The following is a 130,805-nucleotide window of genomic DNA, read 5'->3' on the forward strand; positions in this document are numbered from 1 at the left end:
TTCAACCGGAAGTAGCAAAGAAACATGGCTAATAGATAGCGGGTGCACCAATCACATGACTCATAATGTTGCCATTTTTAAGGAACATTACTATTGGCAATGGAGAACATGTTGATGTCAAAGGAAAAGGTGTTGTAGCTGTTGAAACACCCTCAGGTATCAAATATATCTCAGATGTTTTATTTGTACCTGAAATAAATCAAAGTCTTTTAAGTGTGGGGCAAATGATGGAGAAAAACTATTCATTGCATTTCAAAGATAAGAGATGCACTATTCTAGATCCTTCTGGATCTAAGTTAATGACTGTTGAAATGAGGGGTAAAAGTTTTCCAATAGAGTGGAAACAAACAACCATGCATGCTTTTCCAAGTAGTGTTAATGATTCCTCCTTGTGGCATAAAAGGTTGGGTCATTTTAGTTACTCAACCTTGAAACAAATGAGTTCTCATGATTTGGTTGAAAATTTACCAATCATCGAAGATGTTGTTGACATGTGTGATGTATGTCAATATGGAAAACAAAGTAGATTTCCATTTCCCGCTGCGTCAACCTGGAGAGCTTCTGAAAAGTTACAGCTGATACACACTGATGTGTGTGGTCCGATGCCAACGACATCTTTAAATGGCAGCAAGTATTTTCTGCTATTTATAGATGATTTTACAAGAATGAGCTGGGTATTTTTTCTTAAGCAGAAGTCAGATGTGTTTCCTGCATTTCAGAGTTTCAAATTTATGGTTGAAAAAGAGACTGATTGTCAGATTAAAAAGCTCAGATCTGATAATGGAACTGAGTATACAGCAGGGGAATTTAAAACCTTTTGTGAGTAAGCTGGAATTCAACATCAATTTACTGTTCCTTACACTCCTCAACAAAATGGAGTGAGCGAAAGGAAGAACATGACCATCATGGAGATGGCCCGGTGTTTGCTCTTTGAGAAAGATATTCCTAAAACTTTTTGGGCTGAGGCTGTAAACACCTCAGTTTACTTGCTGAATTTGTTGCCTACCAAAGCCTTGAAGGGAAAAATACCCTTTGAAGCATGGTATGAAAGAAAACCATCTGTTGAACATTTAAGAATATTTGGATGCGTGTGTTATGTTCATGTTCCAAGTGTGAAAAGAGATAAATTGGAAATCAAATCTGTGGTTGGTATCTTTTTGGGGTACAGCAGTAACTCTAAAGGGTATCGAATTTATAATTTGGAGACCAAAAAAATTCTGGTTAGCAGAGATGTGAAGTTTGATGAGTACTCTAAATGGAATTGGGAGAAATGTCAAGCAGAAGGTTCAAGTAAGGTATTGCCTGCTGAAGATAGTTTGGAAGATGAAAATTCAAACTATGATAGTGATGATGATTTTCCAATCCGAGGTACTGTAACCTTGGATGATATTTATGCAAGGTGCAATATATAGCTACATTAGAGCCTACACGGTATGCTGAAGCTGCTAATGTTGAAGGATGGAAAGTTGCCATGCAGGAGGAGATGAAGATGATAGAGAAAAATCAAACATGGCAGCTTGTAGACAAACCAGAAAATCAAAAGATTATTGGTGTTAAGTGGGTTTATAGAACCAAACTCAATCCTGATGGTTCTATAAATAAACTTAAGGCCAGATTGGTGGTAAAAGGTTATTTTCAACAACATGGTGTTGATTTTGCAGACACTTTTGCACCTGTTGCAAGACATGATACAATTAGGTTGTTGGTTGCCTTAGCAGCAAAATTGGGCTGGAAAATTTATCATTTTGATGTTAAATCAGTTTTTTTAAATGGGTTGCTTGATGAAGACATATTTATGTCGACCAACCTGAAGGTTTTAAGGTTGCAGAAAGTGAAAATAAAGTTTACAAGCTTCACAAAGCCCTCTATGGCTTAAAACAAGCACCAAGAGCATGGTATAGTAGAATTGATGGCTATCTCCTGCAAAGTGGTTTTAAAAGAAGTGAAAATGAAGCTACTTTGTATGTTAAGTGGTCGAAGAATGAAGTGAAGCTAATAGTATCCCTGTATGTTGATGATTTGCTGGTTATAGGGAATGAATCAAATTCTTTAAGTCAATTCAAGCAAGCTATGGAGAATGAATTTGAGATGACAGATTTGGGTGAAATGAAATATTTTCTTGGAATGGAGATTTTTCAGTCAAGTGTTGGAATCTTCATTTCACAAAAGAAATATGCTTTGGAGGTATTAAAGAAGTTTCATATGGATAAGTGCAAGCCTGTTTCCACACCTCTGGTTGTGAATGAAAAATTATCAAAGGATGATGGTGATAATAGTGTAGATGCTTCTATTTATAGAAGTATAATTGGAAGTTTGTTGTATCTTTCAGCAACCAGACCTGATATAATGTTTGCTGCTAGCTTACTTTCCAGGTTCATGCATTCTCCAAGTCAAGTTCATCTTGGTGCAGCTAAGAGAGTTTTGAGATATATAAGGGTACAACTGATTATGGTTTGCGTTTCTTGAAAAATGAAAGTGGAGACCTCCAAGGATATACAGATAGTGACTGGGCTGGAAGTGTAGATGATGCGAAAAGTACACTAGTAGAAAAATGACTTTTGGATAAGGGATTCCACTACTGGTATGTAAATACCAGTAGTGAAACACATTTGACCAAAGGATTCCACTACTGATATTTGAATACCAGTAGTGAAAAGTTCATAGACAAGGGATTTCACTACTGGTTTTCTTAAATCAGTAGTGAAAAGTAGACACGGTGGCAATGTTGTAATTACGTTGAAATTTGTTTTAATTGGATTTCACTACTGATTTGGTCTTCAACGGTAGTTAAATCCCTTAACATAGAATGTATAGCGCAGTGTTCATCATTTGTTCATTCATTCATTCCCAATCGCTTAACTTATGTTTCACGCAGAACTTATAGAAGCTAGACTCAATATTCATCATTCAAATCATCAATCATCTTCTCCAGAACGAGTTTCACTCTCGTCTTCAATCATCAATCATTCTAAGTTTACTCTCGTCTTCTTCGTCATTCCCAATCATCTCTCAAATTAGGGCACATAACTTAGAAGAACGAAATTCACAATCGGAACGACGAACTTCATCTTCTCCAGAACGAGTTTACTTTCGGTACGTTCAATTCTTCCTCCAAATTTCTTTTTATCTAATTTAATCATATCAATGTTAAGATTTCTCAAAATTTCTTTATATGTAGAACAAAGGCTTGGAGAATCCCGTGAAATTGTCGCCAAATCCCTAAATCCCAAATCCCTAATTCTCTTTGAAATCCCTAAATCCCAAATCCCTAAATCGTTTTCATTCTTATTCACAGCAAACCGTGTTCTTCATTCGGATTTTCCCAGAAAATCTCCTGCATCTTTCGTTTTCCTTCTGTTGTTCAGGTATTTTCATCATCATTTCATGTGTTTTTGGGTTTTATATTAACAAAGAAAGATCTATTCGTTTGATTTTGATCCATTGATGATTTAGTTTATAGGAATAGGAGAGTGATTTAGGGTTTCACTGTGCAAAAATCCATTATTTTATCTTGCTGAATTAATGATTAATGGTGGGTTTTATACTAAATTAGATTTTTTTTTCGTTTGATTTTGATAATATTGTTTCAGTTAATAGGAGTAATTTAGGGTTTCAGTGTGTAAAGATCCATTATTTTATCATTTTGCATTGCTGATTAACGGTTAGTTTTGTCTCAATTGGGATATGGAAGTGTTGCTGCTATACTACCATATCCAGGGTTTTAAACTATGAAGCACAAACATCGACACCGGTGTGCCGGCACTACAAGAATAAAGAATTTTGGCAACAATATTTTTTCAACAAAAATCAACTTGTTAGCAAAAATATAGATTTAACCTTTTCAAATTGTTGCAATATGATTTTGTTTTCTCAACAATATTATTATTGCTGCAAAAAATGACTTATCCCAACAACAATTAAAAATACTTAATTAAAAATAAATAAATTAAAAATACCACCCACTATTAACTCCACTCATCCATAATTATCAACAAAAAAATCCACAATTTGAGATAATAACCGTATCACACACCACCACCATAGTGGTGCAGTTATGATATGTGAAACAACCTTCCTCTTATTTTTAGAGAAGTTGTTATATAATAATGTAGTGATAACTATTAATTTATGAATTTGAAAGTGCATGAGTCATTTAAGGGAAACTTCCTCAACGTAAAAATTAAATATCAATCCATCCCTCAAAGCTCACTCTTTTTTTTTTTGTATGGAATTCTCAAACCTCATGGAAATTAGGTACACTACTTTCACTCTATTCTTCTTTTAATTTGTTCATCACTTTTCTCTTCATATTTTATATATACTAATTCACTTTGTTATTATTATTTTTTTCTTAAGGTGCACAAAATCAATAATATAAGGGAGCATTTGAGAAAAATGTTTTAGTGACCAAAGATTGAAGAGCAAAAGAATAGGTCAATATCAAGTTCATGAGCATGGTACACTACTTTCACTCTATTCTTCATTTTAATTTGTTCATCACTTTGCTCTTCATATTTTTTATTTACTAATTGACTTTGTTATATTTTTTTAGGGTGCACAAAATCAATCTAATATAAGGGAGCATTTGAGAAAACTATTTTAGTGAGCAAAGACTAGAGGGCAAAAGAATAAGTCAATATCAAGTTTATGAATATGGTGTACGTCAGATGAAAAAGAGAAAAATGTCATAAGGTCAATGTCATGTCTATGAAAGCTAGCCTGCACATGAGCAGTACTCAAAAATAAAGAATGACCAGACCAAAAGAGAAATATAATCTATAAGAACTCAATCTATAAATTTAACTGGACATTCCTTCAAATCAATTATTATATGAGATATTAAATATTTAACAATTTTTATAATAATAAAAAAACACTACAAGAACATTTATAATGACCAAAGAAAAATATTTTAATAATATTGATTTGATTCAAGAACATCTTTATTGCGGCGACTCTAGTTGTTGTGAAAAATATTAGAAATGGCAACAACTTTAAATGTTGTGGCAAAACTTTTTGCAACGGCACTTATAACAACGACATGCAGCGACTTTTGTTTCGCTGAGGAAAGTAATTTTGCCAACAACTTTAAGGTTTTGACAATGATAAAAGTCGCTGCAAATTATAAGTTTTCTTGTAGTGCGGGTTGATTTATTCGTCATCTTTTCTGTCAAGATGTATATTGATTACGCTGAGCCATAGTACTTATAACTATAACACATACACCTCTTTGTTTAGAGTTGATGCTAGTGACTGTTAATGTTTCAGAATATGGTTTTTATATATAACGGCAATGTTCTAATCTGTAATTTTTGTAATATGGTTTTTATATATAACGGCAATGTTCTAATCTGTAATACACCGAGGGTCTATGCTGGGTGGGTGATGCATGATTATTATGAAGGTGTTTGTTCTTGGCAATGGTGAGTTCTTTTTCTAATTTTCTTTGGAATGCTATATGAATCTTCAGTTGTTGTAACAAAATTTTGTTAGATAGAAATTTATCGTGAGATAAGTGGTACGCGCTCAGAACATGTTCCTTGACTTTGTCTTTCCATTGTTCTATTGATATTTCTGTATAGATCTTATGTGGTATTCTAAGTGAATGTTGGATGTGTGTCATAGATCACCGCCACCTGACCAATTCTTGATGAATAACTTTCTCGGTTTTGATATGTGGCATTTGAATATTACTGATTTTTCTCTGGCTGTTATTGGCCATTATGGAAAGGCGATAACAAATCTGGTTCTCAGCCGTCTTCCGAATGTAAATGAAAGGGGGTTTTGGGTCATGGGCGGTTGCACAAGGTCTGCAGAATCTGGTGTCGCTTACTATTACTTCCTGCCTAGGGGTAACCGATGCGAGCATGGAAGCCATAGGCAAAGGTTGCCCCAACCTGAAGCAGATGTACCTTCGCAGGTGTTGCTTTGTATCCGACAGTGGATTGGTAGCATTTGCCAAAGCCGCAGGATCTCTCGAGAACTTACAGTTGGAGGAGTGTAACAGGGTCACCCAATATGGGATTATCGGTGCCCTTTCAAACTTCAAAACGAAGTTGAAATCACTTACACTTGTGAAGTGTGTGGGAGTTACAGATATTGATGTGGAAGTATCTATGTTTTCTCCTTGTGAATCTCTTCAATCTATAACCATTCAAAATTGCCCTGGTTTAGGCAGTGCTAGCTTGGCCATGATCGGGAAATTGTGTCCACAACTTCAGCATGTTGATCTGACCGGACTTAACCACATAACAGACGCAGGACTTCTCCCTCTTTTGGAGAATTGTGAGGCTGGACTTGTCAATGTGAACCTTAAAGGTTGCTCAAACTTGACAGATAACATAGTTTCTGCCTTGGCCAGACTACACGGCGGAACTCTCAAAGTACTAAATCTTGATGGATGCTGTTATGTTACGGATGCGAGCTTGGTTGCAATTGCGGATGACTGCCTACTTCTGGATGATCTTGATGTGTCAAAGTCTGCAATCACTGATGCTGGTATAGCCGTTCTCTCTGATGCCAAACAACTTAATTTACGAGTGCTTTCATTGTCCGGATGTCCTTATGTTTCGAACAAGTCTGTGCCTTTCCTGATGAAATTAGGCCAGGCGTTGTTGGGATTGAATAATAAAAACTCCAATGCAATTGGCTACAACGCAATTCGGTTTCTTGTGGGGAAATTATGGAGATGCGATATCCTGGTCTAATCCTGATAGAACTGCTAAAGAAGGAAAGGATATAGATTACTTTTATTGAGTTATAATAATGAAGCAACAGATGGTAACATTCAGACATACTTTTTTTTTTGGCGGATATGACTATCAAGGGTGGATTGCAGTGCGGTCTGTGGAGTCGGTTGTTTCCGCTGAATTTAAGGTTAGTGTAATTTCAAAAGCAGGAAACTGGAGAGTTTGTTGGTCACATTGTTTTTGTGTTTCTATTTGATCACTGTAAAGTAATGCTACTGCTAAAATTGATCACTGCTGTGCATTGAAAAATAATGAAATTGAGCAACACTAGCAATTTAGGATTTTAGCAGCAGTATCACAGCAGCAGAATTACAATTTAGCAGCAGCAGTACAGAAATTGATCAACCAGTATCACAGCAGCAGTACAATTTAGCAGCAGCAGAATCTATAGCAGCAGCAGCAGCAGTACAATTTAGCAGCAGCAGCAGTACAATTTATCCAATTCTTGTTCATGTTAAATATACAAATTTTGTTTAAACTGTGCTTAAATTGTGCTACTGCTGTGATACATTGCTGTGCTTAAACTGTGATACTGTGTATGTCATGCTGTGCTTAAATTGTGAGATATGAGTTAGAATAGACTTACTTTACAAATTGTCAATCTTTAAATTATTATGAAGCCTACTGATGGAATAGGTTGTTTACTAGGGACAGCTTTAGATGTAAATTACCTAAACTGATGGAATAGGTTGTACATGATTATTAGCTGATAGAAATGAGTCAAATTGTAATTTTACTAGGGACATGAGTGCAGTGTTGGCTAAGGAGTGAAAACTCAAGGTGACCAAGTTTGATGTAGTTAGAATAGTAAGGGAAAATATGGAGATGGTCAAGAGGGTTTTGGTATGATCTCTCTTAAAAGCAATGTTGTTAAATAGCAGCTATAGCAGTGCTATTGCATAGGGAATGTGAACAAATCGTTATTGTTCTGTGATACACTATTTTGTTATTGTTCTGCGATACACTATTTAGTACAAAATATTGTGAAATTGTGGCACTATAGCATTGCTGCGCGGGGAATTTGAACAAACTGCTATTTTACACAATCTACAATTGGCAGCACTACTCATATGAAATTTCTCCACATTGTATTGTACTAATTTGTCCATTTGTTTTGCATATTGATTAAAGTGAAGGCTGTTATTTATCTGACAGAAGAATTTCACTTTGCTTTGTTTTTGAGTTCGACCCTCAAACTGGAGATACGTCATATATTAATATATATTATTGTGCAAAATGACAGAATTGGCTATAGCATGTTGTCTGATGCTGAAGAGAATGGAGCAATTACTCCGGGGAAGGTATGTTGTGAAGATTTTTGGGGTATCCAAAAATTTCATCTATTAAATGATGTAATTTGTTAAAAGCCGTTGAATCTTGGATTTTCTTTAAATTCCTGATTCTGTATTTGTGCAGACTGTTTTAGTTGAACCAACAACTGGAAATACAGGACTTGGCCTTGCTTTTGTTGCGGCAACTAAGGAGTATAAATTGATAGTCACAATGCCTGCTTCCGTAAATATTGAGAGGAGAATCCTTTTACGCACATTTGGTGCAGAGGTTATTTTGACGAATGCAGAGAAAGGGCTGAAAGGGGCTGTTGACAAAGCTGAAGAAATTGTCAACGCCACACCCAATGCTTACATGTTTCGACAGTTTGATAACAAAAATAATACCAAGGTTAATTCTTAATCCATCTCATATAAGACCTTCGCCATTTTAATTACCTGTGTTTTAAATTTTATGGTATGGTATGAAGATAGAAGTTACAACACAAATTTAGTTACATGTTATTAAGATTTATATGTACAAATTACAGATCCACTTCGAAACTACAGGGCCAGAGATATGGGAGGATACCATGGGTAGTGTTGATGTATTGGTTGCTGCTATTGGAACTGGCGGCACTATTACAGGCACCGGAGATTATCTGAAATTGATGAACAAAAATATACAGGTTTGATTATTCCTTTGATATGCCCTTTGTTATTTCAAATTGAATGATATACTCATTGTTTTTGGGACTGAATTTACTATATCATATCACGAAATCAAATTTCAAAACCTTTTTAATTTGAATCACTGTGATGAGAACTTGTTTAATATATTTCTCATATTTAGTTCTCTAGGAACTTGGATACATGTTTTTGTATCCCTGACCCTTAGGTGGGGACTGAGGGGAGAGGAAGGAAGGCATAGACTGGCTATTCTAGCATACATTTAATCAAACCATAAATTGACCAACATTTTCTAGTTTGTTTTTTTGAATCGCCAACATTTTCTAGTTAGAAATCAACTGCACAACATTACTGAATGTAGTCGGCATCTGTTACACAATTGTTGCTGTATGCTTCTAAATTTAAAGTGCAAGTGAGGCATTTTCTGTTGTACTGTCTTTGCCTAGCATTAAATTGTGCCGTACGTTGTTTAATTAGGTGGTTGGGGTGGAACCTGCAGACAGAAGTATAATCTCAGGAGACAATCCAGGTATGAATCTTTTATGAAATTTATGAATGGATGCTTTTACTTTTTCTTGTTTTTCTCCTCTTCATATCCACCTGAAACGGATTTTCTTATCAGTTATTGACTTGACTGTATTGGGGAAGATGGAAATTCCATACTGTATTTTTGTAGTTTACTGGATTTTCTTAATTAGTGATAATGTTAAGCATTGACTTTTAATGTGTTGAATGTAACTTGTTAGAAATTGACAATGACTTGTGGAAAATAATATTCGGAATTATGTCAATTTTCTTGTGCATTATTAGCTACTAGTAATTTCTAGGTTGTACGTATAATTTCTGCGCCGGAAAAGTGTAGACCATATAATTAATATGCAGGCACAGGAAGCTACAAAAAAACGAAAAAATAAATAAATAAAACTAACATACCACTACTGATATTTATAACAATCAGTAGTGAAAACTACACATACCACTACGGGTAAAAGTAATGACCCGTAGTGGAATCCTCAATTCTTAAAAAAAAAAACTAGAAACCATACATACCACTACGGATATTGTAAATACTCGTAGTGGAATCTCATACATACCACTACGGGTATTTGTAAAAACCGACGTGGAATCCCCATAATTTTAAATAATAACTACAGTGGAAACCATACATACCACGACGGGTATAAAAATACCCGACGTGGAAAGTATGTACTTACAACGTCGGCTGCGTTTACTACTGGCCGCGGCCAGTAGTGGAAAGTCTGTAATACCAGTAGTTGTATCTCCTTTCTGCACTAGTGGTACCTCTGGTTATGTTTTCTCATTTGGCAGTGCTGTGTTCTCATGGAATTCAAAGAAGCAAGAAGTGGTCGCCCAATCATCAGCTGAAGCTGAGTATATTTCTGCTGCTGCAGCAATAAATCAAACTATTTGGCTAAGGAAGATTTTATCAGATGTGGGACAATTTCAAAGCAAAGCTACTGTCATATGGGTGGATAACAAATCTGCTATTGCCATAGCAAAGAATCCAGTCCAACATGGAAGAACCAAACACATCAAAGTTAAATATCATGCTATTAGAGAAGCTGAAAAGTCAAAGGAAATCAGTCTGGAGCATTGCAATTCAGAAAATCAAATTGCAGATATAATGACTAAAGCTCTTTCTAAGGAAAAGTTTGAAGAGTTGAGGTCAATGCTTGGAGTATTCAAGAAAAACATCAAGGAGGAGTGTTAGAAATTGATGTTCATCTTAAGCCCATATCCATTGTGATCCAAGCCCATCCATTCTAGGATCCCTCCATAACATTTTGTATGTGATACACTTGGCTTTGTTGCAAGTATCACACTTGTATTATTGCATGTAGTTTCCCTTACCACTTGTATAGATGCATGTATTTCTTTTACCACTTGTCATGTTGCATGTATTTCTCTTAACACTTGTCTTCATGCATGTAAGCTATGTAGTTGCTCCTTCTACTATAAATAGGAGTTCACAATGTACCTTGTATCATCCAACAATTAGCAACATAACATCTTCCTCCAAAACTTTATTGTCTTTCTAGTTTTCTAGTTTCTCTAACCTTCTTCTCCACCACTTTACAATAGCCTTTGTTTTTTCTTACAATTGAAATACATGAAAGTTTGTACGCTTAACAAAATTAAGAAATACGGACTAGAGTGAACATGTGGAGAGAATTGATGGAAAACTTATCTCAAGAAAATATCTAAATTATTAGAGTTGCTGATATGATAAATAGCTTTGGTCCATTCATTTCCTCGAAATTTCAGTCGACTTAGAAATAGCTTCTCACACCCGAATTCAAAAATGGATGGTCTCAACTCTCAATCTCAGTCTCACACAGTCCGAAAACAATTCTTATACACTGTGGACAACATGATGCATATTCTAAATCAAATTGGGAGATGGTTGATGCAGCCAAATTTGTGGAGATTTATAGGCTTCGCGTCAGCTGTTGTTGGACTGCTCTGTTATGCTCTAAGCTCTTCCTTCAACTATCTCTTTGGAGAATGGAATTTGCTGAAAATATTTCTTTATAGTGTTTTCAGTTTCATCATATGCTTGGTGATTTTATTTGCAAAATTATTTCAACATTCGAGAAGTCTCCGGTTCAAAGCTCACACAGCATTTTTGGTATTGACAATCACCTCTGTTTATTCCTTTTTCTTCGATAAAGTGATGAATGGGAAACCAGATGCATATAGTTTAATTTCATGTGCTGCTTTTTCTATCATGTCATTGAGTTTGTCGAGGCAAACTCAATGCGGATTTGAAATTGATCTTCTCTATTTCTTCCTCGGATGTCTAATTGTGCAACTCATGAAGATTAAATTGCAGTTATTCATTCTTGGAGCAGGTTTCAGCTACTCTCTTATTATTCTCCGTTCTTTTTTCTCTTCTATTGATGCTAGAGGACATAATCAATACTCTCAATTCCAAGATGGAAACTCGGTGGTTCTTCATATTGATTCACTAAAACTAGCTAATACTGATATTGCTTGTGCTAGAAGTAGAAATAACATGGATTCACCGCCATTGGTGATCACTACTGATATTAGTAGTGTGATGGAACAACTCTGGACTTTTGTGAAGGCGCTTCAACAAGAAAATTTAAATCTCATTCAGATGGTTTTGGATCATGTAAAAAACTATTGTGAACAACACTCTCCATTGGTGGCGACCGATCCTAACTTCATGATGGATGCGCTGAAGCCAGAAACAATCAAAGGCCTGGAGGAAACAGCGAAGGTTATGGTGAGCGCTGGGTTTGAGAAGGAATTTTCTGATGTGTACAACAGTTGCCGGAGGGAATGCTTGGACAAATGCCTAATGCATAGATTATTCATGTTAAAGAAACTCAGCAGCGAGGACATTCACGATATGCCATGGATGGATCTCGAACACGAGATTAAAATATGGATTAGAGCTTTCAATGTCACCCTTAAGATACTTTTCCCAGGTGAGCGACAACTCTGTGATCGTGTCTTCTCCGGGTTCGCATCTGCAGCTGATTTCTCCTTCATTGAGATTTGCAGGGAATCCATCGTTCAACTTCTAAATTTTGCAGATTCTATTGCAGCCGGAAGTCATTCTCCAGAATGTTTGTTTAACATCATCGAGGTGTTTGAAACATTGCGTGACCTAATTCCAGAATTTGAGTCCTTATTTTGTGATCAGTACAGTGTGTCTCTAAAGAATGAAGCAATTACTATATGGAAGAAACTTGGGAAAGCAATTAGAAGTATTTTCATGGAGTTGGAGTATTTGCTTGACCAAAACTTGACGACGGGGACATATCTCAGCAGTGGTCTTCACCCGATTACTCAACATGTGGTGAACTATCTCCGTGTAGTTTCCCAATCACGGAAAACACTAGAGCAAGTTTTTGACGATTCCTCACTTTCTGGGAAGATTATTAATATTATGGATATATTGGAGAGTAATTTAGAAGCAAAGGCAAAATGCTACGAGGATCCTTCTTTAGGCTATATTTTCTTGATGAATAACAACACTTATATAATTCCGATGACCAAAGATAATGAACTAGGAATCCTTTTAGGGGATGAATGGTTCCAAAAACACACTCTGAAAATTTGGCACTACCATGAACAATATCAGATAACTTTGGGCACTATGCCCCCCACTTTAGTGCAAGATTTTTTCCCATTATTGTACATCAAACAACAGATAAAAGGTGTACGAAGTATCGAAGGATCAAAGGCGTACGAAGGAAATGTGCAGGAAATAGAAGCATTACTCTCTCAGCTACCAAAAAGGTATTAAAAAACTTTGACCAAATACATCTTACTATAGCTTATGTTCGTAATAAACATATTATTATATTTAAAATCAGAAGCTTGCACACTGACCTAATAAGTGTGTTTTCGCATTAAATTGTAGTAGGAAAATGGAACCGGAGATAGAGATAAGAACAATAGTACTGATCTCTCCTGCACCACACGTTGAAAACATAGAAAAAATGCCACCGAAAGACGGGTTTATCTGGAAAAAATATGGAAAGAAAGAGATACCTGACGTCAAATACCCGAGGTACGTATAAGGAATTATGTAATTAATCTTGCTTCTGGAAACATGACAAACTACTACATACCGACCGTTGTGATAATTTCACACGGTTAATGAAACCCATAGATGTGATAAGTTGCATTTTACAATTGTCATTACATACTAACCAATGCGATAACCAACATTTCGCATCAAATATCTCTACCAACCGATGTGAAATCTATTTTTATTTTTTATTTTTATCCCATAAACTTACAAATTAACAGCCACATAAAAACAATAGAAATTTGTCAACAATAGAAATTAAATACGGCTCCAATAACATAAAAATTAATATGTCGAAAAACTAATATCATAGTTTATACTACATTAATGATAACAAGTACTCCGCTAGCTACTGTACTAATGTATGCTGTGGAAACATCACAACATCTAGTCAAAAAAAAGAAAAACTACAAAAACATACCCAAATCATGGAATCAAATCCATACCACTAGCCATAATAAAATCACACCATCAAATTCCTTGCACAAAATTGTTAGGACACGTATACAAGAGGAAAATCCTACGGATTCATTAATTCATCACAATACTGTGGGGCCCAAAGCATTGAAGGTTTATTCTAGAAGTTGCAAGGATAAGGCCAAAAGTTAGTTCCATGTGGTGACGTGGTGTGATAGAATGAAAGCTGTCATCTATTTCCATGATATAAGGAGTAGGGTGGGATTTGTGAGGATTACCTTTTTTATCATTGAGTTTGTTAGAATGTATAGGCTGCTTTAAGCTGGCCTATCGGAGCTGAGCTCTAGGCAGATCTAAGGATCCTTGTTTGATCTTAATCTGTAAATCTCCATTGTTATAATCAATAAAGCTTTCAATATTGCTTTTCATTTCTGTTGCATTTTTTATTTCTCTGTGAACTGGTTTTGGGTTTCTATCAAGTGGTCCGACCTGCCGGATACACGAGACAGATCCAGTGAATGCCACCCAAAAAGAATCAAAATCAATTAGCACTAATCAGAAGCATGGAGGCAAAGATCGCGTCGTTGGAAGAGGAGATGTTAGGAGTGAAGACGATACTGACGGCGATGGAGAGAAATCAGGCAACGCTCATCGCGTTGTTTGAGAAGAGCTTGGGAAAATCAGTACGTATTGAGGAGGATAGCGTGGTCAATGATGAAAGTCCGACGAAGCTGGTGGGTGAAGGATCGGTGAAAGGATCGGGGAAATCAAGTACGAACCAGCTACGAGGAGAGGCGTTGGTTGAGTTTCGTCAATCAGTCAAGAAGGTGGAGCTTCCGATGTTCGACGGAGACGATCCAGCGGGTTGGATTTCTAGGGCTGAAGTATATTTCCGTGTGCAAGAAACCACTTCGGAGGTGAAGGTGAATCTGGCTCAGTTGTGTATGGCCGGTCCAACCATTCATTTTTTCAACTCGTTGTTAAACGATGATGAAGAATTGACGTGGGAAAAATTGAAGGATGCGTTGCTGGAAAGATATGGAGGTAACGGCGAAGGTGACGTCTATGAACAATTGACGGAGCTCCGGCAGAGAGGGAGTGTTGATGAATATATAACAGAGTTTGAATACTTAACTGCTCAAATACCCAGATTACCCGAGAAACAATTTTTAGGGTACTTTTTGCATGGGTTGAAGGCAGAGATTAAGGGGAAGGTGAGGAGTTTGGTGACTTTGGGAGATTTGAGTAGAACAAAGGTTCTGCAAGTTGCTCGTGCAGTAGAGAAACAGACGAAGGGTGATAGTGGGTCGGGTTATAACCGGCAAGCAAAATTGGGCCATGGATCAACCCGATTCAGTACACAAGGGTCAAGTAAAAGTAGTGGGTCTGACTGGGTCCTAGTAAGAGGGGGTAAGGAGCACGTGACTGGAGGTGGAAAAGGAAATGGGTCTGGGCCCACTGGAGAAAGACAAGCCCAATACGATAGGAGGAGAGGAGGACCACGGGATCGTGGTTTCACTCATCTCCCTTACAACGAATTAATGGAAAGGAGCAAGAAAGGTCTTTGCTTCAAATGTGGAGGATCTTTTCATCCGATGCACCAGTGCCCAGATAGGCAATTGAAAGTGTTGGTAATGGAGGATGAGGAGGAAGAAGGACAAGAGGGTAAGCTATTGGCCGTAGAGGTGGATGTAGAAGAAGATGAGGTGGAAGGAGAAATCAGCTTGATGAGTTTCCAACAATTAAGTCCAGCTGAAAGACCACAACTCATCAAATTAAAAGGAGCTATTCATGAGGTACCGGTGCTAATTCTTGTTGATAGTGGAGCCACCCACAATTTTATTTCACATCAACTAATGCACAAAATGAATTTGAGGGTAGAAAACACACCTCCTATGAGTATTAAGTTGGGAGATGGGTCTTGTTCTAAGACAAAGGGGAAGTGTGACAAATTAGAAGTAGATGTGGAAGGGATGAAAATAGTAGTAGGCGTTCAATTGTTTGATTTAGGAGGGGTTGATATGGTGCTAGGAGTGGAGTGGTTGCGAACTCTTGGAGACATGATAATAAATTGGAAGAAACACACCATGAGTTTTTGGGACAATAAGGAATGGAAGAACGTTTGGGATTTATGGACACTTTACAGAGTATTGTTTGTAAATCTAGAAGGAGTGGTGTAGAATGGTGGAGAAGGACAGAGAAGGTAGAAGATAGCTTTCAGGCCTTAGAGGTGGGTCAATCAAGGGAATTGGAAAATTTGTTGAATGCTTATGCTGAGGTATTCCAAGAACCTACAGGATTGCCACCTAAGAGGAAGAAAGAGCATGTGATTACCTTGAAAGAAGGGGAAGGGGCTGTGAATGTGAGACCGTATAGATATCCACATCATCACAAAAATGAGATAGAAAAGCAAGTCAGAGAGATGCTGGAAACTGGAATCATTCGCCATAGCACCAGTTCTTTTTCAAGCCCACTAATACTTGTTAAGAAGAAAGATAGTTCCTGGAGAATGTGTATTGACTATAGAGCACTTAATAAAGCCACTATACCGGACAAGTTCCCTATCCCGGTGATTGAAGAATTACTTGATGAGTTGCATGGAGTGCAATTCTTCTCCAAATTAGATCTCAAATCTAGGTATCATCAAGTAAGAGTCAGAGAAGAAGACATTCACAAGACAGCCTTCAGGACACATGAAGGACATTACGAATTCTTGGTGATGCCTTTTGGGCTAATGAATGCGCCCTCCACATTCCAAAGTCTCATGAATGAGGTATTTCGCCCTTTGTTAAGAAAGTTTGTGTTGGTGTTCTTTGATGACATACTGGTGTATAGTAGAGATTGGCAGACACATAAGAAGCATTTAGAAGAGGTGTTGAGAACTTTACAACACCATGGTTTAGTGGCTAATAAGAAAAAATGTCATTTTGGTCAAAAATCTGTTGAGTATTTGGGACATTTGATATCAGGAGAAGGAGTAGCAGTGGATCCAGAAAAGGTTGTTAGTGTTACCAAATGGCCTAAACCCAAGAATGTGAAGGGAGTGAGAGGTTTCTTGGGGTTGACTGGATACTATAGGAAGTTCATCAAGGACTATGGAAAAATAGCTAGGCCTTTGACAAAACTTACCAAGAAGGATGCATTTGTGTGGAACGAGGAAGCAGAACAAGCCTTTGAGAAACTCAAGAAGAGTTTGACTACTACACCAGTTTTGGCTCTACCTAATTTCAACCAAGAGTTCATCATAGAATGTGATGCTTTAGGAGAAGGAATAGGGGCTATACTTATGCAAGAAAAACGACCTGTAGCCTATTTTAGTAAGGCTTTAGGGGTAAGAAACCTCACCAAATCAGCTTATGAGAAAGAGTTAATGGCTGTGGTGCTTTCCATTCAACACTGGCGACCATATCTTTTGGGGAGGAGATTTAAGGTCTTTACTGACCAGAAAAGTCTCAAAGAATTGTTGCAGCAGAGAGTGGTTACAGCAGAGCAACAAAATTGGGCTGCTAAATTATTAGGGTATGATTTCGAAATAATTTATAAGCCTGGAAGACTTAACAGAGGTGCAGATGCTCTTTCAAGAGTTCCTGAAGGAGGAGAGTTATGTCAAGTAGTCACTAGCCTCCAATGGACAGATGAGAAAACCATAAAAAAAGAGATTCTGCAGGATAAATATTTACAACAAGTAATTCAGGATTTGAAGACAAATGTGAACTCAAGACCAGGTTTTTCATATAAGCAGGAGGTGTGTTATATGAAAATAGATTGGTTTTGTCAAGCGCATCTGTGATGATTCCTGTGTTGTTGGCAGAATTCCATGAAACTCCACAAGGAGGGCACTCAGGATTCTATAGAACCTACAGAAGACTAGCATCTAATGTATATTGGGTAGGAATGAAAAACACGATCCAAGAATATGTGAGGAAGTGTGATGTGTGCCAAAGACAGAAATACATGGCTAGCTCACCTGGAGGACTATTACAGCCGTTGCCAATTCCTGACAGGATTTGGGAAGATTTGTCCATGGATTTTATAACGGGATTACCCAAATCAAAAGGTTATGAGGCCATATTAGTGGTTGTTGACAGGTTGTCCAAATTTTCCCATTTTATTCCATTAAAGCACCATTACACAGCTAGAGTTATTGCAGAAGTTTTTGTGAAGGAAGTAGTAAGGCTACATGGAATACCTCTATCTATAGTAAGTGATAGAGATCTCATTTTTATGAGTAATTTTTGGAAAGAATTGTTCAAACTTCAGGGTACAAGGTTGAAGATGAGTACTGCTTACCATCCTGAAACAGATGGTCAAACAGAGGTAGTGAATAGGTGCTTGGAAACTTATTTGAGATGTTTTATAGCTGATCAGCCCAAAACATGGGTAACTTGGATACCATGGGCTGAGTACTAGTTTAATACCAGTTTTCATGCTGCTACTGGTCAGTCTCCCTTTGAAATTGTATATGGAAAGGGTACCTCCAGTCATTACACGTTGGGTACAAGGAGAAACCAGGGTTGAAGCAGTCCAAAGAGAGTTAATGGATAGGGACGAGGCATTAAGACAGCTCAGGGCACAGTTGTTGAGGGCACAAGACAGAATGAGGCAGCAAGCAAACAAGAAAAGGTGTGATAGGAGTTTTGAAGTAGGAGAGTGGGTATTTGTTAAGCTAAAGGCCCACAGGCAGCACTCTGTTGCCTCCATGATTAATGCAAAATTGGCAGCCAAGTACTATGGGCCCTATCCTGTGACAGCAAAAGTAGGAGCTGTAGCTTACCAACTAAAGCTGCCTGATGGATCACGTGTCCATCCAGTGTTTCATATATCTTTGTTAAAAAAGGCTGTGGGTAATTATCATGAGGAGGAGGAGCTACCAGAGTTGGAAGGAGACAATGGAATACTTGTTGAACCCGAAGTAGTTTTGGCAAGGAGAATGGTTCAAGTACAAGGTGAAAAGATTAATCAAGTTCTTATCCATTGGAAAGGACAATCAGCTGATGAAGCTACTTGGGAGGATACTATAATGATGAAGAGTCAATTCCCCAACTTTGACCTTGAGGACAAGGTCATATTTAATGGAGGGAGTATTGTTAGGACAAGTATACAAGAGGAAAATCCTACGGATTCATTAATTCATCACAATACTGTGGGGCCCAAAGCATTGAAGGTTTATTCTAGAAGATGCAAGGATAAGGCCAAAAGTTAGTTCCATGTGGTGACGTGGTGTGATAGAATGAAAGCTGTCATCTATTTCCATGATATAAGGAGTAGGGTGGGATTTGTGAGGATTACCTTTTTTATCATTGAGTTTGTTAGAATGTATAGGCTGCTTTAAGCTGGCCTATCGGAGCTGAGCTCTGGGCAGATCTAAGGATCCATGTTTGATCTTAATCTGTAAATCTCCATTGTTATAATCAATAAAGCTTTCAATATTGCTTTTCATTTCTGTTGCATTTTTTATTTCTCTGTGAACTGGTTTTGGGTTTCTATCAAAAAATCATATAAAGCAGACCAAGCCAGCCAATAGCTCGCAAACACTTTATGGCGCGCCCAAATGCCCAATACAATAAATTAAGAATCTAAGATTTGCTAGCATTAAACTCAGAAAAACAAGTTGCCCAGCATAGACGAGCGTCATATAAATCCTCGTTTGTGAATGGTGTTTTTTAATTGAATATCTACAAATTAAATTATACAATATATAAGTAAGTTAGATCATAACAATAAACTATCATTCACTAACATCAAATGCACTTAGATGAGATGATGCAAGTCTCTTTTAACATAACCAATGTCCTGGATTCGACCCTTGGTTTGAGCAGACAACAATGTTAGGAGGTCGTCTCTACCAGTCCAAAGTACACGAAATACCCTGAAGCAAGCCAACAAAGATACAATAGTACAAATAAAAACTGCTAGCAGTAAAAAAAAAAAAAAAAAAACTGCACTACTATAGCAGAGTCAAAAACGTGAAGCTACGACCAACTGCACAACCTGAGGCAGCTAGCTCATCTGTTTCGGTGCAGCAGCAGAATGATAATGTTAGATGGAAGGAACCATGTTTGGTGAGGCTTAATTGTAACATCGATTCCTTGTTTAACTCTCTTGGTATTAAATTTGGGCTCGGTATGTATAATAGGGATGAGCTTGGTATATAGTTTTGTTTTGGCTAACTGAACGGTTTAGCCCTATTTGTGAGGTTGCTTTTAATTTGGCTCATAATTGGCTTCATGAGTTACAAATGGGACTGGTAGTCTTTGAGCTTATTCGAAGAGGGTGGGGGATAACTTCTGTTCTTCCAAATATGATGTCACAGAGTTCGGAGCCATTATCAAACAATGTAAAACTATCTTTTCAAATGTTTTTATAAAGTCAAATGTAGAGTTTATGTGGAGACAAACAAATGAGGTTGCATCTGCATCTAGCTTCCCAAATTCAGATTGTATTGAGCACTTGTTGGCACCCAAACATAACAATTATTTGCAGCACGACATATAATATTAATACTTCCTTTTCTTAATGAATGCCAAAGTACGTGGTTATTTTTTCTTACACATGATGAGTAATGATTCATATTTCCTATAACCACAATTGAAACATTTCTTTTCTTTTAGGAGTTACTATAGGTGCAGCCACATGAATTTAGATGCCTGTCAAGCCAAGAAGAAAGTACAACAACTTGGTGACAATCCAAACGTTTTTGAAGTAACATACAATGGTGCACATTCCTGCCGTAGGTCCTTGACAATACCATCATTATTTTTACCAGCACGAAGGATCTCAAAGGATATGACTCAAACCACCATGCCGGCATCAACTTCATATTCTGAGTGGCTTTCATCGGGCACGCCAGGTGAGCAACGAACTTGTATAACATAGTAATCTTAGACGTTTTTCTAAATAGAATGAGTATAAGGATGAAGGATGGGTACACATCAGTGACCTTGTATATATAGGCATATATTCCTCAACCATATATGAAGATACCCAACCTGCAGTCTATTGCAACCAATGAACATAAAAAATTTAAAAAGGTGAACCTGAAAAATAATTCGATTTCCCTAAACCTTGAACTTGTATGATGCAAAGGTAGTAACAAACTACAAAGCATCAATCAAAACTTTATTTTAGTTTTGATTTCAAAACTTTATTCGTAGAGTATAATAAAGGATATAACTTAACCCTTAGCTCGTTTAGTGGATGGGGTGAAAGAGTTAAGAAATTGAATGACAAAGAGATCGAGGGTTCAAATTCCACTTTCAGCATAATACTAACACAGCGGAACTGTCCAACAAGTTCTTACCTTAGGAATACTTCAACCAGTTCTTAACATAAATGTTGCCAAACGAGTGTTTAAATTGTTGTAAGATGCATTGGCTGACGCAAGGTTTTTGAATGTTTCCTTGAACATTAGTGCAGAACAGTTAACGGTATATTAATGCAAAATAAAGCCCAAAAAACTCAATTTAATTTAATGATAATTGCAACGTAATCAATATAAGTTACTAAGTTTCCATCATGGCTCGTGACAATCTATGATGCACGGGCACTTCTCAGATTAGTCGTGCCCCGTGTCGGACACCGACATTTATGATTACACTTAATTATATAATTTTCTCCTATATTACTTATGTAAGAATTCAAAGTCATTTTCAAGTTCAGATAACATCTTATCAGTGCGATGATAGATTGAAACACACATCATAAAAAAAAAGAGTGCAGCACCCAGAAGGAGCCATCATAGATCAAACAACAAATTTATATTTTATTTTTTTAGGCTCTAAAGTTGACATGCAGGAGGCATCCAACCGAATGTTGATTTTAAGTCTCACTTAAACTTGAGTCTGAACCCAATGTATCGAGAATATTGTGACACTAATTGAATTCTACAGCCAAATACATAAATTCTATCCCAACAGCCAACCTAGCTGCTCCGGAAGACGGTGGGTATCATCCTATGATGGACAACGTCGGGGACTATCTTGTTTCTGCTCTCAGATCACAGCAGATTGTTTCTGCTATCAGATCACAACAGATTTATGCTGTTAATGGAGAAGAAGAATTTTCACCACAAGCAGAGGGGACAATTGAACTGTTAGAGAGCATATTGGCATCGAAGTCCGAAAAATATGTGGATGTGTCTTTGCGTCATTTCTTCATGATGAATAATTGGAGGTATTTAGAAGTGACAAATAATAGATTGGAACTAGATGCAATGTTCGGCTATGTTTGGTTGTGAAACGCACCGTTTAATATTTATTTTAAAAAAATATTATAAAATAAAATGAAAAGCCCCTTTAAAAAAATAATAGTAATAAATAAATAAAAAAATAAATTAACACGGAACCCACCGCCATTGTTTTGTCTTACGTTTCCATTTCTTCTTTCACTTTCCATTTCTAAGCTTCAGCCTTTCATCAACGCCCCACTTTCAATTTACTTCTTTCTTTCCTATTTTCTTTTAAATCATCAATTTTCTTCCACAAATCAAAACACCCACAAGAAAAACTATACATCTAAGCTAAGCTATTCATAATACAGGTGAGATTTAGTGTTTTGGGGTTAGGGTTTGTGCTTTGAAGAAGAAGAAGAAGAAGAAGAATACCCATTTTGTGAAAGTTGCTCATTAAGATTCTTTGAGATATTACGCTGGAATCTTCACATGCTTCTCTGGGAATTGTTGGAGAGCAAAATTAGTCGGTCTTCATAGTTGTGAGTTGATGATGATCATTATCACTTATTTTAATTATCATTATTATCGATATTTTGTTGATTTTATATGTTAAAGTATTTATCAAATTGAGAAACACACCCTTGAACATTTTTCTCGTCATTGTTATATAATTTCATAGTCATCAGATTAAGTATATTCTATTTGGATTTATTCATTACTTATTGAGCAAATGATTTGAAATTGAGGTTTGATTGTGGTATTTTTACATAAATTTCAATATCTTGTGAAACGTGGATTTTGATAAATATGTTTTGAGAATAATGATTTCAATCAAGTAACCGATAACGAGGATAACGGTCTAGGTGCACCTAGTTATATAATATCGAGTAGAAAAGGGCTATCCGTTAGATGGAGCCGCCACTAAGTGAGAGGCCACTCTTAGGAGGAAAGGGCTATCAACGAGATGGAGCCGTCTCTCGATTCTATCGTAACGAATTGACTATCGACGAGTTGTAGACAACCTAATTAAAGATGAGGATGTGTTTTCATAATCGAGTAGAAAAGGGCTATCCGTTAGATGGAGCCGCCCCTAAGTGAAAGGCCACTCTTAGGAGGAAAGGGCTATCAACGAGATGGAGCCGTCTCTCGATTCTCTCGTTATGACTTCTTTTTATTTGATTGGATTTCTATATTTTTATTATTTCAAATTTCAAACTCTATAATGATTTGGATCAAGTATTATTTATATTTTGTAGTTACTACTATACAATAATTATTACAAGCTTTCTAAAAATCAAATGCTCGTGTCTTTGTGTGTTTCCCATCTAGTTGGTAATGGTTGTTATCGCTCACTAAGTCCTTGTGACTTACTCCTTCATCTTATATTTTTTTCAGATTCAAAGTCAACTGAATAGAAAGCTTCTAGCAGAGTTAAAGATCTATCAATGTCACTCTTTTGGTAGGCCTTCTTGATGAAAAACTATTTTGTATATGTATATTTGGAGTTGATCGAGTATCTGCAGCTATTTTGAGTCTAGGAATATCTTGTTTTGAAATGTATAAATTTAAACATCTCAAAAGTCTAGCTGATGATGTATATGCTGCAAACAGGATTTATTCTGATTTGGAAACATTGAAAATATAGACGAGACTTTGTCGAAATTCCAGTAAAATTGTTCTAAAGTAAATAGTCATTTGGAAATAATATATTTATTGTTTGTCAAATTCGGTCATTAGGCTTGCCGGACTAGTATTAGTTCGTGCGCCGGTCACGATTGGGGTTGGGTCGTGACAAGGTTGCAAAGAAACAGAGAAAAAGTCCAACAAAACCTTGAACTCTATAAGAGAGACTCGTGGGATAAGGTGTCGGAATGTTTAAAGTTGGATATAAATGACTCCACGGAAATTAATTTTGCGACAGATTTGATGAAAGAAAAGCTCAATTTGTTTAACATGAAATTTACAGAAACATGTAGTGTTCAGTGCAGATGGTCTGTTCATGATGAGAAGCTAAGGGAAGAAATAATTGAATCTCTCAAAAATACCTTGTTGCCAGCATATGGAACCTTCATTGGGAAGTTTCAGGATTTTCTTAAAAACAAAGCTTACAAGTATATTGAGTATGGAATGTTTGATATTCAAGATGTACTTGATAGTTTGTTTCTTGGAAACAAGAAAGACGTATGAATCATTTGGTTCGGTTTCTATTTTATTTTGTCATTTTTTTCTTAATCTTTCGATGAAGTTGTTTTGGTTTTGTAATGTTATTTGGCATTGATGTACTTTGTGAGAGTGTTTCTTAGATTTTATAGAAACATCTTATAATATGTATATAAGTTATTTTCAATTTATTTCCATTTGCGACAGCATCAACGAAATTCAGCAAATGAATGATGAACTCCAACATTCTCATTGTGGTAGATTTCTTCCATTATAATCAAAATGATGCAAATTTCATCCAAGTACAAGACTTTCAGCTAAGAAAATTTCATCTAATTTTGTTTGATCAATACTCAATAGTATCTATTTTGTTTTCAATAATGTACCCTCCCATAATTAATATCAGTCGCCAGTCCTATTAGTGCACATTTTATTTGGATATGTATCAGTATCCTTATGAAGTGAATAATTCTGATAGGACCAAAAATTAATAAATATTCTTTATGAAAATTATCTACCTTAATAGTATACCTAAGATTAAAAAAGATGAAAATTAAACTGAGTTCTTTGCGTTAATTACAATATAAATTAAAAAAAGATGAAAGGTACTTAGTTCACAAGAGAAAGAAGATGATGTCAAAGTTATTTAGTATAAAAAGATAAGGTGGACCACCATTGACTAAACTATTGACTAGATATGACATTTCCCTTTGTTTGGAACTTTCCTCATAATTGATTGGAAAAATCATAAAAAAACAGACAAGTCAAAATGGAAAAATAATTGGAACTTTCCTGGCAATGATCAACAGCTTTGGTCCCTAATTGCTTCAAATTTCAGCTGAGATAGAGATAGCTTCTCGCACCCGAAATCAAAAAGATTTGTTTCATTCTCATTTCATATGTGAAATCAATTCTTACACACTTTAGACAACATGACACATATTTTAATCCAAATTTGGAGATGGTTGATGCAGCCAAAGGTGTGGAGATTTATAGGCTTTGCTTCAGCTGTTGTTGGTCTGGTCTGTTATGCTTTAAGCTCTTCCTTCAACTATCTCTTTGGCGATTGGAATTTTCTGAAACTTTTTCTTTATATTATTTTCAGTTTCATCATATGTTTTGTGATTTTATTTGCAAAATTATTGCAACATTCGAGGAGTCTCCGGTTCAAAGCTCATACCGCATTTTTGGTATTGACAATAACCTCTGTTTATTCCTTTTTCTTCGATAAAGTGATGAATGGGAAACCAGATGCATATAGTTTAATTTCATGTGCTGCTTTTGCTATCATGTCATTGAGTTTGTCGAGGCAAACTCAATGTGGATTTGAAATCGATCTTCTCTATTTCTTCCTCGGGTGTCTAATTGTGCAACTCATGAAGATTAAATTGCAGTTATTCATTCTTGGAGCAGGTTTCAGCTACTCTCTTATTATTCTCCGTTCTTTTTTCTCTCCTATTGATGCTAGAGGAGATGATCAATACTCTCAACTCCAGGATGAAAATTCGGTGGTTCTTTATATGAATTCTCTACAACTCGCCAATATTGATATCGCTAGCGATAGCAATAGAATAGATTCATCACAATTGATGATCGCTAATGATATTAGTAGTGTGATGGAACAACTCATGGCTTTTGTGAAGGCACTTCAGCACGAAAGTGTAATTATCATTCAAATGATTTTTGTGCATGTAGAAAAATACTATGCTAAAAAACAATCTCAGTTTGTGTTCAATGACCCTAACTTCATGATGGATGCATTTAAGCTAGAAACTATCAAAGGCCTCGAGAAAACAGCAAAGGTTATGGTATGCTCTGGGTTTGGGAAAGATTTTTCCATTGTGTATAATAGTTGTAGGAGGGAATGCTTGGATAAGTGCCTAAATAGATTATTCAGTTTAGAAAAGTACAACATCCAGGACGTTCATAATATCCCGTGGAAAGAACTCGAAGACAATATTGAAAGTTGGATTCATGCTTCCAATGTTGCTCTAAAGATGCTTTTCCCTGGCGAGCGACAACTCTGCAACCGCATCTTCTTTGGATTCTCATCCGTTGCTGATTTCTCTTTCCTGGACATTTGCAAGGGATGGACCATTCAACTTGTGACTTTTGTCAATGCTATTGCCACCAGAAGCCATTCGCCAGAGCGTTTGTTTAAAATTCTAGAGGTGTTTCAAACATTGTGTGACCTAATTCCGGAATTTGAGTCATTATTTTGTGATCAATACAGTGTCTCTCTAATAAATGAAGCAATGACCATATGGAAGAGACTCAAGGAATCAATCAAAGGCATATTCATGGAGTTGCAGTATCTGATTGGTAAAGATCCAGTTAACGTGACAGTTAATGGTGGCGGTCTTCACCCGATTACCCAGTACGTGATGAACTACCTAAGTGTAGTTTGTCAATCCCGACAAACACTAGAGCAAGTGTTTGAAGATTCCTCATTTTCTCAGACGATTCATAGGATTATGGATATATTGGAGAGTAATTTGGAAATGAAGTCCAAATGCTACGAGGATCCATCTATAGGCTATATTTTCTTAATGAATAACAACACGTATATAGTTCAAGTGACCAAAGATAATGAATTGGGAACCATTTTGGGGTATGATTGGCTCCAAAAACACGCTCTGAAAGTTTGGCACTACTATGGTAGGGAAGTTCAACAATCATCGAACAAAACCCGACACTACGATGGCAGGGAAGTTCTACAATCATTGTACAACGCCCGACAGATTGGTAAAATAGATCGGAGCAATGTGGAAGGTTCCGAAGGATCAAAGGGGTATGAAAGAGATGTGCAATTGATAGAAGCATCACTTACTCAACTAGAAAGGTATCAAAAAATTATTGATGTTTTCTTTTTTATTAAATAAATTTAGTGTGATGAGACAGAATCTCAAAATATTCACAGTGTGCACCCACGGCACACCTTTAAATTTTGAAAATTACACCTATTATTTAACGCTTCCCGAAAATTGTCTTAATATATCTAAAATAAGCATGGATACTTATAATTAGGGATAGTATCATAGTAGTACAAAATAGTAGATTTGTCTTTACAATCAATTTGTTGCACATTGATCTAATGATCATCATGTCTTCGCGCATTAATTAGAATTGGGACAAAGGACTCAGAGACAGAGATAAGAACAATAGTAATCTCTCCCTCACAACAGTTTGGGATGGCTCATAAAATGTCACCAGACGATGGCTTTACCTGGAAAAAATATAAGGAGAAAGAGATGCTTGACTTCAAATACCCGAGGTATGCATGGATGGTAATTTATGTAATTAATTTTGTTAGGAAATATGACATCTACATATAAAAGTACTTCTCCATCCTTAATCATAAGAAAAATTTTACTTATTAGATTCATTAAATATCTGATCTATATTAGTTATACAATGTATCTGATATATTTGAAGTATCTTTAACATGTGTTCTAAGAGAACATGCTAGCAATTGCTTTATTTTTTATATTTTTCAGCCCAGTTTCACGAATATTTGAATCCGTCCTATGTAAGGGACAATGATTCATAATCCTAAAACTGTTTGGAAGGTTTCTTTTGTTTCGGGAGTTACTACATGTGCAACCACATGACTAAATATTCAGGTGGATTCAAGAAGAAAGTACAACAACTTGATGACAATCCAAACATGTTTGAAGTAACATACAAGGGTGGACATTCCTGCTGCATGTCCTTAACAAAGGCATCATTAATTTTACCACCACGAAAAATAAGGAATACCTCAAACTCAAAGGATATCATCACTCAAACCACTATGCCTCCATCATCAACTTCATATTCTAGGTGGCTTTCATCCGCCACACCAGGTGAGGAATCAAGTTGAACAACAGTAAATCAGTAATTAATCGATTACAACTGTCTGATAATAAAAGTATTTTGTTATTAAATTAAATTTAAAATTTATTGGTGGGCACTCTCGCCAACCTGCAATCTGCCATGAAAAGTGACGGGGTATGATTTTGAACCCGCCACCACTAGCCCGCCTGCCCTTCTTAGGAAGATTAATAACAGGACGGAGAGGAACATGGCGGGTTGGACTGTTTTGCCATCCCTAGGTTAATATGTTTGCTTTCCTTCCACTTTTTAGTCGTTTGAAATATCCTCGTATACACATATGATTCATGTTAGGTCAATGTTACTTCAACTTTGAAATTTTTTTATGTTTTTTTCAGGCGTGTTTAGAATAATATTATAAAATATTCTTTGGCAAAGAAATTAAAATATTTTTATTCGGGATGAATTAAAAATATGCGGTGACTTGGTTCGAGCCCTAATATACACACTTATTCAGTTTAAAAGGTTAAATTCTAACCACTAGACTATTTAATCTATATTGTGACATTAAATTCTACAGTTAAATCCATAAGCTCTATCCCAGAGGTCAATCTACCTGCTCCGGCCAACGGTGGGCATCATCCTATGATGTACAACGTCGCCGACTATCTTGTTTCTGCTATCAGATCGCAAAAAATCAACTTTGTTAATGCCGACAGAGCATTTTCAACACAAACAGAGGAGCCAATGAAACTGTTAGAAAGCATTCTGGAATGGAAGTCTAAAATTTATGCGGACACTTCGATGCGTCATTTTTTCATGATGAATAATTGGAGGTATTTAGAAGTTGCAATTCAAAGAAGGGAATTGAATGAAATTTTTGGAAATATTTGGTGCCAAAAATTCAGAGTAAAAGTTCAACAAAAGCTTGAACTTTATCAAAGAAACTCATGGGAAAAAGTGTTGGATTTTTTGAAGTTAGATATCAATGACTCCTCCGTGGAAATTAATTTAGCAGTAGATTCGATGAAAGAAAATCTCAGTTGTTTTAACATGCACTTAGCAGAGACACTTAGAATTCAATGCACATGGTCTGTTCATGATGAGAAGCTAAGGGGGGAAATAATTTCATCTCTCAAAAACATCTTGCTGCCTGTGTATGGAACCTTCATTGGGAAGTTTCAAAATTTTCTTAAAAACGATGCTTACGAGTATATCGAGTATGGAATTTTTGATATTGAAGATGTACTTGATAGTTTGTTTCTTGGAAACAAGACAGATGAATGAATCATTTGGTTTGTGAATCATGGGCCAGCCTGGGCACTTGCCCTCTTGATAGTTTGCTTTTGCATTGTAGGTTTGGTTTGTGTATATATATCAGTTTGTCCTTTTTCTGAACATAAGCACTTTGTGAGAGTGTTTGTTAGATTTTATAGAAACCTCATAATGTATATAAGTTATTTTCAGTTTATTTTTGTTCGCTACAAACAACATCCAAATTAAGTAAATGATTAATCTAAAATATCTGCAAAGGAGTGATTGGAGACAGTGTATAACTGGTAGAAGACAGAACAATATTTCACAACAATGCGGCATTAACAGGCAGCATTCACAAATATTTAAGCAGAATGTATAAACGCAGAAGCCTGAGATTCCGAGATATGCACTCTATATTCTCATTGTGGTAGATTTCTTCTAATATAATCAACAATTCAACATGATATACAAATTTACAAAGGAGTTGTTGAATCAACGAAATCATAAGTTGGAACTGTAATTCATTATACCCCAAACTATAGCTTCAAACAGCTACTACAAACAAGGAAGTGCACAAGTAAATGTGGCATTTCTTATTAATATAGAGGAGTTTTCATGTTCTGCATCAGAATTCAATTGTTCTCCAGCATTATTTTGTTGGCTACTATTACTATAACTATAATCAGATTTTAATTCATTTCTATTTTATCTGCAGCATGAATTTCAACGGCTACATTATCTTCCAGTACTCTTAAAGTTCCAGCTAAGACAATACTAAGAAGAACCATACTAAGACAATAACAAAATATCGCTTCAACAAAACTACTAATTTACTATAATGTAATTTTTTTCTCAACTTATGTTTTACAACTACAACACCGCAAGGTTTTAAATTGCGGACCGCATCACCTGATGCGACCGCAATATTGCGGATGCGAACGGCACCACAACTGCATCAGACGGCAATTGTGGTGTGAACTTAAAATCACACTTGATACCGCAACGTAACCGCAATGCAACAACATTTTTCCGCAACACAGCGACGTTTTGACGGAAACGGGCCGCAACAGGAAGAAAATTAGAATTTACATGAACATTTGAAGAAAAGAAGCAGATGAAACAAACTGAACCACTGAATTTTCACTCATTTTGTTCTGGGTTGTGTTTGAAAGTTTGTTTTCTACGCTGGATTGTTAATTTGCCATTGTGGTAGAAAGAACTATAAATAAAAGAATATATAATAAATTATAATAATTATAGTTTTTATTATGTGTTTGTGCGGAGAGAAAATTATTTCACACCGCAATGGCCGCAATCTGCGTCGCAACGACGATAATGGCCACAACCGCATCCGTGACCGCAACCGCAATTTAAAACCTTGTACAACAGTACTAACTCACTCAAAAAGTAATTCTTTTGATATGTACCTTATATTTTTATAAAATACCAAATTCCCGTACCGGTACCTAGGCATCCTAGGATAGCACCAAATTGATTTTCATCTGAACAATTAGAGTATTAATTAGACATCCATGGAAAAAGTCGAGATCAGATTCAAACCCAGGATCAATTTTTCTATATTGATAACCAAAATAGAGAAATTAATTAGACATCAAAGCAGAGGCTGCACAAGAAATTATACTCAATAAGTCTGATCGAGAACTCTCCGGTTCAAAGTTCATACAACATTTTTCTGGTATTGACAATCACATCTGTTTATTCCTTTTTCTTCGATAAAGTGATGAATGGGAAACCAGATGCATATAGCTTGATTTCATGTGCTGCTTTGAAGTGGATCTTCTTTATTTTTCCCTTGGATGTCTAATTGTGTTACTCATGAAGATTAAAGTGTAATTATTCATCCTTGGAGCAGAATTCAGCTATTCTCTTATTATTATTCGGTCTTTTATCACTTCCGTAAATACCACGGAAGAAAACGAGTATTTAGAGCTCCGAGGTGAAAATTCAGTAGTCATTGAAATGGATTCACTACTACAGTTTTGGGACGGAGGGAGTAATCTTTATAATAACGTCGGGAAAATATATATTTTTTTTAATGGCAAATAGATGTATATATATATAAATATATGAAACAAACAAACAGTGGTTGTCACTTGTCAGAGAAAATATGCTGATAATATTAATAATAAGAAAGTATCCATCAATGGAAATGATTTTTTGATTTCTTATTTTTTATTCAAAGGAAAGTAGGACTTTTGTTAGTGCATTCCTACTACCGTTACTCATTTCCTATATTTAAATTGCTTTATGCCCCATTTCCTTGAAATTTCATAGGAAATAAGAAGATAGCTTCTACTCCAAAATCAAACATTGCTCACATCTCAGTATATAGGAGGGAACATGAATCATACTATAATCCTAATTCGGAGATGGCTGATGCATACAAAGGTATGGAGATTTGTTGCCTTTGTTTCAGCAGTTGTTGGACTGGTTTGTTATGCTCTCAGCTCTTCCTTCAACCATCTATTTGGAAATTGGAATTTGTGGAAGATTATTCTTTACACAATTTTCGGCTTCATCATCAGCTTCATGATATTGTATGCAAATTTATGGAACCGCTCAAGAAGTCTTCGCTTCAAAGCTCATACGGCTTTTCTGGTATTGACAATCACCTCTGTCTATACCTTTTTCTTCGATAAAGTAGTGAATGGAAAACCAGATGCATATAGCTTGATTTCATGTGCTGCTTTTTCTATCATGTCGATGAGTTTGTCGAGGCAATCTCAGTGCGGATTCGAAGTGGATCTTCTTTACTTTTTTCTCGGATGTCTAACTGTGTTACTCATGAAGATTAAATTGCCGTTAGTCTTTGTTGGAGCAGGTTTCAGCTATTCTCTTATTATTATTCGTTCTTATTTATCTTCCATAAATAACATAGTCGAAAATGAGTATTTTGGACTCCAAGGTGAAAATTCAGTAATCATTGAAATGGATTCACTAATAAGGCCTAGTAATGATTTTTCTGTAATGATGCAAAACCTTATGACTTGTACTACTGCAATTCATCAGGAAATTTCAAATCTCATTAACAGGCATATAAAGGAATACATTCAAGATAGGAGTAAATCATTTTCTAGGTTTGATTTCGTGATGGATGCTCTTCTGTTATCAAAGATGCATAATCTTCATGAAATTGTGAAGTTGATGATAGGTGCTGGATATGAGAAAGAGTGTTCTCGTGCGTACAGTAATTGGCGGAAGGTATTTTTGCAGGAGTGTCTGATAAATAAAATATTTGTGTTGCAGGATGCAAAGATCAACATCGAGAATGACCGTAAAAGGGAACAATATGTAGATACCATGATGGGAAGATTGATGACTGCTTTGGATGTAACTATGACATGCTTGTTTCCCATTGAAAAACAGCTCTGTGATCGTGTCTTCTCGGGGTTCTCAACCACTGGTTCTAATTGTTTCATTGAGGTATGCCAATTAGCAACGTTTCAGCTGCTGAATTTGGCAAATTCAGTTGGTTCTGGGAGCCCTTCAAAATCGTGTTTGCTCAAAAAACTCGACATATTTAAGCAGTTACATAGTCTAATTCCGAAATTCGAATCTTTGTTTCCAGATTCGACATTACTGTACCAAGCCATCAAAGTTAAGAATAAATTAGGAGAAGCTAGCAGAGACCTTTTCAAGGACATGCATAATTTTATTTTCAAAGTCCCAGAAGCAGATCTAGTTGATTCATCTTATGGCCAACGTCATCAAATGACTATCGAGGTCATGAGCTACGTGACTTCTGTTTGCAGGTCAAAGCGGACGCTGGAACAAATTTTACACGAGTACTCCAAGGTTGACAATGAAGTGGAAGCATCATCTTTCTTCGTGAAGCAGGTAGAACAGATAATAGGGATGTTAGAAAAAAAATTGATATATGAGTCCGAAAACTACAAAGACCTTGCTTTGCGCCATATTTTCATGCTAAATAATAGGTCGCACATAGAAGCTGTGAACAAAATCTGGGAATTGGAAACAATTTTGGGCAATGAGTGGTTCCAAAATAACATAGAAAAAATCCATAAAAACCATGAGCTATATAAAGGAAGCTCATGGAACAAGGTGGTGGACTTTCTGAAGCTCGAGAACAATGAAAATACTACAGAAGAGTTATTGAAAGAGAAGATTCATTTGTTCAACAGTCACTTTGAAGATATATGCAGAGTTCAGTCCGTATGGTCTGTATATGACAATAAGCTAAGGGAAGAAATAATATCGTCCGTGGGAAAAATCCTATTGCCAGCATATGGAATCTTTGTTGGGAGGCTCCAGGATATTCTTGGTAACCAAGCTTATAAGTACATTAAATATGAACTGTTTGAAATTCAAGATCTACTCAACCATTTGTTTCTGGGAAACCAAAATATATGAATCAGAATATAGATAAAACATGATGTGTTTATTTTTATTTTGCATCTATGATTTAGATCGACTTGATTCAATTCCTTTCAGAATATATCTTTTGTTTTATGTGTTAACGATATAGATAGTTAGTTAAACAACTAGAGTTAGTTGATAGGTTACCAAGTTGGTTAGGTGATTAGAAAGTTAGTTAGGGAGTTAGTTACTCCAAGTAGCTCTATAAATAGGCCACTCCATTGTACATTTTACTCATTCTTTTATCGATCTATATTCTTTCAATATGAATTCTTATGAGTATTTTCCTCATGAATACTCCTATGCTCTTTACCTTGCTTATGAATATCATGTTCATCCCTGTGATTCCGTGGAATTGCCAACAAATTTGTGACGTAAACTATCAAGTAAATAAATCTCACAGCGATTGCATCAGCACGTCTATAATTTTCTTCGCAATTATGCACAAACTCGCAATGTTCCAGACACTTCACATTCATTAAATAATATGCAGTAGAAGTTAACGTACAGTCGCAGATCTCAATTTAATGAAGTTAATTTACTTTTGAGCTCTTGGTTTTCTGTCTGCTTTACGGTTGGTGCATGAATTCAATTTGGGTCCTTTTGATTTTGAAGTTAACATTGGTGGTTGATAGTTTCCGTTATCATTGTAAAGCTATTGGATACATCTCGGTTGTGGAGGCACCACACCAGTAATATTGGAATTTGAAACTATGGTATCAATGTCGGTTTTGTGTCCGGGGACCATGTTTGTGTCCGTGTTTCATAGATCGCAATCCTCATTTACTGTCAATTTCATGACTCTCTCCGATACCAGCGACTTCCTCACCAACAATCTCACAGAAATTGTCATATTTGTTGTCATCACTACTATCAACAGTAATTGTTTGTTCGGCCAATACTATGTTGGTTTTTCAAAATGTCACCAGAGTCAACAAAAGTATGTCCATAACAATCAGAACAAAAAGGAGAAAGATTTATATATTCAACAATGACGAAAAAAAAGAACAAACTAATCAATAATGTACGGTCTGTAGAAATTTTTTATAGATTCATCAAATAATATTTTAGCATTATTCACTTTCTTAAAATAGATATTTATAAACAAATATGTATGTGATGATAATTAATTGGATTTACCTCTTCCCTGAAACAAATTGTCGAGACCTGTTGCAATATCTTCCATTTCATACTTAATATATTTATCGGCATTCTTACCAAGCTGAAGAACTCTCTGAAACCTTCTAATGAATTTTGCATAAGCTGGCAACAAGTCTTTCACAATGGAAGTTATAATTTCTCTCTTAAGATGTTTATCAAAGATAAACCATGAAGATTGAACCCTGCATATTTTCTCAAAGTGCATGTTGAATGATTTTAACTTCATTTTCATTGAATTTGCTTCCTCATTAGGTTGCATTGATGCATTGGTGTCCAACTTCAAGAACTCCAACATCTTATTCCATGAGTTACTTTGATAGTTCGCATGATGCAGCCGAACTTTTGCTGTGTGTTTTTGGATCACAGCATCACCTAAAATGCTTCCCAATTCACTGTCTTTGATATGTAGAAGAATGTACCTGCAGTTATTCATCAAGAAAACATAGCACAAAGTAGGATCCTTGTAGATTTTGGATTTGGCTTCTAAATTTCTGTTTAATAGCTCCATAATCAAACCTATCTGCACTGAAAGAGAGAAAGAGGATTTCACTCTATCCTCAAACATTTGCTCCAATGTCTTCCGTGACCTACTTGCGGCACGGAGGTAGTTCATCACATAACGGGTAATTGGATGAATCCCACCAGAGAAAATAGCCGATTGGGCCGCATCATAGCAAATCAGATTCTCCAACTCCATGAAAATGCCTTTGATTCCTTCCCCCAATCTCTTCCAAATTGTGGCTACTTCGTTCTGCAGCGATCCACTGTATTGATCAAGGAACAGAGATTTAAACTCTGGAATTATATCACACATAGTTTCAAACAAGTCAAGGACTCTAAACAACTGTTCAGGTTCATGTGATCGTCTTATGATGGCCATAGCTTTGGTGAAACTCAGAAGCTGAAGTGTGGATTCCATGCAAACATCTGTGAAGGATAAATCAGCGGCGGCGGAGAATCCAAAGAAAACCTGATCGCAGAGTTGCCGTTCAGTGGGTAACAATATGTTCAAAGTAACTTTGAAAACTTTAATCCACCTTTTAATATTGTCTTCCATTTCCTTCCATGACAACATCTGAAGGCCTTCAAAGCTGAGTTTCTGGAACCATAATCTTGAGAGGCTTTCAACCAAACATTCCCTTCGGCAACGGCTATACATGTCACTGAATTCCCTTTCAAACCCGGTGCTAACCATCATCTTCGCTGTTTTGTGAAGGTTGTCGATGGTTTCAAGTGGAAGGCGTTGATCACGAACTCGGGGTCAAAAACCAATTCAGAATCATCACTAAGGTATTCTTCCAACTTCTCCAGAAGTATTTCGATGAGATTTGAATTTTCTAGTTGAAGTGCCTTCAGACAAGTACTGAGGTTCTCCATCATACTGCCAATATTATTACTAGCCAGTTGTGGTGAATGTAAATGGCCTTCTATAACTACAAAATTTTCATCTTCGATTCCAGGGAATTCATTATCTCGTGCTACGTCTAACGAAGGAAAGGATGAACGAAGAATAATAAGCAAGTAGCTGAAACCTGCTCCAAGAATGAATAACAACAATTTAATCTTCATGAGTTGCACAATTAGCCATCCAATAAAAAAGTAGAAAAGATCAACTTCAAATCCCCACTCATTTTGCCTCGATAAACTGAGTAACATGATAGCAAAGGAAGAACATGAAATAAGACTATAGGCATCTGGTTTTCCAGTCACAACTTTATCGAAGAAAAACGAATATAGTGAGGTGATTGTTAATACCAAAAAAGCTGTGTGAGATTTGAACCGAAAACTTGTTGAGTGTTGCCATATGTTTGCAAATAAAACCATGAGGCTGATGATGAAGCTGATACCACTATAAAGGAAAATCTTCAACAGATTCCAATCTCCAAAGAGATAATGAAGGATGAGCTGAGAGCATAACAGAGAAGTCCAACAACAGATGAAGCAAATCCCACAAATCTCCACACCTTTGGCTGCATCAACAATCTCCGGATTTGGATATTTGTCATGTTGTCTAAAGTGTGTAACAATTGACTTTGGCTGTGAGAAGCTATATCTATCTCAGCTGAAACTTGAAGACAATTAGGGACCAAAGCTGTTTATCATTTCCAGGAAAGTTCTAATCAGTTCCGAGGCAAGTTCCATCAGTATGTGGGGGTACTATTTATTTGACTATTTCAAACTAACTTTGACTCCACATTTTTTCTCTTGTTGACTAAGTTCCTCTACTGATAATTTTCACTCTAAGACATTGCAAATTAAGTTTCATAACTTTAATTTGAATGTTATTTGTTATAAAGGCCATGAACTCGGTTCAACCACGATCCATTGGATGGTTTTTAAAATATGACATTGGTAGTATATAAAATTAGAGGAATCATATTCAAAAGATACCAAAAATAATCAGCTGCTGGTAAATACTCTTCTTGGTGAGTCCAACCTTTCGCCCAATGATTTCTTCGTGTTCAAGAACTCTGGAGGAATAACATTAAAGCTTTGAATCCTCCATTCTTGTATGCTACTTACACTTGTCCACCTTGCATTTTCATTTTTTAATGGATAATCATGATTTATTTCATATACAATATATTAAGTTAAGATTCCGGGGATTAAATATCCTTTATTCAGTACATAATACTTTCATTACATTACAAATGCATGCATCACATTTCTTTGTGGCAGCACACTAGCATGCACCTCTTGTCTCTACTATATTTTCAAAAGTAAGAACATTTATCTCAGATGCCTACACACTAAAAAAAGATAATTTAAACAAGACCAAAAGATGTCACAAAAGTAGTTGAAGTTGGCGAGAAGAACCCGAGATGTGGAAGTGAATACTAGATGTTAGCTGGAGTTGATAGTGAGAGAGCAACGCAAAGTCACGCGCTTTCTCCAACTCCAAAGTGAGAACAACTACTACTTATGCCTAGGCAGCGCTACTGATAAAATAGCAATAGCTGGAATTACACTCCGGCTAGAAATCAATCTAATAAATTTATTCTTAGCATTACACTGTTTTAGGAGCTTCGAGCCTCTCTGCATCCGTGGTGGAACCTTGTGCATATTGTGTAATAGAGGAAACATTGGGGACATGATGTTAGGCTAATGGCTAAGATGGTTGGCTATAAAAGAAGATGGGTACCCCCATTTGCTTCCTCAATTCTTGCTAGGCTTGCTTTTAGCATTTTCATGAAATTTAAATTATGGATAACATCTCGAACTTCCTTCCACCTGTTCCTCGAATTGCCTTCACCAAAATTAATAATTAGAGCACTTTCTGAATTAATGGTTTCTTGTGGTTGGATAAGATAAACGTTTTCTTGAAGGGCACCAGAATTCATAATTGGAGCACTTTCAGAATCAATGGTTTCTTGTGGCAGGATAAGATGAGAGTTTTCATGGACTTGAGTGACTAGAGGATGTTGGTCTTGGATTGGGAGTCCAAGATTGACACTTTCTATTGCAGCAGCCGAATAAAATCGAAGAATGATGAGAGAATAACTTAAACTCACTCCAAAAATGACTAAAATTAATTTCATCTTCATGAGTTGTATAGTGAAATATCAGAAAAACAAATATAGACAAAGCGACATGATAGAAAAAGCAGCAAACGAAATCAGAATATATGCATCTGGTTTTGCATTAGCTTTATCAAAGAAAAAGGAGAAAACAGTGGTGTTTGTCAAAACAGAAAATACCAAATGAGCACGGAACCTGAGACTTGGCGAGTTTTGCCAAGTGTTTGCAAATAAAATGGCGAGGCAGATAATGAAACTGAAACCGCAGTAAACAACTACTTTCAACAAATTCCAGTTTCCAAAGAGATGATTGAGGGAAGAGCTTAGAGCGTAACATAAGAGTCCAACAATGGATGAAACAAAACACACAAATCTCCATATCTCCGGCTGCATCATGAAGCTCAAAATTTTGTTGAGCTTGGACATCATGTTTCTCAAGCGAGCAAGGTTTGTATTCACAAGCATTTTCTTTACTTTCAGATGAAACTTCACAAGGTTTGTATAAGCAGAGAAACAACCATTTTCTAACAGTTAAGATATCTAAAGCACTTTCCTTACTAATTTGGATGAAACTTCAGGGAAATTATGCTGAAGAAAGAAAAAGGCTCTTTCACCATCAAGGAGTTTCATATTTCTTTGACGAATGTAAGCAAACATAATTTTAAAATAAGCCAGTCAACCTCAGCTGAGCAAAGTAAAGAGATTATTCGGTTTTGGAGTATTAAAAAATGAAATGAAAAGAGCTTATATGCGCGAGTTTCGTCACTTGCTCTTTGGACATTGGTGTATAGTACAGAAGCAAAACTACTTTAGTATGTGAATCTTAAGAAAACTATATTTTTTATTCATATAACACGAAATTTAGAGGGAATCACCATAATCCACATTTCTCTGTCTTATAGTATGAGCAATGTATAACTGGTCAAAGGTGCTGCAAATATCCGGTCCACTGGACCTCCTAGTCTGCGCGAGTTTCTACCACCAGTATCTGGCCCACTGGACCGCCAAATTTGGTTCGGGGGTAAGTTCTGGCATCAAGTGGTTCCAGCTCTCTCCCGATCGCTTGAAGTGTGGTCCTCTCTACCAAGTCCAACGCCAATCACTACTGGACCAACTAACGATTGGTTAAACAATAATCTTTTATACATCTGACCCAAATAATAACAGGAAAATATGTTGATAATATTAATAATAAGAAAGTATCCATCGATGGAAATTGTTGTTTGTCCTTTTGCTTTAACAGTCATCTATTTGTCCTATAACTTGCATTGATATAACACAATTAGTATATCAAGATCGAAAATAAACAATCATATAATTAATCATAATTTACACGATATCATACATTTTCACAACACATAGAAACAAACAAGACTATGAGCGGATGTTAAATACTTAATTTTGTTACATTGTACATAGGTGTCTTCCATATTAAAATAAAAAATATATTTTGGAGTAGTCAAAGCTATCCCAAAGTTAGTCATGGGGTGATAATGATTTGGATGTGTGCATCATTGACTTGCGCAATGCACGCAATGGTTTAGCTCCAAAGGGAAATTTTTTCACCAGAGATGCAATCCCACCTCTCTCTTTCTCTTTCACTAAGCTAGTGATGGAACGTTGTTTGTTTAATCGTGCAATATTGTGTTGTAATTGGGAACTTACTTGAGTAACCTCCTCATTTTCTTGTGCAGCATTCATAATTGGAGCACTTTCAGAATGAATGGCTTCTTGTGGCATGCTAAGATGTGTGTTTTCTTGCGAGGTAACAAAATTCATAATAGGAACGTTTTCAGAATTCATGGTTTCTTGTGGCACGATAAGATGAGCATTTTCTTGAAGGGCATTAGAATTCATAATTGGAGGACTTTCCGAATAAATGACTTCTTGTGGCTGGATATCAATAAGATGAGCATTTTCCGCAGCTGTGTTGGATTCTTCTAAATCTACATGGACTTGAATGACTAGAGAATGTTGATCTTGGATTTGGAGTCCATGATTGCCACCTTCTATAGTGTAAGATAAATAAAAACGAAGAATGATGAGGGAATAACTGAAACTCAATCCAACGATGACTAAAAACAATTTAATCTTCATAAGTTGCAAAGTTAAGCATCCGCAGAAAAAATATAAGAGATCAACCTCAATTCCGAAGTGAGTTTGCTTTGACAAACAAAGAGACATGATAGCAAAAGCAACATAGGAAATAAGACAGTACAAATCTGGTTTTCCATTAGCTTTATCAAAAAAGAAAGAATAAACCGTGGAGGTTGCGAAAACCAAAAATACCAAATGAGTTTTAAATGGAAGACTAGTTCCCAAGGTGTGGCTTGTTCTTGCAAACAAGATGGCGAGGCAAATAAGGAGACCGAAAACGGTAAAAAGGGATATTTTCAACAAATTCCAATTTCCAAATAGATGATTGAAGGAAGAGCTGAGAGCATAACACAGAAAGCCAACAACTGATGAAATAAAACACACAAATCTCCATATCTTTGGCTGCCTTGCCCATCTCATGGTGTTTTTCGCGCAAGTAAGATTTGTATGCCGGCCATTTTCTAGGAGGGAAGATATAAGAAGCCCTTATGATGAAACTTCAAAGAAATTATGCTATATAGAAGGAATAAGACTCTACACCTGAGTTGTATTTTTCTTTGACAAGTGTAAGTAAACATAATTTTAAAATAACCCGGTCAATTTTGCTGAGCACATTAAAAGAGATTATTGATAAGTTTTCAAATATTAAAAGATGAAATGAAAAGAACGTATATGACTTCTTTTTTTTTAATGGCAGAAGATATATGACTTCGTGTGAGCAAGGATAATTTTTTTTAAGAAATTTTGGCCCTCAGAAAATAGAAGGTCCGGCTCCATAGGGTGAAGTCTTTGTATCCATTAAGCGCTTCTTATACAATTTTTATATTTTAACCAAGTATTTTTTAGTCATTCTTGCATTTGAATTGTGATGAAAAATAAAGACCTATTTCACTAATGGATATAAGATAAGATTCATAGAATTAATGTGGAAAAACTAGTACATAATATTTTCACAAACATAAAAAACTTAAACATCACTTGTCTTTGTGGCAGTACATAAAAGTAAGAAGATTTATATCAGCTATACCTTCGGACTCAGTATAAACTATACTAAACACTAGAACAGAGCATCCAAAACCAGAAAACATGATCCAAAGATGTCGCAAAATTAGCAGAAGGTGGCTACTGGCTAGAATCAATCGAGGTGTGGAAGTGAGTACAAGATGTGAGCTAGAATTGATAGTGACTGACAGTGAAGCTCAAAGTCACACTCTTACTGCGTTGGTGTGGAACCTTGTGTGATATATCAAGTCATATGGAAACAGGATATTAAGTTGATGGCTTTGATGGCTGGCTATGGACGACGACTTGGTTCCAAGGCTCGCTTCCTCAATCCACTCACTTCCATGGCTTCCACCATTTTTTTCACTGTTTTGTGTAGGTCGTTCTTAATGTCACTCATCTCCGTGTTCCTGTCAAAATTTTCCCAAATACCGGAGTCAGGAAAGACTTTTGGCCCTATCCTTCCAAGCTGCTACCAAATTACCCCATTAAGCTTATGACTCATCAACTAGCTCTTTTTTAGAATTGCAAGGCTTTATATATTCACTATCACTTTTTCTTTTTTGTGACGACAAATTGACATGAGTGACCTGACTGGTACAGATGCATGTCTTCGGAATTCATATTTGTAGCACTCTCAGCAGTTTCTGTGGCAGTACTAGTTTGTTCAGAATCTGCATCGACTTGAATGACTACAGAAGGTTGGTCTTGGATTTGGAGTCCAAGATGGCCACCCTCTGTTGGATTACCCAAATTAAAACGAAGGATGATGAGGAAATAACTGAAAATTATTCCAACACTGACTAAAAACAATTTAATCTTCATGAGTTGTAAAGTTAAATATCCGCAAAAAAAATATAGGAGATCAACCTCGAATCCCAAGTGAACTTGTTTTGAAAGACAAAGCGACATGATAGAAAAAGCAGCGCTCGATATCAGACTGTATAAATCTGGTTTTCCGTTAGCTTTATCAAATAAAAATGAGTAAACAGTGGTGATTGCGAAAACCAAAAATACCAAATGAGCTCTGAGCCGCATACTTGGCGAGTGCTGCCATGTGTTTGCAAACAAGATGGCAAGGCAGATAAGCAAACTGAAAATACAGTAAAGAAATACCTTCATCCATTGTGGGACTGCTATGTTCCAGTTCCCAAATACTTGAAGGAAGAGCTTAGAGCGTAACATAGCAGTCCCACAATGGATGAAACAAAACACACAAATCTGCATATCTTCGGCTGCATCACGAATCTCACAATTTTGTTGAGCATGGACGTCATCTTGTTTCTCAAGCGAGCAAGATTTGTATTCACGAGCAGAGAAACAAGCATTTTCTAGGAGATAAGATATATATATATGAAGCACTTTTCTACTTTAGGATGAAACTTCAAGGAAATTATGCTAAAGAATGAGTTTCATTTTTCTTTGACCAATGGAACATTCTCACTAGTTCTACACAACTTATGAGCAATGTTAGTTGGTGATCTCTAGGCTTACCCTTTAACCAACACGGTGAAAATTACTGACATGTACAGTTCACAAACTTATTAAGATATTTTTTACTCATGAGATAATTAAATTTTTACTCTACTTATAAATTTATTCATGTGACTAATTTTTAAAAACGAACCATGATGGGGGAATAACTGAAAATCATTCCAACAATGACAAAATACAATTTCATCTTCATGAGTTGAAGTTAGATACGCGCAAAAACACATTATAGCAGATCAAGCTCAAATCCCAAATGACTCTACTTGGACAAACTGAGAAACATGATAACAAAAACAACACATATATATACTCCCTCCGTCCCAAAATATAAGCAAAAATAGGTCAACAAAAGTTGATGAATTTGGTTTAAAATTTAGTCCAGATACATTCACTTTTGTTGACCCATTTTTGCTTATATTTTGGGACGGAGGGAGTATAAGACTATGTTGCCTAGGTATGGGTACGGTACCCAATACGGGTGCGGGTACTGCTACTGGTACGGGATACGACATTTTGAAAAAATTTAAGACCATCTCCAATGGTGTAGTACCTATTAGGTACTCATGGTACTTATTAGGTACTATCATTGGAGCACAACACATTTTAGTACCTAATAGGTACTACTTCTAATATAAGAACTTTCTCTCTCTTCTTTTTATGGGACCCACTTTATTTAATATATTCAAAAAAAATTAATTTGGCAATATTATTTTAAATTAAATTTCAAATTTTAATGATGTGGAGTTATTGATGGGACTCATTTTAGAACTTTTTAAGAAATACTCCATTGGAGGGGTTGAGTACCTATTAGGTACTATTATTAAAAAAATAATAAATTGATGATGTGTCTATGTGGGACCATTTAAGTACTCAAAAATGAAGTGCTCCATTGTGGATGCTCTAAGGAACGGGTATGTTAATATAGAATATCAAAATAATTATATTTTGAGTGAATTTGTCCACCACCTCAACTATTTTCATCAAAAGCAAGATAAATAATTAATATGTAATAAAAAATTAAAACATTTTATGCTATTTTTAAAACCACCTGCACATTTTTGCCATATCCACCACCCTGAATCAATCAAATAAAAATGGATTTTGATTTGTAAGTACCCAGCGAGTACCATGCAAGTATCCGGTACTGGTGCGTACCCGGTACGGGTACTTCACCATTTTAGGAGTACCCATACTTCACATATGAAATTTACATAGAATATTATTTTATGGACAAACAAAACCTAAGACTTATTTTATTTTTTTAAATAAGTGTTCAAAAAGAATCTTAGGATTAGGTAGGGGGTACACATTATTGCACTTTGATTGCTTTTAATTTAAAATTAATATAAATTTTTTCAAAAGATTAAGGTTTGAAAAGGTCAAAAAAAACAAAAGACTTGACTTGCACAAATATATAAAACTATTGTGTCTCAACTTGATTGGAAGTTGGAACAACACTTATCAATAGACTTTGTTAAAATGAGAGAAAAGCATTTTCAATGTAACTTTGTTCAAAAGAATTTGTGGCTACATATCACTTATCAATGAACTTCAGAAATAATAACATGACAACAATCCTGTGGAGGTTTGTGGGTTTGTCTTCAACTGTTGTTGGATTTCTGTGTTATGCATTAAGCTCTTCCTTCACTCATCTATTTGGAAATTGGAATTTGTTGAAAATATTTCTTTACAGTGTTTTCAGTTTAATCATTTGTCTAATGATTTTATTTGCAAACACGTGGCAAAACTCAAGAAGTCTTCGATTCAAAGCTCATTCGGCATTTCTGGTACTGACAATTACCTCTGTCTATTCATTTTTTTCTGATAAAGTTATAAATAGAAAATCAGATGCATATAGTTTAATTTCATATGCTGCTTTTGCTCTCATGTCACTTAGTTTATCGAGACAAACTCAGTGCGGATTTGAAGTGGATCTTATGTACTTTTATCTCGGATGTTTAATTGTACAACTTATGAAGATTAATTTGCAGTTAGCTATTGTTGGAGTTTGTTATAGCTATTGTCTTATTATTCTTCGTTCTTCTTTTTCTTCGTTAAATGTTACACAAGAAACTCAATGTCTTGGACTCGAAGAACAACATGTAGTCATTCAAGTTGATTCACAACTATCTGAAAATATCAAGCAACGATTCTTGACTTGTATGAACGAGCTTAAGAAAAACAATACAAAAATCGGTAAGATGCTTTTGCAGAAGGTGAAAGGTAACTATAAATTGTTTGTGACGGACCATAACTTCATAATTGATGCAATTTTGCCTGAAACAATCAACAACCTTCATGAAACGGCGAAATTGATGTTTGATGCTGGATTTGAAAGAGAGTGCTATGAGATTTACAATAGTTATCGCGAGGAATGGTTGGAAGACTTGTTAATAAATAAGTTATTAGCATTAAGAAAGATGGGATTTCAAGATTACGTGATTGGAAGATGGATTAAAACTTCCAAGGTTGCTCTTAAAATACTATTTCCGAGTGAGCGTCATCTATACAACCGTGTCTTCTCAGAATCCAACTCTGCATCATCTAATCTCTATTTCTCGAGGATTTGTAGTGGAGCGATGTTTCAGCTACTGAATTTTTCTGTTGCATTTGCAAATAGAAGCCCTTCAGCGTGGCGTTTGTTTAAAATCCTCAACTTGTTTGAGACATTGTGTGATTTGATTCATGACTTTGAATCATTATTTCTAGATCGGTTGGTGAGTGAAGCAATACAAGTCAAGAATAGATTGGGTCAAAAAAGTAGAGACATTTTCATGGAATTTGGGAATCTGATCTTTCTTACACCAGACGTGGAGTTAGATTGTTGGGCTGATGGTGGTGTTCATCCAATGACCTGTGAGGCCACTGGCTACATCGTTATGGCTTTTTGGTCACGACAACATCTGGAGAAAGTATTACGCGAATATCCCTTTGTTTTTGATGGAGTAAAAACATATTCTTTATTCTATTCGCAAATGGAGCTAATAATGGAGCAGTTTGAGAAAAATTGGAATTTAAGTCACAAATTTACGAGGAACCTGCTTTGCGTTACTTTTTCATGATGAATAATCTAAGTCATATTGAGTATAGATTGGAAAGCTTTTGGGATCATAAGTACATGCATAAAAACACGGGTCAATACTTTGAACTCTATTGTAGAAACTCGTGGAGCAAGGTGATTGATTTTTTGAAGATGGATGTCAATGAGTCAGTTACGTGTAACTTTGAAGCAAATTTAATGAAAGACAATCTTAGTTTGTTCAATCAGAAGTTTAAGGAGACGTGTGGAATTCAGTGTACATGGCGTGTTTTTGATGAGAAGCTAAGGAATCAAATAAAAACTTTCCTCGAAATGAAGTTGTTGCCAGCATATGAAAACTTCATTGCTATGTTTGAGAATGTTGTTGGTAAAAATGCAGACGAGTATATCGTGTATGGAATGTCTGACATTCAAGATGAACTCAATCATTTGTTTCTGTTAGAGGAAGTTGATTGTGTTAGAGATGATTTGATGAAAACCAATTAGTTAGTAAGTTAGTTAGTTAGTTATTAGTTAGTTAGTTAGGGTTGGTTAAGATAGTTACTACAGAAATGCTAATTGAAGCACTTCCAATCAATACAAATTTTCATAATGTATATTATATAATAATAAAGCTGTGAACTCTTGTATTGCCTTTCTTGCAACATCTATATTTTCTGACTCATGTAAAGTTTGATGAATTAGGTGCCACATAGTTGGAATTTTGCTTTTTTTTTTTTGAACCAATCATCTCCGAAAATTGTTTTCAAGTTCCCGCCCTGGTGGAATTACTATGTGCCTCCTATTATTCAAAATTTGTCCTGGCACACCGCATGACATACAAGAAGAAGCACGGTATCCATTATTCTAGACTGTCATTGGATGATGTCGACTATCAGACGAGAAACTTGCTTAGCTGCAGGGAGACAAAAAATCAGATAATTCTGAAAAAAGGTTAGTAATTGCTTCTCCTAATCTGTTTTGGACTGTATTGTTGCTTTGTTCACCAATATATCAGGACAATTGGAATTTCGGTATCGGATATTGCAATGTCTCAAAGATTGAGAGAATTTTGAACAACCGCCAAATTGATGGGCTTCCATTAGCAACTGCATTAGCAAAATTTCGAAGCTGAAACTGCGTGGAAAACCTCTGTGAAACGAGTAGCAGAGGAGGTGAAACCAGAAAAGACGTGATCATAGAGTCATTGTTCGGAGGGAAATAAAATCTTAAGAGAGTGATTCTGATGCTGTAATCCATCTTTTTTATCACATTATCTACATATTTCAGATTCTGGAAGCCGGATAATCTATTTTTAAAAAAGAAAACTCTTCCTAAAACCCAGTGGCCGGCACTTACACATAACTCTGCGGTTTCATGAAAGTAGTTGAATAGAAGACAGATGGAACTGATTAGAATTTCCATCTCGTCTCCGACTCTAAGAAGAACATATTATACTTTTAACTTTTCAGCCAAGTAAAAATTAACACTTTGGAAATTAAGTACTATGCCGATAAAAATATCCAATAGACTGTTCTACCGAATAGCTTTAATTAAGACCGTGGCCACTAACTTAATTGCTGATGTTTTCAATATTATTATACACCTTAGTCCTCCATTTCCCACTTTGCATTTTCACTTTCATGGATACATAAGACTTATTTCACGTACAATTAAGTTTAGATTCCTGGAATTAACATGGTTTATTCCGTATATAATATTTTCATTACATTACAAAAATGTAAACATCACATAAAAAAAAGTAAGAAGATTTGTCTCAGGTGACACACACTAAATTTGACTGAATTTGACTCGAGAAGTCTTCGGTTTGAAGCTCATTCTGCATTTTTGGTATTGACTATCACCTCTGTCTATTCCTTTTTCTCTGATAAAATTATTAATGGAAAACCAGATGCATATTGTCTGATTTCGTGTGCTGCGTTCACTCTTATGTCACTTAGTTTATCGAGGCAAATTCAGTGCGGATTTGAAGTGGATCTTATGTCCTTTTATCTAGGATGTTTAATTCTACAACTCATGAAGATTAACTATTTGTTAGCTATTGTTAGCTATTTATTTGTAAGGATGAGTTAGGCCCAATACTCAATTCTAATAATAGCTATTGTCTTATCATTCTTCGTTCTTCTTTCTCTTCCTTAAATGTTATACCGGAACCGCAGTGTCTTGGACTCGAAGAACAAAGAGTAGTTATTCAAGTTGATTTACAACAAGAAGATACTGATAGTGGTCATGTGAAAGGTAACTATAAATTGGTAGTGACTGACCACAACTTCATAACTGATGCGCTTCCTCATGAAACAATCAATAACCTTAATGAAACAGCGAAATTGATGGTGGATGCTGGTTTTGAGAAAGTGTGTTTCGAGGTTTACAACAGCTACCGTAAGCAGTGGTTGGAAGACCTGTTAGGAAAGACGGGATTTCAAGATTACGTGGTTGGAAGATGGATTAAAACTTCAGAGGTTGCTCTCAAAGTACTATTTCCCAGTGAGCGTCAACTCTACAACCGTGTCTTCTCGAATTCAATGTCTGCATTATCTGATCTCTATTACTCAGAGCTTTGTCATGGAGCGATCACTGAACTACAGAATTTTGCTGATTCATTTGCAAATTGAAGCCCTTCAGCATGGCGTTTGTTTAAAATCCTTGACTTGTTTGCGACTTTGAGTGATCTAATTCCTGAATTTGAATTATTGTTTCTTGATTTGTTGGTGAACCGAGCAATAAAAATCAAGAATAGATTGCGTGAAATAAGTAGAAACAATTTCATGGAATTTGGGAACCTGATATTCCTTACACCGGATGCGGAGTTTGATTGTTGGGCTGATGGCGGAGTTCATCCAATGACCTGCGCAGCCACTGGCTACATCGTTATGGCTTCCTGGTCCAGACAAAACCTAGAGCAAATTTTACAACAATATCCCTTGGTTGATGCTGATAAAGCGGAGACATCTTTATTCTATTCGCAGATATGGTGTTGATAATGGAGCAGTTTGAGAGCAAATTGGATGCTAAGTCACAAATTTATGAGGACCCTGCATTCCGCTATTTTTTCATGATGAATAATCTCGGGCACGTTACATACAGATTGGAAACCTTTTGGGAGTATAGGTTCGGTAAAAATGTGGAGCATTACTTTGAACTCTATTATAGGAACTCTTGGGATAAGGTGATCAATGTTTTGAAGATGGATATGAATGTGTCAGTGGCACCAAATTCTGAAACAGATTCAATGAAAGATAAGCTCAAGGTGTTCAATCAGAAGTTTAGGGAGATGTGTGGAATTCAATGTTTTTAATGAGCAAGTAAGAAACTTCATAATAACTTCCACAGAAAGCATTTTGTTGACAGCTTATGAAAACTTCATTGGCATGTATGTTGGTAAAAACGCTGATGAGTATATCGAGTATGGAATATTTGACATTAAAGATCATCTTAACCGTTCATTTATATTACAGGATGTTGATTCTGTGATAGGATTAGATGAAAATCAGTTAGTTAGTTATTTTCTTGTTAGTAAGGGTCTGTTAATATTCGTGATAGTTATTGCATGATAAAATATAGAAACATAATATTTGGAAGTTGGAACCTTTTTCTCTAATATATAAACAAGTCTCAAGGCCAACTGTCCAAGTCTAACTAACGGGCAATTTACGAAACACTCGCTAACTCACGACACTGACATTGATAATTTAAGAATTAATTGAATGTAATTAATGACATTGATCAGTTTGTTTTGGATACCGTGACTCTCCTTCGATCATAAGTGTTATCGTGTTTCCAATAGAGAATACACTTTTGTAGTGTTATAGTGTTTGTAATAGGGAATAGATCTTTCTGGTCATAAACACTAACAAAAATTTCTACTCATTCTACAAAGTTTCTTTCCATCTCAAACTCCTATCTGACTCTAAGAAGAACATATTAGTCTTTTAAATTTTAAGCCAAATACAAATTAAACTACTATCATTGGACTCATTTCTTATGCATTAAGCTCTTCTTTCAATCATGTTTTTGGAAACTTGAACTTCATCAAAATCATCATTTACACTGTAGTATAAGTTTCATTATGAGTAGCATGATGTTATTTTTGAAAAAATGGAAACTTTCAAGGAGATTCTTGCTAAAATCTCATTTGGGAGGCTGCATTGGATTCAATCCGTGTAAATTTCTATTTTTTCAAAAATAACATCATGTAAATGTAAAAGCCTTATACCAGAGGCTGCATTGGATCGATTTGAAGGGTTGTTTGACACTGCACTGGTTTGTTCACTGAATTGCTTCCACTTCCACAAGCTGCAGGGAAACATCATGGTTGTGTTCCCCCCAATATGTTGTGATCACAACCCTGATATTGTGTGAGGCACGTTCAACTTGTTTCCTCGCCAAACAACCTCTTTGACGTCGGTGTATACATCTGTAGTAACTCCTACAGGTCATAATATAAACACAAAATTCGATGACGCAATCTAGAATTTATGAAGCACTAACACAAACAAAAACCAGACACCAAAATCGATATTGACATTGATATTTACAAGTCGACACTTATAATAATTAAAAAAAAAAATGAAATAATTGAATGAAATCATATGTATTGCTATCAGACTCAGACAGTGACATTTGTTTCGACACTGACACTTGTTAGACACCAATAAATCCATAATATGAAGTGTGAGCACTACATAGTCTATTACTACTATTCCTTTTTGTAGCTGGCATCCATATGGGGATAAAAAAATACTAATATTACCAAATTTGACCATGAAATAGGTAAATTTGAAAAGGTAAGAAAATTGGTACAAGTATAGACTATAGTTGGATTTCCAAAAGAGCAAGCCATTAATATGGTAAAGTACCTAAAAAAGATAGACAAATAAATACAAGCCATTAATATGGTAACATCTGTGTATTACAAAACATGGGATTGAGAAAATCTATCATTGGATACTCAAAATAATAAGAAAAATGTTATTTAAACACAAGATAGAACCAATTTCAAGAAAAATAAGACAAAAGTAGAATCTAAAGTCAGTATTATGCTTTTTTTTCTTTACCTTGGATTTGGATTTGGGTTGACAACTTTCATTCCATATTTCCTCCATCTGTAACCATCATCCAGGATATCAATGGCATCATTTGTTGTCTGGAAAACAACAACTCTAGATTCTCTCACTCTTCTGTTTCGACGGATTATACCCTGGTTTTCACCTTCAACTCTAGGTTGTCTCACTATTCTGTTTCTATGGATTACAGTTACACCCTCATTTTCACCATCAACTCTAGGTTGTCTCACTATTCCAATTCTACGGATTATACCCTCATTTTCACCTTCAGCTCTAGGTTCTGATATACCCTCATTTTGTTGTTGATGTCCGAGATCATTGTTTTCTGAAAGGGCAACACTATCAGAATTGACTCGATGGGAATCCACTGGAATAGCACTTGTATTGGTTAATTCTACTGAACTACTGTCAGGGATCTGAGTAATAGATGCGGAATCTTGATCTTGTTGGACGCGTTGATCTATCGAGGAATGCAAATAAAAATGAAGCATAATGAGGGAATAACTAAAACTCACTCCAGCAATGATCAAAAACAACTTTATCCTCATGAGTTGTACAGTTACATATCCACAGAAAAAATATAAAAGATCAACCTCGAAACCAAAGTGGCTCTGCTGTGACAAACCGAGTGACATGAAAGCAAAAGCAGAACCAGAAACCATATTATACAAATCTGGTTTTCCCTTAACCTTATCAAAGAAAAAGGAGTATATATTGGTGATTATGAAAACAGAAAATATTAAATGAGCTTTAAGTCGAACACTAGTGTTCGAATTTTGCCATCTGTGTGCAAATAAGATGGCAATGGAGATAATGGAACTATAAATAGTGTAAAGTATTATCTTCAACAAATTCCAATTTCCAAATAGATTAGTGAAAGAAGAGCTGAGAGCATAAAAAACCAGTCCAATTACAGATGATGTAAAACTCAGAAATCTCCATACCTTTGGCTGCTTAATCCATCTCAAAATTTGGTTGAGCATAGATGTCATGGTGTTAAATTTGCTTAATCCACACAATTTAGTTAACAAAAAAATTAAACAAGCTTACACCAATTGGAGAGAAGAGAATAAAGTTTTCTTGAATTTTTTCTGTCTAGTAATAGAACAGGACAAAGTGCCAATAATACTTTTTATTCCTAATAGTTCCTAAGAAATGTGGAGGAAAGCGAGCATAACCTACTTCTCACTGTCGAGGAAATGTAGTTTTTAGGAGTGATTATTATCGGACGTCTAATTTTTTATTTAATAATTTAGAAAACATTCTCTTTAAATTAGGACAGTCTGATTTTCATCTAACTGTCTTTAACACTTGACTACACGATTGCATATAGACATCTTGCCTCACTGCAATATATTTTTCTTAATGGCAAATATATTATTTATTAATAATCGGTCGAACTACAAAATAAATGTGCCATTTATAAACTGAAGACCAATGAATAAAGCCAAAACCAAATACCACCTAATAGAGGTTCCCTTCTAATATTATTTTTAGAAGGACGCTCCTCAGCCTCCAAACCAACAAAGAAGACCATCAACCGACCCATAATGATGCCACTAGACATTAACTCCCGATTTCGAATCAAAAGCGATCGGCTCATCATAATCCAAAAAGCAGCTCCGCGGGCCAAAAATTGATGGGGGCAACGGTAGAGTGTAAACCTAGGCAAATAAGTCTCAGCTCACAGTCCTCCTTCAAACCGTCAACATCGACGCGGAAGAGGTCAATCAAATACAAAGAACCTGCAAATCTCAACATATTTGGAAACCATCAGACATTCAAAAAAGAATCCTGCAAATCTCAACAAATTTGTAAGCGGCCAGAGAATCCCGTATCGAAGAAAGTCAATCACACACTGCATCAACCACACACTAGAGGTACAAAGAACCTGCAAATCTCAACAGATTTGGAAACCATCAGACATTCAAAAAAGAATCCTGCAAATCTCAACAAATTTGTAAGCGACCAGAGAATCCCGTATCGAAGAAAGCCAATCACACACTGCATCAACCACACACCAGCGGCGCCAGATCCAACACCTCCACGTCAGCACCTCACCACCACACCCCCGCGTCACCTTCGCCACCACACCGCCGCCACCACCCCCTTCTCAGATTCGTCGCAGCAGCAGCCGCCACCCCCCCCCCCCCCCCCCCCCCCTCCTTCACTTACTATCAATTATGTCCCTATATTTTAACAACTTCAATTTGATACCCGTTAAGTCACATCGGTTGCGAGATGGCCTCGATATAAAGTAGAGGTAATCCTCACCTTACAAATCGGTTTTGTAGGGTTGAATTAAGCCAAATATTCAATTCTAATATGGTACTAGGCCCACTGGGCTGCCTACTGTCAAGTTGTGATCGGGCCATCCACTATTTATATCCGAGCCCCAAGCCTAACGGTGTTGAACGCGACGGAGCGCGAAAATCAGGGATATTTTTATATAACTTGTGATGTGTTTACCACACCACTGAGTCAAATTTAACTTCATTCAAAATAATTTGTGGCCATTGTCCAGTGGTTGTACAGTTCTTTATCGATCTAATTATTACATGTTTTAGAAATTTCATTAGAATGCAGCTAAAGGTATGGAGAATTGTTGGTTTTACTTCATCAGTTGTTGGATTGCTTTGCTATGCTTTCAGCTCTTCCTTTATCCATTTATTTGGAAACTGGAATTTTTTTAAGATATTTCTTTACAGCAATTTCAGTTTAATAATTTGTCTAATGAATTTGTTTGCAAGTACATGGCAACATTCCACAAGTCTTCGATTGCAATCTCATTCAGCTTTTTTGGTATTGACAATCACCTCTGTCTATTCCTTTTTCTCTGATAAAATTATGAATGGAAAACCAGATGCATATAGTATGATTTCATGTGCTGCCTTCGCTCTCATGTCACTCAGTTTATAGAGGCAAATTCAGTGCGGATTTGAAGTGGATCTTATGTCCTTTTATCTCGGATGTTTAATTGTACAACTTATGAAGATTAATTTGCAGTTAGCTATTGTTGGAGTTTGTTATAGCTATTGTCTTATTATTCTTCGTTCTTCTTTCTCTTCGTTAAATGTTCCACAAGAAACTCTGTGTCCTGGACCCGAAGAACAACGAGTAGTCATTCAAGTTGATTTACAGCAACGAGAAAATACCATTAGTGGTTGCATCGTGCAAAACTTTCATACAAGTTTCGAACTGTTGTAACAACAATTCGGAACTTGTATTAAAGAGCTTGAGCAAAACAATTCGAATATTGCCAAGATGCTTATAGAAAAGGTGAAAGGTAACTATAAATTGGTAGTGACTAGTGACTGACCACAACTTCATAACTGATGTGCTTCCTCACGAAACAATCAATAATCTTCAAAAATCAGCGAAATTGATGGTGGATGCTGGCTTTGAGAAAGTGTGTTTTGAGGTTTACAACAGCTACCGTAAGGAATGGTTAGAAGACTTGTTAATAAATAAATTATTAAGATTAGCAAAGATGGGATTTCAAGATTATGTGATTGGAAGATGGATTAAAACTTCAGAGGTTGCTCTCCGAGTACTATTTTCCAGTGAGCGTCGACTCTACAACCGTGTCATCTCGAATTCAATGTCTGCATCATATGATATTCCTTACAAGGGATGCGGAGTTTGATTGTGGGGGACTGATGGTAGAGTTCATCCAATGACCACCGCAGCTATTGGTTACATCGTTGTGGCTTTCTGGTCTAGACAGATCATAGAGCAAATTTTACGACAATATCACGTGGTTGTTGGTGATGGAGTGGGAACATCTATATTCTATTCGCAGATGGAGTTGATAATGGAGCAGTTTGAGAGAAAATTGGAAGCTAAGTCACAAATTTATGAAGACTGATGACCTCTCGTAATACCTATTAATTCATGCTTATTTGAGGGACATTAGACTCTTTTTAAGTAGTTTTGTATGAATAAACAAGAGAAATCAGCCCGGATTTGAGATTACTTGGATTACAAGAAAACAGGGAATTATGCAGAAAAATATGGTTTTGTACTATGCTGGGGGCGTGGGACTATCACGCGCAGCGTAGTGGTCTATGCAAGAAAGAAGAGTTTCCCCTGCTTTAACTACGCGCAGCGTGATGGCTATCACGCGCGGCGTAATACCTTACTAGAAGTGAAGATTGGTCTCTGACTTGATCACGCGCGGCATGATATCTACCACGCGCGGTGTGAAGGAGGAAGTGAACTACGCCGGCGGCGTGATCCAACCACGCGCGGCGTAATACCTCATCTGAAGATTTGTTTCTCCTCTGACTTGATCACGCGCGGCGTGATAAGCAGTTACGCGCGGCGTAATGTAAAGAAGAGCAACCACGTGCGGCGTGGTAGATCTGGCGCGCGGCGTGGTTGCGATCTGTATTTAAAGAAACTTCATTTTCTGGAAAGGGGTTCGATACTTTGGAGTTCATACTTGATTTTAAGAGTTCTTGTGCATTAATTGGAGTCAGATCCTGTGTTCCAGTGGCTAGATTCAAGGAGTTCAACAGCATGGGAGCAAATCTTGTGAAGTTGGAGCTTGGATACTTGCTTGTCACCATGAGGAACTAAATCCTCATAGTGGTTGGATCTAGAATATGAACTAAACTGATGTAATCCCATGTAATTCCTCATATTTGTAATGAATCTCTATTGTATAAGTGTTATTCAATGAATGTCAGTTCTTAATGCTTTACAATTTCTGATCAACTTTGCAATGATTTTAGATTTTGGTTATGTATGAGAATATGAGTTAAAATCCGACATGAATTCATTGAGCACTTGAGTGTTTCCGGTCGAGAGATTGAAACATAGAGTGTAACATAAGATCAACGCACTTTTAATTACTCCGTTACCGGTAGCTTCCATCCAAGAGATTGGAGAAGTATCGGTAAAGGATAGGGTGTGATCGTGTAGACCAGAAGAATGCGACTGCGCCGGCGTTTTAGGTGGTTGAAAGCGTTGAAACCCCTGTTGGAGTGGAGGGGGTTGTGTACCTGTAGGCACTCCGACGCTCAAGTCAGTTTGTGTGTAAAGGTTTTCTTGGCTAAAATATACGTACCTTGGAATGAAGTGGAGTCACATATATATAGCCCCCAGCGCAGGGCCAAGGCCCTTGATGGCATTAATGGCCATCAAGTGGCTGCCGGAAAACGGCTTGGAAGCCTTGATGTGCAGTAAATGTCCATCATTCCGGTTTACGGCCGTTACGATACGTAAGAGTATCAGACTGTTATCTTCATGGTAGCTAGTTCGGGATGTTGCCTGTTCGACGCTGTCACTGGCTCGAGCATCTGAGCTCGACCCAGAACAGGAGCCCCCCAAGTTGTTATGCTCTTCTGATGAGGATAATGACTTGAAGCTTGAACGATTCATCTTGTGTTATTTGGATCTTTCGTTTGTCGAACATAATTATTCCGAAGTGGCCTGTCGTGTCCCATTCCCTTAAGGTTCCGTTATTCCCTTTGGTCAAAGTCAAGCTTTGGAAAGGAAAAGCACTTTTTCCAAGGGGTCAACCCTAGGGACTGGTAGCCGCCTTTATGTTTATGGGCCGTTAAACACGATGCTGGGCTTTTTGGGGCGGCAAGTTTACTATAAATTGCCACTTCTTCCCTCTTTGCTTCTCACAACTGTGCTTTTGAATTTCAACGATGGATAGGAAGAATACCAAGAAGATGGCCGTCGAGAGTTTCAAGTCCCAGATAGGGAAGAAGGTGGAGGTGTCCACGTCTAGGGTTACTCGTTCCAAGAAGGCAAAAGAGGCTAAGGTGGAGACTGTCATTCTTTCTTCAGATTCCTCCAACTCATCTGGTTCCGATGACACAGATGAGGATTATGCGGTGTTTCTGAAGACTTTTAAGTCTGAGGATTTTTACCCTATCCTCCCTTCCTCTAACGAAGGGGAGTCCCAGATGACGGTGGAGTCCAAGAGGAAGCCAACGGAGGTGTTGAAGATTGATTCGGATTCCGAGCATGAGGATTAGATGCTCGGGTCCTTTGTAATTTTTCTTTTCCTTGTATTGGCTTTCCATTAATAAAGAACGTTTGAGCTTTAAATGTTTCGAGCACCTTTTATTTGTATTCGCGCTTTATTTATGCTCTTAATTTAGTAACGTCATGAATTTTCCGAACGATGCCGAGCGGATTATTCGAGCGAAATCATACCCTTTCGAGCACGTTTCCGATTTTGCGAGCTTGTCGAAGAACGCGGTGTTCCAATTTGGTATTTGTGGCCTTCCCCGTATTTGTAGTGAGAACAAGGGGGCGAAATCCCGAGGATCTCGGATTTCCCTTTTGGGTTGCGATTTTCTCGGGATGTGGCGTCTTGGATTCTGCAAGATTTACGCGAGCAGGCGGATGTGACTTGAAAGGACGAGTCGCTTCGCTTTCTCTCGCCACGTGTAAAGGCTATTCAAATAGCACTCGAGTGGCTATTACTCTGAGATTTGAATCTCGAGGTCGTCGCGGGCCATAGATATTCGCGCCTTTTCATTTTTCTTGAGATTGAATCTGGGCCGCTTGTTTGCGATTGATCTGGTTCGTTGGATCAAATCGACGGTCCAGATGAGAATGGCGTAGATTTTCCTGTACGGGCGTGTTGGCCTATATATATGAGGGAGGTTTTCTCGTTTGAAACTTTACAGTTTCTTACTTATTTCTTCCATTAGCTTTTCCTGCTTCCAGTCCCTCTGGTGATTCACGCTTCTCCTGCTATCACACTACAAGCTTCCTTTTTCGTCTTCGTAAATCAAGTAAGTAGCTTTATCCATGAATTTTTACTTTGGATTTTGCTTAAACAAGACATAGTTAGTTTCGTGCGGTAGGTAGTTTGTAGGGTGTTTTTTGTGTAGCATGCGTAGTTTTTTGAGGGCTATAGGTGGTGATTAGCACACTTTTCCCCCCTAAACAAGGATTTCACGCGTCTTAAGGCGAAAATTCGCTGTTTTTACCCACTCACTTTTGGGTTTTTACTCAAGAACAACGTCGAGCATCGCATGCGTTTCGTGCCCGGTTGCTTCATGTACTTAGCGTTCGGAGGGATAGCCTTGTTCTTTCTTTAGTTTTTTCTCGTAATTTTTCTAAGTTCCTTGTCGAGATTCTCGCCCTTTCACTTGATTTGGCGGTGGAAGGGTGGATTTGAATATCAAATTCACGTTTCCTTCCTCTGCTTTTTCAGGTTTCTAAATGGCTGAAAGGTCTCAACAAGCCCCACCTTTAAGGCAACAGCCGTCCTCTTCGGTTCGCGTCCCAGGACGACATTCCGGACTCGATGTGTACGGATATCCAGACCCGTCCTACCGAGGATTTCGAAGTACGGATCCCAACTGCTCGTCACAGGAGTTGCAGTAATTGGGCGTGGGGAACGATCCCCATGTACGAGATCGCGTTCAAACATCTGGGCGTGAGGCTGCCATTTTCGGATCTCGAGGTGTCCATTTTCCATCATCTCCACCTGGCCCCCTCCCAACTACACCCAAACTCTTTAGCCTTTATTAGGGCTTTTGAGATGACTGCCGAACATCTGGGTTTGGCTCCCACCCTGCCCTTATTCTTCTACCACTTTGGTCTTCAGCGAAGCTGTCCTCGCGGAGAGAAGGCGAAAGGAAAGCGCGTAAAGGGGCCCCCCACAGTTGCCACCAAGCACGGTTGGGTTTCTTTGAGGCAACGACAGCGCCTCTTTAACATGTATGCGAAGTCAGTGCGAGGGTTTAAATCCGCCTTTTACGGGGTCAAGGCGATAACGACAAAAGGTTGGAATAATTTTGTCCGCCGAGGATATCGCTTAGACGACCAGGGGCGTGAGGTTCTGAACGAGCAGGGACGCCCTATCGAGGAGGATTTCGCGAAATTTCCCTTTTACTGGCGCAAGGAGCATTATTCTATGCCGTCCAGTGAGTTCGTGTATAAGTTGGGGGAGCTTACTGCTGAGGAGAGATTTGATTATAAAAAGCTGAAGGAATTTGTGGAGGGTCTGCCTCCTTACCTCTTGAGCGATCCTGATGGCGAGCCCTTGTTTGGGGCAGATGGTCAGAGGTTGACCTGCACGAAAGTGATCGCTACGAAGGACTTGATCGTTTGCGACACTCCAGAGAAGTTGACTGCTTTTTGGAGTATGCTTCGCAGCTCACTTTTCTCTATTTTTTATGCTTTGCCTTTTTACTTTGCGTGTTTCGACTTTTATTTGCTCGTCTTTGTTCGCTAACTGTTGATCTGGTTTTTGTGTAGGTACAATGACAAGTGCTTCTTCCGCTCTCCTCCAAGCTCGTGCCGCAAAGAACAAGAGGGAAGCGAGCAGTGCCGAGACAACCTCCTCAGCTCCTCAATCCCCGACGGCCTCTGCTGTGGACCGTTCAAAAAGGATGCGGCTGGTTGGGGAGGAAGACACTTCTTCTCGACAGGAGCAGGAGGTGGTGGATCTCGTTGGTAAGGATGATCCTCCAATTCTTGGCCCTCATAGGTTGTCCGCTGGCGTTCCCGCAGATGACTTCGTCCTCCCTCCCATCTATGCCCATGGCACCCTGCTGACTGGAGATACTAAAGTGAAGATTAACCCAGCAGATGAGGCAATCCTCGCGGATATGGGTCCCGAGACTCTGCGGTCCGAAATTGCTACCCAGTCCATGGCTCTGCTCAAATTAGTCGAAGTAGCGACTTTTTTGAATGGCCGGGAGTGCAAGTATTTGAAGGAAAGGGATGAAGCTCGTAAAGAGTTACTAGTGTTGGAGCGGAGGCTAGCAGAGTCCGAGGAGCACAAGACTCTCTCGACTAACCTTAAGGAAGCGGAGGACAGGCTTAAGACCGTGTCGGAGGAGAGGGACAGCGCCGTGAAGAAGGTTGAGGAGCAGAAAGCTATGATTGGTGAGCTGGAAGGGAAGCTAGCGATGCTCCAAGTCACTGGGGTTATTGAAGGAGCTCGACCCTCAAGGGGTGTATGCCTCCTCCACTCGTGCAGCCTTAATCGCGAAGATCCAGGAGCTCGAGTCCAACATGGTTGCTGCAGCTACCTTCAGTTTCAACGATGTCGTGACCCAGCTTAGGATCCTCAACCCTAACTTGATCGAGGAGGGTTTGAACGAGGAAAAGGAAGTTATTGATGGTCGAATTTGCTCGCCTCCTGATACTGATTAGCTGTTTATGTATTTATTTGATTTTGCTTGGGCTTTGTGTTCGCCCTTTTTGATTTGTAACCTTTGACAATTTACGATCCTTGTGATCGTTTTATTTTATTTCGCACTTCGAATTATTTGCTTGCGCTCTTCACCTTTGTCTTTGTACTTAGATTTAGATTTTACGTGGCAATTTTCGTGCGATGTTTTTGCTTCTAGCCTTGGTCTTTGCTCGCAGCTTTAACTTAAGCAATTTTTCCAAACATTCTATATGCCGAGCTATTCATGCCTTCGCGCTAGTGTGTGTTTGGACGGTGGTCATCGTTATGATAGCTGGTACCATTGATGCCGGACTTAGACGGTGCGGGGAACCATTCTAAGTGTTTGGAGATGTTTATCCAAACTAGTAACGAGGAGAGGGGCTATTGTTAAGCTTTCCTCCTCGGGGTGTGAACATCCCATCGCGAGCTGGGGTTCTACCGGGCGTGTACTACGACGATGGCGTTCCGTGGTCTAGAACTTTCCTCGCCAACATCATCGAGCCCCCAATGTCTCGACTTTGTTTTATATTTTAAGATTCGTGCCCGTACCTAAACACTCCTCCGTTGTATAGGCACGCTTCTCATGGGCGAAGACACAGCCTTCGTCGAGGGATGGCTTTCGAGCTTCCCTCAACTGTAGTATTGTTTGAGCTTTTCGGCATTCCAAGGTCGGGGAATTTCTTTTCCATAAAGGTCTTCCAAGTAATAAGCACCGTTTTCGATTTTGGCTCGGACTCGATAAGGTCCCTCCCAATTTGCCGCGAGTTTGCCTTCGCGAGAGTCTTTTTGATTGCGTCGTAGTACTAATGTACCAACGTCGAATTCTCGCTTGATGACCCTTTTATCGTGCCGTTTTGCTATTTTTTGTTTCAAAGTTGCTTCTCGGAGGGCCGCGCCTTCTCGAAGTTCTTCTAAAAGGTCGAGCTCCTCTCTGAGCATGTCTTGGTTATCCCCTCCTTCGAGAGGTATCTCTGTTCGGAATGAAGATGCCCCCGTCTCTACCGGAATTACTGCTTCTGTTCTGTATGTTAATCGGAAAGGCGTTTCTCCCGTCGTGGAGTGCGGGGTTGTTCGGTAGGACCAGAGTACGCTGTGTAGTTCTTCTGTCCACTTACCCTTTGCTTCATCTAATCTCCTTTTAAGCCCTCGTAATATAACCCTGTTTGCAGCCTCGGCTTGACCGTTTGTTTGAGGGTGTTCGACAGAGGTAAAATGTTGAGTTGTACCTATCCTTGCCATAAACTCTCGCATTTTCTTGTCTGCGAATTGAGTCCCGTTATCTGTAACGACAACTTGGGGGATCCCAAATCTCGCAAGTATATTGCGTTTGAAGAATCGCAGCACGTTGAATGTTGTGATGTTGGCGAGAGGTTCGGCTTCGATCCATTTTGTGAAGTAGTCGACAGCTACTCTTAGGTATTTATTTTGTCCTGCTGCCGTTGGAAACGGTCCTAGGAGATCCATCCCCCACCAAGAAAACGGCCACGGGGATGAGAGTGTCTTTAGCTCGTTTTTGTGAAGTACTCGTCTTGGTTGTTCGTGGTTGGAAAGGCGAGCTCGAGTGAAACTTGAATGAGCACTCCTTCGCTGTTTTCGAGCATTATTCCTGCACCACTCCCTTGTGGATTCGAGGATCCATCCACGAAGATGGTCCATTTGTTTTTATCCGGGGTAGATGGTGTGGTCATCTCGGCTACGAAGTCTGCTAGCACTTGGGCTTTTAAAGCCTTTATGCTTTCGAAAAAGATTTCAAATTCTGACAATTCGAGTGGCCATTTTAGCATTCGTCCTGTCATGTCCGGCTTCGCGAGGATTTGCTTAATTGGTTGATCGGTTCGAACAACGATTGAATGAGCTAATAAATAATGTCTTAATTTCCTCGCGGCCATGACTACTGCTAAGGCCGTTTTTTCAGTCTGTAAGTACCGGAGTTCTAGTCCTTGCAGAGCCTTACTCACAAAATAGACGGGTTTTTGTCCTTGCTCGGTTTCTCTTATGAGAACGGCGCTAATGGCCTCCGATGCTACGGCCATGTAAAGGTATAGGGTCTCCCCCTCGTTGGGTCGTGTTAGGACTGGGGGTTCGGATAATGCTCGTTTTAAGTGTTGTAGCGCGTCCTCGCATTCCTTCGTCCATTCGAATACGGAATCTTTTCGAAGTAATTTGAATAAGGGTAGCGCGTGTTGAGCGGATTTTGCGACAAAACGAGATAACGCTGTGAGCATCCCATTTAGTGATTGGATCGATTTTTTCGAGTCCGGTGTAGGAAACTCAAAAAATGCTCTGCATTTATCGGGGTTAGCTTCGATTCCTCTTTCGGTTAAGTAAAATCCGAGGAATTTCCCAGCTTTTACACCGAACGTGCATTTTTCGGGATTGAATCTCATGTTAAACTTTCTCGCTTGGTCGAACACTCTTTTCAATTGGGCTGTATGATCGACTTCCTCTTCGGATTTGACGATCATATCATCCATGTAAACTTCGAGCATGTCACCGATTTCATTATTGAAGACTTTGTTCATCATCCTTTGGTATGTGGCGCCTGCGTTTTTAAGCCCAAATGGCATTACGTTGTAATAATAATTACCGGATTCGGTCATAAACGCTGTTTTCTTTTTATCGATTTCAGCCATTTTTATTTGATTATAACCCGAGTACGCATCCATAAACGATAGTTATTTAAATCCTGATGAATTATCTACTAATTTGTCTATGTTAGGTAAAGGGTAAGCGTCTTTAGGGCAAGCCCTATTAAGATCGGTATAATCAACACACATGCGCCATTTTCCATTCGATTTCTTAACAAGTACAACATTGGATAGCCAGGTGGTGTACCTGGCTTCCGAAATGAAATTTGCCTCGAGGAGGTCTTTTACAGCTTTTTCAGCAGCCTCCGCTTTCTCGGGAGACTGCTTCCTACGCCACTGAACAACGGCACTAGCCCTAGGATCTAAAGTCAATTGATGACAAGCGACCTCGGGGTCGATTCCGGGCATATCTGCAGCGCTCCAGGCGAACAGTTCAGCGTTGTTCTTCAGGCAAGCAATCAGCTGCTTTTTGACCAAGTCAGGGAGTCCAGTTCCAATCTTGATTCCTTTGAGGGTTCTTCGCCCAATGGTACCAGTTCGAAATCTCCGTCCGGAATTGGGCGGTAGATTTTCTTTTCAGCAACGGGGAGGTCCTTCTGCTTATCTTCATGATGCTCCTTTTTTGTGAGTCGAGCATCTATGTCGACAGAAGTTCCAATAGTGTTTACCCCCGGGTTTTTCTTTGGTTTTGATTTCTTGGGGGTCACCACGGTGCTCAGATTTTTCGCCGCAGCTTCAAAACATCTTCTAGCAGCAGCTATATCCCCGTTGATGGTTGCGACCTGATCATCTTGGGTGTAGTATTTCAGCTTCAGATGGATGGTGGACGACACAGCGTACAGCTCCGCCAGTGTAGTTCTGCCAATGATGCAGTTGTACAGCGAGGGGCAGTCGACGACCATGAATTGTGTCCTCACGAATTTCATTGCTTTTTCCTCGCCGAAGGTGACGATGAGGTCCACGTATCCCTAAGGTTTGGTAGTCGACCCGTTGAACCCCTGGAGGTCAGGTCCTACATATGGGATCAGGTTCTTCTCCGACAGCTGCAGTGTTTTGAAGAGGCCTGAGTACATTACGTCGCACGAGCTCCCCTGATCTACGAGGATGCGGTGGACGTCGAAGTTCGCCATGCGAGCTCTTACCAGCAGTGGTATTTGGTAGTTTGGCGAGCCTCCAAGAACTTCTTCTTTGTAGAAGGCCAGTGGGTTGGAGCCTTCCTCGGGCTTAGAGACGGCGATGGGGTTCACCGAGCAAATGCTCTCCAGCTCTTCAAACTTTCTTTTTACTGACCCGATGGTGACTTTGCTGATTCCTCCCCCTGTTATTACCATTGCTTTGGGGAAATTTTCCCATGAGCCATTCATATGTGCGTTGAAATGCCTCATGAGTGCTTCTTCATCCGACCCTGGGGAGGGAAGGGGAATTTCTGGTGCTGAAATGGCGAGAGCCTGTGGGACTACGGCTCGGTTATTTTCCTGCTCGGAGACATCAATGGCCATGGCGACCTCTTGAGGCTCCCGTTGTTGTACTTGTTCGTTGTTCTGAACGTATTTTCGGGCATAGCCCTTCTATATCAGAATCTCGATGGCATCTTTCAGGTGGACACAGTCTTCGGTGACGTGTCCATGGCTTTTATGATAGCGACAAAATTTCGTTCTATCAGTATTTGCCTTCATGGGCTGCTGCCTTGGAAAATGGATTCCGGCTTTTTTGAAGTCCGCAGCGGAGACTTCTGCAAAAATGCGATCTTTGGGAGCATTTAATGGAGTGTATGTTGTGAATTTTCCGCGTGGAGGTTTGAACTCTTTAATCCTATCCTCCCTTCCTTTTTCGTTACCTCTTCGCGAGGTTCCAGCTTCATCCTTCTCATGGTTCCTGGGTTTTTCCTGACTTTTAGGCCTCCTCAAATCTATGGCCTTATGTTTTTCCTCGTAGGCGATGTATTTCTTTGCCTTTTCGAAGAAAGCGTCCAACGTTTTTGGCTCTTCGATCCCGACAGCTTTGGCAAAGTCGCTGTCCCGACGAAGTCCCCTGTCGAGGAGGTATAGTTTCATACTCTCTTCGACCTTTACCTCGACAGCCGCTTTGTTGAAACGCTCGAGATAGGACCTGAGGGGCTCCGTTTCGCCTTGAATGATGGCTTCGAGTGTCGCTTCCGTTTTTGGATGGCGCCTCAAAGATGTGAAATGGGCCCAGAAGCGGGCGCAGAGATCCGACCAGGAATCTATGGATCCCGGCGCCAAGCTCTTATACCAAGCCATAGCACCTTTCCTCAGGGTCGTGGGAAAGAGCTTACACTTGATAGAGCCTCGTACATTTCTGTACTCGAGGAGAGCCTCTAAATTCTCGATGTGCTCGTCTGGATTCGTCGAGCCATCGTAAGTATCCATTGCCGGTGGTTTTTCGAGACCGACCGGTAGAGGGAGTTCCCGGATCCTACGTGAGAGGGGGCCTTGGTGGTTGTCCCTTTCTTCCGGGGATCGGTGTCTTTGGTGGCGAGGAGGATTGTCCCTCCTAGGGGAGTGCCTCCTCGGTGGGGTGGACTTTCGAGATATTTCCTCGTTTCTCCTCGGACTCATCCTCCTCTCGCTTCTTCTGCGAGGTGGTGAGCGTGACCTGGAGAAGGTTCTGCTCCTCGCAGGTGTGGGTGAACGGTGAGCTCGGCGGGCTTGCACCGTCAGCCTCGATTCAGCAATTACGTCGATTCGACGGCTTTGGGATTCGAGCCTTTGGTTCTGCTGCTCGAATCTTTGGTTCTGCTGCAGGATTAAGTCCGACTGGCGATTGATTGCATTGACCAGCGCATCCATAATGTCCTGCACGGGAGCACCCGTGGGGTAGCCATTGTCGGAGTCGCCTGTGGCGGATTAGCCACAGGGATCTGCGGTTCCTCTGGATTGTAGGGCTCATCGCGCATGTTTTTCCCTCCTTGGCTGTCTTCCGTTACAGAGACGAACTGGCCGTCCTGCGGGTGGTACGGCGCGTAGTCCATTGGTTGAGCGTTGTTCTCCGCCACGTGCTCCGGAATGTGGTGGTTGTTGACGCCGGCCATTGATCGCGAAGTGGTTGCTTTTGAAGGAAGTTTTTAGTTTTTGGTTTGAATAAACAGGGAAACTATGGTCCTCACAGACGGCGCCACTGATCGTGTAGACCAGAAGAATGCGACTGCGCCGGCGTTGTAGGTGGTTGAAAGCGTTGAAACCCCTGTTGGAGTGGAGGGGGGTTATGTACCTGCAGGCACTCCGACGCTCAAGTCAGTTTGTGTGTAAAGGTTTTCTTGGCTAAAATATACGTACCTTGGAATGAAGTGGAGTCACATATATATAGCCCCCAGCGCAGGGCCAAGGCCCTTGATGGCATTAATGGCCATCAAGTGGCTGCCGGAAAACGGCTTGGAAGCCTTGATGTGCAGTAAATGCCCATCATTCCGGTTTACGGCCGTTACGATACGTAAGAGTATCAGACCGTTGGAGAGTCGAGCACGTCTCGCGGGCTCTTCATGGTAGCTAGTTCGGGACGTTGTCTGTTTGACGCTGTCACTGGCTCGAGCATCTGAGCTCGACCCAGAACAGGGTGGATTTATCAAGAGATTGAGGTTCATCGTATTGTTGATCTAGTTGTGACACTTGAGTGGTTCATTACGATATGATTGATTACATGCGATTGCTATAGTTTAGGGAGTTTCGATGATCCAACCATACTCTTTTAATATTTGATTTCTAAAACGTTTTCTTACAAACCAATTACTCAAACACACCCCCAAACATGTGTTTTACTTTCATAATGTTCATAGACATAGTTGAATTGTTCGAATGTATCACAATCCCTGTGGATCGATAATTTTATTACTATTGACAATATTTATACACTTGCAAAGAGTCAATCAAAGACCCAGCCTTAAGATATTTTTTTCATGATGAACAATCTAAGTCATGTTATGTGCGGACTTGAAACCTTTTGGGACGATAGGTTCTGTAAAAACACAGAGCAAAAACTTGAACTCTATTGTAGAAGCTCTTGGAATAAGGTGATAGATATTTTGAAGATGGATATGAATGGGTCGGTGGCGCACAATTCAAAATCTGATTCAATGAAAGACAAGCTCAATTTATTCAATAACAAGTTTAGGGAGATTTGTGGAAGTCAATCTACATGGTGTGTTTATAATGAGCAACTAAGGAAACAAATAATAATTTTGATTGAAAGCATTTTGTTGCCAACATATGATAACTTCATTTGTATGTTTCATAATATTGTTGGTACAAATGCAGATGAGTATATCGACTATGGAATTTCTGACATTCAATATCAACTCAATCTTATGTTTCTGTTAGAGGAAGTTGATTGTGATAAAGGATTGATGAAAACCAATTAGTTAGTTAGTTAATTAGTTAGCGTTTGAGATAGTTACTACATGATAAAATATATAAATAAAACACTTGAAAGTTGGACGTTGTACCTCAGTTTCCAATCAGTACAGATTTTCTTAATGTGTATGTTATATAGGCAAAATACATGTATAGGTCTTTAAGTTTTATGTTTGTATCAGATAGGTCCTTAAGTTTTTTAAGTATAAAATAGGTACTTTAAGATAGACTATGGTTTCCTTTATCTCTAAGTTTCCCCTTCCTCTAATTTCAAAGACTTTAGCTGTAGCAGAAATACGAATTGAGCCATTTCCAATGCAATACAAATTTTCATAATGAGTATATTATATATTATAATAAAGCTTCAAACTCTTGTTACCTTTCTTGTAACATTTACATTTTCTGTCTCATGTAAACTTTGATGACCTTAACAACTTAACTCCAGCCGTAAATATAAGGAAAATGTCAAAATATAAAGAATAAATACAATTTAATCTTCATGAGTAATACAGTTAGACATCAACATCTAATCTGCACTGAGGTTATGGCCACAAAACTCAGTAACATGATAGCAAAGCAACACATGAAATGAGACTATATGCATTTGATTTTTCATTCATCACTTTACCGAAGTAAAAGGAATACACTGAGGTTACGCAGCCCTGCTTCCGATGCAATGGATCTGGAGCTCGTAAGTATCATCTTTCTCTTCAATTTCATGATCACACTTTATACTGGCATGCAGTACAAAGGCCCCCAGGCAGGATAAAAATACAACAGTTTTTATGATTTTTTATCAGTAAACAAAACTGATATGCCGGGCATGAACATTAATCCCGTACAACGTGTTTGCGATGATAAAAATGTTCCAGTTCCAAACCAATTTTGTGAGTCTTCTTTCCTTTTCTTTCAACTAGCTCTTAATTCGTAAAAGTGAAGTAAAAATAAAAGGAGAAAATTAGACGAAACCATAGTTAGATGATTGGAAATTGAGATATAGTTTATGAAGATACAATAACTCTATTAGTACAGTTTATTAAGCTAACAGAATCAACTGTTAAACTGATATGGTACTTGTTTCATATTATTTCTGTAAAATTATATCTGCGTGCTTTACAAGAGGGAATAGGTTATATATATATATATATATATATACAAGTAAAACCCTATTTCTAATTATAGTAAAAACAGAGAAATTAATAATTAATAACTATAACCCCTAATTTTGCTCTTGAGATATTGTGAACAGCTCACGCCAACACTCCCCCTCAAGTTGGTGCATAGATATCTCGAATGCCCAACTTGTCAAGTGCTTTGTAGAAATCTCTACTGCATACAGATTTTGTTAGTATATCTGCCAATTGATCTTCAGATTTAACAAATGGAAACTGAATTATCTTGGTCTCCAAATTTTGCTTGATAAAGTGTCGATCTACTTCCACATGTTTTGTTCGATCATGTTGAACCGGATTATGAGCAATTTCAATTGCAGACTTGTTGTCACAAAAGAGGTTCATCGCACAGTTCGGAACAAAGCCAATTTCAGTTAACAGTCTTTTAAGCCAGAGAAGCTCACAAAGACCCTTAGCCATCCCTCGAAACTCTGCTTCAGCACTTGATAATGCTACAACCTTTTGTTTCTTACTTTTCCATGTAACTAAATTCCCTCCAACGAAGGTAAAGTAGCCTGAGGTGGATTTCCTGTTGGTGATATCTCCTGCCCAGTCGGCGTCTGTATATCCTTCAACCTGTACATGATTATTCTTTGTGAACATCAAGCCTTTTCCAGGCGAGGACTTCAAGTACCACATGATTCGAATTACTGCATCCATGTGATCTTTACTCGGGTTGTGCATAAATTGGCTCACTACACTTACCGCATATGCTATATCGGGTCGTGTATGAGATAAGTAAATGAGTTTGCCAACTAATCGCTGATATCTTCCTTTGTCTGTTGACACTTGGTCTGGATATTCTCCAAGTTGGTGATTCTGGACAATTGGAGTGTCAACCGGTTTACAGTCTAATAGCCCAACCTCTGATAATAAATCCAGGATATACTTTCGTTGAGATAAAAATATGCCCTTCTTCGACCTAGCAACCTCAATACCTAGAAAATATTTGAGACCACCAAGATTTTTCATCTCAAATTCTGTTGCTAGTTGTTTTTGAAGTTTTGCTATTTCCTCTGAGTCATCTCCTGTAATGATCATATCGTCTACATACACAATCAAAGCTGTGATCTTACCTTGGCGATGTTTCAAGAACAAAGTATGATCTGCATTGCTTTGTTGGAAGCCATATTTTTTCATTGCCAAGGTTAATCTCCCAAACCACGCTCGAGGAGATTGCTTCAAACCATACAAGCTGCGTTGCAACTTACACACCACCTTAGTCTCAGAATTTGTCATGTATCCTAGAGGGATATCCATATATATTTCTTCTTCCAAGTGTCCATGGAGAAAGGCGTTTTTTACATCTAACTGATGCAATGGCCAATCAAGGTTTACTGCAAGGGATAAAAGAACTCTGACAGTGCTCAACTTGGCCACAGGTGAAAAAGTTTCTTGATAGTCTATGCCATATGTTTGTGTGAAGCCTTTAGCTACCAATCTTGCTTTGTACCTTTCAATAGATCCATCAGCTTTGTATTTGATAGAGAAAACCCACTTACACCCTACTGGTTTCTTTCCTTTTGGTAAGGTGACAAGAGTCCATGTTGCATTCTTGTTTAATGCCTCCATTTCTTCATTCATAGCTTGAACCCATCTAGGGTCTTCAATGGCCTCTTCAACCTTGCTAGGTACACTGTGTGAAGATAGCTCATTTGCAAACTTTTTTAGCGGTTCAGACAACTTCTCCATAGAGACATAATTAGCAATTAGATACCTCGATCTATGATCCTCCTCTTCAGGGGAGTATCGCTTCGGTGGTTTTCCCCGATTATGCCTGTGAGGTAGTTCATATCTAACAGGAATATCAACATTATTATTGTTAGGAGAGATGGGAGAACTTACCTCAATGATATTCTCAGGAGATGGATTATCGGGTACTGGAGAGAGAGGGGATTCTGATACTTCAACTTCAGGAGGACATACTTCGACTTCAGTTCCCATAGGATATGTTTGAGTTTGACAAGAATTATCAAAAATTTCAGTTGATGGTGTATCAATATCCTTAAACCAGTCAAATGTCAACCAATTCGACTCTTCTTCTGGTGTCTCCCCCTGAAGGGAAGAATTGGATGATGCAGAGGAGTAGAAAAGGTCGAATTCCAAGAAAGTGACGTCCATAGTCACATATATGCGTCGAGTAATAGGGTCATAGCAACGATACCCTTTCTGGTGTACACCATATCCCAAAAAAAGACAGCGAATGGCACAAGGATCAAGCTTTGTACGCTGGTTTTTATGTAAGTGAACAAACGCAACACAACCAAAGACTCGAGGTGGCAACATTTGTATTGTGGGCAGCGTTACAAATGTAGACAAGGTCTGCAGCGGAGTTTTAAATTCAAGAAACTTCGATGGCATCCGATTAATGAGATATACTGCTGTAGTGACAGCATCAGTCCAATGGTGGTGAGGCACATGTGCTCCAAGTAAGAGAGCACGAGCAGTTTCAAGAATGTGTCGATTTTTCCGTTCTGCAATACCATTTTGTTGCGGAGTTTGAGGACATGTTGTTTCATGAATAAGTCCGTGTTTTTTGAAATACTCATTGAATTGGTGATTAACAAACTCCCCACCATTATCAGACCGAAGTATCCTAATCTTCTTTGAATATTGAGTTTGAATCATTTTATGGAATTGTTGAAATATGTGCAACACTTCATTTTTTTGTTTCAACAAATAAATCCAAGTCATTCGAGTGCAATCATCAACAAATATCACAAACCACCGATAACCAGAGATAGAAGATTTGGGGGATGGACCCCATACATCAGAATGGATCAAAGCAAAAGGAACATTACTTTTATTCATACTTAATGGAAAATTGACTCGATGACTCTTAGCTAAAATACAAGCTTCACATTTGAAGTTCAACACTGATGTATCTGAAAATAAATTTGGAAACACATGTTTCAGGTAACTAAATGAAGGATGGCCTAATCGACGGTGCCAAAGTAAAATTTGTTCCACTTTGTTGTTTCTTGGACCATGCATGTGGTGCGCTCGGCCTACACTGAAATCCTCCATATAGTACAGCCCCCCTCTCTTAGTACCACGCCCAATGATCTCCTTCGTGAGAATATCTTGAAGGAAACAGAAAGATGGATAAATCAGCACAACACAATTCAAGTCTTTTGTAATTTGACTCACAGACAACAACTTATGAGATAGCGAGGGAACAAGCAGTGTATTAGAAAGCAAAAGAGCTGGTGATAACATCACAGTTCCAGCCCCTGTTACCGACGATAAACCACCATTTGCGTTGGCAATACTTGAGCGTCGCGGGGTTGACCGTTCAGAAAAATCAGCAACATCAAACGTCATATGATCGGTAGCTCCAGAGTCAAGTATCCATGCATTACAATCATCATCATGATTAGAGCAAATTAGAACATTACCTTCAGTGGTGTGGGAATTTGATGGTGGAATGAGGGAAAGATGTGGTTCGGTGGTAGCTACTGCAGCTTTTCCCGCATTGCTATCAGTTGTATCACGACGTTTTCGAGCCTGAAAATCTGCCCACCAATCTGGATAGCCGTTAAGCTTAAAACAGTCTTCACGAATATGTTTGGTACTTCCACAATGAGAACACTTAGTGCCATAAGATGCTTCCTTATGCTTGGAGTGAGACGTTGTCTTGCTGCTATGTAACTTGAGACCCTTAGATGCAAGAACCGCTCCAGATAATTCATTTGAGTTGTCTGTCACCTTGTCTGTCATCACTGCCTGGCGAAGAGCTTCCCTCCTAACATGTGCATATGCTTGCTCCACCGTTGGGAATGGTTTCATTTGTAAAACATCGCTTCTGATATTATCCAAGTGATCATCAAGTCCATCCAAAAAGACATACACTCGTTCTTCTTGGACAAGGGTATTGTAGTGTTGGATATCAATTGAGCATGTCATCGGATTTGGACGACGAAAATGAATCTCACGCCAAAGTCCTTGGAGATCATTATAATATTTTTCAAGAGAACCACCGGCTTGTGTAAGACGTGTCACCCGTCGCCGAAGGTCATACACCTGAGAGGTGTCGCTGCCATCAAAGTATGTTGTTGCAATTGCTTCCCACACCATCTTGGCAGTGGAGAATCGAATAAAGTTGCTGATTAGAGAGGAGTCCAAGGAGTTGATAATCCATCCCTTAGCAGTCGCGTTGTCAGTCCGCCAACGCCGAAAGGTAGGGTCTGTTTGAGGGGGTTGCGGGAGTTCGCCATTGATATATCCCAGTTTGTCTTTGCCCGAGATATACATCTCGACCACCTGGGACCAAAGGGGGTAGTTGTTGCCATCTAACTTGATGCCAATCGGTGCCACGGCATGGTCAGAACTAATTTGTGACGGGGCTGAAGCACGGTTCAGAACTTCCGTCATTTTCATCGTCAACTCAGCAAGAATAGAAGATGAGGTAGCGTCATCGGCAGTTGAGTCTGTGTCGCCCATGGAGGAAGAATGAAGGGTATGTTAGCACAAGTCAGGTTTAAGACCTGGCGGCTGATACCATGTTAAACTGATATGGTACTTGTTTCATATTATTTCTGTAAAATTATATCTGCGTGCTTTACAAGAGGGAATAGGTTATATATATATATACAAGTAAAACCCTATTTCTAATTATAGTAAAAACAGAGAAATTAATAATTAATAACTATAACCCCTAATTTTGCTCTTGAGATATTGTGAACAGCTCACGCCAACATCAACATCAATATCCTGTAACAGAAACAAATGATTGAGTTGAGCTTGAATGTCAGACATTCTATACTCGTCAGCATTTTTACCAAGAACGTTCTCAAACCTCGCAATGAAGTTTTCATAATCCGGCAACAACATTTTTTCCACATAAATTATTATTTGTTTCTTAAGCTGTTCATCAAAAACACGCCATGTAGACTGAATTCCACACATCTCCTTAAACTTTTGATTGAACAGATTGAGCTTGTCTTTCATTGAATTTGCGTCAGAATTTGACGCTGCTGACTGATTTATATCGATTTTCAAAATATCTACAACATTACTCCATGAGCTTTTACAATAGAGTTCCAAGTATCGCCTTGTGTTTTTAAAGAACCTATCATCCCAAAAGTTTTCCAATTTGTACTTAATCATACTTATATTATTCAGCATGAAAAAATACCGCAAAGCGGAGTCCTCATAAGTTTGTGACTTAGCTTCCAAATTTCTCTCAAACATCTCCATTATGAGCTCTATCTGCGAATCGAATAAAGATGTTCCCTCTCCATTAGCAACAACCAACGGGTAGTCTCGTAAAATTTGCTCCAGTTTCTGTCTTGACCAGAAAGCCAAAACGATGTAGCCTGTAGCCTCGCAGTTCATTGGATGAACCCCACCGTCAACCCAACAATCTAACTCTGCATCCGGCGTAAGAAAGATCAGATTCCCAAATTCCATGAAAATATCTCTACTTACTTCACCCAATCTATTCTTAGTTTTTATTGCTTCATTCACTAAGGAATCAATAAACAACGCTTCAAATTCGGGAATGAGATCACAAAGTGTCTCAAACAAGTCAACGATTTTAAACAAACGCCATGCAGAAGGACTTTGATTCATAAACGAATCAGCAAAGTCCAACAGTTGTATCGTTGCTCTACGACAAATCTCAAAAAAACGAAGATCAGATGACATAAAGGATTCCGAGAAGACACGATCATAGAGGCGACGTTCACAGGGAAATAATATTCTAAGAGCAACCTTGGAAGCTTTAATCCATCTTCCAATCATGTAATCCTGAAATCCCATCTTTCTCAATCCTAATAATTTATTTATTAATAAATCTTTCAACCATTCTTTACGCAAACTAATGTACAAGTCAGAGCACTCTTTCTCAAACCCAGCATCCACCATCAGTTTAACCGTTTCACGAAGATTATTGATTGTTTCGTCCGGAATTGCATCAAGTATGAAGTTATGATCAGTAACCACCAACTTATAGTTACCTTTCACCTTCTCCAAAAGCATCTTGGCAATAATAGAGTTGTTCTGCATAAGCTCTTTCATACAAGTCAGGAACTGTTGCAACAATAGTTCCAAACTTGTATGAAAGTGTTCTGAATCAACTTGAACGACTACTTGTTGTTCTTCAAGACTAAGACACGGAGTTTCATGTTGAACATTTACCAAAGAGAAAGAAGAACGAAGAATAATAAGACAATAGCTATAACAAACTCCAACAATAGCTAACAAAAAATTAATCTTCATGAGTTGTACAATTAAACATCCTAGATAAAAGTACATCAGATCCACTTCAAATCCACACCGAATTTGCCTCGATAAACTGAGTGACATGAAAGCGAAGGCAGCACATGAAATCAGACTATATGCATCTGGTTTTCCATTCATAATTTTATCAGAGAAAAAGGAATAGACAGAAGTGATAGTCAATACCAAAAATGCTGAATGAGCTTTGAATCGAAGACTTGTCGAGTGTTGCCATGTACTTGCAAACAAAATCAATAGACAAATAATGAAACTGAAAACAGTGTAAAGAATAATTTTCAACAAATTCCAATTTCCAAAAAGATGGTTGAAGGAAGAGCTTAGAGCATAACAAACAAGTCCAACAACAGCTGAAGCAAACCCGACAAATTTCCATCCTTTTGTATTCATCATCCATCTCCGAATATGGATCAGTATGAGTGACATGTTTGGATTAAAAATCGATATTGGATCTGAAAATATCTTTTCTATTTCAGATGGAATTTCTATCAAAGGACCAAAAAGTCTTGAAACTATTTCCTGCCACAAGTTTTTGACTTTAGTGTTAATCAGTTCGACTGTCCAAATCTAACTCGTAGTCTACATAACACTCACACGACACTGACACATCAAACCAATAATAATTTATGAAAAAAATAAATTAATTGAATATAATGACACCAGTTACTTTCGTATTGGATAACTGACTCTCATTCTATCAGAAGTGTCGGTGTTACAGAGTTTACAAAAGGAAAAAAAAATTCTTTTGTCAACAACGTGTCTTGACCACAGATTAAAATAGATCTTTCTCTTTATAAAAAGCAACAATAATTTCCACTGATTTTACAAGGTTCCTTTCCATCTCAAACTCTTCTTTGACTCTAAGAAGAACATATTAGTCTTTTAACTTTTAAGCCAAATAGAAATTAACACACTACTACCCTATACCCTTTGGAAATTAAGTACCATGCCCATAAGAATTCCCAATAGACTAATACAGAAAAAGCTATGGAGAATATTAGGATTTTTTTCAAGTATCATTGGACTCATTTCTTATGCAATAAGCTCTTCTTTCAATCAACTTTTTGGAAATTGGAACTTCATCAAAATCATTATCTACACAGTGGTAAGTTTCAGTATCACTAGCATGATGTTATTTTTGGAAAAATGGAAACTTTCAAGGAGATTCTTGCTAAAAGCTCATTTAGGTGTTCTTGTTTTGTTACTCACATCATTTTACAGTTTTGTATCCGATTATAAAACTTTGAATCAAAAACCAGACTTATTCAGTCTTATTTCTTGTTCATCTTTTGCTTTAATGTGTTTTTGTTTATCAAGACAAATTGATCTTGGTTTTGAATCTGATCTTCTTAATTTCTTCCTTGGAATGCTTACTATTCATTTGATGAAAATCAATTTGATGCTATCTATAGTCGCTGCAATCTTCTGTTATTCTCTTATGGTTCTTCGTTCGAAATTAGATTCTCGACACGAAATTGGAACATTAAGAGTAGAAGATGATGTAGCTATAGAAATTGATGCTGTAGATAGAAACAAAAATGAGTTCCAATCTTTAAGAAGAAGAATGAATAATAATGATGGTTATAATTGGAAAAGATATGAAGAAAAATTTGCAAAAGGAAGTGAAAATCAGAGAAGTTACTATAAATGTGTGGGGTCTAATTGTGTTGTGAAGAAAAGAGTTGAAAGAAATATTGATGGTGAAATTATTGAGACACTATATAAAGGTACACATAATCATTGCATGCCTACTGATTCTACAATGAAGAAGAATTCATCATCTGAATATCTTTATTCACTTTTGCCTTTAGAAACTGGCTCTATTGATTTTCCAGATCAATCATTTGGTAGTGAACAATTGGATTCTGATGAAGAACTTTCAAAATCCTCAGTAGTATCAATATGAAATGTTGAGAAGGAAGTTGTTTGTAGTAGCTATTTGAATCTAGAGTTTGGGGCATAGTAAATTACAAATCCAATTGGACCAATTGGATGGTTATTTTCCTTTAAGAAAAAACTTATGTCAAATTTTTTATATAATAATTAGAGGTAAGGAAAATTGTGTAGATTAAAATTATGGCCAGTTCCCTCGGCCGGTGTTGGAGTGTTTGGATTTCCTCAGATTTCTTGCATCTTTGCAGCAAAAACGACATTCCATCCCATTGTAATAGAATTCAGATTTGGGCTTAACTTGACCGTAAATATTGCCTTCGCTTATAAACATTTCTCCAGGTCATATCAATGATGACAGCGAAAAGTATAGCTGGTGGCCCGACGAATTTTGAAGATCCTCTGATACCATCTTTAAAGTATAACCTTGAGTCGGTAGATAATCCGTGTTGACGGTAGCATCGTTTGTCGTGCCAACGGGTCGCTAGTCTTGGTGTTTCTCATGCTGGTGCTCATACCAGTTAATTGACCATCCCTCGATCTAGCTTTTGATTGGGTCTGAGTTGCATTCAACAAGACGTGATTTGTCAAGAGATTGGTAGAGGTCTCATATTGCCTCTACTTCATTCTCAATATTCGTATCATTTCATGATTTCAGACGGTTTGCTTGAAAAAGCCGTCATTGCTTGCTTCTAACTACAGGGAGTAGCAGTACGTGGACCGTTTCCTTGTTGACGTATGGTCGGTTCATTCGCCTAGAATTTTTATGACTTATATTTTCCTTTGGGATTAACTAGAAGTTGGTATGTTCATATTTCATTGTCCTCGGACTTATTGGGTTAGGTCTATGTCCCCCGGTTTTTGTATATACTTTTTCCTGCTTTATCCCCTGATGTTTAGATGCTCTTCACTTTATAAAAAAAAAATTCAGATTTGGGCTTAACTTGACCGTAAATATTTCCTTCAATTATAAACATTTCTCCAGGTTTTGTCAATGATGGCAGCAAAAACCGTATAGCATGTGGCCCAACGAATTTTGAAGATCCTCTGATCCCATCTTAAAATTGGAATTTCCTACAATTCTTCAGATCATCTCACATCCGTTGTGGACTATTAATAACAAACTCCAAAAGCCGACTGTCACAATCGGATTAATCTTGCCTTTATCGAAGATAACCTTGTTTCGAGCTTTCCAAGTCTTCCACAAAAGAATGTTTAACCTCTTTATGTTGTTCTTGGGATGAATTTTGGAACTTGATGTAATCAGTTTCTGTTTTTTAATTGAGTTTAATTGTTGTGCACTGTCAGTGTAAAGAATTTTTACACATACATCCAATAATGTGTTGCCACATCATTTAATGAATGTGACACATCATGTGTTTTTAAATACCATACATGATGTGTCGGTATATTATTGGACGCATGTGTAAAATAACTTTACACTGACGGTGCATATAAATTAAATTCTTTTTAATTATATATACTTTTCATCTAACGTCTGATTTGTTAGGGCTCGTTTGGCCTAGATTTTTTTAGAGCTTATGCAAATAGCTTATGCAATTTTTATATATTATTATATGTTTGTCAAGGTAGTTTATGATAAAATAGCTTATAAAAGGATTTAATTAATATGCACTGACGGTGTAAAATAGTTTTACACTATCAGTCAATATCAACCATGTTTTCCGCCACATCACCCCACTTTCTTGATATGACATGGTAAAATGATGGTTGTTTATTGGACGATCGTATAAAACTATTTTACACTGTCGGTGCATATCAATTAAACTCCTTATAAAATTACAATTTTTACTAGTGTGAATTTATAAAATTGCATAAAATATAATTTATATTGCATAAGCTGTTTGCGTAAACTCTAAAAAAAACTGGGTCAAACGGGACCCTAGGTCAATGCTTAATGCTTTCCATAACCAATAGTCATTGAATCAAGGCTTTTTCTAACATGAACAAATGGTTCATGTGGTGCACCATGCACAAGTCTCGAATAACATTATAACGAATACGAATTTTACAAAATCGATCGTTGGATTGAAAGATTATATCATATAGATCATTCGTATAAATTTTTAGAAAAATTGAAAATCATTTGATATGTTATTAAGATCAATCAAAATTAACGGTTTATGAGTTTTATTAAATACCGTTAATTTTGATGGGTCTCAATAACATATCAAATAATTTTCAATTTTTCTAAAAATCTCTATGGATGATCTATATAATATAATCTTTCAATCCAACGGTCGATTTTCTAAAATTTGTATTCATTATAATGTTATTCGAGACTAGTGCATGGTGCACCTGGTTCATGTTAGACTTGGCCTTGAATCAAACCTAAATATTGTTTGGGCATCTCTTTAAAAATGTACTACTCTGATTCAATTATACGCAAAAAGTGCATGTAGTTTTCGCAATTGCGACCGCATCACATTGATTCATTCTTTTTATAAGAGTGGCATTATTTTTACTACAAATGAACGAGTAGTACATAGACTCCCAAATGATCTCATATTCTTTGTACTATATACAATGAAGTACAAATTTCTCAACTTCAATCAAATATATTATAATCTCTTTGAAATTGGAACTTAGGCAGGACTTCCAATTCTAAGTACTTAGCAATATATTTGTAGGTTGCTTGAGTTGGATGTACGCTATCCCAAAATACATATTTTGAGGCATCATTACAAACTGGTGTGAGTTCATTACACAATGGAGTTACTTCAAATAAGCCAGTTCCGCAACATCCTTTGCTTGTTTCCACGAAACCTATATATAATAGAAAGTTAAAAGAATACAAAATAAATACTGGAAACAAATATAAGACCAAAAAAAATAATACTAGAAACAAATAGGAGTTGTTAACTTTTAAAATTCTTCTTCCTTTTATCAATTAAAATATTGGTGCTTAAAATTATCTTTTTACTTTCTTTAACTTCAAGATGATTTAGTGTCAAATCCTCTAATAATAATTCGCTTGAATTGTTGTGTGTTTGAGGATAACTCGGTTAATAAAGATATCGTATTTTATATGTAAAGGTCGGAGTTCGAACCAAGAATCTCTCGCTTATTCACTTCAAGATGTGCATTTCTAGTCATTATACTATTTTACCAAAAAAAAAATGCTTGAATTTGACTTCTTTAAGTTTTTTTTTTTTCACCATCAGTATTGGGCCAACTGGACCGCTTAATCTGGTTAGCGGGCAGTTGCAGGGGAACGAACCATGGTTATCTCTAACAAGTCCAACGTCAATCACCACTAGACCAACTAACAATAGTCGTTTCAAAATAAAAGAAATTCTATATTTTCAATTTTTTTTCCTTTACAAATTTTAAATTCTTTTTTTTTTCAAGGAGAAAATATTAATTCTACTGGATAATATTAAAAAACACCAAGATAACACATAGTCCATGAATAAAAAATATTCATAAATATTGCTCACCATATTTTTGAGGATGATAGATAAGGCCAATCAAAGGGTCATATATATTTGTATATATAATTCTGCTTCCTTGAAGCACTGCTTGTAATTTAAGTAATCTCCGAGCCAATTTTTGGTTATAAATCTTAGCTTCTAAATTCTCATCCTCCAACCTCTTTTTCTCTCATCTCCTAAGTTCTAACCCTAGCCGTCACCTTTTTTCATCTTCTTAGTTTATCAAAGAGGGGTGATTTCAGGTCAAATCTTGACCAAAAATCACCCCTCCAAATTGTTTTTTCTTTCTCGTTATTAAATAAGTGTGATTTTTCACATATTTGATTGGTTTTGTGTTATTTGTTATCCCGTCCTTGTGCGGTGTATTCTGTTGTGCCGTCTCTGTGCGGTGTATTTTGTTTTCCCGTCTTTGTGCGGTGTTCATTTGTTTCAGGTTGAAGGATTAGATCCGATCAAGTACAAATCTATCCAATGTCGACTTTTGTGTCATCAACGCTGCAGATCTGGGAGCATGGACATTCCAGACACTTCAATATAGTCATATATGTAGGCTTATGTAATTTGCCGTTTTATGCTATTAACATGGATGCTGTGAGTTTGTTTGCAGATTCATCCTTTTTGTTTTTAGCAAATTTGAATTTGTATTACATCGATGTACTCTATCAATTTGAATGAATGAATATCCTTTATTTTTAGTCAAAAAAAAAAAATTCTCATCCTCCACACATTTCCGATCCTTTAAATTTACAAACTTAGCTGTTATTTGAACAGGTATGCAACCAATAGATGGAAGCCCAGCCACAGCAAATTTTCTGCATCCAAGGTCATATAGTTCCTACAATTTATTAAGAAAAATATTTTAAATTATAGACAAAAATTCAAAGAAAATTTATAAGTAATAATTATGGTAATAATTGTAAAAATAATGAATAATTATAATTACTTTTTTATAATAAGTAATTATAATTACTATTTATTTTTATAAATTAATTAATATATATACACCGTTAGAAAAAAAAATTATAGGTACATCTAATCACGTCTCACAACGGTGATATTTAAATATATTAAAAATGACACATAGATTTAATATTTTTTTTTTTGTTACATAGATTTAATATATATGATTGATATGAACATCCACTACTAGAAAACATGATTTTAGCCTCCAAAATTAGCGTCGGCCCCCGACACCGACGCTACTAGAGTCAGTTTAGAGTCGGTTTAACTCACGCTAAACAATTAGAATCCATTGTTTTTTATTTTATAATATTAGCGTCGGCCTAGCCGAAGCTATAGTACAAAAAAGGGTTTTAAAAAAACGTAGAGTCGGCTCCTCCGATGCTATCACTTTTACTTGAAAAAAATTAATTCTTTATTTCCGTTTTTTTCTCCTATTCTTTGACTTTTCAGCAAAAACAAATCCAAATTCTCATTCATCACGTTTTTCTCTTCTTTTTCCCTGAGTCACAACAAAAACCCTAATTTTTTTCTTCACTCACCAAACCCTCACTCGTTTGTAAATCGGAATCCCTAAACCCATCAATCAGAATCCTCTTTCTCTTCGTTCATCAATCTGAGAATATCCAAATCCTAATTCGTAAATCCATGAATGGAATCCTTCACTCGTAATCACTTGTAACCCTCGTTCCCTCTTTCCCCTCAAATGTCACAGATGATTCTGAGAATCACTTTTGAAACGACGATTCTCAAACATGAGCACTCGTAATCACTTTTGAAACCCTCATTTCGTTCTCCCACTCAAACCTTCACATATTATCCAGATCTCAACGACTCAAACGATGATTCTCGATTTTCAACCTTCTATGAATTCGTAACCGGCAATCTTAAATGGTTGGTTCTCTTCTCTTTAGTCTACCTTGCTGCAATAGGTTTATTTGTTTTTATATTTTTGGGATTTTTTGCTACAACGAGTTCACATTTTTTTCTTGATTTATTTCTTTTATTTTCTTGATAATTTGCAACTAGATAGACTAAAGTACTTGAATGTCTGTAATTTTAACAAAATGCATCCACATGCTTAACTAGTTTAGCAAAATACATCCACATTTCCTTTCATGTTCCAACGGGGGTTTGTAGGCTGACATTTGAGGCTTGAATGTTGCCTATTAAGTTAGTTTCACTCATGTGTTTATTGATTGGTGTTTTAGATAACATGGTTTATAGCTATATTGTGTTATTGGGATTGATATCTTGTGTTACTTGTCTCAAATTGATGATAGAATCTAGAAATACCGTATAAGATGTAGAATTCAAAACATCAATATAATAGCTAAGTGGTTTGTAGGCCTCACAGTGCTAATTATTGGATTAATGAATCAAATGAAGTTGATCATTAGGCTTATCTAAACATTTATGGTACCTTTGAATTTTATGCATAATTATGCAGAAAACTATGTGTGAACAAGGAATAGACATAAGCCCAAGGAACATTGAACATGTTTGTCTCTAATTAAATGAATACTTCACAATACTCTTTCTTGATTTTTCCATTGAAAGAAATTTAATGAGTCTTATTGACATTTTATAGTTGGTTGTCTATGCCTAGTTTACAAATTATGTACATTTTGTCATTTTGATTTGTTTCATAAATTCCTGTATTTTTGTTTAGTTCTTTTATTCTTTGTGATAACAGATGACTATCTATTTTTCCTCCTCTTGTGCCAAGGAGAGATGAAGATAGGAAGATCATTATACGACTTTATAGTAAAGGGTAAGTTACATATATGAAACAATCTTAATTAACCCCCTCATTTGACTGATTAGATTAGTGTCACTGCATAATCCATTGCTATTTCAAGACCGATCCGTAACTCTATGATTTTATCAAAATTTTGCAGGTTCATTCCTCCCATTGAAGTTGCAAAGGCCATTAATTATGCAATACGAAATCAGTGACGAGTTCTTGAAATTCTCCGATCAAAATAAGACTGCCGAGCTTTGTCAAGAGGCAGAGCGGTCTACACCTCAGCCCGCAAGGACCATATTGAAGTGGCACATGAACTTGTAAGTATTCAATTTACATGTATATAACTTCATTATAATTAAATCATTTCATGTACCTTTGATTAAAAAATTATGTAGGATGTGCAAAGTATATGTCCTGCCAATTTTAATTGTAGCATCTCCTTGGTTCCGCTAGAAAGTAGAAAGTAGTATAATGATATTCCAAAACAAACATGGATTCATTTTGGGACAAGGAAGAATTAAAATCTATCCAAATACCATTAAAGGACACTTGTAATTACTTTAATATGCAGCACAACTTAACAATAGTGTTGAGGTTTATTATATATGTTTTCTATATATGTTTTCTGTAGAGTGTTTCTTGCTTTGTAATTGTCTGACCAGCTCCCCATCTCTGTGTTTAGAACCTAAAAGTCATGGTTTGTTTTTTGTTATAGAAGCATCCATGGCTTCGATTTTTTGTAGAGTTTGCTAGGCTTTATGATTTTGGGATTTAGCGATTTTAACATTTTTTCATTATTTATAGTCTAAGTATTTGTAAGTTATGATTCGGGAGAAGTAACTTTGTGTGATTTGATTGCAGAATGTAGTGGACGAGATAAAGAAAAATCTTAAAGTGCTAAGATTACAAAAGTTGAAGTCAATAAAGCCAATCCGACACTTCAAGAATTGCCAAAGGTATGTTTTGTAACAATTACTAATATTTGGTCTATGATTCAACTTATAGTTGCTGCAATATTAGAACGATTTATGTGACCGAAAACGTGTTTAACTTGCTATCAAATTGAAAAGTGAGTTCTTTCTGAAACTATGATTGTCAGGGAGGACCCTTGTTTGAGTTAAAATCATGTTGTGTGTGTGTTATTTTCTTTCAAAACTTTCTTCTAATTAAGGCCAATGCTCCATTGTGTGTGATGGTCATTGGCTTATCAATAACACAACTCTGGATACTGCAATATCATAATCTTTTCCTAGATCTGCAATATCAGAATCTTTTCCTAGAACTGCAATATCATTGGCTTATTAATTATTCTTTTATCCCACCGTACTTGTCAGACTAAGAATCTTGAAAGGAGTTATAGGCTGAAGAATAACATACCACTTATTTGGCTTATCATGTTCATTCTTTCCTAAATATTATTGGCTGCTTATCTAATAGCTTTCAAAGTTGAAGAATAACATACCTCTGTTTTGGCAGTATATATTTATGGCGCTCATTAGCTATATGCTATTTGAATATACATGGTCATCATTTCATCATTAGCTATACTTTCTTCATATCATCATAACATTATCTCTTTTGTTGTTGCTTTGAATTTGTTAGGATTAAGTATCATAAAAGAATTTTACAACCCAAACTGGAGTTTGAATTTGAACCGACGCTGAAGCAGATTCTAACTACAAGTAACAAACCCCAATTCCTCTTACTTTTACTTCTCTTGCAGTTACTTACAGTTGTGTTTTGTTGTGTGTCTCTAGTGTTATTAATATTTCAATATGAGCTTGTGGAGCTAAGTTAAGTTTCTGCTTTATTTTAGTTAATATTGTCTATTAGAATGTATGTTAGTTTGTTATAGTTACTGCCCCACTAGCGTTTATAAGTCTCAGAGATATGACTCCAAATGTAGAATGATAGTATTAATAAGTCGTTTGTTAATAGCGTTTATTTATGTGATAGATGTTTAGACTTTAGGACTTATTCTAACATGGACTGAAAATAAAAAGGGGATTATATGGGATAATCTTGGATGAGCAGATTGAAGGGGATTATTTATGTGATTTGAAAATCTCTTAAACTTTCTATCACGTTGTGTTGATAACTTGCTATGGTTGATTATTATCTTACACTTTCTTTGTTGATAATGTGTTGATAATTTACTATGGTTGCTAGTGTGAACTCTGTTTATTGTTCCGACTTCTATAAATATTTTGCTAAATTTTGGTCCTCTTAAATTTTATATTATGAGTTAAACTTCGTTGGCTTGTTTGGTTTGCTTTAAAATGGAAAAAAAATAACGGTTGGACAATAAATATTTTACTCTATGTTTGACAAACAATAATTGTTCTTTGTTTCTATGGTTTCAATTGTGTCAATTTTGCTCATGCAAGTATAATACTAGTATGGTAAAAACTGATTCATGCCACTGAACATGTTTGTTATGTTAATGCATGTGATTTCATAGTTTTTGGAGCATCATCGGGTAATAGTTTAAACTATGCTATTTTGTAGTATCATAGTGACTATTACTCAAAATATGTTTATGTTGATGCTTTATGCCTTTTTGTGGCCAAATTTGATGTGTACTTCTTTGTTGTTAGTATTAGGTGCAAAACAGGGAATAGGCGCAGTGCTGGTGTAAAAATATCTGTAGATTAGCGTCGGCTACACCGACGCTACGTTAATTTGTTGACTTTTTTGAAGTTGACTTTAGAGTCGGCCAATCCGAGGCTATATATATTGTTGACTTTTTTGTTGATCACATATTTAGCGTCGGATAGCAATAGAGTCGGACATAGACTCGGTTAAAACCGACTCTAATATAGAGTCGGATGCCTTCAACCGACGCTATATATTAGCTTCAAGCATTTTAGCCTCAACCCCGACACCGACGCTAATCCGACTCTAAATGGTTGTTAGCGTCGGTTTTTGGCTTGTTAGAGTGGGTTTTCATCCGACGCTAAATCCTACTTTTCTAGTAGTGATCCGTATAATTTTTTTAAAATATATAATTTTTTTTATCAAGTAATTAATTTGGTGGTTAAAAATTACACCCTTCTAGTGAATAAATGGGATGATCAGGGATAGAACCTCGACTCCCTGTATATATAATGCAATATCTTTACCAACTGAGCTAAGCTTACGAGACGAACGTCCGTATAAAATTATTTACGCATACTGTTCGTGGATATTCGATTCACTAAACTCTTTTTTAATCAATGATATCCAAAAAAAATAAACAAGCTTACCTCAATGAAAATTTGGAGTTTACTTTGAATATAATCTTGGTATCCACTAATGTTGAACTCCAACCTTCTAGTTGGAATATCATAAAAATTGAAAAGGAAGTCATTAGTTCCAGCACTAATAATCACCAAAGCATTTCCAAGTCTATTTTTAGCTTCTTTTTCCCCTACAATGCTTTTAACCTTTGTCACATAATTTTTGAAATATTCAGTTTGTTTGGAAATTGATATAGCACCTGATAAAGCTATCGTCAAATCATCAAAACCTGATCCTCCAGATGCAAAGCTAACACCTGTCAGAAAAGAAGTGTGTACATCAATTTTTGTTGATCTAGTCGTTTCTTATATATACATAGGACCGAAAGTAATAATATTTAGTTATCGACGAAAGGAAACTATCACCTGTTAGAAGCTCTTCATTTGAAAGGTTTGGGTCCAAGAAAGGAGGGACAGTATCTTTGAGATTCATTGTAGATGCAAGAAAATCAATAGCCAATTTTCCATTAGAAAATCTACCTGTAGGTACATGATTAGGAAAATCCCTACCATATGGTAAATGATTTCCTTTGGCCAATGTTTTGATGTAGTTATTGTTTCCTGTGTCTACTGTTGAGTCACCAAAGACTAAAATGGATGAGAATTTTGATCTCAATTTCAAGTCATTGCTTGCAGTAACAACATTGATAATGGTGCAAACTTGCATTAAAATGATAAAGGGTTGCATAAGCCATTACTTGAAGTTTTTCATATATATGGTAATTGTGACAAGGCTTTAATTTAGCTAACTATATATAGTGGAGTGGAGTCTTCATTTCTTGAAATTAAAGGTATTGGATTGTTTGGTTTTTCAACTTAATGAAATTCATTTTATAAATATATATATAAGTACATCTTGTAACCGACGTGGGACTCTTAACACACCACCTCATGTCCAACATTATTAGGCTTGGTGCGCGGATATAAATGATAGATAGTCCGATCAGAAACCTAATATCACGTGACCTTGCAAATCGTGGAAGACTCTCATACCTTCTTAGAAGTGTGGAAGTTGATCTAACTCAAACCTATAAAATCAGTTTGGAAGGTAATAATTGTCTCCATTTTATGAACTCATGTTCAGATCATCTCGCAACCAATATGAAACTTTTAACAATTGATTTTTTTATGTAATTTTAGGGAATAAATTATCAAATACGAAGAAAAATATCTTATGATTCAAAAATTTTATGTTGAGATTTTCTTTTTTTACACATGTTGTGAAATTATTTAAAAATATGTTTAAGTGACTAAATTGTCGAACCCTACAATTTGAAAGGCTAAGGATGAGTCACACTCATGTATAGTCCATAGTACGACGTAGTATAAGCTACGTATTAATTTACATTTTACCCAAATTTTTAAATTGCAAGAGAACTACACTCAAGTAATCAAATTGTAAGTAAGAAAGATCGCAAGACAATCATTTTAGGTGAGCGAAAATAACATGTATGGATTTTAATTTCATGAAAAACAGGGGACCGGACAAAATAACTTTTGTTATACCCTGTTTGATTTGAAACTGGTTATGAGACTAGACAAATTAGATAGCAAGGGACAAGACAAAAACAAGATTTTTTGTCCCTCACTGAACCACGGGACAATTTTTTGTCCACATTACAACTATAGAAAATACAAAAATACCCATTTTATTTTCGAATATACAAATATTATCGTCCTATATCTTTCTGGTATAGTTTTGTCATGTCATGTATTATCTTGTTCTGTCTTGTACTGTTATGTCCAATTTTTGTTATTTTACGAATCAAACGCACCCTAAGTGTGTTTACAAGGAAATGGCGGAAACTTTAAATTTTTTTGCTAAAAAATGGCAAAAACTTGATAGGCTTGGAAAAAAAGTATTGAATACTTTATAAGTAAGCTTATAATAACAAATGAGTTTGTAAAAAACATTATAAGTTAACATATATTGAATAAAATAACTGATTGAATTTATAATATTTGATAAAATTATTCTTGTTCAAAAAAAATATTTGATAAAATTAACAAATTTTTAATACAGTTGTGGTATGATATTATCAAATAAGCAAAACAAATGCCATTAAAAAAAAGAGTAACAACAAAAAAAATCATTTCAAACCCAAGTTAGTTCTCTTTTTTTTAGTAAAGACTTTAAGGATTTGGTCAAGTAGTAAAAAGTCAGGTGTTAGATTCGGGAAGTCTGGTTCAAGCATCGCTAGTACTCTTAAAGGGAGGGTAAATGTAATTACCTTATTAAGAGCGTCAATGTGTTCCATGTCTTGGACTTGACGCTATCCTCTCACCCTAGATTTGTTTCATCAAAAAAAGTTAGATCTTTTAAGTTTTACAAAAACTCGAATATACCTATATACCTACATATTTGAATTTTAAAATTCAGACATACTTTTTTAGATTTTTAAATGGCACGCAGGATCTCATGATTCAGAGTCTATAATTCAAAAAATGAAAAACAAAACCAATTTGAATTTTAAAATCTAATCACAATAGTAAAAATTAAATAAATATTTTTCGAGGAGTTTAGAAGAAATGTACAGAAAAAAAAAGCTCACAATTTCTTGCTTAGCCATTTTGCAAAACATTCAAAACTAAAATTTATTGAATTACTTCTCCTTACCCCTCTACTTGGCACCCACACCCAAACAAACTTATTGAATTACCAAAAAAGTCATCGTTGTCTTATTTATACAGAAAAGTTGGAACAAAACATTTAGTGCCTAGTACTTGAAAGTGTAATGTGGATGCGAGTTTCAATCGTTCTATTAAAAAAACTATTAACGAGTTCATGAAGGAGAGGCTTTGGGATGCTTCAACCATTATGTTACGAGTTGGAACAAAACATTTAGTGCCTAGTACTCTGAGGTACATTTATGGTTGCAATTACTGTAATGAAGTCAATTAGTGAGGGTATTCTAGAAGCTTGTGAGTCAGCAAAACAGAAGGAGGGACTACAGAATATGCATGAAAGCAATACCGTTAGCAATATCGCAAATATGATTGGGCCACACACAAGCCCAATTGCATGCTGAAGGACTTTGTGAAAAAAGGAACAGCTATATAATTTGTATTAGGGATATTTTTGTTGGTCATGTGAATTGTGAAGTTTGTTACTCTGTCTCTAAACTCTCTATTTTTACATCTTGTATCTTCCACTCACTATAGAGTTGGATTTGTTTCCAGAAATTCAATACAATTTCCCTTATCTTTATCTTTCAATATTACACTTGTTTGAATTACTGGTTGGATGTAGCCAATTTTACAAGTTCATGAAGGAGAGGCTTTGGGATACTTCAAGCATTATTTTGGGTTCAAAATGTGGGTATGCATAATGTTACTTGCGAAACCGACTGCAAAATCCTCGTGGTTCCATCTTTGTCAATAACTGTTGGAAACTCTGAATTTAGTGATATTGTTATTAGTATTACAAGTTTTTAGTTTTAAATTAAAAGTTTGAGGTTAAATTTAGTGATATTGTTACATATGTGTTGAGAATTTTAACCTTTTGAAAAAAACTGACTTTCAAATTTTAAATAATCAAATGTACTCCCTCCGTCCCGAATTATAAGAGAAAATAAAAAAATCACACTTGTTAAGAAAAAATAAAATATGAGAATTTGAAATATGTTTTTGTGAGTTTTCCTTGGAATAAGTTGCATAGGAAGATGTAAAAATAATTTTTATTGGTTGTTGTTTATTGAGAAAAGGGTAGAGAGAGAAAATTAAATGCAATTTGCATTTAGGGGGTGTATTCAATTGAGATTTCAATGGATTTTAAAAGACTTTTTTATGATTAAAAAGTCTCGTGGTATTCAATCAAGATTTTTATAAAAGTTAAATAAATCTGGTATTCAATTAAGACAATCATGATTTTTTTTTAAGGCAACAAAATCTGTTGGTATTCAATTGAGATTTCTCATACTTTTTAAAATGTCTATTGGTATTCAAAAGTCTATAGATTTTGATGACTTTTTTTATGGAATGGATTTTGAGAGACTTTTTTGTTCAAAATACACGTAAAATACTTTTCAAACAATCCCGCTCAAACCCTTGAGACTTTTCAGAATTTTCCAAGACTTTTCTCCAGCCGACAGGATTACCATCATCAGGTTCTTTCTTACAACTTTGGGACAAAAAAGGGAAAAACATTCTTCAAAATGACTTTCTCCCTTATAATTTGGGACAAAAAAATAGGTTTTTTTCTCTTATAATTTGGGACGGATGGAGTAACAAACAACTGTTACCGTAGGCCAAGTGCACCGTAGGCCAAGTGCACGCTAATTAAGGATATGTTTGATTCCATTTTCACAAACTGTTTTTTATTTTTAAAAATTAAAAACTATAAAACTTGATTGGTAATCTAATTTTGCAAAAGTGCTTTCCAAAACTGTTTTTTGTTTATCAATTTTTTAAACTAAAAAAGTAAAACAGGAAACACTTTTATAAAACACATTTTAAAAACTAAAAAGCAAAATTATTTCAAACAGGTCCTAATTCTTTCTTTTTTCCTTTTTCAAAATTTAGCTATTACTTCGACTTTTTCTTTTTAACCAAACTTCGACTTTTTTATGAAAGCGAAAATTTTCCAATTTAAGAGTCGATATTCATTTTATAAAAATAAAAAATATGTAAAGAAAGTATTTATGTTTCGGTTATCCAAATGTGAAAAATTCAAAATTTAGTATTTTTAAAATTGCTTAAATAAATTTTTTTTCTCATATTTATTGTGAAAATATGGAAAACAAAATTGAGATTTATGTTCCCGAGAGCATAACTTAATTGGTAGAAACATTGTATGTAATATGTAGAGATCGGACTTCGAATTCTACGACACTCACTTATTCACTTTAAAAAGATAAAATTTTAGCCACTAAAAAAAATGGAATATATGAAGTTCGAGTGTGAAAAGTATTCCAAGGATGCGAAGTAGATTTTTTAAAGGGAAAATCTCGATGATCTGTGTGAAATTAATAATGAGCTAACATATGGGAGTAGTTAGACAAGGTTTAACTTTACTCTTTAGGATTTCCATGTTGTTCTCAGGTCTTCAAGAATTCAGTCTTAGAGTTGTGTATGGAGTACACGGCTATAAAATTGAGAAAATTAAAGTTAGAAAGTCATATTCTTGTCAACTTTGAAAGATAGAAAAAAAGAAAGTGCGGTGGAAATAAAATAACTTTACAATGTGCGTCAAAGACACAAAAAGTCCATCAGGGGTACTAGATTTGAAATGCAACAATCGCTGAAATGTGTGGAAGATCACAAATACGTTTACAAATTTATAATGGTTGGTGAGTCTACAACTGTTCAAGATATTTTTGGGCACCTCCAAAATGTGTGAAATTGTTTAACACTTTATTTCTGTAATGAAAAATAGGATAATTTCACTTGGGTTCTAGAGATGTGTCTTAATCTTTTGAAGTGTAAAGACAACATACTGAAGATTGTTGTCACTGATTGGGAAGAATGTTGTTTCCGAAGTCTTTACAACATCTACTACTTTAGACGGTCGGTATCATGCTTTCAAAAATGTGAGAGTTAGATGTAAGTTTTGGCATGCAAATTCAAAGCTGTCAAATCTAAACTCCATACATAATTGAGATTCTTGTTAAGCGATGGTTTAAAGTCCTAGCATGGTTTCTCCGGAAACGGAGGGCCTATTTGGCTAGCGATCAGTCTTGACAAGGGTCTTGATTCTAGGTACGGTGTCGCTTGGTTTTTCTCTTCACGATGGGGGAAGAAGATGATCACGGTTGGCAAACTGTCAAAGGACGAAACAGGCAAGGAAAAGGCAACAATCAATATAGATTTGATATAGCAAAAACAAGGAATTTTAGCAAGGAAAATATCAAATCTTTTACGACATTTTTTTTCACAGATTTCCCGGACAGCTTTGGGGCGAAGTCTTTTATCAACAATTTCATAACTATGGGGATATTATGGAGGTGGTTATACCAGCAAAGAGAGACAAGGGTGATAGAAGATTTGGCTTTGCGCGATTTGATCGGGTGACTGATCCTCATAAGTTAGAACTCGAGTTGGATAACTTAATTATCGGAAGTGCCAAAATTTCTGTAAATCTATCTCGTTTTCACCTCCCAGAAGGCAGAAAACGGGGTGATTTCAAGAGTGGCGAGAGGGTGGGGTATCTTAAAAAGCAAAGAGATGATCATTTCAGACCAAGATCCTTATCAAGAAGAAGTAGACAACACCAATATACTCATCAACATCCTGTTTCTACGGAGGAGGATGATACCTATGCTCAGGCAGTGCGAACGGGGGGTGTAAAGAAACAAGGTGGAGCACAAAAGGGTGTGGTTTTATCATATAAGGCATAGCAGGAAGATTTGCAGAGATTCAACATGGCATTCATAGAAGTAGTAGTGAAACCGAGAATGACGTATAATATCCAAAGCGCTTTCCATTCGCAACGGTATTTCGGTGTCAAGGTTACCCCGCTTAGTTCAAATTTGGCGCTGTTAGAAGGCTAGGAGGAGGGTGAGGTGCAAGATTGTTGAGAGACGATAACGAATTGAAGGATCAATGGTATAGTTAGATACGCCCTTGGAATCCTAATATAGAATTTAGAGGAGATTGTGTTAATGTTTCTTAATTAGTGGACCAAATTATGTATATATCATGGTCTTGGTTTATTTGTCGTTCAGGGAGCAATGCTAATGTAGCTTTTTCGGACTGGTGCAATAATCCTTTAGGATGTTTCCTTTGTTTATAACGATTTTGAATTGTATGGTTTGAGTACCCCTTGTACTCCTTATAATTCAATTTTGGCTTATAAAAAAAGCTATCAAATCTAAGGATGCCAACACAAATAGAAAACAAATCGGCTTCCGTGGCTGAGATTTTTATGTAGGGGTGGGGGTCTAGAGGGGTGACGTGGGTGTGGCGGCGTCTGTTAAGGGCGTGGGAGGAGGAGATGTTAGGAGAGTGTCAGTCTTTACTTCTTACCATCTCCTTGCAGGATTATGTTTCAGACAGGTGGCATTGGCAGCCTGATCAGGACGGCGGTTATACTGTTCGTGGTGCATATCAGCTTTTGACGACACAGGATACAGTCACTTTGGATGCTGTGGCGGGTCTTATTTGGCACCCTCAAGTTCCTTTGAAGGTGTCTATCTTCGCTTGGCGACTCCTGCGGGACAGGTTACCTACCAAAGGAAACCTGGTTTCTAGAGGGATTTTATCTACGGCGGCCCATCATTGTGTTTCTGGCTGTGGTGTGGTAGAGTCAGCTCAGCACTTGTTCTTTTCTTGTAGCACTTTTGGTGCCTTTTGGTCTCTTGCTAGCCCTTGGATTGGATCTTCATTGGTGACTGCTCAGGCTCCTTTAGATCATTTTGTTCAGTTTACTGCTTCAGCAGGTGGTCTTCGTGTTCGACGTTCCTTCATGCAACTCATATGGCTTGCTTGTGTGTGAGTTGTGTTGACCGAAAGAAACTACAGATTATTCAGAGGCTCGACAAACTCATTACTTCATATGATGGACAAGATCAAGACTTTTTCTTACAGGTTGTTGAAAGCGACGAGTAGTAATTTAACTTTGAACTGCCATATTTGGTGGTCTAGTCCTATGATTTGCTTGGGTCTTGTATAGTTTTTTTTTTGTTCTTGTATTTTGTCTCTATTGTAACCTTACTCAGTCTCTTTTGGCACGTCTTGTGCTGAGAAGATTTTTGTTTAATACTCCCTCCGGTCCTTATTATAAGAAACAATTTGGAAAAAACACACATACCAAGAAACTTTATCTTTCTTAATAAAAATTCTAAAATTTTACAATCTATTCCAAAACTAACTTTGGTGTATTAATTTATCCTTAGGGAATATGTCACTCTAATTAATGGATAACTTTGGAATGGATACAATTTAATAAGGGTAGAGATGGAATTGTAAGAATAAATTTAATGATTGTTTCTTATAGAAAGGACCGGAGGGAGTATATATATATATATATATATATATATATATATATATATATATATATATATATATATATATATATATATATATATATATATATATATATATATATATATATATATATTATCATTTTGGTTTGTTAAAAATTTTTTAAAAAAAAATAGAACCATATATAAAAAGTTCTCAATTATGTCTTGTTAGGGTTCGAATAGAACCACAAAATCTTACTTCTACATGTTTTTGAATATGAATGAAAAAACACAAGCTATACAACACAAATCATGGCGTGGATCCAATATATAAATGACTATAAATTATAGATGATTGTTCACCCCGACCGTCTAAAATGTGGCATTTTATCGGAAACGAGTTCCTGATAGTGTATTTCGACAAATTTGAACATGTAATGAATGAGAGATGAACCATCACCTAAAATACAAGAATGGAAGGGTCCATTCAACCATTTGAGGATTTTGAAGGAGCCCATATAATTATTGTTTACTAACTTTGGATACCATGAGATGGACATTTTACCAAACACATTTTAGGGGCCCTCCCATATTAATATGATTGGGAATTGTTCTCCAATATGCTCTTGTCACTATTCAATGATCTTGATAAACCATACCAGAAAAGTTGTGGATTGATGAACTTGATATTTTTAAGTATTCATTGTTTTTTAGAGTCTTAAATGAAATTAGTTAGAATCGTATAATCAAAAAGCGATTATATCATGTGATGTTTTAGATTGGTCTTAATCATGATGATTTTTGAATTGTTGATAACAGACTATTAAATTTTGACTTTCCTTTACTAAAATAAATGTATCTCAAATTTTTTGACACTTGACTAATGATTCCAAATTCATGATTGATGAATGCTATTCCTACTTGTTTTCTTCGTCCATTGTGGATAACGCTTTTGACTAGTGCAAAGTTAGGGTAAAAAGCACATTAAATACATGCGTATTTCAATTTTCCACAACAAAACACATAGTAAGTTGAAGGAATGGATAAGGATCTAAGGAAACCAACATGCCAATGTTCATTTTCAATAAGTAAACAGCATAAAGTGCATATTTGATATAAAAAAAAAAAATTATAAGCAATTTCTTTTAATTATTATTATATTAGTACGAAGTTTCCACGTATGGATTATGTCCCCTCACAATCAAATTTTTTTTATACACATAAATCAGAAATAGAAATCTTGACTATATGATTAAGTTGACCAAAATCCTTATCACTTAAAGTAATTTATTATTGTTGCTAAATTTATTGTATTATTAAAAGGAGTATAAGGGGATATTCAAAACGTTACAATAAAGTTGAATCCAAACCCAGACCCACATTTAGTCTGAATCCGCATATTTGATATCACTAACTTAATGAGTTATGAGTTTGACAAAATTGCACTAAATCGTGGTAACTTTGCCACGGTAATTTTATACAACTTACTTTGGTACCGTTAAATATACACGAAGCTCGTGTAACTTTTGTAATAATATTACTATATTAAAGTAATTTTGTCGAACTCAATGTAATTATAAAGAAGTACGTAGTACATAATTTAATTTCTATAAGCAACACATGGCGGCGTGTGATGAATGACAGAATGAAGCAACCCCACCACCATAACATGTGAATGTGACCACGAGAAGCCAAGACAAAAAATTGAAAATCACTCTTTCTAATGGGTATTTTCGTCAATTTAAATCCCCTCACAATTATTATTAAAAAATCCACATTGGCATTATTATTATGTGTGTACATACGGTACTTCTCTACCATATAATATATACACATTATATAAACACACACAACTCATCATCCAACTCATTCCACATTTTATAAATAACACATCAAAATTCATAGCATTGAATCAAAGGGTGGCTCCAACCAAACACAATAATGGGTAATAGCTTAAGGTGTTGTTTGGCTTGTGTTCTTCCATGTGGAGCACTAGACTTGATTCGTATAGTTCATTTAAATGGCTATGTAGAAGAGATTACACGTCCAATTTCAGCTGGAGAAGTTCTAAAAGCCAATCCAAATCATGTTCTAAGCAAACCAAGCTCCGAAGGAGTTGTTCGCCGGATTCTAATCCTGTCGCCGGACACTGAGCTCAAGAGAGGAAGCATATACTTCTTGATTCCATCAACTTCATTACCGGAGAAAAAACGACGGGTAAGAAGAAGCGTAGCCGAAAAAGATCTTCAAACTAAAAAAGTGTTCTCTTCTGATCAGAAGAGTATGAAGTGTGATGATGATAATAAATCATCGTCGCAGAAATATTGTGAATCTAAGGAGATGAAAGTCTCGAGGCGAGATCGCCGGCATAGCCGGAGTGGCGTGTGGCAACCTCATTTGGAAAGCATCGTGGAAGATTTGTCTTAGTTTTGTGTTTCAAAATCTTGCCGGAATTTGGCATGATGGAGGGGAATGGGAACCAAAAATGGTTCACTACTTGAATTATTATAGCAAAATGACCTCTTTTCAATTTTTTCTTATATATGTGATTAATAATATTATAAATTTTGTGGATAAACATATTACCTTGCTTTCTTGTTTGATCTTTTTATTTTTGTGTTTGGCTTTGGATTTATGAATTCTTATATGCTTGGTTCATATAGAAATTTAAGGAAAAAAGAAAAGAAAATAATCGAGAGTGGTGAATTCAAGAGTTCAAGTTTATATTTATTTCTTATTTCTTATATAAGAGTTAAAAAAAGTATATATTGCCTTTTCTGTTTATGTGATGAAGATTATATTTTCTTCTAATGTAATGTTTTTACACAATCTAATGTAAAATTTAAGAAACGTTTTGTTTTGTTTTTTGTGATTAATAAATATTATTTGGACCCCAAACAGTAAACATAATATGCTGGCACCCAATTAATGATCCAAGAGTTAGATCCATATTCCAATGATTAATTTGAGTTTCAATTTGGATATTTAATTGGAACATGTATGTTAGGCACACATGTTCCCCCAAGGAATCTATTAGCTCAATAAATAAAGTTAAAACACTTAGCTATACATAGATTCATATCATAATGTCTTCGAAATACTTGTTAAAAATTTTAAATTTAAATTTCTTTTATTATTATATATTTAAAAAGAAAATTGCCTAAATTGTATATTTAACAATTAAAAGTTTAATTTTTTACTTTTTTTAATATTTTTTTTTTAATTCTTTAACCTATGCTCCAAATCCTTCAAAAGACCCTTTATAATATTATTTCAATTACTAACCAAGTTTGTTGGGTCCCAAAAATGAAATAAATTTGCCACTTTTAGGTGATGAACAGTTGTAATATTTGTCATAAATTAACTTGGTCCAATAAAACAGAAAAAAGAACATTATAATGGTTCGTTCGTATCAAAAGTCAATGTAAAGCTTAGACAGATCATTAACACATGCATTAAAAATTAAAAGTATAGATTATATCCTAAATCCTAAATAATTAATTAAGGCTAAAAATTAAAAGTATAGATTATGTGATTTATGTCCTAACTCCTAATTAAGGCTAATAGTTCAATTGTACGTCTAGGCCTTCTATTCATTTAAAATTTTCAGTCAATCCAACAACCTCAGTTAGTAGAATTTAGTTAGTCACTACTATATATTAACCAATTTTTTTAGAGAAATGCTAACATAATTTCTTGGCGAAAAAAAAGTGTATTATTAACAACTATTTTAATGTTTAGATGTAAAAACATTTCATTATATGTTATATTTTTTTGGTACCAAAAAAATATAACATATAATGAAGTAGGTAGTGGAATTTGTTATTTATAAAGATTTTTGGAGACACGAAAAGGATTAACTGTATAATTTGTTGTTACTTGTCTTACATATATTATAAATTTTAACGTAAATTAGAAATACTTGAGTTCGATTTAGGATGGAAAAAAATCGGATAAAAAATTACAAGTTTTTTTTTATAATGTAAAATTCCTTTAGAAAGAAAAAAAAAAGCATACAACCAAGTGTTGAGCATGCACGAGGAAGAAAATGGATACAGATTTTTTGTTGTACCAGTTTCGCGCAGTTATACTCAATAGGCAATCTCTCGACTCCCTATTTATAATAAGATTGCTTCAATTTAAGCGATATTAATTTGACAGTTTATCACAATTTTTGATCTCATTCATTCGCTTTTTATAGGATGATCTACAATATGTGTGTCGTTGTATGTGTGTGAAATCCAATCCCGAAAAAAATAACTTTTAAAACACTGGTGGACATTCACTACAAGAAAATTATCACTTTGCGACAGTTCAATTTCGACGATTGAAGATAACCGTCGCAATGTGCTTTTTTTAATGATGTTTGCAACGGTTTATGCGATAGTTTAGACAACCGTCACAGTGTTTTGTGTCTAAAACCCAGGCCGGTCCAGAGTTTTTGGGGGCCATATGCAAATATAAAAAGTGACCCTTTAATAAATAAAAATGCAATTTTTTTAAAAAATATTATCCTTAATTTAAATTACAAATAGCATAAAAAAATAATCATCAATGCAATTAAAGTAAAGAGTCATAGTTTTTGTCTTAAAAAAAAAAGACTCATAGTTTAATCAATAATAATAAAATATTTTCTAACTACTTAAAACGAGTCATTTTTCTCTATCAAAAAAAATAAAACGAGTCATTTTTGGAATATTTTTTGAAGGAAATTCGTCAATTAAGTAATGTATTAAATTTTACACTCCCTAATTTATTAACACTACAACACCATAAAAGAGATTATGGGCCTAACAATTGGACTTTTGTAGTTTGTTGTATAATATATTAATTTTAACACCCTAAATTTACTAATACTACTACACTTAAAAAAATTGAGGCCTTTATTTTTAGGAGGCCCGATGCACAACACATGTTACACATGTGTCTGGGCCGGGCCTGCTAAAACCGGGAAAAATTTCACATTAGCGCCTAATGAAAATTGAATCCTTTACTACCAAAAACAAAATTGAATCCCAAAAAAAAATAAAAAATTGAACCCTCAGACAAAAGAAGCAAAACCACAATTCTAAAACGCAAAACACTTCTGAAACGCAAAAACCCTTTTCCTTCACAGCATCGCCATTTTCCTTCGCCGTTGGTCCGTCATAGCGTTCCGGAAATATCAAGCACTATGAAGTTCCTGCAACTAACAATCCCTAACTAGGTTTCAAATCCATAACTCCCAAATTCAAACCCGTAAGTCGTTCATCTATCATTCCAATCCCTATAATCCTCAAAAATCTTACAAATCTCAAGTGTTATTTTATATTTCTAGATGTTATTTTGCTTGTTTTCATCTCATTTGTTCTTCGTCGTTCTTCACATATCTTGTGTGGTGACTCATTTGTTCTCTGTCCACCTATCTGTGACTCGTCATCTTTCTATGTGCTTCGAGTCTCTCTGGTTGGTAGGAATCTAAAAAACCCTATTCCTCTTTTTGTTTCCTTAATTTTGCCCTTAAATATATCTAAGTTGAAATATTATTTCGAGGATTGAGGTTAACGATATTAGAGAAGTAAAGCCTTTCGAAAAAATATTCCGTTGATATTTGATTTTAATGTTTCTCTATGTTCTATTTATTGAGGTGAATGATTTATGGAAGTAAATTAAGTCATATTTTTGTTTATGGATTGGTTCATATTTTTAATAATAGTATTTATATAATTGTGCATTTTAATTTTCTTACTATTGTATGTATATTTAAATTAATTATTTATTGTTTAAATTGCTATCTAATAAGCCATCAAAATGAAGAAAAAATATTTTAAATTGTTTTTTTTAAAAAAAACACATTTGCGACGGTTTTATAATCGTCGCAGCTCCTGCTACTAATTAATTTCAGTGTTAGACGCGAAATGCATATAAGGGCGGTTTAGAACTGTCACACAATCACATGCGACCGTTGTAACAACAGTTTTTGGAACCCTCACAAAGTGTTGTTGCGACACCGAAATCATCGACCGTTCACAAACCGTCGCAAATGTCAAATAGCGACGGTCTCAACCTCACAAACTGTAATTTTGACTGTCGCAAAGGCCTAATTTTCTTGTAGTGATTACTGATTAATAACATATGCGTTTTGTTTTTTGAGAATTTTCAAAATTTATTTGGATCTAAAAAGGTATATTTACTTAATCATTGATATAAAATTGAACCCCAGTGTGTCTTGTGCGTTTAAATTGGAATGTTACTTGTATATAATGGTTCAATCTATAAAAAAAACTCATTAAGGGTTGTTTCGTTTCACTAAATGATACTTAAATTATATTTATATGATGCGTAAATTCTATCTAAATATATTTAAATCATTTCTTCTTTTCTTTAATAGAAGAGAGTAAATAGACGAAACTTTATTCTATAAAATATCATTGATTGATATGCTTGATACGAATATGCTTGATACGAATATGTAATCCATGTGATGATTAGTTGGTTATCCCACTTACATCTGGTTTACATAAACTATTGGAGCGAATCAAACCTAAAGCTTGATGTGACACACACTTTAAAATATATTTGTACAACAATCTTCTTCTTCAAGTTTTGCAGCAATCCTCCAATAAAAAACTTATACGTTTTTGTTCTAAAAGAATTAAGAACTACATCTATGTTCCTAGATATAGGTTTCATTTCAAATTACTATAAATATATTTATTATTTCTAAACATACACAATAAAACTATTAAGTAATAAAGGACGCAAGAAAAAGATATAATTGTAAAGTGCAACTAGCATAAATTAACATATAATAAAGGACAAAGAATATCATACTTTTTTTTGGTTAAATAATCTAATGACTAGAAAATCCACCTCAAAAGGTGAATAAGTGGAGTATCCCAGGTTCGAACCCGGACTCTTGTACATATAATGCGATATTTCTACCAACTGAGCTAAGCTTACAGAGACAGGAATATCGTACTTCTGACCGTTCTTGATGACAAGAAAAAGATAAATGGATGAAACATTAGAGTGGAGAAAAACATGGAACATAGTAGAAACTAGAAATATTAGCAACATTAACGCCACGCTATATACTATAAGTAAAAAATAGTAGTATAATAAACCAAGATGACTTATGTATCAATAAATTTAGCTCAACTAATAAATATCATATTGTGTATATAAGAGTTGAGTTCAAATTTCAAATACTTAATTATTTATCTTAAATATAAATTCTTTAGCTATTAAATTGTTTGACAAAAAAAATAAGCAGACAAATTTTCTTTCTTTCTTGTTCTTTTACACTAATTTTTGTTATCTTATTTATATTATTATTATTTTTTTTTGAGCAAATTATTATTATTATTGAATATTGATATTAATTAATCACAAAAACTCAGCTATTCACGTGGATTCCCTCTTCTCTCTCCAATGCCAATAATAGACAATTATTTTTGCATCCCTTTCTAAGACCCAGCTCATCCATATAATATTATACTAGTTCGAATGGACCATACACCTACTTGGTTTCACTTCTATTAGATCATAATAATACATAGATCAATGTACATCTGTTTTAGTGAATAAAATCATAAGTACATTGATCGATGATATTTTTCTTTTCCTTAAATTAAAATGGTTCAACTTTAGAACAACATACGTACGAATACAGGATATGGATTGTACTTCTTTTAAGGTAAAAATATCTCTTGGAGGCCGTTGATTTTATATAGTTCTCTTTTTCAAAGTTAATTTTCCTTGACATTTTTTTATGCATCCACTTGTAGAAGAAAAATGGGTTTTCTTGTTAATAAGTAAAACACATAATAAAATAGATGTGTTGGATGTAATTTGATCAAGTAATCTATTGAGTATTATGGCTCATATAGTTTCAAGTTGACATGGGCGAGTGACCGGCAGAGCAAACTTAGTCACTCTAAACATTAATAGAAATTCCGTACTTGTAATTTCAAATCTGAAATTTTACACAAATAATCTATATGATATAAACTTTCAATCCAATGATGAATTTTATAAAATTTATATTGGTTAAAAATTATTGAGAGGTGTAACATTTGGTGTAAAACTAGTTTGTGTCATTTGATCCTGATCCATATATATATATATACAAAAACTAGCGGGATATAAACCTAACCCAGTGAGTCTACACAAAAGCGCGTAGGACTATAAAACATACCTACTTCTAGCTAATCCTAAAAGACAAAATAGAAGTTACTAAAAATTTGAGGCGAACAAATCGACCGTCAACGCGAAAACGGTCCACATATATTTAGATAAAATAGAAGTTCCTAAAAGTAGCAAGCAATGAAGTCTTTTTCAAGTTAAACAATCTAAAAACAAGGAATTAATGATACAGATATTGAGATAGACCCATCATAATATTGGTAATATGACACGTCTCTATCAACCTCTGACGAATTAACCGTTGTTGAGAATGCAAAGAAACTCATAATCAATCGAAATCCAAATCGAGGGATTGTCATTCAACAAGGATGAGCACCACGAACACAAGAATCACCGAAAAACCAGCGAACCCATTAGCACGACGAATGACTACTACCGTCAACACGGAGTATCCACTCACCTAGCCCTTTCGAACAATGTTAGGCCGAATCAATGCTTCATGAATCTAGCTTGTGGGAAGCTTTCGACAAAATAGCGTAGAGAAACCCTTCGACAGCGGCAGAACTGCAAAAGCATCAAACATAAAAAAGCATATCACGTCGGAGCTAAAATAGAGCAAAGGTCGAGCCTACAAAGAGTAGGAACAATTTTGAAATCAAAGAAGGTTCCGTGGCCAAACCCCGACAAGAAGCACCCACCATGAACAACAACAAGAACAAATGGAGCTAACCCTAAAAAGGTTTAGAAGAAGCAGACGGCGGTCGCAGAGATCGACGAAGCAGCTAATACGGTGTTGCATCCTGTACGAGAGTGAAAAAGGTGATCCAGAGGTCGAGGCACCCTCATCGCACCACCTTTCGTAGATTCTACAAGATAAACAATTTTGTAACAAGGATGTGGTGCAGTGAAAGGTGCATAGAGAAGGCAAAAGTATGAAGAATCTAGGCGGCGCAGTGGTTAAGGTGGTGGCAGCGATTAGGTTTTCAAAGCGAGAGTAATAGATTGCTCTAGGGTTTTCCTCCTAATAATAATAGAGTTTAATTGTTGTGCACTGTCGGTGTACAGATTCTTTACACATACATACAATGATGCGTTGCCACATCATTTAATGAATGTGACACATCATGTGTTTTTAAATATCATACATGATGTGTCAGTATATTATTGGATGCATGTGTAAAATAACTTTACACTGACGGTGCATATAAATTAAATTCATAATAATAATAATAATAATAATAATAATAATAATAATAATAATAATAATAATAATAATAATAATAATAATTTAATTTATATAATTCCTCCGTCCCAAAATATAAGTAAAAATGAGTCAAAGAAACTTAATATATTTGGTTAAAGATTTGGACCAAATACATTCACTTTTTTTGACAAACTTTTGCTTATATTTTAGGACGGAGGAATACACTGTGAGTGTAAAGTTATTTTACACATGTGTAACGACCTAAAATCAATTATTAGCATTTAATTGGTTAATTTGCATCATATGCGTTTAATGTGATTAATTGCATTTTTAAGTAACTAATTAAGTGTAATTGTATTTATTAATTGGGTAAAATAATTAATTCGTGGAATAATAATTGTTGGGCTTTAAGAGTTGGGCCTAGAGTTAGTAAGTGTGTGTTACCAATTAGTATTGTAAGGGAGTGTGAATAGAGATAGAGTAGAGAGATAGGGTTTTAGTAAGAATAGAGAGAGAAAATCATAAGTTTGAAAGAATAGAAAAGGTAGAAAGAGAAAGTGAAGTTCTTAGAGGAAGAGTGAACAAAAGAGAAGAAAAGCCAAGAGAGATTGAAAGATTGAAGAGGAAGGACTAGAGAATTTAGAGAATCAAGGTATGAGAGTAGTGATTGTTTGTCTAGAGTGATTCAATGGAAGAGGAGAAATCTTACTTTCTCCATCTCTTTCTTCCTACGTTCTAATTTCAGGTTTTTGGGAATTTATTGATGAAAAATTATATCTTTTAGTTCCATTTCTAAACGTGGTTCGACCCTGAAACCTTCGGGTTTACCTCGTTACTACCTTGTTGGCTTTCGCTAAGCGAGGGTATCAGGACAAGATTTTATTACTTTCATTTCTAAATGGAATTGTATGATTATAACATGATTTGATTATGATCCTATAATTGTATAATGATCTGTGGAATTAAATCATGAGGATGTATCTTAATGTTTGTAAGAGTGATCATTAATTGTTGTGATAATTATGATTGATGAAAGCACATGAATTATTTTAATCATGTTAATGATGTAGTACATATATATATTTGTTTATATGGTGATGTAAGTATCATATGGTTGATATATGGACATGTTCATGCATATGTTATGCCTCGTGAAGGTAGGAAATCTAATGTTTGTGGCCAAGTGCATAGCCGTGAGCTATGGAGGTGCACAAGTGGGATATAAGTTTATTCACAAGAGGAATGGCACCGCATGCATATAGATATGCATTAGGAGATATTGCATCTCATTAGTGTGCATTAATGACTATGCGTATATGTTATCTAATTGTTCTCTTATGTGATTAAGTGAGTATGTCTATTTAGTAGGAATGGTGTAAGAGATTGTATGCTTATGTGATACTTCTTTATTAATTCAAGTGTTTAGTATTCGAGATTACTTGCACTATTATTGATACCAATTATTAACTCTCTATTTTGTGTATGTGCTGAATTTTTGAGGATCTAGATTCCTAGGTCAAGGACTCTAGCTCTAAGAAGTAGTCACTTCTTTGCTTTTGGCTAGCTTGGTGAGAAGATTAGCGTTTAGCTACTCTTAGTTATCCTAGTTTAGTTTGTTGGGTTGTAATAAGTAGAATGCTCTGATATTGTAATATCTAGTCGGGTTTCGCGTTAGTATGTTATTGAATCCTTTTATTTATGTATAAGCTTGCAATTTTTGTTGCATGAGGATTTTATCCATATGTTTGGATCATGAATTATTTATGGCTTTTGAGATGTAAACTTGATGCATGATTATTTAGTATTGAGATACTATTTGAATTATATATTCTGCTGTTTATTAAACGAAATATCTCTGATGCATTGTTTTTAATAGGATGTAAACCTTAGAATGCTTGCATTTTTTTTTTTTTCCATTGAAGCTTGCGTGTTTATTTAATTAAGTTGATAAGTACCCGCAAGGGGTTTTTGCATTAAAACTTTTAGGGTGTTACAACGCATCCAATAATATATTAACACATGTTTCAAAAAAAAATAATATATTAACACATCATGTAATGTGTTTTAAAACACATGACGTGTCACATTCATTAAATGATGTGACAACACATTATTGGATGTATGTGTAAAATAATTTTACACTAACCGTGCACAATAATTAAACTCTATTAATAAACTATATGGCTAGATTCGGTCCTTTTAAATGTTATGAATTAAATTCTCTGACTATTTGCATTAACCTAGATTTTTTTTTAAATTGACTGTGAGAATGTAAATGCTCATTAAAATTATATAAAAGAATCAAATCTTTATCAATAAAAAAGAATCAAATCAATTTATTAATTTTTTAAAAATATAATTGTTAATTACAGTATATAAAATATACAATAACTATACTAGTAATCTATCTGACTAAAACTAATTTGACCGTTTGCATTTTCCATTTTTAAATTCATTTTCCATTTTATATATGTTATAAATTAAATTCATTTTTTATATTTTTATCATTTAACTTAAAATATTCTTTGACGGTTTGAATTGACCTAGAACTTTTTAATCATTTGCCTACTTTGCCAAAAACATATTCATTTATTTAATTAATATGTGAAATCATATTCAATCTTTATAAATGATAGTATTCTATATATTTGATTTTTTCACACACACAACTATATACTCCCTCCGTCCCAAAATATAAGCAAAAAATGGTCAACTAAAGTGGATGTATTTGATTAAAAATTTAGTCCAAATACATCCACTTTGGTTGATCACTTTTTGCTTATATTTTGGGACGGAGTAGTATTAACTTAATCAGCGTTACACTGTAACAAAAAAAAAAAAAAAACCCAATATTTAACCCTAAATTTATACTCAATATAAAAGCAGCTGCTACTATCAAACATCATCATCATCACTGCCGTCGTATCTTTCTTTCTTTCTTTCCCAAACATGTTTGCTCCTCTGATTTCATAAGATTGTAAAAAAAATGAGGTGAAGCTCTCTGCCACTGCTCACCATTTCTAATTTGTTATTTCGATTTCTGCTTTCAATTTTTTCATTTATTTAATTTCTGCAAAATTTAATTTTCAGTTACTTCTTATAATTTTATTTTCATTTTAATGTAGAATTCTTGTAGGATGGAACTAAGCAGCACATGCTTGGACAAATCTACCCTCAAATGAATCGAGTTCTTAGATGTAGTGCTCAGTTCTGCTACTTCTTTCAGACTTTCCAATCCTCCAAAGAGAGTTTTTGAGTTTCTTCGAAATAATAGAACTCAGGTATGTATCTACAAAAAATTTAGTGCTATATAACATTATTTTATACATGATGGGAATCCTATTAAATTGGTTGATATTATTGTGGGGGTGGAGAGTCATTATTATTCATGTACCCAACTATATTATACTTTTATAGTTTGCATTAATGTTTCAAATGATTGGACTGGACCGATTGGTTCAATCAAGTGAACATAACGAACCATATTTTAGTTGAACCAGGTAAAATTGTGCGGTGGATTCAATTGATTTACTTACAAAAATTAATGAAATTATTTGTCATTTGATTTACTTACAAGTATATAATTGAAACAATTAAATGATAATTGGGTGGATAAAGATTTCAAAAATGAAAAAATACATTAAAAAAAAATCAAGTTTCGGATAAAACTAGACTCAACCCAAAAAATCCACTAACGGTGGGTGCACATGATATTGTCGTGGCAATGTTGTTGCTAGGAGTACATAAATTCAAGAAATAAAGCAGAATTTTTATGCAATATTGCTTGTCAATGTTGCCCACTATCAACTCCACTACATCCCATCATTTTGCGACACATATAGGCAAGATACACATCAGTTAAGATACACATCAGTACTTTTACCAAAGAAAACAAACCTAAACTCTGGACATCTCCAACTATGTATCACCCTCATTAACTTTTGCAAGAATAGTACTGATGTAAAAAATCTCAATTAATTACCACCAAAATTCGTTTCTCCAAAAATAAAATCTTAATTATATTAATTAAATACTACCAAATTGATTTGTATTTTTCAAATTTGTTGATTAAATATCACTAGAGGTGTTCAAAAAAGTTGGTTACCAAAACCACATATGTGATAACCAAACCTTACCCAAATTTAAAAGCCCAATCCATTTTTTTGTTTGTTTTCATATCTGGCCCATTAGACCGCCTAATTTGGTTCGGCGGTCAGTTTTGACATCAAGTGGTTCCAACACCCTCTCGATCGCACTTGTGGGGAATCGAACCGTGATCCTCTTTACCAAGTTCAACGTTAATCATTGGACCAACTAACAATTGGTAATTAACCCAACCCATTTTAAAAATCAACTAAACCAGCCCATTTTAAACAAAACGGTAAACCCACCTTTTGCCAAATCCATTTCAGTAATCGATTTATCACGCCTGTCATCTTAAGGTGCAACCCTATAATGATAAATCACACCCTTCTTGCAAATTTCACTTCATTAAACGCCACCCTAATCTCAAATCAGTTTCAAATTACAAGCCAAATCAATTAGATTTTTTCTCGATCTCTCTATGTAGCTTCCAGATCCCCTCAATAATCGATTTATCGCAACTCTCTCATCATAAAACACAACATTCTCGGAAATTACACATATTGTTGTATGCCCTAGTTATAAATTGAATCTCAAATAAAAAATTATTGTTTGTGAGGAAAAAACTAGAATGAATTTTCGCAATTTCATTGTATAGCAATCTCATCCCTGTAAGTTTGAAACTAAACAAATCTATCTCTCTCTCTATCTACCCATTTTGTTCTCCGAAGAGATCTTCTCTAACAGATTGGTTGTATACATTACATTGTTTTCTAAAAATCAAACTGAATCATATATTAAATCCAGTTAGATTTGGTTTATAAACCATGCACACCCCTAATTAAAGTGATTACATAGTACTACCCGGTTGATTTTGTCTCATATTTTTCAAACACAACGACGGTCATTTATTTTCTTTTATCTACTAATAATTACTTTTTCATCTTCTATCTACCATAATCACTTTTCTCCCCTTCCGATTTGTAGCAACATTTTCATCTTCCTCTCCTCCCCCTCACAGTCACTGATAGCTACATTTCCATTGAAAAACCACTCATTTTCAGTAAAACTTCATTTTCAGCAAAAGTTTTCATTTTTTTTTTAACTTTATCATGAAGATTAAACTAAAAACAAAACCTGCGCCACCACTAGGTTTCACTTCCACAAACTCTAACAACAACTTTGAACAAAAAACCATTCCTGAACTCGTGAACATTTTGTGTGGAACATGTCAGTTTGCTACATATGATGTCATTGAAGGTGTTTTGGTGAATAGAGATATGAGACTAACAACAGAGATTCAACAACAGTTGCAACAGAAGATTGAATTGGAGAAACTACAACTTCAAGAGGAGCTTCAAATGGAAGAGCGTTTAAGGATACAAGCTGAGGAAGAGGTTAAGAAAAGAGGTAAACTTTGTGAGAAAGGAAAGAGAGTGGAAGAGAGTTATGAAAAATTGTTGAAGGAAGTGAAGACTGGTATAGGTTATAGAAATAATCGTATTATTAAATTCCTTAAGAAGAAGAATGGTGATTTGGAGTGTGGAGTGAAGAATTTGAAGGAGAAATGTAATATGATAGCAATAAATTTGATGTGATGGGAACAAAGGACGTGGAATTGGAGTCAAAAATTTTGGAGTTGAGGAAGATGAATGAAAAGTTGGTGGAAGATAGTAATAAACTTGGTGTGATGATAATAAAGTACGCGGGATTAGAGGAAGATGAAGGGAAAATGAAAGAGAGATGCCAATGAACTTGGTGTTTTAAGAAAAATGGGTGGTGAATTACAGGAAATTTTTTTTGGAGTTGAATGAAAATTTGGTGGAAGATAACAATGCTCTTGATGAGCTTCGAGGTAAGGTTCATGATGAACCTTACCTCGAAGCTCATCAAGAGCATTGTTATCTTCCACCAACTTTTCATTCAACTTTTTCAACTCCAATTTTTTTTTTCTTTCTGTAATTCACCTACCAATTTTCTCAAACTACCAAGTTCATTGGCATCTCTCTCCCATTTTCCCTTCATCTTCCTTAACTCCAAAACTTCAAATTCTAATCTCGCGTACTTTAGTATCATCACCAAGTTTATTATTATCTTCCACCAACTTTTCATTCATCTTCCTCAACTCCGACACTTTTGACTCCAATTCCTCGTTCTTTGTTCTCATCACATCAAATTTATTGCTATATCATCACATTTCTCCTTCAAATTTTTCACTTCACACTCCAAACCATCATTCTTCTTCTTAAGCTCTTTAATAATACGATTATCTCTATAAGTTATACCAGCCTTCACTTCCTTCAACAATTTTTCATAACTCTCTTCCACTCTCTTTCCTTTCTCACAAAGTTTATCTCTTTTCTTAACCTCTTCCTCAGCTTGTATCCTTAAACGCTCTTCCATTTGAAGCTTCTCTTGAAGTTGTAGTTTCTCCAATTCAACATATGTTGCATCTGTTGTTGAATCTATGTTCTTAGTCTAATATCTCTATTCACCAAAACACCTTCAATGGCATCATATGTATCAAACTGACATGTTCCACGCAAAATGTTCACAAGTTCAGGAATGATTTTTTGTTCAAAGTTGTTTTTAAAGTTTGTGGAAGTGAAACCAAGTGGTGGCGAAGGTTTGGTTTTTAGTTTAATCTTCATGATAAAGTTAAAAAAATGGAAACTTTATGTGAAAATGAAGTTTTACTGAAAATAAGTGGTTTTTCAATGGAAATGTAGGACACATCTTTTTTGTGGATAACCTCAGACCAATCAAGCGAATATGCATTGTCGAACACTACTTAAAAACGGCTATTCTTGCTCCCATTGGACCATTTGTATTTATATATTGGATCCTTATTCATGGATCTCTCGGTTAGACAATTCTTCTGACTCTTTTTCAAATTTGAGAAATGTTGGTTGATCGTGTATTTCCTTCTAGGTCTATGATTCACAATATCATTTTGTATTTGATACCTTTGAATTTCATATTCCAAGTTGCGATTGAATTGATTCCAGTGACTGTGAGAGGGAGAAGAGGAAGATGAAAATTGTAACACCCTAATCCATTCTACCCTTACTTATTAACTTAAAAACTACCCTTAATTATCAACATAAAAGTTCATGTCATAAGTTTCTCAACATAATAGAATGAACCATGTATCAAAATTTGGCACAAGGCCTTATACAACCAACTGCGAATAGAAGTGAATAAATAACATCCAAAGATCCTGATGTTACAAATATCAGAGCTCCTCTTCTGTTGTTCCAATCTAGACCAAAATAAGGACAACAAAAGATGGAGGGCTCTACGCCAACTCCCTACCACAACAAGAAGCGAGAATAGCAACTCCTACTCTTCCGTGACACTAAGATCCACCTGAGGATCTGAACCCCCAAAGGTCCAGCACGTACACAAAACAGAGAGTTAGAAAATGTAACCAATAAAATTCCATTTGCAAGAACGTACTTAGCACTTAAGATATCACTATCAATAATCTAACTTATAATCATACATCATCGTCTTAAATCAATTATAAGATCACATAGTATTAGTACATTGAAGCAACATTTAGAAACAATGTACATCTCAACACTTCAATCAAGTCTTAAAACAAGTAGTTAATACATCATGCAATTTCCGATAATATCACATAACATTTATCATATAATATGCACATATTCCTAATGCATCTAATGCCATGTTCATGCTATGTCACCCTAGACATAATTAAATGCATGCGGTACCATTCGCCGGCTCTATATTAAGGATAATATAATCCAATCTTCATCTCTAGACTCATTCATGAATAGTACACAAATATTCAACATATGATATTTCATCATTTATACTCTTCGACTCTAAGTAATATATCAAACATAAGATACATTACCATCAATCACATATAATATATGAAAACAATATCATCATCACATCCATTTATACACATAAGATTCCAATTAACTCATGTTATAAACATTCATCATCCAATAAACATCGAACAACCAAAACAATCTCTTACCGTAATACCTTTCGCCTAGCGAGACCCAGCGAGAGTTGGTGAGACAAGTCAGAATCAAAATAGACATTCAGCAAGTGTGGGCAAGAGTCAGCGAGCTCGTCTCGCTGTGTGTCGCCACAACATCGTTGAGCGAGATTTCCCAGAAAAGGGTACGCTGCTCGCGGTTCATACGTAGAACCTTCAAAGATCCCATTTTTCTAGCTCAAAAACATACAAGGTAGTAACTTTAAGCATTTAGCATACATATACACATATAAGTACAACTTAAAGTATAAAACAACATCAAAGTATGCAAAATCTCAAGATTCTTCACCATTTCATACAACTTTTCAAAACTCATAAATTCTGACAAACGTCTACACATCCCATCTTTTAACCCATTAATTCATTCTTTCAATTGAAATAGAGTTTAATAAGTTTCATGGAATCAAAAGATTTCATTCTTTTCTTAACATAAAAACCCCAACCCAAAGCAAAGAGTGTAGAGAGTTTGGGAATGGAGAAATAGAAATTCTCCTCTCTTTAATAATCACTCTGGATTACATAATCTATTCTCATACCTTGATTTTCTTCTCATAAAAATGAGTTTCTCTCTCTAACTTAGCCTTTTTATACCCATTCCAATGACCAACCCTATGACCATTTACTTAAGCCCAAAACCCATAACTTACTAATTCATTCCCTCTCTCTACTATATCAACTCATTAATTGTTTCCTCTATCCCAACTAATTAATTACCACTTAATTAATTAACTACATAAATTCATAAATATAAACAAACAGTTAATTTAAATCATCTAAATTTTGGGTCGTTACAAAAATGGCGCTAAAAATTGGAAGGGAGAGAAGTGATTATGGTAGATAGAAGATGAAAAAGTATTTATTAGTAGATAAAAGAAGATAAACGACCGTCGTTGTTTTTTTAAAAGATGAGACAAATTAATCAACCAGGTAGTACTAAGTAACCACTTTAATTAGGGGTGTGCATGGTTAATAAACCAAATCTAACTGGATCTAATTTATGATTCGGTTTGATTTGTTATTTCGATTTCTGCTTTCAATTTTTTCATTTATTTAATTTCTACAAAATTTAATTTTCAGTTGCTTCTTATAATTATATTTTCATTTTAATGTAGAATTCTTGTAGGATGGAACCAAGCAGCACATGCTTGGACAAATCTACCCTCAAATGGGTCTGACGAAATAAAGGTCATGATAAAAAAATATACCGATGAATCAAGTAGCAACAAATTCTCAGATGTAGTGTTCAATTCTGCTACTTCTTTCAGACCTTCCATTCCTCCAAAGAGAGTTATTGAGTTTCTTCGGAATAATAGAACTCAGGTATGTATCTACAAAAAATTTAGTGCTATATAACATTATTTTATACATGATGGTGGAATCCTATTAAATTGGTTGATATTATTTGTCAAAAACTAATTAAATTATTTGTCATCTGGTTTACTTACAAGGATATAATTGGACCAATTAAATGATAATTGGGTGGATAAAGATTTCAAAAACGAAAAATTCATAAAAAAAAAAAAAAATCAGTTTTCAGATAAAACCAGATTCAACCCAAAAAATCCATTAATGGTGGGTCACATGGTGTTGTCGTGGCAATGTTGTTGCCAGGAGTACATAAATTCAAGAAATAAAGCATAATTTTTATGCAATATTGCTTGTCAATGTTGCATATTTTATGTAGAACTAATTCATATTTGTCTATTCGTTGTAATCAATTCAAGAACAAAAACACAGCGGTGGTGATTTGAGGCGAAGATTGGCTTCACGCTGGCTATGAGGCAACACGATGGATGGGTGTTGACGGAGAAGATGTAAAGTTGAAGGGAGGAGAAAGATGAAATGGGCGTCGTTGAGAATGAGAATAAGGGTCTGTTTGGTTGTAAGAAGAAATTAAAAAGAGAGAAATAGGTAACAGAGAGTGTCTAAAGAGAGAAATATGATAGAAATAAATAAGAAATAGATAAGAAATAGAAGATATTTTACAATTTGGTTGTTTGCGGTGAAATTGCGACGAGAGAAGATATGACGAGACACAAAGCGGAGAAAGAGCAAAGTTATCCTATTGGTTTTGGCAAAGAATTACAAGAGAGGGACTAGAAACCATGAACTCCACTACCTTTTTCCTTTCTCTGCAAATGAGCGAAGAAATAGCACATAAAGAAAAAAGTAGTGGGGTCCATGATTTCTAGTCTCTTTCTTCTAATTTTTTGCGAAACAAACATGAGAACTTTTCTCTTTCTTCACTTTCTCTCTCATCATATCTTTTCTTGTCGTGATTTCATCGCAAACAATCAAAGTGTAAAAGTGAAATGTTGATTTTGCTTTTTAACTTGTAAGTAGAAGTTTAGAAAGACTAATATTTTATTTTTTATTTTTTACTAAAAACGATATTCATTCATTTCAATAAGTACAAATCCAGCATTGCTAAAAACAAAAAGGATGAATCTGCGAACAAACTCACATCATCCTTGTTAATAGCATACAACAACAAAATACATACAAATAATATGATAACCTTAAAGTCACTGAAATGGCCATGCTTCCGGATCTGCAACGATGATGCACAAATCATTGATTGGATCTGCAATTGATTGAAGTTGATCTTTCAAATATGAATCAAACGAACACTGCAACAAGACGGAAAATCAAACATTGTACCAATGACGACCAACAACATAGCGCCGTACTCAGACGACGAAATCACAACAAAAGAAAGAAACGAAAAGACTCAATCTATATGAAAATCACTTGTTTAAATCAAAAACGAAGAAAGAAAGATGCAGAGGGGTGATTTTAGCCCAAAAATAACCTAAAACTACCCCTCACCAGTGAAGAATGAAAAAAACTCAAAGTAAAATGAAACTAGGGCCGGATGGAGCGTTGGAGCAATGAGTAGAAAGGTTATAATAGCGATGAATTTTAGAAAGACTAATTATATCTTCAATAATATAACATGTTTTTTCGAACTTTCACACGTACTAGTAATATTTCTTTTACAAAACTATTCATATTCAATATATAGTTGGGAAAGCTCGCCTGTTATGTGAGGGACGTGAGTTCGATCCTTTTGTTTGACATTTTACTAATAGACAATTAAAGATATTAGTGATCGAATTTGTGCATTAGCGTACGTGCAGTGGTCAAACTGAGTCTTATAATTAGGGACGGAGGTAGTAGTTGCGAAACACTTTTTATATCATATATCGTAGCTAATTATATAAATATAACACTTTCTACAAATTTATATACAAACACTATTTTTTAATATTCGTGATTTTTTACTAGTCTTTCACAATCATTGATTTCTAACTAGTATTCATAATTTTCATATAAAGGCTCTGTTTTTTTTTTTCCTTACAAAATATAAAGGCTATGTTTGGGCAGGCAAATAAGCTAATTATAAGCTAAAAACTCTATTTGGTAAAAACCTTTCCATTATGAAGTTATAACTTATTTTACTAGCTTATAACTTATTGATGACAGTCAATTATATGATATTTTTAGCTAGAATTTAGTATAGTTTTTAGTAGTTAATTAGCTTTTGAAGACCAAAATCAAGCAAAATACCTAAAGTTTCCAAGTTACTTGGCCAAGAAGCAAGAATGAAAGAATATGCATAAAAAGAGCGAAAAATGAGGAAATCAAATATACTCATAGCGCCATGGTGACAGCATGATAATATGCGTATTTTTTAAGCATGAAATAATTGTATCACGCAACGATGACCATATCGTATCGGTGGCACGATGGAGTGTGATGGTCTGCGATGGAAAAGCCCGTTAAGCCTTAAAAATTATAAATAAAGTTCTCCTCATCCACAATTATTCATTCAGAACTTTAGAGAAATACAAAGTTCTAAGGAGCACAAGGAGGAGAAGCAGAGAGGGCTTAGCAACTCTCAAGGGAAGGCAAGTCTCCCTCATCAATGGGAGAGAAAACTTCATCTGCAAGTCTACGAGGTTATTTTTGTGCATATTTTCCTTATTGTTTAATATGTCTTTTAGTAGCTAAGTACATTTAGGTTAGGTCGAGTAGATGAACTCTATTATGAATATTTGAATTTATGTAATTTGGTTCGAAAATTTTTTATTTTAATTGTTATTCAGTTTGTTAATCATTATTCTCTTGTTTTAACGCTTTATTCATAATACCGACCATATTGTTGAATGAACTTAGCAGGTTAGCTGATATCGTGACAGCATAACTAATCCCGACATATAACGGTAATATAACTAGTCGGAACTGGGAACGGTAGTACAAGTACTCAAGGCTATGGGTTATTAGGATTAAGAGTTGCACCAATACTAAATTCTGCATGTTTACGGTTATTTAATTAAAGTAAAATAAATGTTCAGAACTTGTTAAAATGGTAATTCGTGATGATATAACAAGGGTTTTCTTACTAAGGTTAACAATAGCGTTTTCACTTGCAATAGAATAACATTAGAATGCGAAAGTACATATTATTAAATAGTAATTAATCCGCCGGCTAACAAAAGGGATAATGATACTATAACACCGAATTAACAAGTAGGAGTAGAGGAGGGAGTCTTTTTTTTGAGCAAGCTAAAATGAGATATATTAATATAAAACAGTCCCCCCCCAGCACAAGACGTACCGAGGTAGACTACAAATGTTTACATAGAGTCAAAAATTCCAAAACCACATATAAAAATAGATCAAACAAGGCCCAAACAGTGCAAAGGACGAGACCACCAGCTATGATAGTTTGAAGCTAATGTAATACTCGTCGACTTCAACCACCTAAAAGAGAAAAGCTTGATCTTATCCAACAAAATATAAGTCGTATCTGTTGAGCCTTTATACAGACGATGATTTCTTTTCGTCCAAACAACTCAAACGCATACGAGCCAAATAAGCTGCAAAATAGATCGACGCGCTCGAGATCCACCTGCTAAAGATATAAACTGGACAAAATGATCACGCAAAGTAGTGGACTCCACCAAAGGAATGTCAATCCACGAACTCACTAAATCCCAAATAGAACCAACAGAGCTGCACGAGAGGAAAAGGTGAGAAGTTGTCTCTTAACCTATTCTCTATACCTAACTCTTTTATCTTTTATTATTTGATTCTGTTTTAAAACCTTTTTAAAAACCAAAGCGAATGCAAAACTATCTAAATTTCTAAAAGAGATCGAGATCGACTTGGCACGACCCCTGTGGATACGAACTCATTCTATAGACACCTAGAGTGTGAATTATTACTCGACGATAGACTAATCCACCTTCCAGACTTCAGTCACTTATTTTACAAACGTTATTTCAAGTAGCTTATAGCTTATTAGTTTTTCTTCCAATTTTATCCCTGTCAGCTTACTTGAAAAAAATTAAATATTAATTAAACATATCATTTTTATGTCATTTCATAATTATAAGCTAGTTCAACCGCTAAATTTACCAAGCACTACAAATTCAAACAACTAGTTTATTCACTATAAGCTAAAAGCTAACTTATAAGTTATTCGCTATAAACTTATCTGCTATAAGCTAAATTATCAGCTATCCACTATTTTTTACCAAAAATAGCCAAAATACACATACCTTAAAAGTACATTTAAAATTTAAATTTGGCTCATTTAATACCATACATTTATTAACAAATCTAAAGGGTAATCTTACTCAACAAATTAAGTATTTACATAATGTTTATCATGAATAATGAAAGTGAACTATACATTAAAATAAAATCTAAAACTATTATTTTTATCCCTAATCCCTAATATATACAATTGGTTATTAAGCAATTGGCCACACCTTTCTCTCACGAGGTACTTCCACAATTGTTATTGATTCTTGCATTGTATTGATACCTGAATCTAAACTCAAATCATGATAACCAACCCCTGATCTCTTTTGTTGTTGAATCACCAAAACTGAACCATCAAAAGTAGAATCAGAAGCCACTAACATGTCTCCAATAGGACCAAGTTCTGGAAACTCATTCCATTCAGTTAATCCACTAAACAAATTAGATTCAGTTGCATGTCTTCTACCAACCAAAACCAAATCAAAACAACCATCAAGTGACCTTATTACATTTATCATTTCAACACTATCTCTTACGATTTCCTCTCGATAATCGTGTCGTTTAATTTGAATACACTCCACTTTAAACCTATGAATTAAATCGCCATCTGGATCCCGATGCATTAAGTTCCTATTTTTCTTTCGAGGTTCCATTAATCGAACTAGGGTTATCCTGACGTTCGGATGATTAGCCATTCGCATTGCGTAAGCTAACGCTTCGCGATCGTCGGCTCCTTCTATAAAAACTATTCCAACACTATAAAACAAGACAGATGTTAAAGGGTTGTTCCTACACAAAGTGCCGCGTTCGATTAGAATCCCAACTGAACAAGGTGCCATTCTGAGAAGATGACGATTTAAGGCTCGAATAGGCTGAGCCGATTCTGTAACCCCGGTTGGTCTCCATTGTCTATGAAAAGGCACGATCAACAAACAAACTCTTTTCTCATCAACTTGCATACATATCTCATCGTGCATCGTCTCATAAGGCGAGATCGTTGTGAAGACTTTGACAACCACATTGTTCGATTTTTGTTTCTCATACGATCTAAAGGCATTTATTATGTTTTGAGAATGATTTGAATGCGGTGCATTCAACTTTTTGCTTGATGGTTGATGATCTATAAAAAGAGGTGCAGATCTTCCTTTTAGTTGAAGTAGATGTAAGACATAGAAACAAATTGGATTTTCCAATGAAGGGTTTGACATTTCAAGAAGATTGATTATGGATGATGTGTCATCTTGAGTGTGTATACATGCCATGAGACGTAATTCAATATCTGAAGTTGATTGTTCAATGGTTCTTCTATTTAAAGACAAGTACCTCTTAGATGGCTCATATAGGAATTTAATAATTGGTGTTGTAGCTCCTGTCAACCATAGTAGAGCTATCAATGCATTGCCATATGACTGTTCATCTATAATCTGCAACAAATTATGTATTCATATTCAAATATATATATGCAACTCTAGCAACGAATAATATTGTTGCACTCATTTTCAAATATATCATGTCCTTGATTTCTAAGGAGACAGGAACATAAATCTAAAAATATACGATCGATTTAATCTTTTATATATGTATCAATATCTCTCCAATTTAATCCGTAAAGTATATAAATATATAACAAAGTTTATATATATATATATATATATATATATATATATATATATATATATATATATATATATATATATATATATATATATATATATATATATATATATATATAATTTAGTTCCTACAACAAATATGTTATTCTTTATTTTCAGTTATGTCCATTTTTTTTGTTTACAATGGAGCCAATGAGAATCGAACTAAGGATTTCATGCATACTACCCAAATTTCTTACCACTATTTTTTTTATTTTTTATTTTTTGCTTTTGTTCTATGGTGTTTTGTGTAAGTTAATTATTACAAAAAAAAAAATGGATATTAAAATTAGTTTCAATAATATTTGTTTTAGTCCTTATTTTGAATACTAAAATTAAACACTCAACATATTAGAGAAATCAATTGCAATATACATAAATATTGTTGGGTCTAAAACAAGAATAATAAACAAAATGCAGCAAAAACAAATTACAAGAATTAAAAGCAAAAAAATGATATATTTACTAGGATAAAAAAATACACTTTTTTTTCCTTGTAGAAAATAAATAACATACTTAAACACATATAATAATTAATCCCTGAAATATAAAAATATGTCACTTTAAGGACTAACTTGAGAAATTTCATATAATGGAAGAGATAAAGATAATTTAAAGAGTAATTAAATTGATATTTATTCCTCATTTTTAACTTTTAATTAGTAAATTAACGACATACATGCATGATGGAAACTTAGAAGAGATTATGGATTCTTACATTAAGGTGTAGAGAAGACTGCAAGTAAAGCAATTGTGTGATGCCTTGAGTACTCATAAGTAGTCCTAAAGATAGAACATCTGTAAATGGCATCTTCCAATAAATTGAAGGCAACAAAGTTCCTACAATCTTCCCAATGCTTGAAACTATACCAACAACTTGCACAATTGCAAAGCTTTGAGCATCAATTATATAAAGATCAAATCTAATACCACTATAAAGAAAATACAATGGCAAAAAAATTGTTGACACCAATGCATCCAATTTTTCAGTCAATGCAGACCCTAATGGAGGACCATCAGGTACAGCCATACCAAAAACAATAGGCCCAATCATAAAATGTTGTCCTATATATTCGCCAAATAATGCACAGCTTAATACCATTAAAAATACCGAAAATATGTACGATTCTTTAATCGGTTTTCCTTCAGGTGTTTTTCGTATCATCCATAACATTATCGGTCGTAGAACATATATGATGACGAGAATCATAACGATGAAAGACATTGTCATCCAATTAAAAGGACCGTTGTCTTTCTTTGTTTCTGATTGTTTCAATGTTGACAAACACGTAACCCACAATATCGAAATGAATCCACTTATCAAGGATGAAGAAATTGCTAATCGCCCCATTTCGGAGCTTAATAATTTTAAATCGGCTAAGAGAATTGTAGTGACGTGAAATGAACCCGTTGAAAAGATAAATACAATGGAAAATATAGACTCGTAGAGACCTTTGTCGGGGGTTAATAATGTTTTTCTTAGAAAAAGTGCAATTAATAAGCTTAACATTAGTGGTATAATAAATGAAAATATTCCAATTGCCCAAGCTTTTTTCCCTGTTCTTGTAACACTACTTATATCAATTTTTACTCCAATTAAGAACATATACATCATGCTCCCAAAAAATGCAATTGTCTCACTTATGTAGAATGTTTTTGGTGGGAATAGCCATTTTTTTATGAACTCATTTTGTCCAATAACTGATGGTCCTAGTACCAAGCCTGCCTGAATACATTTAAAAAAAAAATATTAATTAGCATTTTTATATGTGCCATGAAGGGAACCAAAAAAAAAAATGAAAGAAAGAAGAAGACAAAATTATACACATGAAGGGCCTTCTGAATAAATGAAACGCATTTTTTATGATATGTCACTTATTTAACGGCCTCATAAGCGATTTTGTACTAAAGGATCATTAAAATGACAGAGATGTAATTTTTTTTTTTGTTTACAATGAATGAGAATCGAACCCAGACCTATAATGTAATATTCAAACCCCTCATCACTAGATCAAACCTAGTGGCCTTGACAGAGATGTAATATGTTTATTACAAACGTTAAACTTAATAATCTTTGAATACATTTGGTCATAATAATAGCAAATATATATTAATTCTTACTTATCTCAATTTCAACAAACATATATATATTTCATAAAATTAATATTTAAATATATTACCAGCAGTTGCGGAAAGAAACTACTCGTCCCAATTGGTTCAAGTATAAGCTGTAAAATTGTGGTAGAGACAGAAACTAAGGTTGTTTGAAGAAAAAGCACTGGCAATGTGAAACTAAATGGATTATCATAAAAGAAAATTCCTTTTGACCTTTGATACCTGAACATGTGTTCACATATCCATATTGTTCCATTATTTGTAACATCGGTAATGCTTGCATTTACTCTAGTTTCAGCCATGTATGTAACATTAATTAATTAATTACTACATATCAAGCACATTATGTCATTAATTAATCTTCTTAATTTGACTTGATGAAGATGAATCTAGTGGAAGAAAATAGGGTGAAAGAAAGACAAACCCTTGAAATTGTAAAGCTAATATGTTTAGATTTATTTTGAGGATATTAACTTTGTGAGAAGTATATTGATTATTGATTTTACAATTGGTAACGCTTAATTGTGGGTTTAATGTTTTAAAATTAGTTTTGTTTTGTGATTTGTCTATGGTGATATTTTTAGTAGTGGATTGGTGGTATATTGGTTGGGATTTCTAATGGGTTTAACCACATACTTTTATTTGCTTTAGTTTAGTAAGTTTAATTTAGAGATATATAAATGCATAAACCCATAAATCCTAGATTTATAGTGGGCAAAATGTTTATAAAGATACTCTTTGATTCGATTCATTGTGCAAAATAAATCCTATATTTTGATGACTATTAACATTTTTGGTCAATTTATTTTTCTTTTTACTTTGATGTCTTGAAATATTTTATCTTCATTCGTATCATCATCACCTTGAGGGGGGTTGTTCACCTACTGATCGATAGCACGATCTGAAGCATTGCATAACTCATGTTTAGGGACGGCATCATAATCCAATCCATATTTTATTTTAGAATTATTTGCTTGGACATAATTTTCAAATAAAAAATACAGTATTTAGACGACACACGTCAAATTATTATTATTAATAAAACTAAAGAGAAGAATTCAATGATGTAACTAAACTTATTTCAGAATTCATTTGTATGTATACGTGGATTATCCATAATATTTTTTAAAGAAATTGTAAATAATTTGATACGTTAATGAGACACGGTAAGATTAAGGATATTTTTTTTTTACCAACAAAACACAACGATATTCATTTATTCAAATTGGTAGATATTACTTCAATCAAAATCATTACATATTCAAAATCGCTAAAAACTAAAAAAGATGAATATGTGAACAAGCTCACAGCATCTGAGTTAATAGCATAAAACGACTTTATCTTTAAGCCTACAATTGATATGACGATATACAAGTGTCCGGAATAGTCATGTCTTCGGATCTGCAACGTTGAAGACGCTAGAGACATTGAATCTGGATCGAAGCAAATCTGCAAATCTGAACAAAACAAACATCGTATAAAGACGGGACTCAAAACAAACATCGTACGGTACGTCAAACAATACCGGACAAATAAATCACAAAGATGAAAAACTCAAACAAACTCAAGAATATGTTAAAATCACTTATTTAAGTAAAAACGTAACTAAAAAAGATCAAGAGGGATGATTTTGGATCAAATAGATGAACAAGAAGAAGAAGAAAAAAGAATTAGGTTTTTTTCTCTTTAGAGCTGCGGGCAGAATACTGGGGGAGCTTCTAAAAATTAATGAGTTAGATAAAAATATTCTTTTGTAGTTATGTAATTTTGAACTTGGTGTTTTTTTTATCCATGAACACATGATTTTTGTAAGATCTTTGCAATCAATAAATTTTTTCAAATTATCGAAAAATGAAAGGTTAATGATCAAATTTTGAATTTTTTTTTAAAAAAAAAATTAAAAATCATGTGATTTGACTTAACAAGTTGAATTTAATGAGTCAAAGCATATCATTAGTGAATTTAAACAAACTGAATTCGAGTTAAAAAAAATTGTATCAAACTAGAGGCGAATTTTGAGTTAAACCAATTTCTATTGAGTCAAGTCGACTCATTTCCAGCCCTACTACTGTAGTTACATTTGATCGTTTGGTGATTAAAAACACTGTAAATGTAAATACTTTTTTTTTGAGAAATAAATGTAAATACTTTATCCTATGCATCATTGTTGCAAATTGCTGACATTATTAGTGGTGTCATTATACGTCACCATTATATTTATGAACACGACATGAACTATTTAAATTAGATCACAAAATAAATAAATATTAAATTCCCTGTTAATGTATCGTATAGTTCTGTTTTGGATAATTCAATTCAAGTCAATTTCATTTATGGTAATTAACTCTCTTCTTAACGTGAAAGAAAATTGTAACCTAGCTAACATTCGATTGGAAGTTAATAAAAATCATTACGTAGAAATTGAGTTCAGGTGGTTATGAGTGTAACAAGTTGGTTTAATTATGAAGTTGTTACGATAATACTATTAACTACTACAAAAATGTGACTTGTTATCAATGAGTTTAGTTCAGTTGACAGAGAATGATTGCATCATATTTTTATAGAAGTTAGAGTTGGAATCCGAACATTACACTTATTCACCTTTAATTTAAAATTTAAACAAAAAAAAAATTTGTGAATAAAAAATGTGTCTTGTTAAAATAGGTGATACACGGAATGTCTTTGCCTGAAGTAATCTTATCCAATTTTTTATTTCTACAATAGATGGCAAAGCCATAGAAAAAGTATATATTCATAAGAATCCATAAAAATACTAAAATTTATAAGCCCATTAGTTAGCACTCATGTTGCTAATAAGGTGAGAAATGCGCTCTGATGTTTTCTCTCCCCACCCCCCATGAATCTTTTATCCCCTGAATTTTCAATTTTGCCCTTAAAAAAACTTCGGTTCGTAGAAACCGAAGTTTTTTTTTTGCCTTGAAAAATAATTTTGATTTCTAAAAACCGAAATTTACTCTGAATTTGCACTAGAAAAAATTCGGTTTCTGCGAACCGAATTTTTCTGCAAGGGCAAAATTGGAATATTGGGGAGTATAAAAGATTCATGGGAGGGGGAAGAGAAAACATCATGCGCTCTTCAACACCATGTCGAACTCAAGTAGAACATTTACACATGTGGACCATCACAAGCACCAATCTTCCTAATGTATCATTTAATCATCATCCATTTAAGCTCACCTTGAAAGTGAGCAAGATATATCTCTACAACTTGAAAGCTCATCTGCTCCCTTGTAAGCTCTATCACATTTGAGTTTAATCTTTTGTGTGGTCATTTTCAATTTCAACCAATGTAGAGAATAATCTTCTATTTCTGGAGATTTCTATACAAAGATTGAATGGTATTATTTGTCAATCTTTTTAGTGAAATTTTATATCACTAAAGAGGATTATTAAACCTTTCAAAAGCATCTTCAAATATAACTTTGTTGCGCCATATCCACAAGAACCGGAGTATAGTCCTGAAAGTTGTTTGTCATCTCCAAATTAGGTCATCACTTGCTAGTATAATACAAATTTTTTAGGTCGTAATTCAAAATTTGATTTATTACTTCGTCACTCAATAACAATATATTATTTTATTTCAGACTTCACTCCAACACATTTATGTTCCAACCAAGTGTAGACTCATCTCTATATATACAAAATATTATAATATATATTTAAATAAAATTAATGAATTACTCCAATATGACGAATCATTTAGAGAATATAAATTCAATTTGCCAACAAGTTTTTGCCAGACTTTATTACCTCATTATCGAATTCTAAATTATCAAAGATTCTTCTTCTATAATGAGAAAGTTGATATAAAAATAATAGAATAACTATAACATAGATTTAAACCTTAAACAATATTATATTATATTGTCCGACTTTATATTATGAGAGATTGAGTACCCCTTTATACTCCTTTATAATATATTGTCCGACTTTATGCAAAAATAGTAATTTGGCATTGGAGTTTGTGCAATCAACTCCTCAAAAGTTTAAAAAGTGTTCTTTTCTTTTCAAAACTTTCTTTTTTTGGTTTCTTTAACCAGTGCCCCGGGGGCACCGGTTACCATGACCCATAAAAAAAAACCTTAAACAACACTATATGCACTAGATTATTTGCGTGAACCCCTCTTCTTTCATTCAATTTAATATCCATGATGTACGGCAAAACATAATTGGATGGGCTCAAAAAATATGCTAGGTCGGCGGGGAGGGAAACTTGGGAAGGCATGTGTACCTACGTGATGACAATGAGCTAAGGACAAATCAATTTGAAATATTTGGCATCAAGCATAGCATAAGGATATCAATAAGACAATAACGTGTGTATCACGTAAATGTCTCATTCATTTCCACTTGTCATGCAATATACTCTTATGCAACTCATTATTATAGAAAAAGTTCCAAAAGTGATTTTTTTCCAAAATTACCCTTTTTTAATATGGCATTTAGATTTTGTAGTAAGATACGGCAAGAGGTTAATTGTGTCATTTTGATTGTAAAGGACAACATTGATGAGAAGACTGCCCCACTTCATGGATGGATAGATGAAGATGCTAGTAACCTCGAAACATCCATTTATGTATAGAGAAATTAAAAAAAGTTAGGAAACTACCAAAGTTGACCTTGACCCAACCTAACTATCAAAAAACCAATTTTATTTGGTATGAAGAAAAAACAAAAACAATCTAGCACACATATTTGACCAAAAATGTAAATTCGTGATAAGAGTCACATATGCACTTCCTATGAACATAGTCACCCTCTTTAAAATACATTTCTACTTTAAACCTCCTGATTCGATGTCTCTTTAGTTCATCAATTGTGAAGTACACATTTGCATCTCCTAGCACAAATGTGGACCACAACACATTGAAGTTTTTGATGTCTTGAGACAACTTCATCGAAATGTGATCGATTACTTCAATTTAAAATTTTGCTTCAAAATGTTCAATTTGAAATTAAATCATTTGAGAGAATCTTAATTTAAATAGTTTTGTCATACTTTAATTACCTTTTGATACTTTGAATCACTAGAACTCCTTCCTCTAAAAATCAAAAAGGTTAGAATATAAAAGGTATAATCGTTAAAATAGTCCCAGTACTGCGCATTTCTTGTGAAAGTGTGCTATTTACGGATTGTCTCCAGACATTCTCTTCATGTTTCTTGTCCTACGCTGATTTGAATCGTCCATCTATCATTCTGTACCGTTGACTGCTACAATAAATCGAAATCGATGGACAAAATCCTACAAAACATTAAAATGAGGCAAGAAATCCTATCATCCAAACTAGAGTCAAGCCAAGATAAGCCACAAAGTAATTAAAAAATTGCACAAACACCTTGTATAGGAAAATAAAATCTTTGAAATGTATACTAACCACTCCTTTGGCTATGAAATGTAAACTAAACCAAAACCAATCCTTTGGCTATGAAATGTATACTAAAACCACCCCTTGTGGCTGTCTAAAATTTACATAAAAAAAAAATGCAATAAATGGAATGAAGTTTATCTTATTTGTCAAAATACCTAAAATCCAAAACCCACTTCCCAAAATTTCCAACCTTCCATGTATCTACTAAAAATCAAAGAATCATTTTTCAGCACAACAAAGATGCAAGGAAATCTTTAGGTTCATCATTAGCTCTAGAGGAAAAACCATTTTCAGTCATGTGTTGCTGCTGTTGCTGCTGCTGATGATTCATGTAAGGCATCATTTGATTCCCAAATCCTGAGATACCATAGTTTCCTTGACCAAGAAGCAAGTCAGGGTGGAAAGGACGTACTTGCCCTTGTGGCAATTGCATCTGTAAAGGCCTTATGGAATAGGGAACATTGGATTGATGTAAAGGGTTGCTTGGAGTTGGTCTGTTCATAGAATTGCTTCCGCTTCCACGAGCTGCAGGAACATCATGGGTGTGTTTTCCCTCATAAGTTGTGATCACTGCTTTTATATCATGTGATGCACGTTCAACATGTTTCCTTACAGGACAACCTTGGTATGTACATTTGTAGTAACTCCTGCAAGTCATAATTGAAACACAAAATTTGAGCGAAACACCGAAACAGACACAAACAAAGTATTGACACAACATTGACACTAATACTAACAAGTCGACACTAGTAATCACAAAATAGTGAAAAAAATTATAAGTGAATGTAATCAGATACTATATTGGTATCACTGACATTTGTTACATTTGTCGGAAAATGACACTTATCAGACATTGACGCATCTCCAATAAGAAGTGTCGGCGTTACATAATCTTTTCCTAGATGGCATGCATTTGAGGAAAAAAATACTAAAGTTGCCAAATTGGACCAAATAGTTAAATTAGGAAAGGCAAAGAAAATTGGTACAAGTATAGATATAGTTGATTTTCCAAAAGAGCAAGCCTTTAATATGGTAAGTACCTAAAAAAGATAGACAAATAAACACAATTCATTGTAAAGTTGTAATGTTTTTACCACATTTGACTAGGTACATTTGTGTATTACTTGCATGGGAGTGAGAAAATCTATCATTGGATACTCAAACTAATAATAGAACTACAAAGCAGAACAAATTTCAAGAAAAATAAGACAAAAGTAGAATCTAAAGTTAGTAGTATTATTTTTTTTTTTTACCTAGGATTTGGATTTCCCTTGACAACTTTCTGTCCATATTTCCTCCATTTGTAACCATCATCAAGGATATCAATGTCACTTGTTGTCTGAACAACAACTCTAGGTTCTCTCACTGTCCTGTGTCCAAGGACTATACCCTGATTTTCACTTTCATTTCTCCTAAAAAAAATTATGAAAAAATAAATTAGCCATGATTAATGAACAAAAAAAACTACATAAATGATCATATTAAGAAAGGTCGATGTAGTTTTAAATTATAGTCTGCAATCACAATATAACAATTTTTAAGAGTCTCAGACATCGTAACTGCAATTGTGGTCGGTCACATTTGCCTGCATTTTACCGTAAAATATATAAAAGTTCGCAGTATAACACAATTGTGACTGCATTTAAACCCGTTATTGAATAAAAAAATAATCATAATAATGATAAAATCTTACCATCTTTTAGGTTCAGGTTCCTCTTCAACAAATTCATCAGCACCAACAGATCTAGCCCTCTGAAGAGAACTCTGCTCGAAATCATCATCTCCTCCGATTGATATCGATGAATTCTCAGGAGTAGCAACAGAATCCATTTGTCCATTACCATGTGAACCATATGAATGATCATGGATTTCATTACCATTTGGATTAACAGGAACAATAACAAGAGAATTAGAAGATGATGATGAGTTTCTCCTAAAACCAGCTTGAGGTTTAGGATGATTATGATTACCCTTATAAACTATCTCAGTAATTTGCCCTTCAATTGATCTCTCAACTTTCTTCTTTGTAGGACAATTAGGGTAAGTGCATTTGTAATAACTTCTTGGATTTTCACTTCCTCGAACTTGTTTTTGTCCGTATTTTCGCCAATTGTATCCATCATCTGATCTTCTGCTTAAGATTGTGTAATTGGTGTTATGATCTAATTGGAATCCATTGTTGTTTGTGATGGTTTGAACATTAGCAATCTCAGGAGAAAAACTCTGCATTGAAATGTTGTTGTTTTCAGCTTGGATCATATTGGTTTCAGGTGAAAAACTCTGCATTGAAGAGTTGTTTTCAGTTTGGATCATATTGTTTTCAGGTGAAAAACCATTCTGATTTGTGATTTCTTGATAACTCCATGGTTGCTGCTGTTACATGAAAAAATTGAACATTATTAGATAAGAGAAAACATAGGTTTTTGAATAAATGAGTAAATGTATGTTTCGATTGACGGTAAGTTTAACGAAATCAAACTGTCATGTCATTTTATTGGACTTGGATTTGATGAAATTACAAATCCAAGCATTCACGCAGTCAGCACATTGGTTACATCGTGACAGTTGAATCAAGATCGGACGGTGCAAAAAGAAAACAAATAATGTTGCTTGAAATTTAGACCATCCGATCATGATCCAACCATAAATAATGTCGACAAACAATGTGTTGACATGTGAATGCACGGAATTTATAACTGCACGAAATCCAAATGCAATTTTATTAAAACTTTAAAGCCTACTATAGTTTTTATCGAAATCACAATCGGACACGGTAATTCTGTCAAACACACCACGAATCCTCACAAATACAAGAATGCAATAAATGCATTTAAAATTGGTTCCAACAGTACCTGTTCAACTGCAACTGTTGATGATTTTAAAGTAGTATTGGATCCAGTAACAGCAGGTCCTTGTTGGGTTTGAAAAGAGAAATTTGAGAAGCTTTTGTCAGATTCCTTTGGAATAATCTGATTCTCTTCAGAATTGTTCATCCAATTGTAGCTTTGACCAGCAAAAGAACCAGTTGTAGGAGATGGCAAAATCTGCATTGGAAAAACAAAAGTCACAAACCAAAAGCAGAACAAAAAATCAACTAAAGCATGCTCATTGATAAACTTCGATTAAAAGTAAATGAAAAAAATAAAATTAAAGGTGTTAAAAAAAAATTAAGGCATGTTCAATCACAAACCATTGAACATATCTTTTTACAAAATTATTTAATTATTTAGTCAACTCATGTCAAAAAAAAAAATCAAAACTTTCATATGTTCAAACTTCTCTTAAAAAATAAAAACAGTCAACAAAACAAAAAAAATCTTTGACAAAAAACATGTTCAAACTTCTCATGTTTCAAATCAAACCCATTAAACATATCTCTAGGAAGATGAAAAAACAAGTCAACCCAAGTCAAAAAAACTTAAAAAGATCAAAACTTTCATTTCTCAAGAAAATTCTTTTATCAAACAAATATAAAAAACAAACAAAAAAATGAAGAGAATCAACAAAAACTAACATTGGAAGAGTTAAGCATAATAGGTGAATCAAGTAACTCAGCAGGACTCAAACCAGGAGGAATAGAAAAGTAAGAAGAAGGAGAAACAGGAGGAGGTGACAAAGGCAAAGAAGGAGGGGGTATAGACTTAAATTTTGGCACACCCCCACCATTTCCACCACCACCATAACCATAACCATTTTTTTCACCACTTGATTTCTCTTCTATAGTAGAAGCTAAAAGGTCAGAGAAAGATGAAGTAGTCATAAAAGGGTGTGTTGAGAAGGTAAAATTGTTTAAAAAATTGTTATTGTTATTGTTTTCTAAACTACTTGATGAAGATGTCATGGTGGTGAAGTTTTTGGTTTTGGGTTTAGGAAAAGTTTGATTTTGAGAAATGAAAGGGGTTAATATAAAGAAGAAAAGAAATGGGTCATGTTCATAGTACTACGTAATGTACAAGGTTAGTGTTTCTATTGGCTGACGTTGTTTCTTAGAAAGATGTAATTAAAAGGAATGCTTTTGTTTGACCATGGAAAGTTTTCCAACGTGGATTTTTTTTATATATTATCGATATCCGGACGACTGAACCGCTTAATTTGGTTCGGAAATAAGTTCTAACATTAAATGGTTCCAGTCTCATAATCACAGTGGCAGATAATTGAATCATGGTCCTCCCTACTAAGTTCAGGACCATCATCATTGAACCAACAAATGATTGGTTCAACGTGGATCTATGAAATTCAGGTACGTGACACGATACCGATACAGCGATACAGGAAAATTTTCAAAATTTCTGATACGATATGGTCGGGATACGTTATTTGAAAATTAAAATTAAATATATAAATGCACAGTATATAAATATATCTAAAATCGAAAATGATAAAAAAAAACTAACATTCAAACTACTCAAAATAAGCAAACTAGTGACAATTACATATATTAATTTAAGTACTACCTAAAATGGACAATTATTACCCAAAAAAACATCATCAGTACTATCAAAAAAACACATAATAGTTGGTTATCCATAAAGAACATCATATTATAATATTCACCACTTAAGAGGAAACACGAATTGTATTGATCTCCTCTCTTCATTCAGTTTCAATCATCAAAGAGCATTAATTTACTATACTTCTCTAATATGCGTATCGGAGAAGTATCAAACATGTATTGGTTATATTTTTTAAAAAAATAATATTAATTGATAATACTTCTCCGATACGCATATTGAAAAGTATCTAACGAGTATCGGTATCTGATACGTGTCGGACACGATACTTCGTCATTTTTAGAATATTGAGTTTCATAGACGTTCATATTTATTATTGGGAATTTCTTTTTGTTTTATTTTATTTTCATTTAATGTTTTTTATATTTAGGATAAATAGGGTTTTACCCCCCTGCAAAATATGGGAGTTTTGTCTTACCCCCCTGCAAAAAAAAAAATTGTGATCACCCCCCTGTAATATCAAGATTCCATCATTTACCCCCCTGGATGC

General features: G+C 35.3%; 12 protein-coding genes, 1 long non-coding RNA gene and 6 pseudogenes across 20 annotated transcripts; 11 read left to right on the forward strand and 8 right to left on the reverse strand.

Moving 5' to 3' along the window:
• Positions 1 to 4,908: 4,908 nt before the first annotated feature.
• Positions 4,909 to 6,707, forward strand: LOC123920745 (annotated as a pseudogene).
• Positions 6,708 to 6,738: 31 nt separating this feature from the next.
• Positions 6,739 to 10,274, forward strand: LOC123920746 (S-sulfo-L-cysteine synthase (O-acetyl-L-serine-dependent), chloroplastic-like). 3 transcript variants are annotated; one of them, XM_045973051.1, is made up of 6 exons: positions 6,747 to 6,876; positions 7,993 to 8,050; positions 8,166 to 8,429; positions 8,569 to 8,706; positions 9,185 to 9,236; positions 10,037 to 10,274. In XM_045973051.1, exons 1-6 carry the CDS (start codon positions 6,815 to 6,817, stop codon positions 10,123 to 10,125), a joined length of 663 nt encoding a protein of 220 aa, XP_045829007.1. In that variant the 5' UTR covers positions 6,747 to 6,814; the 3' UTR covers positions 10,126 to 10,274. The 3 variants fall into 3 exon arrangements, with proteins under 3 accessions (XP_045829008.1, XP_045829007.1, XP_045829006.1); XM_045973050.1 differs by lacking the exon at positions 10,037 to 10,274 and adding an exon at positions 9,330 to 9,576; XM_045973052.1 differs by lacking the exons at positions 7,993 to 8,050; positions 10,037 to 10,274 and adding an exon at positions 9,330 to 9,576 and having other exon boundaries at positions 6,739 to 6,876.
• Positions 10,275 to 10,632: 358 nt separating this feature from the next.
• Positions 10,633 to 24,209, forward strand: LOC123920744 (exocyst complex component EXO70B2-like). Of its 4 annotated transcripts, none has more exons than XM_045973045.1 (5): positions 10,633 to 13,000; positions 13,125 to 13,274; positions 20,324 to 20,562; positions 21,602 to 21,941; positions 23,679 to 24,209. In XM_045973045.1, exons 1-5 carry the CDS (start codon positions 11,031 to 11,033, stop codon positions 24,067 to 24,069), a joined length of 3,090 nt encoding a protein of 1,029 aa, XP_045829001.1. In that variant the 5' UTR covers positions 10,633 to 11,030; the 3' UTR covers positions 24,070 to 24,209. The 4 variants fall into 4 exon arrangements, with proteins under 4 accessions (XP_045829001.1, XP_045829002.1, XP_045829003.1 ...); XM_045973046.1 differs by having other exon boundaries at positions 13,128 to 13,274; XM_045973047.1 differs by lacking the exon at positions 21,602 to 21,941 and having other exon boundaries at positions 23,278 to 24,209.
• A 560-nt stretch (positions 24,210 to 24,769) lies between these two features.
• LOC123923306 lies at positions 24,770 to 29,817 on the forward strand. Its single transcript, XM_045975992.1, has 4 exons — positions 24,770 to 26,884; positions 27,167 to 27,316; positions 27,628 to 27,887; positions 28,436 to 29,817. Exons 1-4 carry the CDS (start codon positions 24,975 to 24,977, stop codon positions 29,140 to 29,142), a joined length of 3,027 nt encoding a protein of 1,008 aa, XP_045831948.1. The 5' UTR covers positions 24,770 to 24,974; the 3' UTR covers positions 29,143 to 29,817.
• Positions 29,818 to 31,473: 1,656 nt separating this feature from the next.
• Positions 31,474 to 33,805, forward strand: LOC123881697 (exocyst complex component EXO70B1-like). Its single transcript, XM_045930420.1, has one exon. It carries the CDS (start codon positions 31,474 to 31,476, stop codon positions 33,502 to 33,504), a length of 2,031 nt encoding a protein of 676 aa, XP_045786376.1. The 3' UTR covers positions 33,505 to 33,805.
• Positions 33,806 to 34,636: 831 nt separating this feature from the next.
• LOC123881696 lies at positions 34,637 to 36,866 on the reverse strand (annotated as a pseudogene).
• Positions 36,867 to 39,487: 2,621 nt separating this feature from the next.
• LOC123923977 lies at positions 39,488 to 40,789 on the reverse strand. Its single transcript, XM_045976733.1, has one exon. The coding sequence runs from the start codon at positions 40,704 to 40,706 to the stop codon at positions 39,666 to 39,668; it is 1,041 nt and encodes a 346-aa protein (XP_045832689.1). The 5' UTR covers positions 40,707 to 40,789; the 3' UTR covers positions 39,488 to 39,665.
• A 429-nt stretch (positions 40,790 to 41,218) lies between these two features.
• On the reverse strand, positions 41,219 to 42,624 carry LOC123924079. Its single transcript, XM_045976841.1, has one exon. It carries the CDS (start codon positions 42,513 to 42,515, stop codon positions 41,838 to 41,840), a length of 678 nt encoding a protein of 225 aa, XP_045832797.1. The 5' UTR covers positions 42,516 to 42,624; the 3' UTR covers positions 41,219 to 41,837.
• Positions 42,625 to 44,244: 1,620 nt separating this feature from the next.
• On the forward strand, positions 44,245 to 46,480 carry LOC123924533 (annotated as a pseudogene).
• A 1,112-nt stretch (positions 46,481 to 47,592) lies between these two features.
• LOC123922515 lies at positions 47,593 to 49,373 on the forward strand (annotated as a pseudogene).
• A 206-nt stretch (positions 49,374 to 49,579) lies between these two features.
• LOC123924534 lies at positions 49,580 to 52,019 on the reverse strand (annotated as a pseudogene).
• Positions 52,020 to 53,465: 1,446 nt separating this feature from the next.
• LOC123922516 lies at positions 53,466 to 67,005 on the forward strand (annotated as a pseudogene).
• A 992-nt stretch (positions 67,006 to 67,997) lies between these two features.
• Positions 67,998 to 75,064, reverse strand: LOC123924565 (exocyst complex component EXO70B1-like). The gene is made up of 2 exons (XM_045977511.1): positions 72,873 to 75,064; positions 67,998 to 68,051 (listed from the first exon to the last, which is right to left on the reverse strand). Exons 1-2 carry the CDS (start codon positions 74,833 to 74,835, stop codon positions 67,999 to 68,001), a joined length of 2,016 nt encoding a protein of 671 aa, XP_045833467.1. The 5' UTR covers positions 74,836 to 75,064; the 3' UTR covers position 67,998.
• A 117-nt stretch (positions 75,065 to 75,181) lies between these two features.
• LOC123921911 lies at positions 75,182 to 78,346 on the forward strand. Its single transcript, XM_045974632.1, has one exon. It carries the CDS (start codon positions 75,356 to 75,358, stop codon positions 76,313 to 76,315), a length of 960 nt encoding a protein of 319 aa, XP_045830588.1. The 5' UTR covers positions 75,182 to 75,355; the 3' UTR covers positions 76,316 to 78,346.
• Positions 78,347 to 78,699: 353 nt separating this feature from the next.
• On the reverse strand, positions 78,700 to 86,672 carry LOC123923084 (GDSL esterase/lipase At2g30310-like). 2 transcript variants are annotated; one of them, XM_045975722.1, is made up of 5 exons: positions 86,109 to 86,672; positions 85,710 to 85,999; positions 80,464 to 80,589; positions 79,761 to 79,896; positions 78,700 to 79,086 (listed from the first exon to the last, which is right to left on the reverse strand). In XM_045975722.1, exons 1-5 carry the CDS (start codon positions 86,428 to 86,430, stop codon positions 78,869 to 78,871), a joined length of 1,092 nt encoding a protein of 363 aa, XP_045831678.1. In that variant the 5' UTR covers positions 86,431 to 86,672; the 3' UTR covers positions 78,700 to 78,868. The 2 variants fall into 2 exon arrangements, with proteins under 2 accessions (XP_045831678.1, XP_045831677.1); XM_045975721.1 differs by having other exon boundaries at positions 79,761 to 79,905; positions 80,473 to 80,589; positions 86,109 to 86,670.
• On the forward strand, positions 81,192 to 84,602 carry LOC123919655. The gene is made up of 5 exons (XR_006813290.1): positions 81,192 to 81,608; positions 82,411 to 82,488; positions 82,616 to 82,781; positions 83,326 to 83,420; positions 84,067 to 84,602. It is a non-coding gene; the product is annotated as an uncharacterized LOC123919655 (long non-coding RNA).
• An 8,815-nt stretch (positions 86,673 to 95,487) lies between the features above and the next one.
• LOC123923124 lies at positions 95,488 to 96,239 on the forward strand. Its single transcript, XM_045975778.1, has one exon. It carries the CDS (start codon positions 95,585 to 95,587, stop codon positions 96,068 to 96,070), a length of 486 nt encoding a protein of 161 aa, XP_045831734.1. The 5' UTR covers positions 95,488 to 95,584; the 3' UTR covers positions 96,071 to 96,239.
• A 20,507-nt stretch (positions 96,240 to 116,746) lies between these two features.
• Positions 116,747 to 120,715, reverse strand: LOC123924011 (cation/H(+) antiporter 15-like). Its single transcript, XM_045976770.1, has 3 exons — positions 120,479 to 120,715; positions 119,017 to 120,024; positions 116,747 to 118,070 (listed from the first exon to the last, which is right to left on the reverse strand). The coding sequence occupies exons 1-3, from the start codon at positions 120,713 to 120,715 to the stop codon at positions 116,856 to 116,858; spliced, it is 2,460 nt and encodes an 819-aa protein (XP_045832726.1). The 3' UTR covers positions 116,747 to 116,855.
• Positions 120,716 to 125,777: 5,062 nt separating this feature from the next.
• On the reverse strand, positions 125,778 to 129,785 carry LOC123923125 (WRKY transcription factor WRKY24-like). Of its 2 annotated transcripts, none has more exons than XM_045975780.1 (5): positions 129,319 to 129,785; positions 128,657 to 128,848; positions 127,498 to 128,174; positions 127,058 to 127,216; positions 125,778 to 126,451 (listed from the first exon to the last, which is right to left on the reverse strand). In XM_045975780.1, the coding sequence occupies exons 1-5, from the start codon at positions 129,643 to 129,645 to the stop codon at positions 126,031 to 126,033; spliced, it is 1,776 nt and encodes a 591-aa protein (XP_045831736.1). In that variant the 5' UTR covers positions 129,646 to 129,785; the 3' UTR covers positions 125,778 to 126,030. The 2 variants fall into 2 exon arrangements, with proteins under 2 accessions (XP_045831736.1, XP_045831735.1); XM_045975779.1 differs by having other exon boundaries at positions 127,498 to 128,177; positions 129,319 to 129,779.
• Positions 129,786 to 130,805: the final 1,020 nt, after the last annotated feature.

Source organism: Trifolium pratense, linkage group LG4, assembly GCF_020283565.1.
Source record: "Trifolium pratense cultivar HEN17-A07 linkage group LG4, ARS_RC_1.1, whole genome shotgun sequence".
Classification (NCBI taxonomy): Eukaryota; Viridiplantae; Streptophyta; class Magnoliopsida; order Fabales; family Fabaceae; genus Trifolium; species Trifolium pratense.

Excerpts from the sequence above, each read along its gene's own strand:
- LOC123923977 (XM_045976733.1), bottom strand. The coding sequence starts at position 40,706 with ATGAGATGGGCAAGGCAGCCAAAGATATGGAGATTTGTGTGTTTTATT.
- LOC123924079 (XM_045976841.1), bottom strand. The coding sequence starts at position 42,515 with ATGCAGATTTGTGTGTTTTGTTTCATCCATTGTGGGACTGCTATGTTA.
- LOC123923124 (XM_045975778.1), top strand. The coding sequence starts at position 95,585 with ATGGGTAATAGCTTAAGGTGTTGTTTGGCTTGTGTTCTTCCATGTGGA.
- LOC123924011 (XM_045976770.1), bottom strand. The coding sequence starts at position 120,715 with ATGGCTGAAACTAGAGTAAATGCAAGCATTACCGATGTTACAAATAAT. Across the intron at positions 120,025-120,478 it reads GTTTCTTTCCGCAACTGCTG|GCAGGCTTGGTACTAGGACC; the intron begins GTAATATATTTA and ends AAATGTATTCAG. Across the intron at positions 118,071-119,016 it reads AGTCTTCTCTACACCTTAAT|ATTATAGATGAACAGTCATA; the intron begins GTAAGAATCCAT and ends AATTTGTTGCAG.
- LOC123923084 (XM_045975722.1), bottom strand. The coding sequence starts at position 86,430 with ATGCAACCCTTTATCATTTTAATGCAAGTTTGCACCATTATCAATGTT. Across the intron at positions 86,000-86,108 it reads AAATGAAGAGCTTCTAACAG|GTGTTAGCTTTGCATCTGGA; the intron begins GTGATAGTTTCC and ends CTTTTCTGACAG. Across the intron at positions 80,590-85,709 it reads AACTCCAAATTTTCATTGAG|GAACTATATGACCTTGGATG; the intron begins GTAAGCTTGTTT and ends AATAAATTGTAG.
- LOC123924565 (XM_045977511.1), bottom strand. The coding sequence starts at position 74,835 with ATGTCACTCATACTGATCCATATTCGGAGATGGATGATGAATACAAAA. Across the intron at positions 68,052-72,872 it reads TCTGTTACAGGATATTGATG|TTGATTCTGTTAGCTTAATA; the intron begins TTGATGTTGGCG and ends TCAGTTTAACAG.
- LOC123923306 (XM_045975992.1), top strand. The coding sequence starts at position 24,975 with ATGACACATATTTTAATCCAAATTTGGAGATGGTTGATGCAGCCAAAG. Across the intron at positions 26,885-27,166 it reads TCACTTACTCAACTAGAAAG|AATTGGGACAAAGGACTCAG; the intron begins GTATCAAAAAAT and ends CGCATTAATTAG. Across the intron at positions 27,888-28,435 it reads GCTTTCATCCGCCACACCAG|TTAAATCCATAAGCTCTATC; the intron begins GTGAGGAATCAA and ends TAAATTCTACAG.
- LOC123923125 (XM_045975779.1), bottom strand. The coding sequence starts at position 129,645 with ATGACATCTTCATCAAGTAGTTTAGAAAACAATAACAATAACAATTTT. Across the intron at positions 128,849-129,318 it reads TTATGCTTAACTCTTCCAAT|ATTTTGCCATCTCCTACAAC; the intron begins GTTAGTTTTTGT and ends TTTCCAATGCAG. Across the intron at positions 128,178-128,656 it reads CAACAGTTGCAGTTGAACAG|CAGCAACCATGGAGTTATCA; the intron begins GTACTGTTGGAA and ends TTCATGTAACAG.
- LOC123920744 (XM_045973045.1), top strand. The coding sequence starts at position 11,031 with ATGGATGGTCTCAACTCTCAATCTCAGTCTCACACAGTCCGAAAACAA. Across the intron at positions 20,563-21,601 it reads GCTTTCATCGGGCACGCCAG|CCAAATACATAAATTCTATC; the intron begins GTGAGCAACGAA and ends TGAATTCTACAG. Across the intron at positions 21,942-23,678 it reads GCAATGTTCGGCTATGTTTG|GTTGCAAAGAAACAGAGAAA; the intron begins GTTGTGAAACGC and ends GGTCGTGACAAG.
- LOC123881697 (XM_045930420.1), top strand. The coding sequence starts at position 31,474 with ATGAATCATACTATAATCCTAATTCGGAGATGGCTGATGCATACAAAG.
- LOC123920746 (XM_045973050.1), top strand. The coding sequence starts at position 6,815 with ATGACTATCAAGGGTGGATTGCAGTGCGGTCTGTGGAGTCGGTTGTTT. Across the intron at positions 8,051-8,165 it reads GAGCAATTACTCCGGGGAAG|ACTGTTTTAGTTGAACCAAC; the intron begins GTATGTTGTGAA and ends GTATTTGTGCAG. Across the intron at positions 8,707-9,184 it reads TGATGAACAAAAATATACAG|GTGGTTGGGGTGGAACCTGC; the intron begins GTTTGATTATTC and ends TTGTTTAATTAG.
- LOC123921911 (XM_045974632.1), top strand. The coding sequence starts at position 75,356 with ATGCCCATAAGAATTCCCAATAGACTAATACAGAAAAAGCTATGGAGA.